The following is a 144,179-nucleotide window of genomic DNA, read 5'->3' on the forward strand; positions in this document are numbered from 1 at the left end:
CAACAGGGGACCTATTCTCAGTTCAGTGGCAATGTCTCTTTGTTGGGGTATTGGAGACCGCACCATCATGCGTTCATATGTAGGAATTGGCAGTCAAACTTTGTAGCATGAAGGATAGACTCGGTGCTTTGGAGACTGAATTTTGGAGACTAGATCATTTGTTGGAGGTTGAGTTTTGCTTTCCAAACTTGTCGTTTGCCCTGGAGTTATCTGTATTTTGATGCTAATTCCACTGCCCCAAGGACAGCTGCATAGTCACTACTCAGAACTCAGGTGACCTTGTGGTTGTGCTCTGGTGTTACAAGGAGAACTTAATGATTGTGATTTAGGATTGCCAGTGTTACATTGACTAACTCAAACTTATTTATAATTGAGAAAAAATCAAACAGGTAGAGATTGTTACAGGATTTACAAAGGATTGATGAGGTTTTAGAACTTGTGAGAACATTACAGCCAGTTTGTTTACTCCAACTGCCATTTCAAGATAGATTTAGAGGATTGATTTTGAGTTTTCATTTTGTGAGCCTGCTTATAGTTTTAGAGAGCCCATAAAGTGATATAATTAGGAATGGCTAACAGCCTTATATCATGTAATTTTGTTGCTTCTTCAATGTAAGAAGTTTGAACTTAAATCTTTCAGTGTATATGGAAATTTTTACTACAAATCTTTGCTCTCAAAATGAGCTTTAATATTTGTGGAGTAGCTGTTACACTACTCCAGAAAAGAATGTTTGAAGCTAATTTTAAACTTCTAAGGATATGTTAATTGGCTAAGTACCTCACCTTACCAGAGGACTTAGGTCTTTGTTTGTTATCCTCATTGGTAATAAAGCTTCAGTTGTGTTAATACAGAATTGTCGACTAGAGTCATGGAAGTATTTTAAAAAGAAACCTGGTAAAACATATCTTATTCCAAACAACAGTTGATTGGTTTTACAAAATACTGATATTTGGCTTTTGTACTTCCTGTATATTTGTGCATGCAACCCATAGGAAATGTGCTTATTAGAGACAAGTTTTCTACATGAAATCAGTGAGTGATGATTTCAGTGTGAATTGTCTGACAACTCACTGTCATTTCAGAGCTCTGGCTCAGACAATTAAACAAAACCATAGACCCAGCTCTTTGAAAATGATAATGGAGTTGATATGAAAAGAGGAAGACTCCATTTGATTACTTTCAATGCCCAGCCTCACCCTGCCAGCACAGGGATTTCTAGTAAGACTGAAATTAGACAATATTTACAAGATTTGACATTTCTAATTAATGCTTATGTTTAGGTAAATAAAGTTTGTGAGGTGCTAGAGAGATGGCTTAGTGGTTAAGAACACTAAGTACTGTTCCTTTATAGGACATTTAAGAACTCAAACTGGATTGCCTGGACCCCTTAATGAGGGAGGACAATGATACTAGACAGTCTATATCTTAATAAATAAAAAGGGGGCGTTATCCCTGTATGCTAAATAATGCTCCTTTTATTTCAATTTTAAAATTTGGATGCCGAAGTTTAAAGCACCCTACAACTAGGCATACTTCTGCCTAGGTGAAATAGAAAGATCCACATATTGACATGATCCTGTTCAGGTATTTTATATGGGGAAGAGGGAATCTTTGTGTTTTTTCTACAGGATGCTACAAGAGTGTGCCAGCTGCCAGAGGTGGTTGGTGAGACTTGCTGATCCTGGTTGCATGAAGATTCAGCTTTTGTGGTTCGGGTCCCTGGAGTCATTCCTCTGCCCTGAAAGGAAGATGGAAGATCCCCCCTCATCTTTTGTCAACCAGTGCATGTGTCCCGTCCCACTGTGGCCTACGCTCAGACCCTCTGTGCACTGCTGCTCTCTGGAGAAGACTGGACTCCGTTACCCTTGCTCCCCTCATTCCCCTGGTGACTCTTGCTGCCTTAACTAGTGTTGTCATTTTGCAGTCTATAGCTTCACAGGAATGCCACCTGCGTGAAGCTGCTGTGGACTGGGGAACTCTGTCCGGGTTATGCAGATCTCAGACATGGTTCCATTGCCTGCTGGTTGTTCCAGAAAAGAATGGCTGATCCTGAACTGTCCTGGGGAAGACCTTGTTATTTTCGCTGCTATTGTAGCAGCCATTACTGCTGCAGCCATTGTGTCTGCAGTGTCTGGAGTTACCCTCCCCCCATTCTATTGTTAGGCAAGCACAGTGGGTGAACTTTCTGGAGTAGTTGCTACCAATTGGGAATTCTAAATTTTATTATAGGAGCGGCTTGACTACGGCCCTTGGTGGTAGCATCAGAGGAGAACCAGATGAGGTGCCCACTATCGGGAGTGACTCTGTTTGGTGCAGCCCTATGCTGTGTTCATGCTATGGTTGGTTTGCAAACTCAGATCTCAACAGAAACGTGACAAGGTCGTTGCCACTCAAGCACTTGTGGCCATTGAACAAGGGGCCTCCCCTAAAATTTGGTTATCTATTCTCAAAATTTTGTCGACATCTGAGTTCTCTGCTCTTGCACCCCATGGATCTGTGGATCCATTGCACTGGGATGAGAGAGACTCAATGATTCTTTGATCAGCCCATCTACATCGCTGAGGTTTCCTCATTACACGCGATAGGGTGATCATGATTTCCCCACTAACTCATTTTCTGGCTGTCCTCTTTTACAGAGTTTGCCCGAGGTCATTTCACAGTTACTGTCACACAGCACTACGGTATCCAGAGACGGGCAACTTTCCTCATGCACAGACCAATCTAAGACACGGGACCTGGTGGCGATAGTGTTACCCTACTACTGATAAGGCTGTGACATAGAGGAACGACCTAAGACAGGAACCACAGCAGATGGACGTAACTGCAGGGACCTAGACCAGCCTCATACTAGTAAAACAAAAAGGGGGAGATGTGGAAAGCCGCAATAACATTCGCCACCACAAGATGGTGCTGGCTTCCACTGTGCCCCACGTGGAAAGCCCAGATAGCATTTGTCATTACAAGATGGCGCTGGCTTCCGCCGCGCCAGGCCGACTTCCTTTCAGAAAGTTAGCTGTGTGCGCATGTGCAAGAGTGTCTTCGTGCCAGGTCTTTGCCCACTCTGGGGCGTGCCTATGAGATCATGTGTAAGCGACCAATCAGGTGTGGATGCACCACGCTAGGGTGTATATAAGCCGCGCCATGCTGGGGCCCCGCGTCCCCTCTTTAAGATACAATAAACGATTTGCTGCAGAAGGATTTGTGTGTCCGTGTGTGCGTTCTTGCTGGCGAGACGATAGCGCGGGACAGTATGTCACAGGAATGGACCTGGGAATAAAATTATTATCTAAAAGAATCTCCTCTGTTCCATGTTCCTAGAACTTTTCTACCCATGCCAAGCCCCTGACTAACTCCTCCATTCAGAGCATGTGACCACTAATAAAGCAGAGAGAAGTCTCTAGCTTTAGAGAGATGTAGTATGTAAAGGTTTCCACTGTGTCACAGGAGACTCTACTGGAAACGGAACCCTTGATTCTGGTCAACGTAAGGAAAGCTGTTTAGCAGGTAGGACATGGCAGGTCTCAGTGACATCATCATTAGGCCTCCCTGAAAAATCTCTTGTATCCTGGCTTCTTCTGTGATGTCACAAGTGTTGTCATGACTGCAACTGCCTCTCAGATATTCCTTCAGTAACTCTAGAGTTTACTAATTGGCCTCTAATTCAGAGTAAACATCAATTTGGGAGGGAGAACAAAGAGGATGAAAAGATCAGATATGGGGAGCGGGAAGGAAGGTGGCCTTCTGTCTTGGTATAAAAAAAGGAAGAAATATATTGTCCTTGGTACAACGTCAGTGAGTACTTGGTAGGGATTTAGTGGGAATGCTAAAGAGATAGCCTTGATCTGAGCCTCCCATCTATGGGAATCAGGAGCTGGGAGCCTCTCAGGAGCATCTGGACTTCTCTGTTCTTATGGTGCCTAAGGAAAAAGGGAGAGACAGGTATTGTGTCCCTGGCTCAGAGTAAACTCCTCCATGTTTTGGATACCTATAGTGCAGTCTGGGAAGCAGCAGTGTATTATTTCCACTGACTACCATTTTACTATTCTGAGTCAATAGGTGTGATTAGCTGTAAGTGTTCTCTTCTTTTATTTCTTTCTTTTTTTATGTTTTAGCAATTTTATTGCTTTTTTTACCTTGCTGTTTTTATATTTACATTTAATGTTATTTCGTTTCCCATTCTCCTGCCCATAAGATTCCTACCCATATCCTTCCCCTTCTTCTCTAGCCCCCCTGACTGCACCTTCACATTCCCTTGACTGGGAGACAAAACTAGAGAGGACCAAGAGCTTCTGCTTCCATTCCTGATGACAAGCCCATCCTCTGCCACATGTAGTTAGAGCCATAGCTCTGTCCGTGTACATTCATTGAACATTGGTCTAGTTTTAGAAAGCTCTGGTTCATTGACATTGTTGTTCTTCTGTGTTTGAAAGCTCCTTCAGCTCTTGTAATCCTTTCTCAAAATCTGCCAACAAGAGGTCTTTTTCAGGTCACTGGTTTGCCACTAGCATTCACATCTGTAGTTGACATGATCTGTCTGTGTCTCTCAGGAAATATGTAAATCCGGTTGCTAGCAGAATGCACTTTTTAGCTACATCAATCTTATCTAGTATTGGTGGCTGATATATATATATATATATATATATATATATATATACTTTTGGTGGCTCATTCAGCTATGTGGTTAGGGGGAATTGTAACATGGATTCTGAGTAACTAGGTCAAGTATGTAGAGTTCAGAAATGACAATGTCAAATAGACTCCCCCCTGTTCTTATGAACATATTGAAGTTGAGGTTTCACTGACCCTCGAGCCTTTCTTCGCCCTGCCCATTTTCCGGTATCTTATGTTTGGCCTTCAGAGAGAATCATGGTAAAACATCTGACCCTCAAGGCTAGCAATGTGAACACAGGAAAGTAAATAGTGTAGTACTGATATCAAATCGTACTAGAGAACTGAATTCTATAGTTAATTTGTCCTTTCCTTTGCTGAAAATGGAATTGGAAACAGAAATTTTGAATACACATATAGGAATATTAATAAAGTCTCTTAACAAGGAATGTACAATGAGAAAGTAAAATACAATATTCATTTAATTAAGGTCTGTACACTGGCCTTTGGGAAATAGAGAAATCCTGGGATATTGAACTGTATGTCACAGGAATGAACCTGGGGATAAAATATTATCTAGAAGAATCTCCTCCACTCTATGTTCCTAAATCTTTTCTAGCCATGCTAAGCCCCTGACTAACTTTCTCCATTCAGAGCATGTAATCACTAATGAAGCAAAGAGAAGTCTCTAGCTTTAGATATATATAGTAAGTAATGGTTTCCATTGTGTCACAGGAGATACTCCTGGAAAGGGCACCCTCAAATCTGATCAATGTAAGGAAAGCTGTTCAGCAGGTAGGACATGGCAGTTTTCAGTGACATCATCATTAGGCCCTCCCTGAAAAATCTCTTGTATCCTGGAGAGCCCGAGCTTCTTCTGTGATGTCACAGTGTTGTCCTGACTGCATCTGCCTCTCAGATATTCCTTCAGTACCTCTAGGGCTTACTAGTTGGCCCCTAAATTGCTGAAAACTGCCATTTGGGAGGGAGAACACAGAGGATGAAGTTATCAGACATGGGGTTTGGGAAGCTGGCCTTTTTTCTTGGTATAAAAATGAAGAAATACGTGGTCAATGTGAAAGCTCCTTGAGTCTTGGGTAGGGCTTGAGTAGGTTCAGTGAAGAGATAGCCTTGATCTGAGCCTTCCACATGTGGGAATCAGGTACTGGGAGCCTCTCAGAAGCATCTGGACTTCCCTGCATGTCATTTTTCCTGGAAGTCAGATAGTTTATATAATTCATTTCTTTATCCCAAAAGCTAGGTGTTGGGAAGGGGACTATAGTTTTTCCTGAGAGCTCATAGCTTTTATCCTTTTGCCAAGAATGAAAAGGTCCTAAGGAAGAAAAGTAAGGCAAGTATTGTGTCCTCAGCACAGTGGAAACTCCTCCATGCATTGGATTCTAATAATGCAGTTTGTGTCTGGCACTGATATCTGGGAGGGAGAAGTGCTTCTAGATGAGACTTCATTATATCAGTCTTTCCACTAGTATTACTCTGACTACAATTCCCTGACAGTGACCCCTTAAAATTCTGAGTCAATATGTGTGATTAGCAGGCAGATTTCTTTTCTTTTATTTCATTCGTTTTTTTTAGAAATTTTTAACAAATTTTATTGCTTTTTAATTGGATATTTCTAAATTTACATTTAAAATATTATTTCCTTTCCCAGTTTCCTGACTATAAGATCCATTACCAGTCCCCTTACCCTTCTCCTATAAACCCCCTTACTGACCCTGGACATTCCCTTGAACTGGGAGTCAAACCTAGGCAGGAACAAGGGTTCTCTTTCCATTGTTGCCCAACAAGGCCATCCTCTGCAACACATGCAGTAGGGGCAATATGTCTGTTCATGTATAGTCTTTGAATATTGGTCTACTACCAGAAAGCTCTGTTTCATTGGCATTGTTGTTCTTATGGGGTTGAAAGCACCTTAACCTCTTTTAATCCTTTCTCCAAATCTACCAACAAGAAGTCCGTTTTCAGTTCACTGGTTTGCCACTAGGGTTCATATTATAGTTTACCCTGAAGTTATCTGTGTTTGATGCTAATTCCACTGCCCCAAGGTCAGCAGCATATTCCTGTACTCAGAACTCAGGTTACTTCACCAGAATCACATCCCCATTTAATTTGTAAAGTATATGTTAGTGGCAGTAACAGGATAGAAGGAGGGTTATCATGGGAGGAGAAGGAAGAATGGGCGGGAGAGAAGTTTGAAGGAGAGGAGGAGACTAGAGGAAAAAAGAGGAAAGGAAGATGACAGAGTGAGACGCGATGGTAGGTGAATGTAAGATTATTCTCTGTGTATTTACATGTCGTTATTAATGTTCCTAAGGGATGGATGGTACCCGGCATTGTATGTTTAAGTGGGCAATTATATCTAATAAACAAAATCAAAGATTATTGTGCTGTGTGTTTTTTATGCGAGGGTTTGAGTATAGGAGAGTGTGTGACGGCATGAAACACTGTGTAGCCGTGGAGTGGGAAGGTGTTTCTGCCAAGATATCTATCAGGAAATTTCAGATACTTTAGTGCCAGAGTTAGCAGGGTAAAAGAAAATTTTACTTTTTTTATTTTTATATTTTCACAAGAACACATTCACTTCTGTATATAATATGCTCTAGCTGTGTCTCTCATGAAATATCTATATCTGATTCCTGGTGAAAGCACTTCTTAGCTTCATCAATCTTATCTAGTTTTGGTGATATATATATATATATATATATATATATATATATATATATATATATATATATATATATGGCTCCTTCTGCTACTTGGGTAGGGGGAATTTTCAAATGGATTCTGTGCAACTAAGTCAAGAATGTAGAATCCACAAAGGACAATGTCAAATAGATTCCCTCCTGTTCTTTTGAACATATTGAAGTTGAGGTTTCACTGGACCTCAAGCCATTCCTCTCCCTGTTTTTCCTCTGTATCTTATTATTTCTCAAGAAAGAATCATGGTAAAACATCCACAACCCTCACGTCTGGTCACTGGAACTCAGTAAGGTAGATAATGCAGAACTGATATCAAATGGGACTAGAGAACCGAATTCTATACACTGATGTCTGGTAATTTTGGGATAAAATAAGGACTTGGGAGTTTATCATTTCAAGTAGGTACACAATATTTACACTGTTATACTCATTCTATAGCTGGGCCACATTTGTTCCCAAAATCATTGCAGAAAATGAAATTGGAAAACAGAATTTTTGAGTACACATTCAGCAATATTTATAAAGTCCCATATCGAGGAACGTACAATAAGATAGTGAAATACAATATTCACTCAATTGAAGGTCTGTAGGAAAATATTGTCCTTTGGGAAGCAGAGAAAACCTAAAAAATTGAACTGTATTTCATGAAATGTACCTGAGAATAAAAGTATTATCCAGAAGAATCTCCTGCACTCCATGTTACAAGATCTTTTCTACACATTCCAAGTCCTTGATTAACTTTTCCATTCAGAGCATGTAACCAGTAATAAAGCAAGGAAAAGTCTCTAGCTTTAGAGAGATGGAGTACATAAAGGTTTCCACTGAATCACAGGACACATACCTGGAAAGGGCACCCTAAAATCTGGTCAATGTAAGGAAAGCTGTTCAGCAGGTAGGTCATGGCAGTTCTCAGTGACATCATCATTAGGCCTCCCTGAAAAATCTCTTGTATCCTGGAGAGCCCGAGCTTCTTCTGTGATTTCACAATGTTGTATTGACTGCATCTGCCTCTCAGGTATTCCTTCAGTACCTCTAGGGTTTACTAATTGGCCTCTAATTCAGAGTAAAGAGCCATTTGGGAGGGAGAACAAATAGGATGAAGCAATCAGAGATGGGGAGAAGGAAGCTTGACATCTGTCTTAGAATAAAAAAAAGGAAGAAATATGGGTTCTTGGGAAAACACCCTGGGCAGATGGCTTTAGTTCTTTTGTTCTCTTAAGTTCACTGAGCTCCTGGAGAAGTTGCTGAACATCCTAAAGACCTTTGGGCAGATGGTAAAGTTTCTAGATACACCTTTTTAGATTTTGATGGTCCTGTGGATTGTATGGCTGATGGTAAATGTTTCCCAGGAAGAGTGCTAGAGCCAGATTGATTTTTAGATGCTTTAGAAGACATGGAATTTTTCTGATATACTTGGGCTAATGGCACAATGTATAAATGATTTTTTTTCGATGTGGACTTTCCCTCAGACATTTGGAAATATAAAAACGGTTTTGTATTTTTGAAGTATAATTTGCACAATAACAAATCACTTTGAGCATGGAGAACACTTTCTGGAGCCCTAGAGAGGGGTGAAGAAATTCCCTGAAACCCTAGGGCAGATGGTGAACATGCCTTTTCGGTAGAAGGAGGAGTTACTTGAGCATCTTGGGACAATATGGAATGTCCAGCATGCCCTTGTAAGGATTGGCAAGTTTCCACAATTCCTTAGTTATTTTTGGAAAAATCCACTTCCCTTTGGACAGATGGAGAAGGTGTGGGACTCACCTGAGGAGTAGTTGTAGGTTTTAGTGTTTCTTTGGCAGCAGAAGATGGCACAAGATCCCTTTTAGCAGAAGGGGGAAAGTTGAAACTGTCTTCCTTAGAGGAGAAATTTCTCAAGACTCCACCAGAAGGATCAAATCTTAACCCTGTGTTTCTAGAAACTGGATGCCTGTGGTCCACTTTGGTAGAGGGAGAATGTCGACTATTTCTCCCCAGAATGGACATGTGAAATAAATCTACTTGGGTAGATGGAGATAGTTGTAAAGCATGCTGTTCAGATGCAGTAGATCCTAAGACATCCTTCTCAGATGAGGAAGGTCTTAATGTACCATGTATATGGGTAGAAAGCCTGACTGTGACGTCAGAATGGGGGGGTAGGTATTAGAGCTACCTCTGAAGATGTGACCTCTCCTAGAGCATCATGGACTTATGTGAGAGGTCTGGGAGCCTCATGAGCAGATAAGGATGTTTCTAGATATTGTTGTGTAATTGTGGAAGTTCCAAGAAAAATTTCTTCTGCTGGAGAAATTGAAACAGACTTTCATATAGAAGTGTCAGGTTCCCTAGCCTGCTTGATAGGCAAAACAGGTGTCAAGGCCCCTTCAGGAGATAAGGTAAGATCCAGAGCCTTTGATGTATTTGGCAGATGTTCTGAGTCTGCTTGTGGGTATAAAGAAGGACTGGAAACCCTTTGTGCATATTTGGAAGAGTGTGTAGATTCTTCTGAATTTGGGGAAGATTTCTGATCTTGAGGAGATTAAGAAGTTCCTATACTCTCCTGTGAAGTTTCCGGAGGTCATATGCATTCTTTTGCACAAATGGAATCCATGGAATCCCTTTCCTCAAATATCGAGGATGCTACAGACACTGGTGTTTGCATATCATGTTCCCCTACTTCGCGTTCACATATGGTTGGATCCATAGCCTTCTCTGCAGATGGAATATGTCCTAGAACATCCTTTGTACGTGTGTCACATACACAAGCCATTTCTAAAGATGTGGCTGTGGGTAGAACTCCTTTTGTAGATGTTTCTCGTCCAACAGTCTCTTTATGAGATAGAGTAATACTCAGAGAATCCTGCTCAGTTTTGGGAAATTCTAGCATCTCTGATGAACATGAGGAAAATTTTGGAGCCTCTCCTTTCAAGAAAGAACGACTCCAGTCCACTGAGGAGGTAGAGGACGTTGTATCTTCTCTGCACATTGTATAAATATGGAGTCTGCATGGCTCATTGACCGTGTGTTGTGGTAAACTTGGTTCTTTTGGGCCTGATGACATATCCGGAGGTTCCTTTTCAGTGGTAGAGGATATTTGAATAATTCTCCGTAGTATAGGGAAATTTGAAATACTGGGGGAGATGGTGAGGGTGCTAGAACATATATTTTATGTGCAGAAGGCACAAGAGTTCCTTGGGTGGACTCAGAATTTCCTAACACATCTTGTGTGGGTGGGGAACTCTCAAGAACCCCTTCTGAAACTGGCAATGGTCCTTGAACTAATGGTGTACATGCAGAAAGGTTTGTCTCTGCTTGGGCTGGTATGGGTATTATGAGGTTCGCATGGGGATTTGCGACTGTATTTTGTCCCTCTTGGACCATAAGTGATGATTTAAGCCCATTTTTAATCGTGGAGGACGTTGAAGGTCCCCTTGGTTTAAAGGGACGTTCTGAAATCCCCTTCGTCAGCAGAATCAGGTTTCAAACTCACTTTACATGAAGCAGATTGCATAAGGCACTTTGGTGGAGATGGAGGACATCTTTGCCTGTATTTGTGAGTAGACATGACTCTCTGCCCTGCTTTGGCAGCTGGCTTAGGTATTAAAGTCTCGTGTGGAGAGGGGGCAGGATTTAATCCATTTGTGGAACATGAGAAATCACTGAGATTACCTTTAAGAGAAGAACTTTTGCAGCCCTCTTTGTCTGATGGGGCCTGTTGTACCTCCCCTTGACCAGAGGGGTCTTGTCCAACACACTATGGAAGAGAATTGGAAAGACTGGATACCTGTAGGATAGGGAATGAATATTTGAAACTCCTTTGGGAACTCTGTGGGACAGAGAGCTGATCACCCAGAAGAGTGGGCAATATTGAGACCTCAGGGAAGGAGAGACTGCCACTTCTGCCCACCTGTGAGCACAACCCGAGCCCAAGAGGAAACTGCATAGTGCCTCTGGACACATGGATATAGGAGCAGTCAAGCTTCAGGTGCCCTGCATTCCAAACTTCACCTGGATCTGAACAGGTTCAAACAGTATTCTACACCCAAATCTCGTGTGGGGTGGGTAAGTCTTAGACCATCAGAGGGGCAGAATCCCATGAAAGCTCTGCTCACATTCCTGACTCAAGAAAAAACACCTAGCTCTTCCTGGGCCTCCTGTGCATAGGGACCTAGGAGCAGTAGGGGCAGGACATTTCTGGTTGCAGCCCTCATGGAAAGCTGAAAGTCAGCCCAAAAAGAAAGTTCAGGCCTGAGACCAGAGGTGAATCCAACTTTTCTGCTCGAAGTGAGCTGACTGGTGGACTCAGGACACGCAAAGGCAGAACTCCCCTGGGACCAGGCACTTCCAGCTTCTAGCTGACTCCTGAACCTCCCTGATCCTGGCCCAGAGCTCCCTGATCCTAGACGCTGTGGGAGAGAGAGCTGATCACCCAGGAGTGTGGGCAATACAGAGTGTACAAGGCAAAGAAACTGACACTGCTGCCCAGCATTGCCAACATCTCTGGCCCAAGACAACTGCATAGTGCCTCTGAACACAGGAATATAGGAGGAGTAAAGCTACAGGAGCACCATGTTCCAGACTGTGCCTGGATCTGAACTGAACTGGTCAAACAGCTCCCTGTACCCATATCCTGAGAGTGGGGGAAATAGACCTTCAGAGAAGCAGACTCTCCTGGGAAAACAGAGGAGACTACTCTCTGCCCAGATTCCTGACTCAAGAGGAAAACATTTTGTGCCATCTGTGCCCCCTCCCCGCCCAACAGAGAGACCTTGGAGAAGTGTGGGAATTTCCTTCTGGTTCCTGCCCACAGGGACAGATGAAAGCCCGTTAACAGGAGAAACTACATGCCTGAGAGCAAAATACTCTGTTCCCATAACTGGGTAAAAGAAAACAGGAAAACAGGTCTACAGTGGTCCTGACACACAGGCCTACAGGACGGTCAAGCCTCTGTCAGAATGAGCAAGACAAGCTAACTCCAGAGACAACCTGATGGCTGGAGGCAAGCACAGGAACATACGCAACAAAAATCAAGACTACTTGGGCTAATCAGAACCCAATTCTCCCATCAAAACAAACACTGGATATCTAAACAAATCAGAAAAGCAAGCTCTAGGTTTAAATTCACATTTCATCATGATGATGGAGGATGTTAAGAAGGTCATAAATGACTTCCTTATGAAGATACGGGGCAACAGAAAATACAGAAGTAAACAAGTAGAATCTCATAAAGAGGGAACAAAAAGGTACCTTAAAGAACTACTGAAAAAACAACAAAACAGGAGAAGGAAATGAACAAAACCATCCAGGAGTTAAAAATGCAAATATAAACAATAAAGAAAGCACAGAGGAAGACAACCCTGGAGATGGAAAACCTAGGATAGAGACCAGGAGTCATAGATGTGAGCATCACCAACAGGGTAAAAGAGATAGAGTATATAACCTAAGGAGCAGAAGATTCCATAGAAAACATTGACACAACTGTCAAAGATAATGGAAAACAGAAGAAGCTCCTAGCCCAAAACAGGAAATCAAGGATACAATAAGAAGATCAAACCAAGGATAACAGATATAGAAGAGCGAGAAGACTGCCAACATCAAGGGACAGTAATATCTTCAACAAAATTAAGGAAGAAAACTTCCCTAATCTGAAGAAAGAGATGCCAATAAACATACACAAAGCTTACAGAACTCCAAATAGATTGGACCAGAAAAGAAAATCCTCCCATCACATAATAGTCAAAACACAAAATGCACAAAAAAAATATTAACAACAGTAAGGGAAAAGGTGAAATAGCATATAATGGCAAACTAATCAGAATTACACCAGATTTCTCACCAGAGACTATGAAAGCCAGAAGATCCTGGACAGATGTCATACAGACCCTAAGAGAACACAAATGCCAGCCCAGGCTACTGTAACCAGCAAAACTCTCAATTAACATAGATGGAGAAACTAAGATATTCCATGACAAAAAAAATTTTTCACAATATCTTTCTATGTATCCAGTAATACAAAGGACCTTGAAGATAAACACACAGCTAGTGTTTCACAAATTAAATTGCCATTACTTGTTGAATAAGCTTAGTTTTAAGTGGTTATAGACGGTAAAACGCATACTTTTCTATACAGACAAAGCACGTGTTTCCCAGTTTGAATCTCACATTCTTTGGCGAATTCTGTTCGTTCCAAGTGGGAAAAGTTTGTCGGAAGTTTCCTTTGAAGATAAACACACAGCTAGTGTTTTGCTAAGTGAATTTCTGTTTTTTGGCGAATAAGCTTAGTTTTAAGTGGTTCTAGACGGTAAAATGCAGACTTTTCAATATAGACAAAACCTTCGTTTCCAAGTCTGAATCAAACATTCCTGGGTGAATTCCATTCATTTCAAGCCGGAAAAGCGTTTAGAAAGTTTACTTTGAAGATAAACACACAGCTAGTGTTTTGCAAAGTGAATTGCTGTTACTTGGCGAGTAACCTTACTTTTAAGTGGATCCAGATGGAAAAAGCATACTTTTCTATACAGACAAAGATGCGTATCCCAGTCTGAATCAGACATTCTTTGGCAAATTCTGTTCGACCCAAGCAGGAAAAGCTGGTCAGAAGTTTAGTTTCAAGATAAACACACACTTAGTGTTTTGCAAAGTGAATTGCTGTCACCTGGCGAATAAGCTTAGTTTTAAGTGGTTCGAGAAGGTAAAAAGCAGAATTTTCTTTATAGATAAAACTGCGTTTCCCAGTCTGATTTGTACATTCTTTTGTGAATTCTGTTCCTTCCAAGCAGGAAAAGCTTGAAGGAAGTTTACTTTGAAAATAAACACACAGCTAGTGATTTGCAAAGTGAATTGCTGTTAATTCGCGAATAAGCTTAGTTTTAAGTGGTTCTAGACGGTAAAACGTATACTTTTCTATATAGACAAACCATGCGATTCCCAGTCTAAATCAAATATTCTTAGGTGAATTCTGTTCGTTCCAAGCGGGAAAAGCTTGTAGGAAGTTGACTTTGAAGATAAACACACAGCTAGTGTTCTGAAAAATGAATTGCTCTTATTTGGTGAATAAGCTTAGTTTTAAGTGGTTCTAGACTGTAAACCGCAGACTATTCTATATAGACAAACCATGTGTTTCCCAGTCTGCATCACACATTCTTTGGCGAATTCTGTTCCTTCCAAGCGGGAAAAGCATGTAGGAAGTTTACTTTGCAGATTAACACACAGCTAGTGTTTTGCACAGTGAATTGCTGTTACTTAGCAAATAACTTAGTTTAAAGTGGTTCTAGACGGTAAAAAGCATACTTTTCTATATAGACAAAACATCTTTTTCCCAGTCTGAATCACCCATTCTTTGGCAAATTCTGTTCGTTCTAAGCAGGAAAAGTTTGTAGGACGTTGACTTTGAAGATAAACACACAGCTAGTGTTTTGAAAAGTGAATTGCTGTTACTTGGCCAATAAGCTTAGTTTTAAGTGGTTGTAGAGTCTAAAAAGCTTACTTTTCTGTTGTGGTTTGCCTTGGATTTCTCTCAATTTGTAAAATAAAGGCAAGAGTGTGAGATTTGGGCAGATGGAGGAGTCGGGAGGGAGAGGGGAAGAGGTTCAGAGAATAGGGTGAGAGACGACAGTTGGTGACAGTTGAGCCAGTAGAACCTGAGGAGGAGGGAGAGGATTGGACAGTTGAGAGTGTTGGGAGAGGAGGAATGAAGATAGGTGGGAGAGCGAGAGTTTAGGGACATGATGGGGAACTGAGAAAAAGTTAGAGGAGTCAGGGGAGGAAAAGGAAAGGAGCGAGGAGAGAGTCGTCATGGGAGAAGGAGAAGCTGGAGACCTGGCAAATAAAAGGTTCAAGGGATGAGGGATTCGGGAGCTAGGAATAGGACAGTGTAGGGTGGATCTGCCCAATCTAGACGCTGGATTGTTTTCACATTAATTGAGTTGCGTTTTCTTTGTACGGGCCGATTCTTGTTGGAGTGGAAACTGCAACAACTGGCGCGCAACGTATCCATTAGAACTCAGCTAACCTGAGATACAAGTTTACTTCCCTCTCACCCCCAGAGTAGGGCTCTGATAGAGATCTAGGCAGGAGTACTGGTGGATTAGAAGTTGAAGACTGGGTCTGAGGGGTCTAGGAAGAATCGAGAGGACTGCACGTGTTCTGAAGCGGAGGGAGAAAAAGGTACAAACGGCTTCGGATCAGATACTACTTTGATGTAAGAGAGATATATAACTTTTTGATACTTAAAGATGAGAAACACAATGAATATCTTTTGGGCCTTATGGAATGATATTTTGAATGGTCTGACGGTTGTGAATTTTGAGGAAAAAGACACTTTATCATTGACCGGTATTGCAATATTCATTCTTCTGATTTACTATATCTTCTCAAAAGACAGGGCCCTAAATAGCAAATTTCTAGCCTTAGGAAAGAAATTACAAGTAATGCTAGAACAGAAATTTCTGAGATATATAGATGACTCTGAACAACAGAGAGATAAGCTTAAGTTTTTGCAACAGGAGCTAGAAGAGACACTAGAAAAAAGAATTCGACAACTCAAAGATCAAATTGAACAGCAGGAAAATAGAGATAGAATCTGGAAACAAAGTCTAGAGGATAACTTACTAAAACTAGCAAATCAACATAAGGCAGAGCCTGCAGTATCAGAATTACAACATAAAGAGAAGCCAAAATTATGGAAGCAGGGCTTAGAACAGAAGATACAGGTAATTATGGAACAACATGAACAACAGAAAGAGAAAAATAAATCTTGGCAATGTAGCCTAGAAAGAACACTAGTATTGAAGACACAGGAAATTATAGATCAGAATAAGAGACAGAAAGATGAAAATAAAAGTGGTAGACAGGAACTAGAAAGGATGTTAGAACAGAACATACAACAGCTCACAAGTCATACTGAACAACAGAGAGAAAGTAATGAGGTTTGGAAGCAAGACTTGGAGAATAACTTTTTAAAATTAATCAATCAAAAGATAATGGATAACAAATTATTAGCAGTACACTGTAAAAAAAAATTCAAAGTGTGGAAGCAAAGCCTTGAACAGAGAATTCAGGAACTCAAGGAACAGGGGGGAAGACAGAAGGAGAAATGTGAAGCATGGGTACAGACTTTTAGAGAGGAATTTAAAATTACAATTAAAGAAAAAACTCAGGTAGAGACTGAAGATAAAATTAGGGAAATCCAAACTAAGGTTATTAGGAAACAAACTTTAGTCTATCCAGTTAGTGTACAACAAAAGCGTCCAAACGATGATCATCCACAGGGTTATGAAGAATTTGAATGGCAACCCATGGATGTGTTAGAATTCAGGAAATTTAAGGAATGCGTAACTAATTTTGGAATGCATTCACCATTTGTAAAACAAATCTTGATTTCTTGGGCTATTAAAAATAGAGTAATCCCCCAAGACTGGAAAGATATGGTAAGAGCAATTCTAGAGCCTGCTGAAAATTTACAATGGATTTCGTGGTGGAGAGAAGAAGTGAGGGAGATAGAACGATAAAATAGAGCTAGGGGCAGAGAGATTTCCAGAGATCAACTGCTTGGTGAAGGCCGCTTTGCTGAAGTAGAGGTGCAGGCTGTATATGATGAAGAAACTCTGGCATGGTGTCGATTGTCAGCCTTAAAGGACTGGGACAAAGTCGCAGAATCCGGGAAAAGACTTGAAACATTCACTCAAGTCATACAAGGTCCTAAAGAAACCTTCCCTGACTTTTTACAAATGCTTACCTCAGGTGTGGAAAGGAGTGTATCAGATTCAGCAGCAAGAAAGGCGATAATTGAGTCTCTAGCCTTTGAAAATGCAAATACCGAAAGCAGGGAAGTAATCAGACCACTGAAGGTGAGGTCCGCACCAATAGATGAGTGGATTAGATATACAGCTATTGTTGGATCTTGTTCTCCTGATACGACTGTGATAGGAGAAGCTGCCACTGGGCAGCTAGAGATGACCCAAGATTTCAAATGTTTTAATTGTGGTGAGCAGGGTCATCTCTGATATTACAGCAAGAAAAACCAAAGTAATACCAAAAGGGGGACTATGCCTCCTGGAATGTGTCAAAAATGTGGCAGAGGTGGACATTCGACTAAGCAATGTAGAGCAATAACAGACAGATGGGGCCGCATCTTGCCATTAAATTTCCAGGGGGCCTCTCGCAGGCCCCAATGCCAGGCAAGGAGAGTTCTCTTCCTCAGAACAATTAAATGGCATGAATTCAAAAATAGATGTTCTGGGACCAGAGGAGTCTGAGGGAAGTCCTATGGACAATCCCAAAAGCCTCAAAGGGAGCGAAAAATGAATATTTGGACAACGTCTATAGAGGACAAAAGACCAAAACTAAAAATACTGGTAAACAATATTGAAATTGAAGGAATGATTGACACTGGAGCAGATGTTACCATCATCTCTCCAAAATCTTGGCCCACTAGTTGGCCACATCAAGGAGTGGATATGCAGCTTCAAGGTGTTGGCACTTTATCCCAAATAATACACAGCACCAGGTGGCTTAAATGTATAGGACCAGAAGGTCAGGTAGGAAAATTAAGGCCATACGTGGCTGATATAGCCTTTAAATTATGGGGAAGAGACCTACTACAGCAGTGGAAAACTCAAATTAATATCCCCTCAGTTTCAGGGTCTGGCCCTGAAATTCATTCAGGCTCCTAATAAAAACTTTAAATCAGTCAGGGAATGTTATCAAGGACAGTTAGAGACGGTCCAAGCTGTCCATAAGCAAGATACAACAGAGGCTGACAATTTAATGCTACCACAAGGAGCCACTGCTGTTTAGACAACAACAGCCTTGCTACTAAGGTGGCTGACTGACCAACCCATCTGGATTGATCAGTGGTCTATGACAAAAGAAAAAGTACAGGCATTAGAACAGCTAGTCCAGGAGCAGCTGGAGGCTCAGCATATAGAGGAGTCCACCAGCCCTTGGAATTCTCCAGTATTTGTCATTAAAAAAAGGTCTGGCAAATGGAGGGTGTTGACAGATCTCAGAGCAATTAATAAGATTATTCAGCTGATGGGTTCCCTGCAGCCTGGGATCCCGCTGCCTTCTTTGTTGCCTAAGGAATGGGCTATTATAGTGATTGACTTAAAATATTGTTTTTTCACTATTCCTCTACATGAAGGCGATAAGGAAAGGTTTGCCTTTTCAGTGCCTACCCTCAATAGAGGTTGCCCAATAAAAAGATATCAATGGAAAGTCCTGCCACAGGGAATGTTGAATAGCCCTACCTTGTGTCAATATTTTGTACAACAGTCATTGGAGATGATTCGCAAACAATTTCCCCTGTCTATTATTTATCATTACATTTTATTGTCTGATTCAGATATAAATATCCTGGAAAGAATGTGTGATGAAGTGAAAAAAACCTTACCTTCCTGGGGATTAAGAATCGCTCCTGAGAAAATGCAAAGAGGGGATTCTATTAATTATCTAGGGTATAAAATAAGTCTACAAAGGATTAGGCCACAAAAGGTGCAATTCAAAATAAATCAATTAAGGACACTTAATGATTTTCAGAAACTACTGGGAGATATTAACTGGTTGTGGCCTGTGATTGGCCTGACCACTCAAGAGTTGAGCAATTTCTTCCAAACATTACAAGGAGATAACGATTTAAGTAGCCCAAGGAAACCATCACCTGAGGCTGAGAAAGAGCTAGCTTTGGTAGAAAGGAAATTGCAGGACACACATCTAGATCGTATTTATCCAAAGATGGCCTGCATATTAGTCATCTTACACTCTACTCATTCCCCTACAGGAATTCTCATGCAGAGGGAAGATTATTTCTTAGAATGGATATATTTAGCACATAAACAGAGTAAGAAACTGAAAACCTACATTGAGAAGGTCTCTGAATTGATACTTAAAGGAAAATTGAGACATCGACAATTACTTGGAATGGATCCGGCTGAAAGTGTGGTACCTTTTACTAATACAGAAATTGCCTCTTTGTGGGTACAAATTGAACATTTGCAAAGAGCATGCAGTAAGTACTTAGGAGAGATTAACAACAGATATCCTAAAAGCAAGCGACTTCAGTTCATAAAACGAACTAACTGGATCCTCCCTCGTATAATAAAGGGAACTCCAACATCTGTGGCCCCTACATTTTGCACTGATGCCAGTGAGTCAGGAAAGGCAGGATGTAAATCAGAAAATGTAAGCAAGGTGACTGAGAGTCCCTATAAGTCAGTTCAAAAATCTGAATTATATGCAATACTCATGGTGTTGTCAGATTTTCAAGAGACTCTTAATACAGTAACTGACTCTCAATATGCAGAAAGGGTTGCTTTGCACAGAGAGACTGTGAAAATTATTCAGGATTATTCTGAATTGACATCACTATTTATTCAGCTACAACAAAAGATCAGAAATAGGAGTTACCCACTATATATAACACACATAAGATCCCATACAGGTCTGCCAGGCCCTCTCACACAAGGTAATAATGAAATTGACCAGCTACTGATAGGAAGTGCACTAGAGGCTTCAGAATTCCATAAAAAACACCATGTTAACAGCAAAGACTTAAAGAAAGGATTCTCTATCACTTGGCAACAAGCCAAGGAGATTGTGAGGCAATGTCCTACTTGCTCGTTGTATAACCAAACTCCATTGCCTACAGGAACAAACCCTAAAGGCACCCAAAGAAATGAAATTTGGCAAATGGATGTTCTCCATTTTACAGAGTTTGGTAAGCTGAAATACATACACCATACTATAGATACATACTCAGGATTTCGATGGGCAACTGCCTTAGCATCAGAAAAGGCCGATTCTGTAATTATACATGTGTTAGAAGTTATGGCTATAATGGGAATACCCATACAAATTAAAACAGACAATGATCCAGCATGTATCTCTAACAGGATTAAGTGCTTCTTTGAATATTATAATATAAAACATGTGACAGGTATACCACACAATCCTACAGGACAAGCGATTGTGGAGAGATCTAATCGAAGTCTAAAGGAGATGCTTAACAGGCAAAAAGGGGCAACAAAAACTCCCAGAGATAGGCTACATAGTGCTTTATTAACCTTAAATTTTTTAAATGCTGATGAACAAAACAGCACAGCTACTGAAAGACATTGGATTGTGGAAAAGACTACTGAACTAAACCAGCCTGTTTATATTAAGGATATTCTGACGTCAGAATGGAAAATGGGAAATATGTTACACTGGGGAAGGGGTTATGATTATGTTTGTACAGGAGAAGAAAAGCTGTGGGTTCCTTCCAAGCTGATAAATATCAGACATGGCAAGGGGAGACCTCCTGAAGTCCTCGGGAACACAGAAGAAAAGGGAGACTAAGACAATCAACAAATAGGTGATGTATATATGAGGATGTTTAGGTCTCCATGTATGAACTGAGAATAAAGTGTCTATAAACAGTCAGTAACATTTTGAGTACGAATTTCTCATAACTTGTTATTACATGCATCCTGTAAATTGGCATGTATTACAAAATTATGTTACGGTTTGATTATATGATCCAACTAACCTGAAGAAAGGCAGTCACCTTTCTTTGTTGATCTTTATTAACTAAGCTGTGCACCCAGCTTACTCCATGTGAATGTGCTTACAGAACTATATGATGCTTGTACAGTTTTGTGTGCTTCAGGATGAAAGAAGAGAAAGACAGCCCTGAAATGACCCACACTCTGGGATGCTGAGATTCCGGGACCTTCCAGTCCAACTTCGTGTTTGATTCTCCCTCAATTACACTGAAGCTGCTTCATTTCAAGGCCTGCTTTCAGAACTTTTCCAGTACGGCCATCTTACTTATCCAGCCCTTCAGACTGTCATAGTCAAGATGTCAGCTAAGAGATGAACTTTTTCAGCACAGAGTGACTGGCAGGCAAATCCCAGCTACCTCTACTCCGACAAAGCCAACTCTTCCTAATTCCCCTTGGGCCCCAGAAGGGAATTATTCACCCCAATTCAGCTGGAAGAAGACGAGGAAGATTATCTTCCCAGTTCCTTATGTTGGGGTGGATGGTTCTGGTTATTCAAAGAACAGTGGATATGTTTTCTTTTAAGGGATACTATACAAATGTAGCTTTGGGCAGGGGGAACTAGAGAATTTAAACTCAGGGATTGCTATCTTTCTTTCTCCTTTTTTATCCTTCTTAGTTTAAAAAAAAGGGGGGGTGATATAGTAATACATAGAAGTTAGAGAAATAGACAAACAGGGATAGATTAGCAAACATACTCTTAAACAAAAATTTACAGCTATATCTTACATTGATAGAAATGTTTGTAATTGATACAAAGTTGAAGCTGCAATCTTTTCGTTGGTATAGAATGCATTTTACACAAATGCGAGGTTTTCATTGGTATACTTTCTTATTGATTTATAATTGAGATTAATATTGCTACTTTAACATAAGCATTGTGCCTCCCCTATGCATCTAAGAATACAAGTCTTAGACCCAGTCCTATAACTGCTATTATACATTATTTTTAGTTGATTAACCAGAAACAGCTAAAGACCAGATTGCAAAGTCATGGTTCTGAGTCAGTTTAGATGGGTTTTGGAAATACTTCGATTAGAGAGGGCCAACGGTAGTCTATGCTTAACAGTTCAGAAACACCTATGTAGATAGAAAATCTTCAAGGGCGCCCGAAGTCCACAGAATAACCCATTTATGGACATTTCTTTGTCTAGATCATTTGACTAGAGACCTGTCTGCCCCTGACAGGACCCCTTAGACTCGAAGAAGAAATTGAGCATCAATGGAGTTGCTCAAATCGTGGTGACACAGCCACTGAGCAAACTGCTTCAATTCATCTACAGACAAAACACTGTCCAGAAAAGGACAAATTATGCAGAATAGTCGACTGATAATCTCTGCCAAGGCAGGGTGATCAGCCCTTCAAAATCTGCATTACAAAAGTCTGTCAGATGATCCTGGGCCAGAAGGCTGAAGACTGATGCTCCGACATATTAAGGAATAGGGGGACGGTCCAGGTGATCAGCAGTCTCTATAAATTGGCTAAGCTTGGAAGCCATGTTTTGTGCTTCCCATATTTTCAGGTAATATTAATCATTCTTGGATTTCTGATGTGGTTGGAGACTGGAAGACTCATAGACAACCCAAGCGGTTTAGTATTGAGAAAGATGATAAATCTGTTAGGGTGGTTTTCAGGTGGCATAGGATCTAGAACCAGGATATAGTCAGGTATAGTTTTTAATACAGATGACATGGTTAAGGAACAAAATTGATGCACTGGCTGATGAGTGTATTGTTGGTTTTATAAATTGCAGAATGGTAATAATACTTAGTTCACATATGTATAGGGAAAAGGTTTTTTAACTGTACAAAAAGGGGGAAATGTTGTGGTCTGCCTTGGAGTTCTCTCTGAATTAGTAAAATAAAGGCAAGAGCTCAAGATTTGGGCAGAGGGAGGAGTCGGGAGCGAGAGGGGAGGAGTCAGGAGAGGGGAGGAGTCATTAGAGGGGAGGAGTCAGGAGAGGGGAGGAGTCAGGAGAGGGGAGTCAGAAGGGGGAGGAGTCGGGGAAAAAAAAGGAAAGAAGTGAGGAGAGAGTTGTCATGGGAGAAGGAGAAGCTGGAGACCAGGCAAATAAAAGGTGCAAGGGATGAGGGATTTGGGAGCTAGGAATAGGACAGTGTAGGGTGGATCTGCCCAATCTAGACGCTTGATTGTTTTCATATTAATTGAGTTGCGTTTTCTTTGTACTGGCCGATTCTGGTTGGAGAGGAAACTGCAACAGTTAAGTTAGGAAGGTTGAGAACTACTCTTCCTGACCTCTCTAAGATATGCCTGTCGGTGTGGACTGGAGGTATAATCCCTTTTATTCAATCAGGCAAATCCAGAAAAACCAAAACACCACCAAAAGTTTATGAAGGATAAACAGCCACTGCACCCACAGTGTCAGGACTGCTGACATCTTAGACAAATGATGTCAAAATGGAAATCACGTCACACCATGACCATCCCCCTAAATGAAAAGCAGAGGAGAAAAACCAGTTCCCTGGTGGTGGCACCAAGAGAAAACCCTTGTCAGAATCGTCAGCACGGATTTTAAAGCCAGGATTCAAGCGTCGTCAATGAAAAACTTCCAAAACGAAAGGATACACATCATCTTGGTGAGGTAATAGAAGAAACAAGAGAAAATCGAATAGGAACTCACTGAATTAAAACAAACACTAAGAGTAGGAATTAAAGACATGTCTGGGCAAGATGAACAATGAAGTGGAGTTTAGAGCAGGCAGAAGGGGCTGGGAAGACGGCTCACTTCTTAGGAACACTGGTTGCTCTTTCAGAGGACTATGGTTCAGAGGATCTGATGGACTCTTTAGTCAAAGCAGACACACACACACACAATCACATACACACAGAGAGACACAGACACACCCACTCACATACACACACACATACACACACAAACACACACACACTCACATACACCCACACACATACACACACACAAAAACAAACACACACACACTCACATAAACACACACACACAAACACACACAAACACACACATACACACACATACACACACACATACACACACACACACACACACACACACACACACACACCCCATAGAGATAAATTTTAAAAAAATTAAAGAAAGAAGGAGCCAGGTATGCCCCTTTAATCACAGCACTCAGAAGCAACTGATCTCTCTGAGTTCAAGGCCGACCTGGTTTATACAGTGAGTTTCAGGCCAGCCCTACCTACATAATGAAACCCAGTGTCAAATAAACAGAAAAGAGTGTTCTATTTATTTCTGATAATGTAAGTAACAGAGAAACTATTTCTACAGAGAAAGAACTTATTGTTGAGAGAATCAATGGATTGGAAGGAGACCCCAATTCTTTGTGTCAGTAACTCCATCACAGCCTCAGCAGGAAGCAAGAATGGGTACAGCTAAAAGGAAGCAGGCGATCATGAGTAAAGCTGTGGACACGCATCAGCCCATCAGCAACAGAAGCAGGCGGAAAACCAGCTCGGATGAGATGGCGTCACCAGCCAATGTCTCTGACTGACAGTCCCTAGTAGCACCAGGATGTTCTTTTCCTTCAAGTACCCTGGACTTTTCAGACACTCAGAAACCACAGAACAAAGTGTGGCAAATGCCTAAAAAAGGATGTCCTGTGGGACATATTTGTTTATACAGGTTTCATGGAGCCCAGGCTGGCCTCAAACACACTATGCACCCGAGGATGATTTTGATCTCCTGGTTCTCCTCCTGGTAATGGTACTCTGGGTATATACCACCACACCAGGCTGATGAGGTTCTGTAGGTGGAGCCCAGAGCTGTGTGAGAGCCAAGTGAGCACTCTTTCCACTGAGCTGCATCTCCAGCCCCTTGGGATGTGTTCTGCTAATACAACAAAACTAAAATAGACGTCTTCAATGAGAGACAACAGGAGTCTTCCAGTCCAGAAACGTTAAATCACACATTCACAAGTAATACAGATGTCAAGAAATAATGAAACTATGTAACAGTAAGAAAAAAAGAAGAAGATAGGAAACATACTATCAAAATGTGTGAGACATAACTATGAAGGTGCTAAGTGGAAACTTTACTTACAACACTAATTCATAGATTAGAAACAAAGAACAGCAACCTAAAATTTTATCTACACTAGAAAGTAAGAATATTATTAATTCAATGAAAACATAATTGTTAAACTGAACCCCAAAACACTAAAAATAAGAAATTAACAAAAAAAGCCAATGAAACACAATTAGTTTTCTTTTTTAAAGCAAAGAATGGTATTTTGTCGTCTCGATTAGACCTAGATAGAAAAATATAAGGATATAAGGTCCATTCTGTTTGGCGATTAAAAAAAAAAGAAAGAAATTGCCGTGTTGTAGAGTTTATGCAGAACACTGAGCCTGGTACCATAGACAAAAATTTAGAAAAAAAAAATTCCTCGTTTAAACCCTTTTTAATGACAGTGTTTATACTCAACTTGTCTCTCCTATAATCTGTTTAAAATCAGACCAGATTTCCAGGGATGCCATATGGAGATATGCAGTATTGAAATGGAAGCACAGTGTTGTATTCCCAAAACAGACTCTGGTTGAGAACATCATTGTTTTTATCACGAGGAAACTAGCAAATATCCAAGTCCAGTCTCCCGAGGCGTTGTCCCATCTTAGAGCCATTTCTTCAGACAGCACTTCCCATGTGTCATATTTTTCTGCAAAAATCGAAACAGACTTGTTTGTTGCCTCTTTGGTTTGCAGTGCTGCTTGGGAGATCCTGGACCATCACAGATGACAAAAGTTTTCCTCCACCACCCCAAACTACAGCGCTGGTATCAATGTAGAGGAAATAGAGAGACAGAAACCAAAAAGGAAAAAAAAAACCTGTTGTTGTTTGTAGAAGATTCATGTAAGTAGGCCAAGCTGACCTTGGACTTTCTATGTAGCCCAGGATGGCCTTGTACTTATTCTGTAGCCCAGGCTCGCCTTGGATTTATGATGTAGCCCAGGCTGTCTTTGGACTTACTATGTAGCCCAGGCTGTATTTGATCTTGTGATCTTCAGGAATATTGAGAATATAGGTATGCACTACCACACTCAGCTTTGTATCTGTTATTATAAGTGACTCAGCTGTGGCCCCTCTTTTGCCAGCCTCCCTCATCATCAACTACAGCATCCACAATCACCCACTAGGATAATCCCATCCTTTAACTCAGCTGTTAAGGTAAGACTTTACAGGACAGAGAGTCAGCAGGGTCCTCCTTCATATTAGAACACATTTGTGTGGAGGGATTTGAGTGATTGTTTGAGTGAGCCAGTCATACCTCAACCTGGTTCTGATATTATGACCAAGACGGAAAAATAATAAGAAAAAAAAATAAAGGAGATGGGTACAACACCGGGACTTGAACCTTAGCAGGTGAGGAGATGGCTCACAGGTCTCAGGTAAATGATGGGTAGGCTTTGTGGCCCACATATAATCCGAGTCCAGGGAGGTAGAGATAGGGTAGATCCCCAGAGCAAGATAGCTGTCAAGACTAGTCATATTGGTGAACTCTGGGTTTGACTGAGAAATGCTGCTTCAATGAATAAGGTAGAAGAGAAAATGGATTAGTCCCTACATTATACACTGCACGTGCATGTATGTACACACACACACACACACACACACACACACACACACACACACACACACACAGAGGAACAAAAAAAAACCTTGGACTTAAGGCATTGCCTCCACTGTAGTAGCACATAGTAGGAGGTGGGGATCTAAATAAGTGTTCCTTTCCACCCCCACAAAGACCAACATAATTATGAACCCTCAGCCCTGGATCTGTACAATCTGCTGAGGACTCCCAGATGTTTAGTTTAGTCTCCTCACTCTCTAACATATTCTGGTGTTCTGTTTCAGGAATCCTGAGCTGGGGCTCCACTGACTTGAGCATCACTCCCAGTCTTGCATCCAAGACAACTTTCAGCTGCATGTACTGATCCTTGGAATTCCCTGCCAAGGTACCCTGACTTGCATTTCTCACGAGGCCATGCCATGAAGCCAGAGAAAGTGCGGCTGTCTTACTCTGCCATTTATTAGCTTAGAGTATTGGGAAATTGGCTCGATGTTTAAACCTCACTTCCCTCATATATAAATGAGCAGGCGAACAATTCCAGTTCATCAGATCTACATTAGGAGTGAGTTAGAAAAACACATCAAAACGATTAGTGCCAATGTGTTTTATGAATGATAAGTAGTATTATTTATATGATTTGTAACATTGGAAATAACTGTACCTGGAACGTAACGGTTTTCATTATCTTTGCACAGATGATGCGAGGAATGCATCTAGGATGCAGAAATGCGTCCTATTTTGCTTTATTTTCAAGAATCATTTCTTTCTGCTCCAATTATTTTTTAAAAACTTACTTTCCACTCCATCTCCCCTTAGGTGATTGGGTTAGAACGGGGTTTGGTGAGAGGTGTTATAAAACATGTTACAGAATATATCTACAAGATCAACTGTTGCGTTCACATGGAGGCACCCTCCATGGATAAGCCATGTTCCCCCTGAAGGTATTGATTTCTTTTCCTTTTTTATTTTCATTGATTTCTTGTGATGGATGGCTAGTCTTGGAGGAAAGAACCTCCCTCGAGGAGCTTCCTCCATCAGATTGGCCTTGACTATGTCCAGGTGGCATTTCCTTGACTGTTCACTGATGTTGGAGAGCCTAGTCTACTGTGGGCAGCACTGCCCTATGCGGGTGGGTCTGTACTCTGTAAAGGTAGTTGAATGTGAGCTTAGAAGCAAGCCAGTGAGCAGTCTCTGTAGTTCCTGTTTCACAATCCTGTCTTGGTTTTCCTTGATGATGGGCTGGAACAGATAAGATGAAATAAAGATTTCCCTTCCCAAGCTGTCTTTGGTTAGTGTATTCATCAGAGCAACAGAAAACCAAAATTAAGCAAAAATCCCAGTGCCAGATGTGGGATGTCTTCCTGAAAGTTGCTGACTAGCGAGATCTCAATAGCCCTCACAACTTTACAGGTTGATGCCATTGTTCTTCGTAGCCCTCCAGAACTTGATGGTAAGACCCTGTTTCTTAGGATACTGAATCCTTTTGGTCACAGGTCACAGAAGGGTCAATCTCAAGTTGAGGTGGAAGCATCCTCTATAATGGATAGCCTTCATGGTTCAAGAAAGTGCTATGTAGGCTTCCAGGGGAGAAAATCATCTACAACCTTACTCGGGGGTGAACCATTCAAGCTAATATGTCAGGCAAGCTGTGCCCCTAATGTGTTAGTGGCATCACATCATGGGAGTAACCAGTGACTTTCTAATTGGATACAAGGCATATTCCACAGGAGGGAAGACACACCAAATTCTGTAACCTGGTCAAGAACCTATGGTTAGGGTGATATAGCACCTTTGAAAGAACCTAATGCTAAATACATTGTCAAACTTCCTTCCAAACATCCATATTTGTATCTACAGGTCAGCGTTGCACTCAGCTCTCATCAGACAAGAAGCCTCTGACTACCATGGGCAGAGACGTACAGCTGGACAAAGTGCTGGGAATCAGAGGTGTTGGACTGTTCAGGTGGAAATAGGATGGCTAAGTCTTCTCCTCCACAGCTCAGAGAACATCATGAAAGAGTGGGTGGAAGGAATATAAGAACCAGAAGATGGGGAAGGGGATAGCAAAAGGATATCTTTTAGATTTGACCTACTCATTGCACTCTTAAACTGATGGCGGCTATGGTCACGGGCACAAGACTGGGCCCCTCAACACTTCATCCCAGATGGGAGAGGCCATGAAGACCCTCCCCTCCCTTGGCAATCAACATTTATTGGAGGAGGGTTTCTATCCTGGAGGCTTAGATTTTTCAAGACCTACTTTAGTAAGAGTTTTTAAACCCTTTAACCTTCTTCTAGCCCACCACCCACCAGAGGTAGTGGAAAGGAAAGGACAATAGGGCAAACAAAGGACGATGTGGACCTGCTTAGAAATAGTTCTCTGGGGGCGATTTCAATCTTCATCATAAGTATATCAGTTTAGTTGACATGAATCAGCAGAGGTAGGTCCATCTACTGGCAAAAACCATTCACGAATCACCAAGGACATTGCAACCCAGAAGAAATTGCTGAGCTCTTCCAATTGGCCTGGGTTCGAGGAGGCAGCGAGAAGCCAACGCAATGTCACCACAAGAAGTTCTCTGGGGGTTTTGTCTCTACAAAGTCATGACAAACAATGGTCAGTGAGGAAGGAAAGGTGAACCAATGCCACAGCATGGTCCATGAAGACCAGAGTCATCAAAGTCCATTGAGCATCAGCGAAGAGTGTCAAGGCAAGCCAATGCCGTGGGGTTGCCCACTGTTGACCAGGGTTATACTCGTACCCTTTCTAAACATCACATGCCCTATTCTCAGGCAGCTACCAGAAACACCATGTGTTTGTTCTCAGCAAAACATCCTCCCCTAAGACAGTTTCCAGAACAACATCCATGACACAGTTGAGTCTCCAAAGAAACCAGAAATTTCTGCTTCACTCCCTTCTTCATTCCTGTACCCATAGATAAGTTGCTCTGTCGAATTCCTCTGTACTCATGTAATTAATTAAACTTAGGGATTACACGAAGAAAGGAGTCATGAAATAGGAGGGGGGACTTATTCAGAATATCGGTGCCAATTGGCGAGGGAATGGTGTGAGAGAAGGAGTTGACCGAGGGGATGACGGAGGAGGAATAGGGAGGAAGCAAGGGAGAACTGAAGGATGGGATGGGAGAATGATGGAGGGGGAGGAGGGAGGGGAATTGGGAAGGGAAATACAGAAAGGAAATGACTAAAACTCATTATATAAGTATATGAAATTGTTAAACAAAAACATCAAAATCATCATTTTAAAAAAAAAAGTTTAATGTTTCTCTTTATAGATGGTCAATCATTACAACTTAGGGCTTATTTTGTTGGAACAATTTTGTCTTTAAGGTTTTTTAGTTCCTTGGAGCAAATTGTCAGATGTGAAGTTTTAGTTCGACTCAGTGCCGTCCAGGGTTCTGTGTGACTAAAAAATCAAGTCAATAAACACTTTGTATTAATCGTCCAAATCCCAGTGAGTTCTCTCCAGTAATTTTCCTTTTATCACACTCCACCCACAGCCCTTCTCAAAATGCTGGCTGAATTAAGTACCTGCCACTGAATCGGACACAAGTTCAAACCAGTGGAAGTCGGAAAAAGCAACTAAAAGCAAACAAAGTATCAAACAGCAAAACTTCTTCCCTCTGCATCTGGGTTTCCATTTTTTGGTTTTGGAGAGTCTATTACACTGAACAAAATGAAAGAGTAGAGACTGAGGTGGTGTTTAACTTGGTGAAGAAAGGCAGGCATAGCTGCAAATGGGGGGAAGGCGGCGGTAGGCTGTCAGGGCAGTTCCTCTCTTGATGATGTATGTAAACACCAAAGCTGAGAATGAAGAGAACCTCCAAGTGAAAACGGCGATGCCAAAATTTATGAACACAAGAGCGTTTGTATCACACTGAATGAACATTCACACAAATAAATCACACCGCACGTCTAGTATGCGTGTTCACACACATCAAGTGGTGCTGTGTTTGGGGGGTTGTATAAACAATGATTGTGTGTGACTGGAGAGGTGTCTTGGTAGTTGAGAACCTTTACTCTTCTTGTAGAGGACCTGAGTTCAGACCCTGGCACCAACATGGTGGCTCACAAGCATGGATTACTCTTGTTCAGTTCTGTGCCTTGCTCCTGTCTCCTGTCTTGATGAATACACATGTGGTCGTGAGGGAAACCGACTTGAGCTCTGTGGCCTCCCATGTCTTATTGACAGCTATACCTGCTTTTCTTCCCTAAGTTTCTTGTAGCTTCTGTATATGTATCTTTTTTACAGATTCATAAAAGCAAGGGAAACACCCATATATGGAATTTAAAACAAGGAAACAAAGAAAGAAAGAAAGAAAGAGACAAACAAACAAACAAAGGAACAAAGAAAGAAAGAAAGAAAGAAAGAAAGAGAGAGAGAGAGAAAGAAAGAAAGAAAGCTGAACACCCTCCAGGTCTGCAATGTGACCATCACACTCGAGTTGCTATGCTTTCCCCATTGTGATGGATGGTACCAGCTCAAGCAATGGGTCAAAATAAACACTTCCTGTCTCTTTTTTATTGGAATTTTATGTATTTAAATTTCAAATGTTATCCCCTTTCCTGGATCCCCTCTCTCCCATCCTCTCTCCTGCTTCAGTGATGATGCTTTTCTTCCCACCCACTCCCATATAAACACCCTGGCATCCCCCACACTGGGGAACTGACCCTTCACATGAACAAGGTATTCTCCTCCTATTGATGCAGACAATGCCATCCTCTGCTATATATGTGGCTGGAGCCGTGGGACCCTCCATGTGTCCTGTCATTATCCCTCCAATCATGGGTAATGGGCTGTCATGCAGGTGCTGGTAATTTCACAGCAGGTACCGCTTCCCACAAAACTATCTCCCCAGCTTGCATTTTATCCCATGTTACTGTCATGTTGGAGATGCTGTATTTTGTTTATATGGCCCATAGCTAGACGCTCTTTCTTGGACTATAAGTCAGTGATCTACCTTCCTAATGCTGCCCCCTTTAAGACAGTTCCTATGTTGTTACGACCCTTGATGACACAATTATTCTTGTTGCTTCTTCATAGTTGTAATTTTCACTTCTGTTATGAATCGTAGTCGGGAATAATTTTGGAGACTGAAGTTTGTCAAAGGGATCGTGACCCACACACAGGTTGTGAACCGCAGCTATAACCGGTTGGTGGCAAGATATATTTGAAGGACAACCTGGGGAAGACAACCCTGGGTCCTAAGGCCATCGTTTTATGAACCTAGTTCACCTCTTCACCTCCTTCAATATGGAGTCATGGGAGGAGCGTTTGTCACTTTGAATAAAACAAGCCTTAACAGAGACACACGATGGATCGTTGTTGCTACCATGTTGTAATTTCCTTCCCCCAAACACGACATTTTAAACATCATCGAAAGCCAAGAAAATAGGCATAAAGATCTGTCTGTGTGAGGCACTGCCAACAATTCATTTCATTCACCTGTGCCTCAACTTTAGAAGACTGCAAGCATCAGCCATTTGAGACATCCACTTCCTGCTCATGTTTTTTTGAAGAAAAAAAATCAAGCTAAATAGCACAATAGAGATCGAGTGTACAGGACGGGTTGCGTGGTTAGAGCTCTTAAGGAAAGCTCGCACACAGTGAGGTATGTCAACATACCTCAGCTGACTCAGAAGCAAACAGGTGAGGACCATAGGAAGCCTTGGGCATGGGCAACAGGGATGAAGGTGTCTTTCGAAGCAGGGAGACAGAGCAGAGCAACCTTCCTTGGTCTAGTTGAAGTGAGGAAGGTAGTGGTTCTCCTCCTAAGTCATTGCACGCTGAGCCGACTCGTGAAGTTCTGGACCCGTCACTCTCCAGTGCCTGAGGTTGAAATGCAGACGTCCCCCCAACCCCCATAGGAACAAGCACTTGTTCCAAGGAGAGGTGCGTGGAGACTCCATTCTTTGAAGCCATCTTCTCTGAAAGGCAGGTCTCCAATTCCTTAGCAAGAAAGTCATCATGTCTTCAACCTTGTCGTCTTTCCAATTCTGCCATCTCTGTGAAGACCCATCTCGAAGGTCTTGGCAAGGACATCTGGCTTCCTGAACTGATGTCTCCAACACGTTTCCTAAAGTCTCAGCTTATCAGTTTTCGACAGATTACCTGGGCCTTATCTAGAGTGGAAACGGGGAATGAATTCTGGCTTATCTGAGTCCCTGGAGGTAGTCGGTGCTTATAGAGAGCAGGTGAAGGAATCATAGACATGAAAGTGCTAATCCATTCTTCGGGTGTGAACTTCTCTAAATTTTTACACATTTTTCAATCATTTAATAAAGTAAGTCAGTATCCCAGACAGGGTGAGTGTCTGGCTCATGCACCAGCCTCTCTTTTCATCCTAACTCCTGGCTGCTCAGGCTGTGATATCCATTGGAAGTAGAGTCATTGAAGATGAAAGTGGTTATAACAAAGGCCACCATGGAGTGTTCTGGGCCCCTAATCCGATATGATCATCGACCCTATCAGAATAGAAGCGTTAGTGGGCTGAATGGCAGGCAGGATGGATGGGACCCTATGTCAGGCTGTGGTGGACTGGGAGCTGGTTTTATTTCCCAACCAGGAGTTTGGGCTTTAGCCTGAGGTTCTAGTAAGCACTGTAAACTTTTTATCAGGGATTTCCCTTCAGGGATCCCCCAGGATGATCCCCTGGGGATGTACAGAGGAAGACCTAGAGGAGGCTGCACGGGCTGTCAGCTCAGGCAACACGGAAAGCTGTTGTCTTTGCAGGAGGCACATGCTGCAGAGTGCAGGCCAGCAGAGACAGTGACTGAGCAGTTAGTGCAATGTCCCTCTTTGCATCAGAGCAGCCCCCCCACGATATCCTTCTGCCATGCCGCTATTACATGTTCAACAGACCGTCAAAACCCAGTCTGAGTGAAGGGACACCATTGCACTAAGAAATGAACACTGCATAGTACAAGACACAATGGATGGTAAGATGTTTCACAAATGATGGGAAACTGAAATAATCTCAGTTAAGAAGGTTTGCATTCCTCTCAGAGGACCCGGGTTCAGTTCCCAGCAACTATATCAGATGGTCCCCAACTCTAGGGAGTCTGACGCCCTCTTCTGACCTCCGTGGGTCACTGCACATGGGTGTACATACATTCATACATACATGCATACATACATACATCCATACATACATACTACATATATACACATATTACACACATGCATAATATACACATACTACATACATACTACATATATACACATATATTACACACATACATACTACACACATACTACAGACATACGACATATATATTATGCAAGTGGGTTACTCAGTGATCTGCTATCCTTGGTCAGTGGATTACTCATGCCCTCAGGAACACTCAGAGGAAGTGGAACTGTCCGTTTCTCCTTCTCTGTCAGTTCATTTCAGGGGTCTAGGGCCCTCTTACTGACCGAAGCCTTTATATGATCTTTGAGTTTCTGAAGCATTTCTGTAACACGAGCATCAGGTTTTTGAATCTCTGGTCTTCATAGGGTTTTGAGCATCTGAACTTGTGCCGAGTCCGTCTAAGTAGTCCCGGAGGTGCAAAGTAGCTCGGGTCTCTGCTGTTCAAGTGCTTCCCGCGTTGGGGTAGGATGTTATAATCCGGTTGGGGAACCTGAAGGCGGTCTCAGTGGCGGAGGCTGGGAACCCTTCTAGTGCTTCCCCCATTGGAGTCCGGTGTTATAATCCGGTTGGGGGACACTAGATGGGCTTCCAGGCTGTGGAGGCTGCGGATCCTTCAACTGATTCCCCTGTTGCACTCCAGTGTTATAATCATCTTGGGGGACTCTGAAGGGGTTCCCAGGCCATGGAGGCTGGGAAATCGCTGGTGCATTGTCAGAGGGTAAAGTCCGGGATGAGGCTCTCTGTCCTCTCTAAACACTACCCCGTGAAGGGGCAGTGAAAGTACTCGGCAGTGGTGAGTCATGGTGAGCATCAGTCGAGCTGTATCCTTTGAGTATTTCTCTCTCTCCCGAGAACTGTGGACAAGTCCGGAAGGCAAAGCAGGTAAATCTCGAGTGACCATTGATCTCAGGAAACAACCAAACCTGGAGAGGGGCTGTCCTCGAGTTTGCAGGAGGCAGTAGCGAGGTCTGCATGAGGCAGTCTCGAGTTCTGCACGGGGCAGTTGTGAGGTCTGAATGGGATAGTCGTGAGGTCTGCACAGGGCAGTCGTGAGGTATGCACAGGGCAGTCGTGAGGTCTACATGGGCCAGCCAGGAGATGCCTCACTTGTCAGTTCTGCTTGTAGGAGCGGGGCGATCATTTAAGCTTTCTGAATGAGGAGGATCCCTGTCGACTCTCTTCCTCTGAGTCCGGAGTGCTACCTGTTTTGGGCACACTGTCAGAGTTCATGACAAGTGACTCCTGAAGGAGCAACATGGATGGAAAGGGCAAAGGGTGCGTCGGAGACTGTTTTGTCAAGCGCCTCTTACACCAACAGTGGTGCAGTGATGTGTCTTGGAACCTCACGACTGGAGGCACGTATAAGCATCAGCAACAGTGTCCATTTTGGTGTCTGTAGATCTCTGGATGGCTTTTCTTACACCCTATGTTCCATATTTAACCCTGCATTTAAAGTAGACAGGGATCACTCTGATTTAATAAGAGATGGGTGAGTGTCCCATCCTTACACTGTGGTCATGTCTATCTACTGCAGGTGGTGACTTCAGGTTCAATTTCACAGTTGTTGTTGATGTTGGCTAATGTCATCACTGTTGAGTCCAGAGAACTTGTTGCATCCTTAGTTCTGGGACATTCTAGAGGTTACCCCCATCCTCCACTGTTCCTTCTTTCTACACTCATTCTCCTGGTCCTCTGTGCTTCTCTCCTGTCTCTTCCCACATCTGATCCTGCTCTCCTGTATTTCCATTTCACTCCCCTCTCCCACACATGGTCCTTCCTCCATCTGCCTCCCGTGATAATTTTCTTCCCCCTTCTAATTGGGATTGAAGCCATCCCTCTTTGTCCTTTCTTGTGAAGCTTCTGGGTGTATATGAGTTTTTTGTGAATATTCTGAGGTCTTGGGCTAATTTCCACTTAAAAGTGAGTGCATTCTATGTGCGTTTATTTGTGTTTGTGTTACTTCCCTCAGGATGATTTTTTCTAGTTTCATCCATTCGCCTATGGCTTCGTTATGGTCTCCTGTAATTCTTTAAGGGATTTTTGTGTTTCCTCTATAGGGGCTTCTATCTCTTTACATCTGTTGTCCTGTATTTCTTTGATGGAATTATTTATGTATTTTTTAAATCCTTTAACAACATCATGTTAAGTGATTTGAAGTACAAACATTTCTTTTTCTTTTCTGTTGTGTTGAGGGTATCCTAGCCTTGTGTTGGTGTGAGAATTGGGTTCTGATGATGTCATGTAACCCTGTTATATATCGCTTAGGCTATTATACTTCCCTCTTGCCATCTCGTTATCTCTGGGGTTAGTTGGTTTTACTGTCTCTGACAATGGATTGATCCTCCTGTAAGCCTATGTGTCAAGACTCCAGGCACACTAGCTCTCTCCTGAAGGATCTTGTGTACCAAGAGCTGTGGATCAGGTTCAGCAACAAGGAATAGATAGAAACCAGAAGTATCCTGTAACAGACTGCCCCTCTGTTCCAGGGTTCTGAGGGCTCCAGGCACTATCCCCTGAAAAGTGGTAGTCTCTCCTGTGATCTTGAGTGTGTCAGCACTCCTGGATGTCCAGCCATTTCCTGCTGGGATATGGGGAGAGAGGGATGAGGTTTTGGGTCCTCTTGGTTTTTAGTATTTCATTGAAACAGCTCACAAATTAAATTTGACTCCATGACCAGTAAACCCCTACGAATGATCATTTCTTTGTATTTTCAGCGATGGGATAACAAATGATTGGCACCTGAATTTTTACATGGGTGCTGTCAATAAATCTTGGTATCTTTTTCTTTCAAGTCAAATGTATTCCAAACTGAGATAATTGCTCAGTCAACAAAGCATTGCTGTTGAATATGAAATAGACTATTGTTGACAAATAAAAATATTTAGGCAATGTCATCTAGGTCATTGAATTGTAATATATTGAAGAACTCACATAAATACTTAATGATGGTTTAACCAATGTATGGAATGCATATTCATTAAATCGAAGAATAGTATAAAGTTTATTTTTACAACTTACTGAATCATGTAATAAATTATAAGTCTCCAATGATGTACCAGGCTCCATCATAGTGGTATAGATCAGGAATGAATAAAAAATATTAGGAACTTTCTCTTAGAAAAATTGCATTACGATAAAAGCAAACAGAAAGAAATGAATGCATAAATAAGTGCGTTGGAGTTGATTGTATGCAAATAATTGAAGAATCTATCTTAGAAATAAGGTCATGGGATGGAGAGATGGCTCAGCGGTTAAGAGCACCCGACTGCTCTTCCAGAGGTCCTGAATTCAATTCCCAGCAACCACATGGTGGCTCACAACCATCTGTAAAGAGATCCGATGCCCTCTTCTGGTGTATCTGAAGACAGCTACAGTGTACTTATATATAATAAATGAAAAAAAAAATAAGGTCATGGATATTGTCCTAAGGAAGTGACAGCTAAGGTAACTTAGATGAAAAATAATTGAACTATATTTCGGGCAATATTACTATAAATATAAGTCAATAAAAGGAAAAGAGCTTGACATATACAAAAAGTAAATGTGAAAGTAGTTTGTATAGATTAAGTGATAGAAGAGAGGACCAAATAAAGCTGAAGCTTATATATCACATATGGACTTACAGAAACAATATGAGAGATGTAAATTTTATGGAAAATATCTAAGAAATCATTGAATAGTTTTAAATAAGTTTGTTTAACTGTCTACGTAAATACTAAGGGACTCTGGTTACTTATGTATTATGAAATGATACACAGAATGATGTTTTTGAAGTCAATCTGGAAGTAGTGTCAGTGATAAAGAAAAAGATTCATATCAGACAGCTATGTTAAAAATTCATGTATGTGGTAGTAGACTGATTATGGGGAGGGCCTGAAGAAAGAAAGACAATGTCTTGTTTTGAGCAAATGAAAACATGTTGGAGTTATATACTGTGATGTGGAATATTTCATGATAAGTGTATTTAGGAGAATTTTAAAGTAATATATATTAGATCGATTTACTTGAAGATGCTTGAGAGAACCTCTAATTCACTAGAAATTCCTTTTTACTGTTCAAGGTTTGGTGATTTAAGCCAATAAACAGACCATGAATTCATAGCTGTTATATAACAAAAAATTCACTTTAATAGATGTATTTTTTCCCATTATACCTGGTAGTTCTTATTTCATTAAGAGCGAACCTATGCTTACATTAGATACTTGTTTAGGACATGCGGACAAATAATTTGCCCATTTACTAACTGCATATATTTTGGATTGCAATTAGCATTTAATCCAACTTTATGGGAGCTGACACAGCAGTTTGATTATATAATATAATAATAATGATTATAATAGCTCATGAATGTGAATTTCACAGAAAGAAGTGATTTGCTCATACTTTGTAAAGTTACAAACTCTAGAAGAGTAAAAATATTTAATAAATATCTAGCTCTTCTACGTTTTCTCTTTAGTATTTTAGCGTGTTATGATATTCATGCAAAAATTCCTTATCCAGATGATTTTTAGCTATAATATCCAGTACTATTACACATATTCACAGCATTTTACAACTATGAATAACATATGCTTTCAGAAAATCTTCATTAAATGAGCCAGAAATTCTTCATGATTTCAACACAACATGGTCATTGGGAACAGAATAAACAACAAATAAGGAAATGCCGAAAGTGATTGACACACGCAAAATTCTTGGCTTTAAATTTAATAATCATGCTAGTTATGGGATAGAGCTTTGAAAATAGAGTCAATGACAGGATGAAAAACACTGAGGAAGAGTATTTAAATTGAATTTGTACTAAATAAAAGAAAACAGTGGATCTGAAGGAAAGCTACATTTAACAAAATGACCCTGTTCTTCTGCCACTATTTATTCAACGCTTTGTTTTTTGTTCCTATATTATGTTCCAGAAACATCTCAATGATTCTGGTTATTCTTAAATAAATGAACATGCAGTTCAGCTGATCTAATATTCCACATTGTCTTAATGTTCTTCTGTATCTTTAGATATTAAAATTATAGAGAATTATTTTGACTAAAATAAAATTTTATTGATTCCTTGTCATGAGAGAGAAGCAATTGTTTACAGAGAATGGACACCTAATATTTTCTAAGTAATCTCAATAGAGGTTTAAACCATATATATTAGATCAATCATTCATACCTTCTGCAAATGAAACTCATTAAATGTTTCTACACATATAGTACGTAAACGGAGTGATATATAGGAATAAAAAAATCACCTCTGCTGCCACAATCATCTATTATCCCGAAGATGAAAGCCAATACTAGGAAGAGAAGATTGTCCAGACACATTTCAGGAAAGATCACCATCATTCAAAATGAAGATTGAGCTGGAAAGTGATTTGAAACAAGTATAGTTAAGAATAATGTAAATAAGCTTAATGTTATGAGAACTAGTTTACCAGTTATGCTTGCCTTATCCCTTCTTAACTTGGGCAGTCACATTTCTGCTCTGTGGAATGATACAGTCTCCACCTCCTCTGCCCTCACATATTTCAGTTTGTCACTTGGTCCTCAGGACATCCATATACCTGTCGATGAATTTTTATTCTTGGAAATTCAAAATGTTCAAATTCCTGACTTCGGAGAGCAGGTAAAAACCAAATGGGAAGTGAGTGACATACCATAACACTTCTGTATTGTTATCAATTTTTTTTTCGGGGATGAGATACTTGAGGTGAGAAGAAAGGAAAGAGGCTGCTTTATTTGAAATATGTACTTACCTCATTCTGTGCCCCTGTAAAGGGCCCAGCCTTATCTTTCAGGACTGACCATGTTCCTGTCACTACTCCACTGCCTTTCGCATGCAGTTCTTAATTCTGGATCCTGCTTGTCACCCTAGGTTTCATCTTGACAAGATTCATCTCATTTCCCTGTGATCCTGCTCTGAAACATATGAAAGTTATTTTTCTTTTGTTTCATTTTCAAACATTTAAATGATTATATTAATTTTTGTTTAACCTGTTTTATGAAAGCCTTAGAGGAGAATTATTCATGGATGTCTGTTTTGATTGAACGAGAAAATAATGAAAAAAAAACTCTTTTTAATTTTACAAGACATTTTCATTTCTAAGTATTTCTCTTACATAAACCCACCATGCTAGTTTATCTCCCTGTCTTGCCCTGAGTTCTTTCTTCCCATTGCTACTTGAATACTGCCTCTTAGGACTTACTGCAGAACTGTAAATGCTGGCATATACGAGGAAGGACTTGATTCTTCTACACTTTTCTAACCCTTTTTTAGATGTATCTTCCTACTCTCTTGAGCTATTTGAATTAATTTGGATCACTGAACTCAATAGTATAGTACTATAGCGCTTGGGTCTTGAAAATATCTGTTATTATTGCCTTGTCATAGTTTTACAGCTCAGGGTTGGACCTAGTTACATTTTGGAACTTTAGTCCAAGATGTTTGTGAACTTGGAAAAAACCTAGAAAGCAGCTATCAATACTTTCAAATGGTATTTTCATACATGAGGGCTATAAAAACCTTTAATAAACCATGGAAAAGCAGTCGGAGATTCCTTTTTCTGTAAAGTACTTGAAAAACATGAAAGGAAGAAAGACTATGTCCCACTCACTTTTGTCTTCACATAGGGTGCTCAAGTGTGACTTTACTTTTGGTGCCTTTTCTGGTTAGAATGTAAAGTTGTTTGTGGTAGTTTGTGTTAATGGTTTGCTCTATTAATATACCCTTTTGTTATTGTTTTTGTTTTTTGTCTTCATCATTCCCATTAGGGCCATGGTTCCCCACTTTTTATAGATAAAAGGTGGATTCAGTCCAGCTATTATTGTCCTGGGGAAAACCCCACAATTTTGGCAACAAATGTTCAGAATTATATATTTGACCACGGTTTGAAATTCTTCCTTGCCATCACTTTCTTGTAGAAACATAATTGTTTACTACCCCTTCAATTAATTGTACTGACCACCCTATAATCCCATTATGCATCTGTGTGTAGGGGGAAAGGGATTCTTTAAATTTTCTGTGGTATGTGGTTTTATTCTTCCATAAATTATTTCACACCACCACATGAGCACAGCACACTACCTGGAATTATTGCATGCTGAGTCATTGGGGAAGGCTAGTGTGAAATTCATTACTGTTTTTTGTTTCAGAGATTCTTATTTTTAATAAGTAATCCATCCTATTGGAATAGCTAAATAACTCTTTTATTATCCTTCCTATATGGGTGCTGCTGTGAATAAATTGCATTTTCCATTGATAAACAATACCAAATACCCATAAAGGCACAAACATACATAAAAGGGGAAAAGTATTCACAAAGAAAAAATGCATTTAAAATGGAGAAAAAATATAAGCAAAATGAGATCAAAAGTTATAGTCAGAAATTATGAAATTAAAAATTTCATTATAAAATTACAAAATTTTAAGGTTAGATAATACAAATATATATTCAAACAAAGAGGAAAATATTAAATGCAGTGTATGCAGAAAGAGTTAACTCAAAATGTAGTATATAAACCACGATTGGAATGGAGAAATCACTCTCTCTACTATAGAGGCAAAAATGGATGAACTACCAGTAGGTTTAAAACAGTCTTTACTTAATAGTGACAAAATATCAAGAAAGATGATGTTTTAAAAATACCACATAAATAAATCATCGATAATTTAAACAAATCCAAAAAATAATAAAATATAGAAGAGCAGCCCTAGTCTATGGTGATCTGATAGGATGCATAGGATTACTTCAATATTCTGGTATCAATTGAGGCATGTTATGTGAATTAGTATATGGTTAAATTGGGAGAAGTTACAATGAGGTGCATAGGAAAAGGTATATTCTTCTGATTTAGGATGAAATGTTACCTAAAATCTGTTAAATCCATTTGGATTTTTTAAGTTATTAAGATAACTTCTGTTATTTTAAACATATCTGTTTAGTTTTAGTTTCCATAAATTGTCCGTTGATGAGAGTGCAGAATTGAAGTCTCCAACAATTTATTGTGTGTGGAGCAATACTTTCTTTGAGCTATAGTTATGTTTCTTTTGTGAATTTAGGTGTCCTTGCATTTAAACATAGTTGTTCAGAATTGAACGTTCATCTTAGTATTATTTTTCTTTGACAAGTATGGTTCCATTCCCTATCATTTTTGATAACTTTTTGTTGAAGTCAATGTTGTTCAATATTAGAAAGGGGCTACTCCTTGTTTCTTGGGAACATTTGTTTAGAATTTTTCTCCATCCTTTTACCCTGAGATACTCTGTCTTTGTCTCTAAGGTGTATTTACAGTATGCAGCAAAATCTTGGATCCTCTTTATGTTTTCAGTCTCTTAGTTTATGTCTTTTTATTTGGGGAATTGTGTCCATTGGTGATAAGAGATATTAAATGAAATGGACTGTTGACTCCTGTTATTTTTGTTGTTAGAAATGTAATTACAGAAACGCCATCTGGAACCCTGGTGCACGGAGGCTCCCGGAAAAAGCGGCGCAGATCTTCCTGGTTGCTCCCACTGCTGAGAGCTCATAGGCAGCACCCCACCAGCAAACTTGAGCCTCGGGACAACAGGTAAAACCAACTTTTCTGCTGCAATAGACCTGCCTGGGGAACTCAGGACACACAGAGGCCAAGTTCCTCTATGACCAGGCACTTCCAGTTTTTACCGGGAATCCCAAACCCGCGGATCCTGGCCCGCAACAGTTCTCTGCTCCAAAACCCCTTGGGAGAGAGATCTCACTACCTGGTAAGGTGGGCACTCCTGTGGATGCAGAGCGGAAGAGACCACCAACACTGCCCACCATTTCCCACATCCTTGGCCAAAGAGGAAACTGTATACGTCCTCTGGGTTCCTGTGGGGAAGGGCCCAGGAGCAGCAGGACCCCTGCCTGAGACACCGCCGGAACCTGAAGGCACAGACCAGATAAACAGTTTTCTGCACCCAAATCCCGTGGGAGGGAGAGCTAAACCTACAGAGAGGCAGACACGCCTGGGAAACTAAAAAAAAAAAAAAAACTGCACTTTGCACACATCTCTGACTCCAGAGGAAAGCACCAAACGCCATCTTGAACCCTGGTGAATGGAGGCTCCTGGAAATGGCAGCGCAGATCTTCCTGGTTGCTGCCGCCGCTGAGAGCTCGTAGGCAGCACCCCATGAGCAAACGAGCCTCAGGACCACAGGTAAGACCAAATTTTCTGCTGCAAGTTACCTGCCTGGTGAACACCAGACACAGTCCACAGGAACAGCTGAAGGCCTGTAGATAGAAAAAACTAAACGCCCGAAAGCAGAACACTCTGTCCCCATAACTGGCTGAAAGAAAACAGGAAAAGAGGTCTACAGCACTCCTGACACACAGGCTTATAGGACAGTCTAGCCACTGTCAGGAATAGCAGAACAAAGTAACACTAGAGATAATCTGATGGCGAGAGGCAAGCGCAGGAACCCAAGCAACAGAAACCAAGACTACATGGCATCATCGGATCCCAATTCTCCCACCAAAGCAAACACGGTATATCCAAACACACCAGAAAAGCAAGATCTAGTTTCAAAATCATATTTGATCAGGATGCTAGAGGACTTCAAGAAAGATGTGAAGAAATTCCTTAGAGAACAAGTAGAAGCCTACAGAGAGGAATCACAAAAATCTCTGAAAGAATTCCAGGAAATCATAAATAAACAAGTAGAAGCCCATAGAGAGGAGTCACAAAAATCCCTGAAAGAATTACAGGAAATCATAAATAAACAAGTAGAAGCCCATAGAGAGGAGTCACAAAAATCCCTGAAAGAATTACAGGAAATCATAAATAAATAAATAGAAGCCCATAGAGAGGAGTCACAAAAATCCCTAAAAGAATTCCAGGAAAACACAATCAAACAGTTGAAGGAATTAAAAATGGAAATAGAAGCAATCAAGAAAGAACACATGGAAACAACACTGGATATAGAAAACCAAAAAAAGAGACAAGGAGCTATAGATACGAGCTTCACCAACAGTAAACAAGAAATGGAAGAGAGAATCTCAGGAGCAGAAGTTTCCATAGAAATCATTGACTCAACTGTCAATGATAATGTAAAATAGAAAAAGCTACTCGTCCAAAACATACAGGAAATCCAGGACCCAATGAGATGATCAAACTTAAGGATAATAGGTATAGAAGAGAGTGAAGACTCCCAGCTCAAAGGACCAGTAAATATCTTCAACAAAATCATAGAAGAAAACTTCCCTAACCTAAAAAAACAGATACCCATAGGCATACAAGAAGCCTACAGAACTCCAAATAGATTGGACCAGAAAAGAAACACCTCCCGTCACATAATAGTCAAAACACCAAACGCACAAAATAAAGAAAGAATATTAACAGCAGTAAGGGAAAAAGGTCAAGTAACGTATAAAGGCAGACCTATCAGAATTACACCAGACTTTTCGCCAGAAAATATTAAGGCCAGAAGATCCTGGACTGATGTCATACAGACCCTAATAAAACACAAATGCCACCCCAGGTTACTGTTTCCTGCAAATCTCTCAATTAATGTAGATGGAGAAACCAAGATAATCCATGACAAAACCAAATTTACACAATATCTTTCAACAAATACAGCACTACAAAGGTAATAAATGGTAAAGCTGAAAATAAGGAGGCAAGCTATACCCTAGAAGGAACAAGAAACTAATCATCTTGGCAACAAAACAAAGAGAAGAAAAGCACACAAACATAACCTCACATCCAAATATGAGTATAATAGGAAGCAATAATCACTATTCCTTAATATTTCTCAACATCAATGGCCTCAACTCCCCAATAAAAAGACATTGATTAACAAACTGGATACGCAACGAGGACCCTGCATTCTGCTGCCTACAGGAAACACACCTCAGAGACAAAGACAGACACTACCTCAGAGTGAAAAGCTGGAAAACAACTTTCCAAGCAAATGTTCAGAAGTAGCAAGCAGGAGCAGCCATTCTAATATCAAATAAAATCAATTTTCAACTAAAATTCATCAACAATATAAGGAAGGACACTTCATATTCATCAAAGGAAAAATCCACCAAGATGAACTCTCAATCCTACATATCTATGCCTCAAATACAAGGGCACCTACATACGTAAAAGAAACCTTACTAAAGCTCAAAACACACATTTCACCTCACACAATAATAGTAGGAGACTTCAACACCTCACTTTCATCAATGGACAGATCATGGAAACTGAAATTAAACAGAGATATAGACAGACTAAGAGAAGTCATGAGCCAAATGGACTTAACAGATATTTATAGAACATTCTACCCTAAAGCAGAAGGATATACCTTCTTCTCAGCTCCTCATGGTACTTTCTAAAAAATTGACCACATAATTGGTCAAAAAACGGGCCTCAACAGGTACAAAAAGAAAGAAATAATCCCATGCGTTCTATCCAACAACCACGGCCTAAAACTGGTCTTCAATAACAATAAGGGAAGAATGCCCACATATACGTGGAAATTGAACAATGCTCTACTCAATGATAACCTGGTCAAGGAAGAAATAAAGAAAAAATTAAGACTCTTTAGAATTCAATGAAAATGAAGGTACAACATACCCAAACTTATCGGACACAATGAAAGCTGTGCTAAGAGGAAAACTCATAGTGCAGAGTGCCTGCAGAAAGTAACAGGAAAGAGCATATGTCAGCAGCTTGACAGCACACCTAAAATCTCTAGAAAAAAAGAAGCAAATACATGCAGGAGAATAGAAGGCAGGAAATAATCAGTCTCAGAGGTGAAATCAACCAAGTAGAAACAAAAAGGACCATAGAAAGAATCAACAGAACCAAAAGTTGGTTCTTTGAGAAAATCAACAGGATTGATAAACCCTTAGCCAGACTAACGAGAGGACACAGAGAGTGTATCCAAATTAACAAAATAGAAATGAAAAGAGAGACATAACTACAGATTCAGAGGAAATTGAAAAAATCATCAGATCTTACTATAAAAGCCTATATTCAGCAAAACTTGAATATCTGCAGGAAATGGACCATTTCATAGACAGATACCAGGTACCGTAGTTAAATCAGGAACAGATAAACCAGTTAAACAACCCCATAACTCCTAAGGATATAGAAGCAGTCATTAAAGGTCTCCCAACCAAAATGAGCCCAGGTCCAGATGTGTTTAGTGCAGAATTTTATCAGACCTTCATAGAAGTCCTCGTACCAATATTATCCAAACTCTTCCACAAAATTGAAACAGATGGAGCACTACCGAATTCCTTCTATGAATCCACAATTACTCTTATACCTCAACCACACAAAGAACCAACAAAAAAGAGAACTTCAGACCAATTTCCCTTATGAATATCGACGCAAAAATACTCAATAAACTTCTGGAAACCGAATCCAAGAGCACAATAAAACAATCATCCACCATGATCAAGTAGGCTTCATCCCAGGCATGCAGGGATAGTTTGATATATGGACAACCATCAACGACATCCATTATATAAACAAACTGAAAGAACAAAACCACATGATCATTTCATTAGATGCTGAGAAAGCATTTGACAAAATTCAACACCCCTTCATGATAAAAGTCCTGGAAAGAATAGGAATTCAAGGCCCATACCTAAATAGTAAAAGCCATATACAGCAAACCAGTTGCTAACATTAAAGTAAATGGAGAGAAACTTGAAGCAATCCCACTAAAATGAGGGACTAGACAAGGCTGCCCACTCTCTCCCTACTTATTCAATATAGTTTTTGAAGTTCTAGCCAGAGCAATCAGACAACAGAAGGAGGTCAAGGGGATACAGATTGGAAAAGAAGAAGTCAAAATATCACTATTTGCAGATGATATGATTGTATATTTAAATGATCCCAAAAGTTCCACCAGAGAACTACTAAAGCTGATAAACAACTTCAGCAAAGTGGCTGGGTATAAAATTAACTCAAATAAATAAGTTGCCTTTCTCTACACAAAAGAGACACAAGCTGGGAAAGAGATTAGGGAAACAACTCCCTTCATAATAGGCCCAAATAATATAAAGTACCTCAGTGTGACAATAACCAAGCAAGTAAAAGATTTGTACAATAAGAACTTCAAGACTCTGAAGAAAGAATTTGAAGAAGTCCTATGAAGATGGAAAGATCTCCATGATCATAGATTGGCAGGAATAATATAGTAAAAATGGCCATTTTGCCAAAAGCAATCTACAGATTCAATACAACCCCCATCAAAATACCAATCCAATTCTTCAAAGAGTTAGAGAGAACAATTTGCAAATTCATCTGGAATAACAAAAAACCCAGGAGAGCTAAAACTATCCTCAACAACAAAAGGACTTCAGGGGGAAACACTATCCCTGAACTCAAGCAGTATTACAGAGCAATAGTGATAAAAACTGCATGGTATTGGTACAGAGACAGACAGATAGACCAATGGAACAGAATTGAAGACCCAGAAATGAACCTACACACCTATGGGCACTTGATTTTTGACAAAGGAGCCAAAACCATCACATGGAAAAAAGACAGCATTTTCAGCAAATGGTGCTGATCCAACTGGAGGTCAACATGTATAAGAATGAAGATCGATCCATACTTATCACCCTGTACAAAGCTTAAGCCCAAGTGGATCAAGGACCTCCACATCAAACCAGATACACTCAAACCAATAGAAGAAAAACTAGGGAAGCATCTGGAACACATGGGCACTGGAAAAAATTTCCTGAACAAAACACCAATGGCTTATGTTCTAAGATCAAGAGTCAACAAATGGGATCTCATAAAACTGCAAAGCTTCTGTAAGGCAAAGGACACTGTGATTAGGACAAACCGGCAACCAACAGATTGGGAAAAGATCTTTACCAGTCCTACAACAGATAGAGGCCTTATATCCAAAATATAAAAAGAACTCAAGATGTTAGACTGCAGGGAGAAAAATAACGCTATTAAAAATTGGGGTTCAGAGCTAAACAAAGAATTCACAGCTGAGGAATGCTGAATGGCTGAGAAACATCTAAAGAAATGTTCAGCATCCTTAGTCATAAGGTAAATGCAAATCAAAATAACCCTGAGATTTCACCTCACAGCAGTGAGAATGGCTAAGATCAAAAACTCAGGTGACAGCTGATGCTGGCGAGGATGTGGAGAAAGAGGAACACTTCTCCTTTGTTGGTGGGATTGTAGATTGGTACAACCATTCTTGAAATCAGTCCGGAAGTTCCTCAGAAAATTTGACATTGAACTGCCTGAGGATCCAGCTAAACCTCGCTTGGGTATATACCCAAAAGATGCCCCAAAATATAAAAAAAAGACATGTGCTCCACTATGTTCATGGCAGCCTTTTTTATAATAGCCAGAAGCTGGAAAGAACCCAGATGCCCTTCAACAGAGGAATGGATACAGAAAATGTGGTACATCTACACAATGGAATATTACTCAGCTATCAAAAACAATGACTTTATGAAATTTGTAGGAAAATGGTCGGAACTTGAAAATATCATCCTGAGTGAGGTAACCAAATCACAGAAAAACACACATGGTATGCCCTCATTGATAAGTGGCTATTAGCCCAAATGCTTGAATTACCCTAGATGCCTAGAACAAATGAAACTCAAGACGGATGATCAAAATGTGAATGCTTCACTCCTTCTCTAAAAGGGGAACAAGAATACCCTTGGCAGGGATTAGAGAGGCAAAGATTAAAACAGATACAGAAGGAATACACATTCAGAGTCTGCCCCTCATGTGGCCCATGCATATACACCCATCTAATTAGACAAGATGGATGAAGCAAAGAAGTGCAGGCCTAAAGGAGCTGGATGTAGATCGCTCCTGAGAGACACAGCCAGAATATAGCAAACACAGAGGCGTATGCCAGCAGCAAACCACTGAATTGAGAATTGGACCCCCGTTGAAGGAATCAGAGAAAGAAGTGGAAGAGCTTGAAGGGGCTCAAGCCCCATATGTACAACAATGCCAAGCAACCAGAGCTTCCAGGGACTAAGCCACTACCTAAAGACTATACATGGACTGACCCTGGACACTGACCTCATAGGTAGCAATGAATATCCTAGTAAGAGCACCAGTGGAAGGGAAGCCCTGGGTCCTGCTAAGACTGAACCCCCAGTGAAATAGATTGTTGGGGGGAGGGCGACAAGGTGGGGAGGATGGGTGGGGAACACCCATAAAGAAAGGAAGGGGGAGGGTGATGTTTGACCGGAAACCGGGAAAGGGAATAACACTCGAAATGTATATAAGAAATACCCAAGTTAAAAAAAAAAGCTAAAAAAAAAAAGAAGTGTAATTACAATTGTGTGGCTATCATCTTTTGGGTTTGTTGAAAGAATAATTCCCTACATTTTGCTAAGGTGTAGTTTCCCTCCTTCTGTTGGAAGTTTCCATCTACTGTCATTTATAGGGCAGGACTTCTGGAAAGATATTTAGTACATTTGGCTTTGTAATGGAATGCCTTGTTTCCTCAATCCATGGTAATTGAAAATTTCACCAGATATCCTAACCTGCAGATCAAGAAATGAGTGCACACACCCATGGTCACTTTGTGTTTGACAAAGGTGCTAAAAATTATGGTTCAACTGGATGTCAGCACACAGAAATATCAATTATGTAAATAAACTCCCGGGAGGGGGGGTAAATGATCATCTTTTTAGATGTAGAAAAAATTTAAAAAGTAAGTATTTGTTCATGTTAGAAGTCTTGGAAAATATTAGGAATTCAAATCCCATACTTAAATACAGTAAAAGCAATATTACAAAAAAAAGTTGCCAACATCAAACTTACTGGTGAGAAACTTGAAGCAATACCACAAAAATCAAGAACTAGAAGAGTTTGACTAATCTCTACTTACCCCATCAGTATAGTACTGGAAGTCTTATCCACAAAAATCAGACAAAACTCGAGGGAAAACGGAAAAATTTAGAAAGCAAGAATTTAAAATATTATGATTTTAGATGATGTGATTGTATATTTTAGTGACCCCATAAATTCTGCCAGGGTACTCCTTCAGCTGATAAACAACTTCAGCAAAGTGGCTGGATGTAAACTTAAGTCAAACAAATCAGAGCATTCTAATTCAAGGATAAACAGTTTGAGGAGAAATTAAGGAAATGACAGCCTTCAAAATAGTCACAATTAGTAAAAAAATATTTCAGGTTGACTCTAAACAAGCAAGTGAAAGTTCTGTATGACAGGAACTTCAAGTCTCTGAAGAAAAATATTGTAGAAGATCTCCGAAGATAGAATAATTTCCCATGCTCATGCATGTGCAGGGTTAATATTGTAAAAATTGTCATCTTGCCAAAAGCAATCAACAGATTCAAGGCAATCACCATCAAACTTCCAACTCAATTCTTCACAGAGTTAGAAGGAGCAATTTGAAAATTCAGTTGGAATAACAAGAATCCAATGATAGAGAAACGTTCATCAACAATATGAGAACTTCTGGGGCAATCACTATCGATGACTTCAAGCTGTATTACAGAACAATAATAATAAAAATTGAATGGGAATGGTACAGAGACAGTCAAAAAGATCAGTGGAATATTATTGAATGCCCAAAAATGAAGGCACATACCTATGGCCACTTGATATTTGACAATGACCCGAAACCATCCAATGGAACGATCACATTTTCCACAAATGGTTTCCATTCGACTGGAAGTTAGCATGTAGAAGAATGGAAATCAATCATTTCTTATCGCCGTGTACAAAGCTCAAGTCGAAGTGGATCAAGTATGTCCACAAGAAACATATAATCTTAAACTAATAGAAGAAAAAGTGGGAAAATTTACTGAACAGAACACCAATGGCTTTGCTCCAAGATCGAGAATTGACAAATGGGACTTCATAAAGCTTTTGTAACTCATAGGACACTGGAATTTGGAAAAAGGTAAAATCAATAGGGTAAGAAAAGATCTTTACCAATCTTCTGTCTGATAGAGGGCTAAAATCATTCTATACAAAGACTCAAGGAGTTAGACTCCAGAATATCAAATAGTCCTTTCAAAAATGGTGAATAGCACTAAACAAAGAATTCTCTACTGAGGAATATTAACATCCTTAGCCATCAGGTACATGAAAATCAACAAATTCTGAGGTTACACAGCAGACCACTCAGAATGGCTAAGATAAGAAATTCACAACAGATTCTGACAAGGACGTGGAGTAAGACGAACTCTCCTCCACTGTTGGTTAGATTGCAAGCTGGTATAACCATCTGGAAATCAGTCTGGAATTTTCTCACAAAGTTGTATATAGTACTACCTGAGGATACCACAATCCCATTTCTTTGATATATATGCAAAAGATGCTCCAACATATAAGAAGGACACATGATGCTACAGGTTGAGAGCAACCTTTCTTTTTTATAATAGCCAGAAGCTGAAAAGAAACCAGATGTCCCTCAACATAGTAATGGATAAATGAAATATTTACACACGTGTGTTCTTCTAACCTATCAAAAACAATGTTTGCATAAAATTCTTAGGATAGACCAAAAATTATCATTCTGTGTGAGGTAACCCAGTCACAAAAGAACACAAATGGTATACATTTATTGGAAGTGTGTATCAGCCCAAAAGTGTGGAATACATAAGAAAGAATTCACAGGTCATGTGAAGCCCACACAGGAAGAAGACCAACACGCAGATGTGGCATTCCTTCTTAGAAGGGATAAAAAATATTCATGGGAGGAAATTCAAGGATAAAGAGATAAGCAGGGACTGAAGAAAGGGTCAACCAGAGACTACCCCATGTGTGGATCTATCCCATATGCAGTCACACAAACCAGTCACTATTGCTGATGCCACCAAGTCCTTGTTGACAGGAAACAGATATGGATGTCTCCTGAGAGACTCTTGCAGAACTCTACTGACACTGGTGTGGATGATTGTAGCTAAACATTGGATTGAACAAGGGGGTTCAATGAAGTTGTTAGAGAGTGTACTTAATGAGCTGAAGGGGTTTGCAAATCCCCAGGAAGAACAACAATATCAACCAACCAGACACACCAGAAATTCGAGGGATTAAAACACCCACTAGTGAGTACAGATTGAGGGACCCATGACTCCAGCCACATAGGTGGCAGAGGATTGCTCTAACATCATTGGAAGGAAAACCCCTTAATCCTGTGAAGGCTTGTATCCCCAATGTAGGGTAATGCCACAGCATTGAGGTTGAAGTAGATTGGTGGGAATTGGAACATCCTCACAGAAGACGGTCAGGGATGTTATGGAAGAAAAGGAAAGGAAATAACATTTGAAATGTAAATACATAAAATATTCAGGAAAAATTATTAAATAAAAAAGATATCTTGTCTCATTAAATTAATAATAAAGTAATTATCATTTGCCATTTCTGATATTGACAGAAATATTAGAGTTTGGTACTAATTTCCTTTGGTCTCTTTTGCTGTCTATATAATATTTCCCTTTAGGTTATGACTTATTTAAATAAAAATGTATTTTACAATTTAAAGGAATATAGAATGAAAAAATTATTGACAGAATTGGTGACTTCCCTTTATTAAAAGTTGAACAACTACTTGAAGAAAGTTTAATGGTTAATATCAAAATAAGTTTATGGAATTTGTATATCAAATATTTTTTGTTAATAGCCACAGTCAGGAAATGCTTCTTATATTTATGCATTGTGGTATTTGATTTTGGTAAAAAACTCAATGATCTTAGATTTTATAATAATGTACATAAGTAATTTATTCTTAAAATTTGGTTACAGAAGGAAGTTATCAACAAATACATATATACAATGTAGCACACTATTCTAATATAAATAGAGCAATTAAATATATACATATATATTTTATGCTCCAAAGATGAACGATCATGTTTAAAAGGAAGATATAACATTGAGTGTACCTACATTTGAAGTTGAGATGATTCATGATTCCATGTATTTCTTTCTAGACACCTAAGAAGATAAAATCATTGTTGGAAAAATCTAAAACTGCAATTAGAAGGCTTAATCTAGTATACATATCTAAACAGTGCTTTGAAAAAATATACAGAACATATTTTCATATATAGGTATACATGCATTATATATTATATAATATATATATTATATTATATAAAAAAAATCTCAGTGCCCATAAATTATCATTATCACTAAAGCATATCACTAAATCATATCACTAAATCATATCACTAAAGCATCCTGGTCATATTAGAGTTGAATTATCAAACACACACACACACACACACACACACACACACACACACACACACACAGTTTCCTAAAATATAAACATATTAGCAAATAATATTCATTCAGATAAAACTAATGAAAACTGATGAATTAAATTAACAAAATAATGTTCTCCGAAAAGTATACTTTCTAGCATTTAAAATATTGCCTTATGATATGTGGCAAATCTTCACAAAGGAATACTACTCAGCTATCAAAAACAATGACTTTATGTAATTCATAGACAAATGGAGGGAACTGGAAAATATCATCCTGAGTGAGGTAACACAACCATAGAAAAACACACATGGTATGCTCTCATCGATAAGTTACTATTAGCCCAAATTACCCTAGATGCATAGAAAACATGAAACTCAAGACTGATGATCAAAATATGAATGACTCACTCATTCTTTAAAAAGGGAACAAGAATACCCTTGGCAGGAAATTGGGAGGCCAAGAATAAAACAGAGGCAGAAGAAAAACCCATTCAGAGCCTGCCCCACATGTTGCCCCATATACAGCAACCCAATTAGAGAAGACGGGTGAAGCAAAGAAATGCAGACTGACAGGAACTGGATGTAGATCTCTTGAGAGACACAGCCAGAATACAAGAAATACAGAGGCAAATGCCAGCAGCAAACCACTCAACTGAGAAAAGGACCCCCGTTGAAGGAATCAGAGAAAGGACTGCAAGAGCTTGAAGGGGCTCGAGACCCCATATGTACAACAATGCCAACCAACCAGAGCTTTCAGGGACTAAGCCACTACGTAAAGACTATACATGGACTGACCCTGGACTCTGACCTCATAGGTAGCAATGAATATCCTAGTAAGATCACCAGTGGAAGGGGAAGCCCTTGGTCCTGCTAAGACTGAACCCCTAGTGAACGTGATTGTTAGGGTGAGGGCGGTAATGGGGGAAGGGTGGGGAGGGGAACACCCCCCCAAAAAAAAGAAAAAAAGGAAATACATTTAAATGAAAATTCTATACTTACAATTAAACAGAAAATCTTGAAGATTTTTATAAAAAACTAATGAACACTAAATATACTTACCAAAAGAAAAGAAAAAGAAAAAGAAAAAAAGAAAAAAAAAGAAAAAAAGAAATATGGGCAATTGCATTCTAAACACGAGTATGCAATTGTATCTAAAACAAATGTACTTTTTGGATGCAGGAGAAATAAACCTGTTTTCTTAAACCAACTAATAGCCGGTATATTATTGGTGTGGGATACTTAATGCTTAGCGTTTTTTTTTTTTTTTTTTTTTTTTTGTTTTTTTTTGGAGCTGGGGACCGAACCTTGGGGCCTTGTACTTGCTAGACATACGCTCTACCACTGAGCTTAAGCCCCAACCCCTATGCTTAGCGTTATTAATGAGGAGTATTTATGGGTCTTTTTTATTTTGTTGTTGCCACATACTTTTTCCCTCTTCTGATGAATTACTACAGAGTTTTTTTTACCATTTTTGTCCTCTTGAGAATATCCCTTATTTTCAGAATGCATTTTCCCACTTTTAGAGTAAGATTGCTGAAGAGACATGGCTTCCTGGTGATTATGCTGTGTAAAGTTTCTCCTCTTGTGTTGATGTGAATGATACATTTGCTCGGTAATAAATTCTAGGCTAGTATCTGTATTCTTTGAAAACGTGTTGAAAAGTGATCCAAGTCCATTTATATATTAGAATAACCATTGAAAATTCAGGTGTTAGTCTCATGTGAACAGCTTTATGTGTGACTTATTCTTTTTCCTTCACCATTTTTGTATTTCTATTTCTCTGTTCAGTTAGGCTTTGATGATGATGATGACGATTATGATGATGATTATTATTTTATTTTTAATATTATTTACTATTATAATTATTATATTTATTGTTATTATTTCTTTTATTATAATATTATATTATATCAATATTAATATTTATTATTATTACTATTATTATTATGTGCCTACTTGATATTTTCTATGATTCTAGTACTTTAACAGGTATCTCTTTGTGGTTTGGGGAATATTGTTCCCAGAAAATCACATACAAATAGTTATTGTAGTTGCTTTTATTCTCATGCTTCTCATAGTGTCCTGAACTTATGAATCAGGGTCCCTGCCTCAGTTGGTTCTGATTGGAAAATAGAGATATTGATACCCAGTGTCTAGGCAGGGCAGACAGAGCAGGAGTTTCAGGACGCTTGGACAAAGGTCCCGAGAGGAAGAAGGCATGGAGATTCTCCAGGGCAGACTTTCAGGACAGAGAAGCAGCTGACATAGAAGACCATGAGAATAAGCAGACCCAGGAGAGCTGCCCATGGTGTCCAGGACAAGAAAGATGGGATATAGATTTTAGCAAATAATAACGTGGGAATATCAGTGGGGGATAGTTTAGCCACTCGGAGGTTAGGAAGTGGCCTTGCCATTGAGCTGTTAAAGGCATAGAAAAATAAAAAAGCTGTATGTGTGAGGCCTCAATCCTTAAGCCCCCATCCCTATCCTCTTCCGCTGCCCTGTCTTCTTCAAAGGTGTTTCCCCCTCCGCAAAAACATCCCCTTGCTGCCTCCCAGCATGACATTCTATTTTCTGGAAGGTCCAGCCTTGCCATGACCAAGGGCTTCTCCCATTGGTATAGAACTTGGTCATGCTTTGCTACATATGCAGCTAGAGCCACCAGTCTGTCCATGTGCAGTCTTAAGGAAGTGCTTTAGTCCCGCGGAGATCTGGTTTGTGACCCCTGTTGTCCCTACTGGGTTGCAAGGTACTTCAGCTCCTTTAATCCTTTCTCTGTCTTCTCCAAATGGGACCCTGTTCTCAGTTCAATGGTTGGTTGTAAGCATCAGCCTCGGTATTTGTCATGATCTGGAAGAGCCTCTCAGGAGACAGCAATATCAGGCTCCTGTGAGCATGCACTTGTTGGCATCAGCAATATTGTTTAGGTTTGGGGGCTGTATGTATGTGGGCTGCATCCCCAGGTGGTGCAGGCTCAGAATGGCTATTCAATCAATCTCTGCTCTAAACTTAATCTCCATATCATGTCCTATGAATATTTTTGTTTCCCCTTTTAATACAGACCATCCTCACTTGGTTCATCCTTCTTGAACTTAAACCAGTATGTGAATTGTATGTTGGGTAATTCAAGGTTTTGGGGTAGTGTGTGTGTTTGTGTGTGTGTGGAGGGGGGTTTGTGCGTGTATGTGTGTTTTATTTTTGTTTCTTTGTGTTGTGTGTGTGTGTGTGTGTGTGTGTGTGTGATTTGGTTGCCTCATTCAAGATGGTATTTTATAGTTTCATTCATTTGCTTATGAATTTCATGATGTCATGGTATTTGATTACTGAGGGGCTCTCCATTATGTAGATGAACCACATTTTCTGTACCCATTCATGTGGTCAAATCATTTGGGTTCTTCCTAGCTTCTGGCTATCATGAATACAGCTGCTGTAAACATAGTACAACGTGTGTCCTGGTTCTATGTTGGGGCATCATTTGGGAATATGTCCAGGAATGGGATACTTAAGTCCTCAGCATATACTTGTCCAATTTTCTGATGAAAGCCCAGAGTAATTTACGGAATATTGTACCTCATTTCAATCCCACCAATAATGGAGGAGTCTTCCTCTTTCTCCACATTGTGACCAGAATCTGCTGTTAACTGAATTTTTGATCTTAGCCATTCTGCCTGGTGCATCTTTTGATTTGCATTACCCTGATGAGTAATGACGTTGAACATTTCTTCATATATTTCTCAGCCATTCAAAATTCTTCTGCTGAAAATTATTTGTTTAGATCTGTACCCATTTATAATAGTGTTATTACTTTCTGTAGTATAACTTCTTGAGTTCTTTGTACATATTGAATATTAGTTCTCTTTCATATATAGGATGGCAAAGATCTTTTTTCAAGATATTAGTTGCCATTTTGTCAAAAAAAACAGTGTTCCTTGACTTACAGACACTTTGCATTTTTACAAGTTCCAACCAGTCAAATCTTCATTGTAAAGGAAAAGCAACTGGTTTGGTGTTCTGTTCGAGAAATTTTCCATTGTTATCATGTGTTCAAGCTTTTCCTCACTTTTCTTCTATTGGTTTGTGTTTATCTCTTTTTTCTGGATGCCCTTAATCCACTTGGACTTCAGCTTTGTACAGCGTGATAAGAATGGATGATTTACATTAATTCACATGCTGACATCTAGATGAACAAACACAGCTGTTCAACTTCCTGTCTCTGTACCAATACCATATAATTTTTATCACTATTGCTGGGTATTCAACTTGAGGTTAGGGATGTTGATTTCCACAGAATTTCTTTTATTTTGAGAATAGTTTCCACTTCCTGTTTTTTCTTATTCTAAATGAACTTGCATATATCTCTTTCTAACTGTATGAAGAATTTTGTTGAAATTTTCTTGTGGATTGCATTGAATCTGTATATTGCTTTTGGCAAAGTGTCATTTTCGCTATATCAATAATGCCAATCCATGAACATGAAAAGTCTTTCCATCTTCTGAGATTTTCTTCTTTTAGAGAAATTAAGTTCTTTTCATGCGGCACTTTCACTTGCCTGGTTTGAGTTATATGTAGGTATTTTTTGTTATTTGTGATTACTGTGAAGAGTGTCCTTTCCCTAATTTCTTTCGTGTTCTGTGTATTCATGGAAGGTTACTGATATGTTTGAGTTAATTCTATATTCAGGACTTTGCTGAAGTTGTTTATGACTGCGGGAGTTCTCTGGTGGAAATTATGGAGTCACGTAAGTATACTATCATATCACCTGCAAATAGTGATATATTGGCCTCTTCCTTTAATATTTGTATCCCTTTGTCCTCTTTTTGTTATCAAATTTGTCAGGCTAGCACATTGAGTACTATATTGAATAAGTAGGGAGAGAATGAATAGCCTTGTCTAGTCCCTGATTTTAGAGGGAGAGCTTCAAGTTTCTCTTCATTTAGTTTGATTTTTGGCTACTGGTTTGCTGTACATTTACGTTACTGTTGTTGAGTATGGGCCTTGAATTCCTATCATGAAGGGGTGTTTTCTTTTCTCAAATGTTTTCACAGCATCTAATGGGATGAAAATGTAATATTTTCTTTCAGTTTGATTATCTACTGGATTATGTTGATGGAATTCCATATTGAAACATCCTTGCATTCCTGGTATGAAGTCTCCTTGATAGTGATGGATGATCATTTTGATGTGTTCATGGATTTGGTTTCCAATGATTTGATTGACTATTTTTTGTCAATATTCATAAGGGAAATTCGTCTGAAGTTCCCATTCTTTATTGGGTCTTTGTGTGTTTTAGGTATAAGCATAACTGTGGCTTCATTGATGGAATTGGGTAGTGTTCCTCTGTTTGTATTTTGTGGAATATTTTGGACAATAGTAGTATTTGGTTCTAGGAAGTGCTGATAGAATATTCCACTAAAATCATTTGGTCCTGGGATCTTTTCCCAATTGGGAGCCTTTTATAATTGTTTCTAATTTTTTTAGGATTCATGGTAGAGTTTAGATATTTTATCTGACCCTGACTTAACTTTGGTAACTGCTCCCTGTATAGGAAATTGATCATTTTATCCAGATTTTCCACTTTTCTTGAATGTAAATTTCAGTAATACGGTATGATGATGTTTTGAATTTCTGCAGATTATGTTGTTTTGTTTCCCTCTCATTTCTGATTTTGTTATTTGGATACATTCTCTGTGCCCTTTTGTCATCCTAGCTCAAGTTTATCTATTGTGTTGATTTTCCCTTGAATCCAGCTCCTGGTTTTATTGATTCTTTGTAGAGTTCTTTGTATTTCTCCTTAGTTGATTTCAGACCTGAGTTTGATTATTTCCTGCCTTCTCTCCTCTTCGGTGTATCTGCTTCTTTTTGTTTTTGAGCTTTTATATTTGTTGTCAAGCTGCTAATGTATGCTCTCTCCAGTTTCACTTTGGATACTCTCAAGACTTTGAGTTTTCCTCTTAGCTATACTATCATTGTGTCCCATAACTTTGAGTGTGTTGTGCCTTACTTTTCTTAAATTCAAAAAAATTCTATTTTTTTGTTCTTCCTTTTCCATGTTATCACTGAGTAAAATATTGTTCAACATCCATGTGTATTTGGACTTTCGACATTATTGTTGTTATTGAAGTCCAGCCTTAGGTCATGGTAGTGTGAGAAAATGCATGGGATTATTTCACTCTTTTGTATCTGGTGATGCCTCTTTTATGACCAACATTATGATCAGTTTTGGAGAATGTTCCATGAGTTCCTGAGAATAAGGTGTATTCGTTTGTTCAAGGATGAAATATTCTATAGATATTTCTAAAACCCATTTGGTTCAAAATCTTAATTTCCCTATGTCTTGGGTTTCACATTCAGTGATCTGGCCATTGCTGACTGTGGGTTGTTGAAGTCTCCCACTACTATTTCGTTAGCCTGAGCTTTAGTGTGGTTCACTTTATAAATTTAGGTGCCCTTGTATGTAGCATATAGATTTTCAGGATAGAGAATTGACCCTGGTGGAATTTTTTTCTTTCAAGAAATTGAAGTGTCTGTCCTTATCTTTTTTTGAAAACTTTTGGTTGAATTAGATACTACTGGAATCTATGTGTGTGTGTGTTTGTGTGTGTGTATGTGTGTGTGTTCATGTGTTGGGTCATAGCAGGAAACAGGGTGCATAGCTGGATTTCAACATTCTCTGAAATTTGAGTATTTTCCTGAGCTTTTGGGTAGAGGTATGGCTGTGTGGGACTGTTTGGTATATGAACTTTTAAATAGAGAAGGTCTTACATTTTGAGGGCCCATCCCAAGCAAAATGGACAAATACCACATGGTTTCCCTCATTTTGGGGGCCCTAAAATTCTTTAAAGATTCATTGTGCTCATAGGAAATGAGAGAAGGATGTCTGGGCAAAGAAGGGGGTTGAATATAGAACCTTCCTGGATGCAGAGGAAGAGGTGCTGCTCCTCTGTTAGCCAGCAGACTGGACAGGACACTATCAAGTGAACAGGCAAACCATGTTGTCATCACTTGGGGGAACAATGGTGAATTAGGATGAAAAGCATCTCTCCTGTCCCAAGCCAGATTCCCCATGGCCTCTGGGCTATCCCAGACACTGACTAACAAAGGCATCAATATCAGAGCTGAGAGATGCTCATCTGAAACTAGTCACATTCCTCAGTTTCCCCTCTGGAAGAAACAGATCAATTACAGTCAGGACCAGCCTAGGTTCCAGCTGCCTTTTCCATTATCACGACCAGCCTTGTTAGTGAAGGTGATCTGGCACTGATGAGTGGGCTGCATTTTTGGGTTATGGTTATTCTAATACAACTTCTGTAGGAGACATCTGTTGCTGGACATCACATCGTAGGCATGGCCATGCCTGGTTGGTTTCTATTAATATCATTAATGAATCACAGGCTTAAGTGGATGAAGGGGTGAAAAGGGTTTTTGGCTGTGGGACCACTTCCCTACTGGGGACGTGGCAGGACTTGGTCTACCCTGGACTATCTCCAGTATCTTCTCATTATGTCCTTTCCAATTAAGGTGTTAAATCAGAGAGAGAATGGGTCCAGGTGGTATCCTGGAGACCGTGGCTCTGACATCATGGAAACATCGTGTGAACAGGCTGAATTAGCACACACTCGATGTTCTCATGCTCTTCTTCAAGCCAGTGGCCTCTGCACTGAGCCCCATGAATATTGATTAGTGAGTGAATGTAAGTTTGAAAGGGGTGGGGCTGCAGTATTTCCCTGTACAGGGCAGCTGGATGTCTTCCTGTTGGCAGAGCCCACATCAAAATGACTGTAGCTCCAGACAGAGTGCCCAGGGCTAAGAATTTAAATTCTGATCCTTGAATCTTTAAGGTCATGAGCCATCTCCCAGCCCGTGGTGTTTTGTGAGATGAATCTACAAGTTGCATGTTTAATATGTAAGGAATGGGAACCATGAGGAACGAGAAAAAGAGAGTGTTTGCCTCCTCTGCCCACCCTCTCTGCTCCCAGGGAGGTTGTGGCAATGGCAGGCTGCCCTCATCTTCTCAGTGAACTGGACTTCGTGGATGTTCTCAGGAACTTGGAGAAGGCCAGAGAAGCTGCTTTGTTCTGCAGGATATTTCTGACTCTTGAAGGTTCTGGATGAATTCCAGGTGAATGGATACCTTTACCTCACAGATAGGGAAATCTAGAGGTTCAATTATTGCACCAGCATCTGGAGTCTGTAGGACCCGTGGGGAGGACTCTGTCCTTTGTCAGCATTGGTGGGGACACTGGATACTGAGTAAGAGCCTTAAAAGTTCCTGTCCCACTCAGGGACCTCCATTCAGCTAAAGCTGTATCCCCTACTACTACACCACAGGGGGAAATCAGTGAGTTTATTACACAGAGAAGGTGACTGTCACTGTTTCTGATTTGAACATGGGCATTTAGAGAGCTTTATACACAATTCTGTGGCATTTCAAACAGCATTGTTCAAAAGATATAATTTACAGCAAGGTTGAAGGATAAAGTGAAGTTTAAAAATTAGCTAAAATATACTGAAGAGGACTTCAGGTTCCCGCGAGCTGATTTACACGCAGCTGTGAGCTGCTTAAATGGATCCTAAGAACAGAATTTGGGTTTCTTGTGAGTTTGGAACATGCTCTTAACTGATGGGCTATCTCTTCAGTCCCATGTGTTTCTCAGCCTCGACTGAGATATCTTTAGGAAAACGTGCAATATCTCTGCTGGCAGCCTTGGATGGGTCAGTTGTGTTGATGTCTCTGATGCTCAGCCATCAGGAGACAAAGGCTAGATCCCAGAAGATAGCTTCTCTCCATTTTAGCGTCACCCTTAACTCTCCAGTTCCTCTATCCTGTCTTGTTCGAACCACAGGCACAATGCTGCTTCCTCCAGGACTCTGGAGGTGTGTTCTCGTCGGTTGAGCAAGGACGTGAGGCTATGAATAAAGGTCAGCGTGACTCAGTGCCTTTTGCTGTACTATTTATGAAAAGTTTTGGCTGGAATTAGGGCCAGGGCTGGTTCAGGTGTGTAAATGAGAGACAGCCTCAAAGTCTCTTGAGTTGAGCCTCTTTTGTAACCTTAGAGGCTCTCTGGGGAGCACATCACCAACCACACCACCTTTACCCCTGAAAGGATGGCTGAACATAGGCTTTGGGGTCGAGATACTTCTGCAAGCTGTGAGACTGTGGAGTCAAACTGCTGTACGGGACTCAGCTTCCCAGCTTCTGTTACATGCAGTTCTTCAGATTGACAGCACAAACTGGAGGGGACGAGAGCTGAGAGCCCATTACCATGGGTGTCTTGGAAAGTTTGAGGGCGAGTTCTGCATTAATTAAGCCTCATTTGAATAATGAGCACATGCTATTTATTTTCTTGGAGAGCTGCTCTGAGGGAAACAGAGAGGCTTCTCCTACAGGAAGCCTGGTGGCCCGTGTGCCAACCGCCCATCACTTGGGGGTGGGAGGGGGAGGCAAGGGTGATATTTTAAACTCTCTGTTATTGAAGGAAGCACCCATAACTGGAACATTGTGGGGTGGTTTGTCAGCTGTTTCTGTGAGAAAAGGCCTGTTGTCCACCAACATCTTCTCCAGTCCTTTCAAAGCTGCTCTCTGCCGTGCATTGGAGATGGTCTAAAATCTGCCCATCTTATCTCCCCAAATCATGTGTTCTACTTCATCTGTTATGGGGCTGAGCAGAATGGTGGTGAACTTGGGATCATGTGGCCACCTTAGTGGTCATGAGGGGGACTCCACAGGAAGAGAGGTGTTCTCACACCAAACACCCAGATCTGCCTGATCTTGACCTGGGTGTTTAAAAAGGACGGGCATCTCTGCACCAAAAAGCAATGGTTCCTCTGTACATATGGATATTTAAATCTGATCGGGGCTCATCATCTAGTCTAGGTAAAACAAGCATCCTATGTGCATTTTCTCTGTGATTTTTTTTTCAATTGGCTGCGCAGAGTGACTTCATCTCTCATGTGGTACAGGAAGAAATGAGCCAGATTCCTTCAGCTCTGTAATTAAATCGCATACCTTCATGCCTTTGGCTGCACCCAGCAATCTTCCTTCCCAGAACTACTTGCCCATCCGTCTAGGCCAGAGTTCAGAGCCATAAACAAAAGTACAGAAGTCTCAAGCCTGATTCTGTTGAGTGTTTGGCTCAAGAACTCACACATGCCGGCACTTAAGAGGCTGCACACTGGAGCTGCACACACTTAACATTATGATATTGCAGAGGATGGGAGGGGCTGTGCACACATGCCAATTTCATACTTCAGGGTGATAAAGGACTTCATGTTCTTGGGGTTTTGGAGACACCCAGACCCAACGAATGTTCTTCATGCAAACATCATGAGTCTTTAAGGAAGACTTCAAAACAAGGGTGCAGTTATCATATATGTGAAGAGAACCTGTGGTGGATTGAATATGCACTGCCCAGGAAATGGCACTATTAGGAGGTTGGCCTTCTTGGAGGAGGGGTCTCCCTGTGGGGGTGAGTTCTTGAAATCCTTCACCCAGCCATGTGGGAGACAGTCTGCTCCTGGCTTCTTTTATATGAAGATGTAGAACTCTCAGCTCCTTCTCCAGCACCATGTCTGTCTGCACACTGCCCTGTGCTCTGCCTTGATGATCATGGACTGACCCTGTAAACCTGTAAGCCAGCCCCAATTACAAGTTGTCCTTGGTCATGGTGTCTCTTCTCCACAGTGGAAACCTAACTAAGACCCCAGACTGGATAGTTCATGGGATTGCTCAAATGTCCTTGGCACCATCACTCTTTTATCTTCTGCAATGGCCCATCCCAATCTCTATCCAGTCCAGGGTGCTCCTCCAGTCTTGGTTCTTACAGGACTCCCCTATACCAGGCACTTTCCTTCAGAGTCTCCTAGTGTCTACAATACCACCAGCCATGGCATCCTCTTCATTGATATGGTGAAGTCTATTCTCGAGGATGGGCACCAAGTCTCTATGTGGTTTTGTAGAGTAGCAAAGCATCTCCAGGGACAGGACACAGATTCTGGGTCTTAGAGAGATGGCTCAGCCATGAAGAACACTTGTTACTCTTGCAGAGGACCCAGGTTCTATTCCTGGAATCCATATGATGGCTCACAGTTGAACTGTTAGCCAGTTTCAGGAGATCTAATGCCCTCTCTTGGCCTCTTCAGACATCAGGCAGGCATGTGGTGCACACAGTTCCATGTAGCCAGAACATTCACACATTTGATAATATAAAAACATCTGATTTTTAAAAGGTATGAGCTTTGGATTATGGGCATGGGTGATGCTGAGCCTGGATCCCAACAGCTCTCTTTTAAGGGGAGGAGGGACACCAGGAGTTTGGAACCCGGTGGCTGTAGGTGAGGGAGCACCGTATGGTCATGTCAGTATAATGCCTCCTGGTTTGGAAGTGTTCATCTCACGGCTCTGATGGTGCCCATGAGGCAGAGGTCTCAGCACTGAGCTTGGGAACAGTCAGCACCAGGGGAAGGCGGCAGGTGAATGACTATGTCTTTCTTCAAATAAAATGAAAGAGGGTCTTTTCCCCGTGTTTTCTGTCATCATAGAGTTCTAAAAACCCCTGTGGTCCAGATGAACTTAATTTGAAAGTCATTACAATGAAGATGGGGGGTGTGTGAGCTCACAGTTTATTAAGGAAATATTTGAAGAGCCAAGAAAAAAGTGCCAGAGTTAATATTATAAACAGGATTAATGAGCAGGGTGGCTGCAAAAATTCATAAAAGAAAATAACAACACAACACGCAGGCCGTCCTCTCTGTTGGCCAGACAGGCTTCTGACAGTGTGTCCTGAATTGTCTGCATTAAATGGTTGAGGCTCTAGGCTCGCCCACATGGCCGATGTTGTCTCTCATCTAAACTTGACAGGAATAACTTTATGTTTTTTTGTACAAATTTACTGAAGCCTGCTACCTGGCTTGTAGATGGTGTGTTCTGTCTATATCTTCCTGGGCTGAGAAGGTCCAGCAAGCTCTCTGGGGGTTCTTTTTAAACATAAGTGCACCAATAACACAAAGGAGGAGTCCATCTTTATGACTGAAGTCACACCCTCCAAAGTGCTGCTTCCCAATGATGTCATCTTTGGTGACATCTTCCTATGGGTGGGGTAGGGGAGACATTCAGATCACAGCAACCGCTACCGATGGAGATGGCTCTCCTATAGCTTGCACCGGCATCATCAGGCTTCTGTGTGGAGGCAGCACAGGCAATGTAAGTCCCAAGCATGTCCCTGTTATGTCTCCTTGGCCCTAATATACCCTTCACCATGACCCTCACCCTGCAACAGCTGCTCTTGTGTGCACCAGAGCTCAGCTTCCCTGATGTCAGGCACCTGGGATCTACCTCTATCTCCTTTTAAACCCATTTGTTAGCTAAAGGATATGGGTCGGCAGGTAAACTGCTTGCTGTACGTGCATGGAGACCTGAGCTTGGATCCCCAGAGCCAACTTACAAGTCTAAAGTGGTAGCATCCACTCGGACACCAGAATCAGGAAGACAGAGACCCGGGGACCTCTGAAGTTCACTGGCCACCCCAAAGTCAATGTTTTACTTAGGGTTATACTGATATGAACGGACACCATAACCAAGGTAATTCTTATAAAGACAACATTTAATTGGGGTTGGCTTACGGGTTCAGAGGTTCAGTCCATTACCATCAAGGCGGGAACATGGCAGCATCCAGGCAGGAATAGTGCAGGAGGAGCTGAGAGTTCTACATCTTCATCTGAAGGCTGCTAGGAGAATACTGGCTTTCATGTAGCTAGGATGAGGGTTTTAAAGCCCACACCCACAGTAACACATTCACTAAAACAAGGCTCATCCACTCCAACAGGGCCATACCCTCTAATGCTGCCAGACCTGGGTTGAACATACACGCACACACACACATGCAGGCACACAGGCACGCACGCACCCAAACCATCACAGGCATCAGTTCCCAGATCCCAGTAAGAAAAGCCTACCTCAAAAACCAAGACAGGAACAGGCAAGATAGCTCAGCATGCATTAAAAAACACATTTTTTTTAGAATTCTCCAGGATAGTTGCAATTTCTCATATAACTTACATATGATTTCCATATATTAGCATCGTACATAATCATATGAAAATAATCAGGAGTAATTAACCTTTGCAAAAAAAGTACTTTTTTCCTTCTCAGCTCCTGCTCCCACAATGACAACTCTGAAACTAATTATTTATTAACAAATTCCTAAGCCACAAACTATGTCTCATTCCCAGACTAACTTATTTAACCCATTCAAACAATTCTGTGTCTTCTACATGGTTATTTACTGCGCTTTCATCCCCTTTCTTAGCATCTTCCTCAACATCTCCTTTAGAATCTGCCGCACCCTCCCTCCCTGGGTCTCCTTTTATACACTATGTCCCAGAATCCTCTCTTCCTGCCAGTGTCCCGCCTTCTATTTCTTGCCTCAGCTCATAGGTCATAGACTTTTTTATTGACAGGTGACGCTTAGAAGAGATTCTCTCTACAAACCTCGGTGCATTAACATCAACTAAATGACTCATTTTAAGTTCTCGTTTTTACTTTTGTTCGTGGGTCTTTTTTGTGTTAGGTCATGTGGCTGAAGAACCTGCAAAGGCCAGAAGAGGGAGGAAGATCTCCAGAGCCAGGGTCAGTTGTGAGGATGCTAAGGGTTCTGAGTAGCTGAGCCATCTCTCCAGCCCCTAAATGACACAATTTTGTCACAGCAAGGGGAAAGCTGGACACTACTACTCCTATGCCCTTCACAGTGTAGATTCCAATCCACACTGTATTTAGAAGCTAAGTGTCCTGTAAATGAATTAAAGTTTTTTATTCCCACTTCGGGGGGTACCTATCCCTGCGTTTCCCCTAGACTTTGAAGGTTTTCAAGGTATGAAAGTCCTGTTTTCCAGGCTCTTTGCATATGATCCACCTGTCTGGTCTACTGAGCATCCCTACCCTATCCTGTAGGTCCTCGATCTCTGATTACCCCCTCACCCTTGTGGATTCATGCATTTGAACACTGATTTACAATTTTTCTTGTGCAGCCGTAGGGAGGTTTGGCACCATCTGATTTCGTTCAGCCTGTGCTATTTAACAGATAAAGATCCGCTGAACTTTAAAATATTCATTTGAATAATTTAATTTTATATAGATAGTATTATGATCTGGTGTTGAATTCAAATATTTCATCACCAAGGAACTGAATTTAGGACGTTGTGTAACCTTTTAAAAACCATTCTCTCGTTTTAAAATTTGGTGTGTGTGTGTGTGCGTTTGTGTGTGTGTGCGTGTTCATGTTTTTCACAGTCTCCAGGATCACATCTACAAAATCTGCAAAGATAAATCCCAGAATAGACGGGTGGAGACTCTGGAAGCTCCCCTCACCCAACTGAGGAACTACTGGCAACTGATGACTGTAGGGCAGAGGGCCCGTTTTCTTCATGAATTTGGCCCTGATGGCTGTCCATGCTCCCCTGGATGTTTGTACTCACCCCACACATCTAGTCAGAATGAAATGGACTCAGCAGTTTCTATTAAAATGCAGATGGAATTAGGAGGGAGGGAAGGGGAGAGTTTTGAAGGGAGGAGATGGGGATGGATTTGCTCAAACACATTATGTGTATGTACCAAGTTCTTAAGGAAAAAAAATTAAAACAAAGTAAATAAATAAGTAAATAAATCTGCTCATGTGTGCACATGTGCATGGGTTTATGAGTGTGTGTGGGGGGGGTTTTGCAGCACCCTGCTACAAGATGATACCATGCAGTATCTTTCTCTATGTCTCTCTGCCATTTTCTTTTGATGCACTGTGGTGGTTTGAATATGCTTGGCCCCTGGGAAGTGCCACTAGTAGGAGGTGTGGCCTTATTGGAGAAAGTGTGTCACTATGTAGGTGGGCTCGAAGGGCTCCTAGTGTTCATGTTCTGCCCAATGAGGAAGAGAGATGCTCTTCCTGGCTGCCTGTGGCTGCAAGTCTCTTTCTGGGCTGCCTTTGGATTTAGATATAGAACACTCTCCAGCACCATGTCTACCTGGACTCTGCCATGCTTCCCACCATGATAATAACGGACTAAACCTCTGAAACTGTAAGCCAGCCCCAATTAAATGTTTCCTTTATTAAGAGTGGCCTTGGTCCTGGTGTCACCTCACAGCAGTGGAGCCCTAACTAAGACAGGTGGTGACTTTGCCTGATCCCAAACTCTCATATTTTCATCCGGGCTAGAAGCCAGCAGACCTTAGTGATTCTGTTCCCCCTTCCTGTCTCCGGGATTACAGGGTTCCCCTGCCTTTTCATAATGACTGGGATCTGAGTTCAGGTCTGCTTAGGCAGCAAGCAGTTTCTCCCACCGATCCTCCTAAGACCCACCGTGTGGTTTTTAAGGCTTACCAGACGATTACGGTCAACATGCAAACACAAATTAGAGATGGCAAGTGCATCTTGACTTTTCCTTGTTTCGGTATATTTGAGTTGTTTCAGTGTCTTGATTTCACCTTGTTTTGGTATATTTGAGTTGTTTCAGTGTCTTGATTTCACCCTGTTTCGGTATATATATACCTTCATGACCAGGATTGGTGAACTGCAGATCAGCCATGTGGGTGTCAGCCTGCAAAGTGCACTTTGTATGGAGACTGACGTGGGCTCCCCAGGCTGCCTTGGTGCCCTCTCACGTCTAGGATTCCTAGGAGAGTAGGAAATGGTTCACCAGGTTCAGTGGTATTATACAACCCGCAGTCATGGGTCACTTTCTCTGCTGTTAGCTGTGTGTGGAGTTTGGCTCCAAAATTCTTCAATAGCCTTGAAAGGGTTTCTGTTTACCTCATTCTAGGCTGATCTGTCTTTGTTTTCCATAAAGGTTCCGTGATATAGACAGCGATCTGCTCCCACGAGTGAACCAATGTCTTGACCTTCTGAATCTTCCGAATGGAGTCCTTGGCTGAGGTTTGTTAGAACGTCAACCTCCTCCCAACAGATATCTGTGCCTGGAAATGTATCCTTTATGTAGGTCTATTTTTCTGGTGTGTGGTGTGTGTGTGTGTGTGTGTGTGTGTGTGTGTGTGTGTGTGTGTACATGATGGTTTCGCAGAGAAGCCTGTCGAATCTGCCATTTATTTTTTTACTGTGTGTGGGCTTTCCTATTTAAAATTGTTCTTAAGTTTCATAAGATTTTCTGTACAAGCTTCATTTTTAGGGAGAGGATCTTCCAAATGCGTCTTCCTCTGGTCTCAAGAGATGAGAATGAGTCATTAGCATGGAGGCCTGAATGAGAGCTGCTGGTTGGGTCCCAGTGATGCTGTGGGCCCTAACTTTGTAAGCTCGGCTCTGTGTGCCAGCCAGAGCCTCTGTGTTCTTTGAGCCCCTCCTTGGGAGGTGAAGTATGCATTGTTTGTACTGTTTGCCCTAGCACTGGGCCTCTTTTGAAATTATTTTCCCTGCCCCCCTAGACACAGTGCAATGTGAGGTCCTTCCACATGGAAAACCGCTGGCCACATTGAACAGGGGAGAAGGGAGATTCACAGTAAAATACAAATGAAGAAAGCAGGAGTGACAGCCATGTATGCGATACCCCTACAGCTAAGGGGGTGCGGAAACATGCAGGTGGCTGCAGAACTTGCAAAATTTGGTTGGCGCTCATTCCTCCACATAGCTCACCTAATTTAGCACCAAATATTCGGGTCCTTTGATGGGTGTCTTTCTGTAAGTCCTCAATTGGGCTGTGTGTGTCTTCGTGTATATCTCTGCATGTGTGTGTCTGTGTATGTCTCTGTGTCTGTTTCTCTTTCTGTGACTCTCTCCCTCTCTCTACCCCTCCCCCTGCCCCTCCCCCCCTCTCTCTCTGTGTAGGTTCAGAGAGTGTCCACGGGGACAAGTGGCAATTTTGCTACAGTCTTTGGCAATTTTGCTGTGATAAACTCTGAAAACGAGGACGGTCCTCCGAGCCATCCCTGCTGCTGGCCTTTCCCGTACAAGTCTTCTGAATGCTCTTTTCTTGGTTTTACAGATTTCCTCTAGTTCGTTTTACCACACCCCACCTCCGTGCATTTCCTAGTTTGCTGTCATATAGTGGGAACCTCCGAAGTTTCAAACTCACTTCTTTTGGGGCGTTCTTCCGCCTGAGAAACCACATAATCTGGAAGCTTGTGCTAAACCTGGACACTTAAAAGTTACTAGTTATTAGAAATTGTGTATAAATTTAAATACCATTTCCTCATTTGTGTGGGCTCACCCGACACGTGTAGGCAGTGCTTACTGATTGATCATGGCGCCGTCCACTTCCGACCACACAGACCCTGACGAGGATTACTTCCGGTGCTGTGTGACTTATTTCTTCTCCTTCCAATGAAGGTGCAGACTTGAGCCCTTTCCGGTGTCAGCACTGAAATGACGTAGTTCCGGTTTCTCACAGGCTTCCGGCATCTAGGTTGAGTCCTTGACATGGGACATCCGGGACACGGCACAGCGTTACGTCGGGCTGAGCAAGAGGGATCTCTGGTTTGGATTGTTTTCTCTGCCCAGAGCACATGGATTAAATTCGCAGATGCCATGAGTCTATAGTGGCTTCTGTGAACTCTGTGTGTTATTATCTTTTCAAATCCTCTTAGGTCTTGGCCGAGTCACTGACAGCTGCCTCGCTCTGTGAACTGGCTGCCGTCGTTCTACTACAGCGATTTGATCGATGTGTCGACTTCATTTGTTAGCTCTCCTACCTCCATTTTCTGAGAAAGGCTACGACCCTCTATGCGCATGGCCTCAGGTGTTGGACTCTACCTCTTAGGAGGTCTCCGGCCCTTCCTTTGAGGCCCTGCATCCCTGCAGACAAGGTGCTAAAGTCTTTGAAACAAAATCCAGTAACTCCACGGTGGCTTTTTCATGCCTTTTGAGAAATCCGAGGACAAGTCTTTCCACTGGCAGCTATTTACACACGTTACACTTTTTTTTTTTTGGTTCTTTTTTTCGGAGCTGGGGACCGAACCCAGGGCCTTGCGCTTCCTAGACAAGCGCTCTAACCACTGAGCTAAATCCCCAGCCCCACACGTTACACTCTTAAGTCGAGATATCCAACCTGCGTTTTCATCCTAATATCAACAAACACATGAGTTACCGATAGATTTATTGAAAGAATCAAGTATGAGTTTGGACACTCCTTTGTCTCTCTCACTCTGGAATACAATTTTTCCCTTTGAAAGCTAAAATTTCTAATTTTATTCAAGTCCATTAAAAATCCACATTATTCTTAATTTTTTGATGGGAATGACTTTAGTTATCTACAGAGTGACCTGCTCCACCCCCGTCTTTCCATGACTAAAATGAAGGCTATTTTAAAAACAGTCTGCCTAATGGAAACCTAGTTTTTTTTCTTTTGTCAAATATTATTTCTTGACTTCAGGAATTTTTTTAATACCAATAAGGCACCAACTGTTCTCTAGATGTCTCCCCTCCCCCATATTACTTTATTCTTTGGTAAACATGGGGTGAGCCCCCTCTATGCTCATTATCAAATGCTTCAGATTCGATTTGTGGACAAAAGCAACCTACCGTCTGTCTTTTTCTAATGGTGTTCCTTTTCAGGGAAAGAGAAATACCAAAGCCTGCCTGAGAACTAGGATTTTTTCAAAAGTCTCATCTCATTGTGGATTGCAGTTTCCAAAGTTGACATTCATTAAGGGGAACGGATATGAACTTCCCATCACGATTTGGATGTGTATTATTATTTCTTGTTATATTTATTTTCTTTTGTGACTTGATATGTAAGCTCCCCACAGACAAAAAGAGCTATCGAACCAAGTTCCCGTCTTCCCCTCTCTGTAAGCTGAGATTTCTAAGGCTGAAGAGGAGAATAAAGCAAAATGAAGTGAGTCTGCAGATGTTGTCCACGTTCTTCCTAGAACAAGAAACAGAGAGAGACATGTTCCATGAACACGTGTATCAGATGGACCAATGAAACTGCAGGGGCCCTGGCTAGATCTAAAATCCCTGTAATGGTGTGTGTGTGTGTGTGTGTGTGTGTGTGTGTGTGTAAACCTAGGTGTATATGTATATGTATATATGTATGTATGTGTTAGGGTTTTACTGCTATGAAAAGAAACCATGACCAATGCAAGTCTTACAGGGATATTTACTTGGGGCTGGCTTATAGGTTCATAGGTTCAGTCTATTATCATCAAGGCAGGAGCATGGCAGCATCTAGGCAGGCATGTGCAGGAGGAGCTGAGCCTTTTACATCTTCCTCTGAAGGCTGCTAGAAGACTGGCTTCCAGGCAGGTAGGGTGAGGGTCTTAAAGCCCACGCCCACAGTGACACACCTACTCCAACAAGGCCACACCCACTCCAACAAGGCCAAACCCCCTAGCAGTGCCACTCCTATTTGTCACTATTTGTCTTTAAACTTGAAAGTCATTCATAAAACTGTTCAACGGACAACAGGTAACTTTAATGAAATAAATACAGAAGTATTAGAAAAATACACAGGAAGATGTTGCCTTAGTTACTGTTCTATTGCTGTGAAGAGACACCGTGACCAAACCAATTCATGAAAGGAAACATTTAATTGCCGTCTTACAGTTTCAGAGGGTGAGTCCGTGGACCATCGTGGTAGACACCATGACAGCAGGCTGGCAGGCAGGCAGGCCTGGCTGAGTAGTTCCTGAGAGCTCACATCCTGCTCCCCAGATGAGAGAGAGAGAGAGAGGGAGAGGGAGAGGGAGAGGAAGGGAGGGAGAGAGAGTAAGAGAGGGAGAGGGAGAAGCAGAGAGAGAGGGAGAGGGAGAGGGAGAGGGAGAGGAAAGGAGGGAGAGGGAGAGAGAGGGACAGGTAGAGGGAGAGGGAGAGACAGACAGAGAGAGAGAGAGAGAGAGGGAGAGGGAGGGAGAGGGAGAGGGAGGGAGAGGGAGAGGGAGAAGGAGAGGGAGAGAGGGAGAGAGAGAGGGAGGGAGGGAGAGAGAGAAGCCTGGTGGGATTTTGAAATCTCAAGGCCCCCACCTCCCATTGACACATCTCTTCTAACAAAAACACAACTCCCATTCCTTTCTAAACATTCCACCAACTGGAAACCAAACACATTCAAGTATTTGAACCTCTGAGGGTCACACTTATTCAAAATCCTAAAGTATGTTTTTTTTTCTTCTTTTAAAAGAAATCAAGTAATGAGTGTCCATCCCATTTGGCAGTATATTTTATCTTGACATTTCAATTCTCAGAGGTTAGAGTTATTTGCATAACAAGTATCCAATCAAGCCATAACTCTCCCATAAGCCAAAGGCATCATACCTCCCCCCTTTCTACTTGATTATCCACATAGGGGTTACGGAAACATATCCCTTCATCCTGATTTAGTTCAAAGTATGGGGAGCTATTGATGTGCAATTAATTGCTATTCATAATGGGATAAAACAGAAGCCAACATGATTGAGTCTATTGTTGCTGGGAGCTGAAGATTTCCCTTCCATTTAATAAAATGTGATAAATATGATTTTAACGCAAGCCTAGAAACCCCAACAAAGCCTTTACTTTATATTTTTTTCAGTATTTCCAGATCATTCTCTGTGACACACAGGAACCTAGAGGAGGAGAACTGTGTGGAGTCACTGACACATACTCAACAAAGGATTCGTTTGCACAATAAGGAGATATATCGTGTCCTCTGAGAGTTGGCCCCAGGACTCCCAATGATCTAAAAGTCCTCAGGTTCCTTGGAAAAAACAGCACTGCATTTGCATATAACCTATGCAACCCTCTCTTATACTCTAGTCATATTTTTTTTTGTGTGTGTGCGTGTGTTCATAGAGACATGTAAGTTCAGAGGCTGGGGGAGGGTAGAGCGTGTTCTGCTCCTTCACTACCTACTGTATTCCCTTGTGACAGGGTCCCCTGGTGAACCTGAGGTGAGGCTCACTGTCAGGAAGCCCCTGTCATCCTCCTGTTCCCATACGAAGCCCTGGTGTTTGCATGTGTGACCACACACTTGGCATTACCCCTATCCCGTCTCCCCAGACCCTCCTACATTTTAAATAATCTCTGAATTACTTTTGTTGTTAATGAAATGAAATCATGAGGGGCTGTTAATTAGGAGATGACAAGAAAAATGGTTTGTATGTGTTCAGTACAGATATGGTATTTTAAAAACCACTTTTATTAGTTCCTTGAGAACTTTGTACATTATATATTGATAGAATTTACTTCTCACGTCTCTTCCTAACTCCTCCCAGATCCATCCCCACCTAATCCCTTCTCCCAACTTCAAGCTCTCTTTCTCCCCTCTGTAATAACCCACTCAAGTCATTTATGCTGCCCATAAATTCATGGGCCTTGGGCAAGCCCCTGGAGCCTGGCCAGCTTATCACCAGCTATATCTTTGTAGAAAACTGACTCTCCCTTTCCTATCAGCTAGGGCTGAGGGATCGTGGTCCTGTCGTGTATAGAAGACACTGCTTTGTTCTGGTTCTCGCTGACATCTGTATCTTCTATTTCCACTCCCTCTTCCTTGAGGGTTCCTAAGACTCAACTCCTTCCCTTTTTGCCTCTCTCTGTGAGTCTGTGTATATGCGTGTGTGTCTATATTATAGATGTCCCATTTTACATTCAAGCACACACATGGTGGGGGGCGTCTTTACAATTGACTGCTGACGGTATCTCACCCCAGACAAAATGCTGCAATGCAGACATGGTGTGGCTCAGTCCCAGAAAGAAATAGGAGATGTTGAGAAACCTACCCAGCTGTTTCTAGTGTGAGGTGACGTTTAGACCTCTGACACAACCTCTGGCCCTACCTTATGGGTTTAAGATACATATTGTCCCAGTACAATCTTCAAAGGTGGGACTATGAAATGCGATTGTACCCTGTTGGCTGTAATCAATGAGTTCATCTGTTGATGGATGGGTATGAAGGTGGCGGGAAACTAGGAGATAGGAAATTAAGGGACTTGGTCATTTGGGACGTGTCTTGGAGGGTGTTTTTTTTGTCCTTAGTCTCTTCCTGTGTTGGTGCTCATTGGATGACAGTGAGGTTAGCAGTTGAGCTCTACCGTGCCCCTTTCATGGTCATGTGACCATGGACCGAAACCTATGAAACCATGAACCAAAATAAGTTAGTTTACTATGTGAGTTGCTAGGCAACGTGTAAGAGTGATGAATGGGATTAACATGAAAGTGGCCAAAAGTGATGCTGACCATACCAGGTCAGTACCGGAATTGATGTAGGAAGACCCATGACTTAATCCTTTAAACTCTTTTTCTGGAGGCTGCATGCTAAGAGAAGACACAATGTTTCCCAAGTGGTTTTATCCAGACGAATCTGCCAATGTATCTGTCGTCTTAGCATATCAAGAACCTCCTGCTTCCCGCTCTGGTCCTTCTTCTGACTTCACTTCTGTGTTTTTAATAGACTTCGATATCGTATGAACTAGTGGGAAATGAGTATTAAAAAAGGGAAGGAAGCTATAAATTTTGCTGTAAAATCATTAAATTACACACTTAAAATAAATGGATTTTTTAAGTATGTAAATTATACTTCAATAAGGCTGCAGAAAAGGCTTGGCCAACTGTGATGCTTGTCGTGTGATTTGCTATTTGTCATAGTTCCTGTGACTTTGATCTTAATAGTAGTGGGTTTTATTACAGATGACTCAGACACCAGGGTAACCATGCAGGGAGAACACTCCGTTCTGTCAGGGAAAATAAATCAAGTCAAATTCATTGGCTTTATTAATGAGGGTTTTTCTGGTAACATCTTAGTTGGCTGGAAGTTGGACAGCTATTGGTTGAGAGCAAAGATGGAGAGAGCACAATGTTTACGGGGATAACTGAAGGTTGTTCTCACAAAAGGGTCTGAGTCTCACGGAGTGCATTTGCAGAAGCTCCAGCGGCTGGTGGAGCTGGGGCCTAGGAGCCTTGCAAGATGGCCATTATATGTTTTGTGATGTCATGGCCAAGTGTGAGACAAGGCTAGATGAAGTGGAAAAATTTTGGTATCTATGGAATCTCACTTGTGTCATAGGATGTTTTTCTGGAAGCTATAACAGGAGAGCATGTTTTGCTGAAGGAGACACATGAGAAGGCATGTGATATTTCCCTGGAGCACATGCTTGAAGGGTGACAGGATGTTTATGGAGAACATAAATGTAATCCCACAGAGAGGTAGAAGACATCTTTACATTGCTACACCTTGCAAGGCTTCGATGGTCTTTGCTGGTCTTCGTTTCGCAAGGAGAAATGCACAAAAGAACCTGTGCTATCCATTCTGCTTCTGGATGCTTCTGCTGCTTCTTGTTGGTTTGTTAGAGCCTTGTGGTCTCTGCCAGGTCAAGGGACTGCTACTGATATGTGTTTTGCGTTTGCTATTGGACCGTACTGCACAATGAATATTGGAGTTACCCCAAAGAATTACTTCTAAATAGGTCCACAACTCTCTCCCTTTTCCTATCAACTTTCTCTCTCTGCTACCTCTGGTTGGTGGGCTAGAAGGTTTAAGAACCCTAAATAAAGTAGGTTTTGAAAAAATCTAAGCCTACAGATAGATTCATGGGTTTTGAGAAAGGGCCATGTCTCCTGCTGAGAGGAGATGATATGTAGGTTGTGACTTTTTGCTTCTGTGGTCTACTGTGACCCATTAAATGGCCAGTGACTGACAGTCTCCCAGTAAGTGTAGCCCACACTAAAATGCTTTCGCTTGGCGTCGGGAGCTGTAGAATGTATTCATTTCTTGTCACATATCCTCGAGTATTCATGTTGGTGACAGTAGTTACTCTTCAGTTCTGCCATACAGGGAAGTGGGTCTGTACACTGAGAGAAGAGAGTGTCTGGTGGTGAGTATGTAACATGGAGTAAGAGAAACATTACGGTGCTGGGTCTCTCGCTCTCTCTTTTTTTTTCCCAATTTGACAATCTGGAGTCAACTGAGAAGAGAGAACAAGTCAAGAACTGCCTCCATTAGATTAGTCTTTGGGTTAGGTTATGGAACATTTTCGGGATTAATGACTGTTTGTGGGAGGGCCCACCATTGTGGGCAAGTTCATCAGTAGTCATGTGTAAAAAGAATAGCCTTTTAGGCTGTAAGAAATAGTAATGGAGCAAGCCATGGGGAGTGTGGCGGTTTGAATAAGAAAGGCTCCCACAGTCATATATTTGAATATTTAGTTAACAGGGAGTGACAGTATTTTCAAGGATTAGAAGGATTAAGAGGTGTGGCCTCATTGGAGGAAGTGGGTGTGTCGACAAGGGTGGGGTTTGAGTTTTCAAGAGCCCCAAGCTTTCCCAGAGTCTCTCTTTAACTCTCTCTCTCTCTGTCTCTCTCTCTGTCTCTCTCTGTGTCTCTGTCTCTGTCTCTGTCTCTCTCTCTGTCTCTCTCTCTCTGTCTCTCTGTCTCTCTGTCTCTCTCTCTCTCTGTCTCTCTCTCTCTCTCCTTACAGAGCAGTAGCTCTCTATTGCTCCCGTGTTATGCTCCCTGCCATGATGATGGACCAGACGTCTGAAACTGTAAGGGAGCCTCCAATTACATGCTTTCATTATAGTAGTTGCCTTGACCATGGTGTCTCTTCACAGCAACAGAACAATGACTGAAACAGGGAGCAGACCAACAAGCAGAGCTCCTTGTTACCACTTCAAGCTCCTGTTCTGGTTTCCCTCAGTGATGGTCTGTAACCTGTAAGGTAATAACCCTTTCCTCCCCAAGTTAGTTTTAATCATGGTATTCATCATGGAGAGAAGGAAGCAAACTAGAACGTCACAGGTCAGCACATGAGCAAGTCTTACCTTTAAATTAAAACAAAGTGTCTATACGTCTCTATTTGTGGTTATGAGGTAAGCATCTGTGGCTCTACTAGACACACTGTTTCTATGAGAAATTGTCTTACTTAGGTTTCCTATTGTTGTAAGGAAACACGGTGACCAAAGAGCAAGTTAGGGAGGAAAAGGTTTATTCAGCTTACACTTCTACATTGCTGCTCATCAGCAAAGGAAGTTGGAACAGGAACTCAAAAAGGACAGGATCCTGGAGGCAGGAACTGAGGCAGAGGCTATGGAGTGGCACTGCTTACCGTCTTGCTCCTCATGTCTTGCTTAGCTTGCTTTCTTATAGAACCCAGGACCACCAGCCTAGGAATGGTGCCGCTCACAGTGGGCTGGGCCCTCCCCACCAATCACTAAGAAAATGCCCTACAGCTGGATCTTATGGACGCATGTTCTCAACTGAGGCGCCCTCTTCTCTGATGACTCTAGCTTGCGTCACGTTGGCATAAAATCAGGTCGGTGGTTAGAATGTGATTGTCCCATGGGAAGTGTGGCACAAGTAGGAGGTGTGGCCTTGTTGGAGTACGTGTGGCCTTGTTGGAGGAAGCATATCACTGTGGGAGTGATATGGTTCTTCTCCAACACCATGTCTGCCTAGACGCTTCCATGATTCCTGCCTTGATGAAAATAGACTGAACTTCTGAACCTGAAAGCCTGCCCTAATTAAATGTTGTCCCTTGGGGTTGGGGATTTAGCTCAGTGGTAGAGCGATTGCCTAGGAAGCACAAGGCCCTGGGTTCATTCCCCAGCTCCGAAAAAAAAGAATCCCCCCAAAAAAATGTTGTCCCTTATAAGTTGCTTTGGTCATGGTGTCTTTTCGCAGCAATGAAACCATCAGACAACCAGCCAGTATAAAAAATCCCAAATAGCAGAATTAATCAACGATAGAAAGTATTTTCAAGTCCAGCAGTGAGAAACTTATTCTAGTGAAGAAACAGCAATGAATGAGTCCAAGATAAGGTTGTGTCCAAAGAAACTCTTGGAGTGTAGATGTGGCTCAGAGAGACCCCATGGGGTGCACAGGGGCTTCTCAGGAGGAGAGAGCTACATGGTCAGGAACCGCAAAGCATTTTATTTTATTTTATTTTATTTTATTTTTTTGAATCTTTTTTTGGGAGCTGGGGACCAAATCCAGGGCCTTGCACTTCCTAGGCAAGCGCTGTACCACTGAGCTAAATCCCCAACCCCCGCAAACCATTTTAACGACATGACAAATGGCATAGGAAAGAGCTCAGCACCTCTGCATTGGAGGCACCATCAAGAGTTTTCTGAGGATAAGCTTACATGTGAGTAAAACACGGGAACTTCCGGGGGCTGGATATGGTAACAGGGCCCGCAGGTGTGTAGAAAGCCATCCAGTTGAAGGAGATCCAGGCAAGACAAGCCAGTGCAGGAGCTCTTTGTGGTCATCTAGGGTCATTGAGAAGAGATCTCAAAAAATATTACAGGATGCAACAGAGTCTAACGTGCTCAGGGAAGCTAAACACAGGATCCACGTAACATCTGACAGAAGCTCACGGCATCCTCATCTTCCCTTTTAAATTACTTTTTACTGATCGTACAAAATATTGGGCTTTATGATACTTTTAGGAATCGATAGATATAAACTTAGTTTGGCATTCACTTCTCTTGAGTTATCCTCGTCAAAATGTCCTCCGGGGAAGCCTCCACCTCACATCCACCTTCTGTAGTGATGTCTTGGCTGTTCTTTAAGGAACCAAAGAGACCAATAAGGATGCGGCCCAAGTTAAACTCATTCTAGACCCTTTCTGTTCTTCCTGGTCTCCTGCTTCACTTTTTGAGAACTCCATCTTGGAATTCCTGCGTCCCTCAGTGTCCTCTACTCCCTCATGTGTCCTTTAGTCTTTCTTCCACATCCCCATCAATTTAATCTTTCTTACCCTCATCCTGGTCTCTTCTCTGCATGTGAACGTGGGATTTATTTAAAAAGATGACTTTAGGGGCCTGGAGAGATGACCAATGGATCAAGATCTCGTCTGCTTTGAAAGAGGACTTGGATTTGTTCTTTGAGCTCATGTCCAAAGGCTCCCAACCACCTTTAATTCCAGCTCCAGGGGACCTGACTATTCTTGTCTCTGTGGTCTCCTTTATTCATGCCCTTCCCCCACCCTCATAATTAAAAATAATACATCTAGAGATGAGAAACAGGTTTCATTAGGTTTCGTTAGTCAAACACTCCCCGACCTTCTCTGATTCTCAGTCTGCTTGGATCAGTTTATTGGGTTTCCCCTTGAGTTCCAAGACCACCTCCCTGTTACCTGCCCCTCTTTCCCCAACTGTCTGTTTCTCCCTCAAACTTCCCCTCAGAGGGTCTATCTATTCCTGGCCCTCCTCCACTGCTTCCTAAACATCCATCTTTTTTCCCCCCGTGCCATCCCTGCTCCTCTAAGCCTCATCTCCAGTTCTTTTCTCTCCCTAAAGACCAGACCAGCTCAGTCCTGTTTGTTTTAGTCTACGTGACATTAGACTTACTGTTCACAGCCTTGACCTTTCCGGCTTCCTCTCCATGTTCCATCCACCACAGTCCGTCTCCTCCACCAAAGTGTTCACACACAACACGTCACATCGCACATTTTAATTTTTAGAGCAAAACAAATTCAACTGGAAAAGATACTGGGGTTGTCAAAGGCCCTTGGGTATCTGAAACACAGAAAAACAAACATTTTCCCCGATCCTATAAATTACCCATCTATGTCCCCCTCACTTTGTGCATTTCACCTTAACGGATCTTTTCCACCAGATTATAGACGTAGATGTGGATGTCGCCATCAAACTTGGTGAACTACACAGAAGGCTTGGCTAGAACTTGGTAAATGACTTTGTCGATCTGTTTGGACCCGTCGCTTCTGGTGAACTGCACACATTGACCGGTTAAGATGTCGCTGTCAATGTCTGACTTCACCTCTGCTGGAGGAGTCTCTGGAATGATATGGAGGATACCTTCTGTGTAATCATCCAGGAGCTGGTAGATGTATAGGACTGGATCTTTCTCGTAGGTGATGTAAAACCAGTCCTTAATGATCGGCACCTGGGCTAGGACCACCCCCCTCCAGTTGTCCTTAGAGCCATGTTTGCCCTCAAATTTATGCTCCACAGCTCGGCCAACCAAGGCACATGCGAGATGGGTATTTTTCACTTGAAGAAACACTACTTTGTGAGGCAAGACCTTAAGCTTTAAAATCCTCTCATCGCTGTGAAGTTCCAGTCCGTAGACACAGTCAATTCCATCATACTTGACCAGATAGAGAGAGGGACTTGTTGGCAGTTGATCTAGAATGATGGCCTTCCACTGGGTGATGAGCTCATCACCTTCCTTCCATCCGTGAGAAATTCTGCAGCCCACAATGTTCCCCAGGGCCTGGGGAGAAGGCATCCTCCTCCTCCGCTTCTGGAAGGATGGTGTGCTCATCCTCCTCAGAGACATCCTCTTCTTCATGACTGTAGACCTAGTGTGGTAGTCCACGGCATCCTGGTCCACTGTCTTGTGGGTATCATTCTGTGTTCAGGCTTCATACTTGCCCGTGGCCTGGGTTTGAAGAGCTCGCCTGCTTAAACCAGACACAATGCTGTTCCCTCTGTCATACGAGTCCCTGCAAGAACAATGGGGGTGGGGTGGGGAGGGCGCTGGACCAAGGCTCTTGTCTAAGAGAACTTTGGAGCAGGTGAGGAAGGCGATGGTAAACAGGGTTGAGCATCTGAATCTTATTCTGTCGTAATCAGAAGTTCGTAGGAGGGCTGGGCAATGGTGGAGCACACCTTTAATTCCAGCACTCAAGAGGCAGAGGGAGGCAGACCTCTGTGAGATCAAGGACAGCCTGGTCTACAGAGTTAGTTATAGGATAGCCAAAGCTACCCACAGAAAAACCCTGCCTCAAAAATCAAAATCTAAAGTTCAAAGGGAAATGAACAAATGGTTCACTACAGCTCAGAATAACATATTCAGACACATTTCTTCAGCCCGAGGCACTTTGCCTCTGATGAGGAACCTCTCCTTGAATGGCGAGGTCAGTGTGGGATTAAGTATCCCTGTCCCCACTTTAAGTAAGCAGAACAGAGAAAGGATAGCAAAGAAGCCAGAAGGGTGGCCACACCCCTCTTCTACCCTCTAACTATGAACTATGTGGCAACAACCACAAGTGTCTGCCCAGAGACACAGCACACCAGTCCACTTGCTTTCTGTACTGTGCATCCTGACCCAGGCCCAGGTTTATTCCGCGAAGCTGTTGCATCTTCTACTGCAACAAGAGTCTTTTGTGTAGGCAACAACAGCCATGTAGAAATAATATCTGGGGGTTGGGATTTAGCTCAGTGGTAGAGCACTTGTCTAGCAAGCACAAGGCCCTGGGTTTGGTCCTCAGCTCCGAAAAAAAAAAAAAAACAACAACAACAACATCAAAAAGAAATATTTTCTCCTAAAATGCACAGGCACAGAGAGGAGCTTTGGCATTTTAGTAGGATTATGAATTAGATATTGTTAGCAAAGGATAATAAACTCCGGAGAGTGACTAGCCTAGACCATCCGCCGAGCTCTCAAACGTGGAAGACATCAGAACATACGGTTACTCGCTGTACGAGGGAAAACTTTTAGTTTTCTGGGCTACAAGTGTTCCCGTTATCTTCATAATCGTATTTACCGAAAGAAAATGTCCTAGTCGTCCAGATTCTGTCTTCTGAAACCGGTCAGGCACCAAAAGCCTGTTGATCAATTGTGGGGTTCAGGAGCTGAACTGGCTTTAACACCCCGCTGGGAAGATAGTGAACCCACCTTCAGGGGAGTCTAGCGCCCCCAAGTGGAAGAGAAGCGCAACCTCCGCCCAGTGCTCTGTGACATCATCCAGGCTCTGCTTTACGTCATAGAAGCCCTCTCAGGCCAGTTCCTTCCGTAGTTACGCTTACTTAGAAACTTCCAGCATCTAGGTTTTAGCTTCTCATGTTGCCTCCTGGAGACCCAAAATAAAGTCCCACCCAAATATTCTGATGACTCGAGTCACAGTCTGCCCAAGTAGCTCTTTTCATGCATTTTTTTTTTCTGAAAAAGTCTTTGGTTTCTGAGTCACCAACATCCTTGGTGGTTATTTTCCCAGCTCCTATCTTTCCTTTGGTTATCTTTAAGCCATTCTCCGTATCAGAAATATTGGTAGACTCTCCCTCCGAGGCAGCCAACTGGATAGCACCCCAAAATTAGCTTTATCAAAACCCACCATTAGAGGAGGGCCATTTTTATTCACACAAAGCTGGAATTTGACAGGATTAAATACCTTGTATTGAAGTCAATGGCAATCATGAATTATGGATTCTTTGCAAAGAGCGAGAAAAAATTAGCTCCTGGACCTGCTTCCAAATTCGGGATAAACTGATGACAAACCCGATATCGACCAGTCATATTTTAAATGTCTTTAAAATTTACCAGCACTTCTGGTTACAAGGAATTTATTAGATCAAATGCAGCAAATCAGGATGAAATAGATGAGGTAATCTTGTTTTTGAAATATGGGTAGACAGAATACTGGATGCAGGTAAGGATGGAATTTACCTGTAAATTACAGGCACTTTGTTTGTGTCACATAGTTCTTCAGATCTTCAAAAGGATTCTTTTCAGAACCCTCCCCTGTCCCCACCACACTCTGACCCTCTCTTCCCTCTTCCCAGTAATTCCCTTCCACTTTAACATTATAATTTTTTATATGTACTTAGAGCTTAACAACTTATGGCAGCTTTTTAAAATCTGTCCACTTTTCTTAGTGCACCGTCTTCTTTTTCTCCCTTCTATCATAGTTTTAAGCACATTTTCCTTCACACTTTGAGTTTTCCTCTCTGTCTGCTCTCATGACTCCTCTGCCATTATGTGACTGTTGTCCACTATGTGGCTGACCTCAATGTGGGGTTAACTCAAAGGACGTGATTTTTTCCCCTTTATCTTCCTTCTCTATGCACCTGCTGAGATTTACAGCCTTGGGGATTTTTTTTAAGCCTGAAAAGCACACACACACACACACACACACACACACACACACACACATACACACAGAAACACTCATACTTACACAATCACACAAAAACACACATACATACACACACAAACACACACATACATACACACACACACGCACATACACAGAGAAACACTCATACAAACACAATCAGACAAACACACACATACATACACAAACAAACACACACACATGCACACACAAACACACACACAAATATACACATATACACACTCAAACACACAAATACAGAGTGAGACAGAGACAGAGACAGAGACAGAAGGACACGGTGAGAGACAGAGAGCCCATGAGAAAACATGTAATATCATCTTTCTAAGAACAATAAACAGAGACAACTTTCAGGAAAGGGAAGAACATGTAGGTAACAAGAGAAATAATCTCATCAAAGCCGTCAACTTGAGGAGGAAAGAGTTTTCTCACTCTATCTTCTAGGTTCCCGTCTGTTACTGAGCGACGTTGGGGCAGGAACTCAGGCAGGACTCTAGAGGCAGGAAAGGAAGCAGAGACAACTTAGAAATGCTGGGTACTGGATTGCTATCCATGACCTACTCAGCTTTCTTTCCTTCTCATACAACCCAGGGCCACCTTCATAGGGGATGACACTCCCCATAGTGGGCTTGACCCTTCCCCATCAACCATCAAAAAATAATTCCTTACAGATGTGGCCAAAGGCCAATCTGATGGAGGCAATTCTTCAGCTGAGGCTCATTCTTCCCAGGTTTAGTCAAACTGACAATAAAAACTAACCAGGACCCTGCACATCCATTCTGATTGCCACACTGTGTGCAATAGACGAGCCATTGGAATAACCTTAGCTGTTGATCACTGGATGAATGGCTTAAAAAATGTGATATACATTGACGTGATTCTCATCCGTGTGTAAGAGCAAAGGGTTTTGTTCTCAGAAAAACGGAAGGGAGTGTAAAATACAATATGTTAAGTGAAACAAGCCAAACTCAAACAGACGATTGCGAAATTTAGATTTTAATAAGGGATATTAAGTGAAAGGGGGCATTTAGGAAGAGGAAGGGGAGGACCAGGGTGTGTGTGTGTGTGTGTGTGTGCGTGCGTGCGTGCGTGTGTGTGTGTGTGTGTGTGCAGGTGGAAATGGAGGTGAGTTGTGAGGATGAAGATGGCAAATGTACAGTATAAACTTGTACAAGGAGTCACAAGCAAGCGCACTAACTTGTACTTTTAAAGCACATCGATATAAGAGAACTGAGTCTAAAACAATGTTTTGATTAAATTGGGGGTTTATAATTTAGAGATACCGTAAAGTTTATTCATATTTTCCTTCCCATGGTGGCTCTTGCTGTTTCGACCTTGATACTGGTGACAGGATATGGCCATGAGCTTTGGTGTCTGTACCTCATCAATCACCCGGAATTCACGTCATTCAGTGAGGCTACCGTGGGGAAGGAGGTAGTTAGAGATCTTACGGGTACACGACATGGGAAGAATAATGCCTACCCCCAGTATAGATAACCAAATATTCACCATCGTCTCTGGTTTGAATGTGTTCGCCCAAAAGTTATTTTCTGAAGATTAATCCCCAGTGGGAATGTAGTTGTGAAGAATTGATTAGGTCAAGAGGAATGCGACCTACAAATAAAGATCCATTAATGATGCTATTGTGGACAAAGGTTAAATTATGAAAGGGAGTTTGGCTCCCTCTCCTGTCTTCCTAGCTCATTAGATCCCTTCTGTGGTGACAACATCCCACAAGAACTCCTTCCTCTTCCGATGGTCTCTTCATCATTGATTTACAGGCTTCTGAATCAGAATCATACCCAATCTGCGTCATTATAGACTAGCCAAACGGTGACATTCTGTTTGTCCATACAAGCGTGAACATGCCTCAGAATTGTGAGCAGCCGGGTCATACGGGAAAGCGAAGCTGGCAGAGAGGACTAGATGTTAGTGCTGACTGAAGAAAACATGGGTTCAGGGTTACCTTGTGTGCTCTTCTTGAAAGAAACAGCACAGAGGAAGAGTGTAGGTTGGAAAGGTGCAGCTTGGGAGGCACTCGGACATCTACTGTTGGCCTTGTGGGGACAAGGAGCCATTAGGGAAGGGAGAAGATTGCTACAGATACCTTCAGCCACTGCTTTGGCTAGCAGAACCCTTTTTAGAATCCTCATCTTCGAGGATGTAAAAGAAAACTGCCTGGAGTCAGTTGATACATCAGTAACCATCAAGAGTGTGCCCACTATTCCAGAGGGCCCAGGAAAAAGCCTGATCGTGGAAGATCCTTTGCCTTCCAGAGATGGAAACTTGTCCCCGGCAACACTGGTCAACCCATCTACGTCGGTAAGGGCCTCCCACTAAGTCCAGAGCAGTGGTTCTTAACCCTTGGATTGAGACCCCTTTGGGAGCTCAAATGGCCCTTGCACAGGAGTCACATATCATATATCCTGTATATCAGACATTTACATCACAATTCATAAGTATAGCAAAATTAAAGTTATTAAGTAGCAATGAAATAATTTTACAGTTGGTGGAGCTGTATGAAAAGGTTACGTTAGGAAGGTTGAGAACCTCTCTTCCTGACCCCTCTAAGATATGCCTGTGGGTGTGGACGGGAGGTATAATCCCTTTTATTCAATCAGGCAAATCCAGAAAAACCAAAACACCACCAAAAGTTTATGAAGGATAAACAGCCACTGCACCCACAGTGTCAGGACTGCTGACATCTTAGACAAATGATGTCAAAAGGGAAATCACGTCACACCATGACCATCCCCCTAAATGAAAAGCAGAGGAGAAAAACCAGTTCCCTGGTGGTGGTACCAAGAGAAAACCATTGTCAGAATCATCAGCAAGGATTTTAAAGCCAGGATTCAAGCGTCGTCGATGAGAAACTTCCAAAACAAAAGGATACACATCATCTTGGTGAGGTAATAGAAGAAACAAGAGAAAATCGAATAGGAACTCACTGAATTAAAACAAACACTAAGAGTAGGAATTAAAGGCATGTCTGGGCAAGATGAACAATGAAGTGGAGTTTAGAGCAGGCATAAGGGGCTGGGAAGACGGCTCACTGCTTAGGAACACTGGATGCTCTTGCAGAGGATCAGGATTAATAGGATCTGATGGACTCTTTGGTCAAATCACACACACACACACACACACATACACACACACAAACACAGACACACACACCCACTCACATACACACACACATACACACAAACACACACACTCACATACACACACACTTACACACACAAACACAAACACACACACATATAAACACACACACATACACACACAAAAACACAGACAAACACACACACACATATAAACACACACACATACACACACAAAAACACAGACAAACACACACACACTCACTTAAACACACACACATACACAAACACAAACACACACAAACACACACACACACCCCATAGAGATAAATTTTTTAAAAAATTAAAAAAAGAAGCAGCCAGGTATGCCCCTTTAATCCCAGCACTGAGAAGCAAGCTGATCTCTCTGAGTCCAATGACTACATGGTTTATACAGTGAGTTTCAGGACAGCCCTACCTACATAATGAAACCCAGTGTCAATATAAAACACAAGAGAGTGTTATATTTAAGTCTGATAATGTAGGCAACAGAGAAACTATTTCTACAGAGAAAGAACCTATTGTTGAGAGAATCAGTGGGCTGGAAGGAGACCCCAATTCTTTGTGTCAGTAACTCCATCACGGCCTCAGCAGGAAGCAAGAAGGGGTACAGCTAAAAGGAAGCAGGACGATCATGAGTAAAGCTGTGGACACGCATCAGCCCATCAGCAACAGAAGCAGGCGGAAAACCAGCTGGGATGAGATGGCGTCACCAGCCAATGTCTCTGACTGACAGTCCCTAGTAGCACCAGGTTGTTCTTTTCCTTCAAGTACCCTGGACTTTTCAGACACTCAGAAACCACAGAACAAAGTGTGGCAAATGCCTAAGAAAGGATGTCCTGTGGGACATATTTGTTTATACAGGTTTCATGGAGCCCAGGCTGGCCTCAAACACACTATGCACCCGAGGATGATTTTGAACTCCTGGTTCTCCTCCTGGTAATGGGACTATGGCCATGTACCACCACACCAGGCTGATGAGGTACTGTAGGTGGAGCCCAGAGCTGTGTGAGAACCAAGTGAGCACTCTGTCCACTGAGCTGCATCTCCAGCCCCTCGGGATGTGTTCTGCTAATACAGCAAAACTAAAATAGATGTCTTCAATGAGAGACAACAGGAGTCTCCCAGTCCAGAAACATTAAATTACACATTCACAAGTAATACAGATGTCAAGAAATAATGAAACTATGTAACAGTCAGAAAAAAAGAAGAAGATAGGAAACATACTATCAAAATGTGTGAGACATAACTATGATGGTGCTAAGAGGAAACTTTATTTACAACACTAATTCTTAGATTAGAAACAAAGACCAGCAACCTAAATTTTTATCTACACTAGAAAATAAGAAAATAATTAATTCAATGAAAAAATAATTGTTAAAATGAACCCCAAAACACTAAAAATAAGAAATTAACAAAAAAAGCCAATGAAACACAATTAGTTTTCTTTTTTATAGCAAAGAATGGTATTTTGTCGTCTCGATTACACCTAGATAGAAAAATATAAGGTCAATTCTGTTTGGCGATTTTTAAAAAAAAGAAATTGCCGTGTTTTAGAGTTTATGCAGAACACTGAACTTGGTACCACAGACAAAATTTAAAAAAAATTATTCATCATTTAAACACTTTTTAATGACAGTGTTTATACTCAACTATTCTCTCCTATAATCTGTTTAATATCAGACAAGATTTCCAGGGTTGCCATATGGAGACTATGCAGTGTTGAAATGGAAGCAAAGCATTTTATTCCCAACAGAGACTCTGGTTGAGAACATCATTGTTTTTCAAACGAGGAAACTAGCACAATATCCAAGCCCAGTCTCCCGAGGTGTGGTCCCATCTTCGAGCCATTTCCTCAGACAGCACTTCCCATGTGTCATATTTTTCTTCAAAAATCGAAACAGACTTGTTTGCTGCACTGTTTGGTTTGCCGTGCTGCTTGGGAAATCCTGGACCATCAGACATGATGAAACTTCTCGCCCACACCCCCAAACTACAGCACTGGTATCAGTGTAGAGGAAATAGGAGAGACAGAAACCAAAAAGAAAAAAAAACCTGTTGTTGTTTGGAGAAGATTCATGTAAGTAGGCCAAGCTGACCTTGGACTTTCTATGTAGCCCAGGTTGGTCTTGGACTTACTATGTAGCCCAGGCTGGCCATGGACTTACTCTGTAGCCCAGGCTGGCCTTGATTTACGATGTAGCCCAGGCTGTCTTTGGACTTACTATGTAGCCCAGGCTGTCTTTGGACTTACTATGTAGCCCAGGCTGGATTTGAACTTGTGATCTTCGCGAGTATTGAGAATATAGGTATGCACTACCACACTCAGCTTTGTCTCTGTTATTATAAGTGACTCAGCTGTGTCCCCTCATTTGCCAGCCTCCCTCAACATCAACAACAGCATCCACAATCACCCACTAGGATATTCCCATCCTTTAACTCATCTGTTAAGGTAAGACTTTACAGAACAGAGAGTCAGCAGGGTCCTCCTCCTTATTAGAACACATTTGTGTGGAGGGATTTGAGTGATTGTTTGAGTGAGACAGTCATACCTTAACCTGGTTCTGATATTATGACCAAGACGGAAAAACAAACAAACAAAAAAGACTAAGAGAACAAAAGTAAAGGAGACGGGTCCAACACCAGGACTTGAACCTTAGCAGTTGAGGAGATGGCTCATAGGTCTCAGGTAAATGATGGGTAGGCTTTATGGCCCACATAGAATCCCAGTCCAGGGAGGTAGAGATAGGGCAGATCCCCAGGGCAAGATAGTTGTCAAGACTAGTCATATTGGTGAACTCTGGGTTTGAGTGACAAATGCTGCTTCAATGAATAAGGTAGAAGAGAAATGGATTAGTCCCTACATTATACACTGCACGTGCATGTATGTACACACACACACACACACACACACACACACACACACATAGGAACAAAACAAAAAACCTTGGACTTAAGGCATTGCCTCCACTGTAGTAGCACATAGTAGGAGGTGGGGATCTAAATAAGTGTTCCTTTCCACCCCCACAAAGACCAACATACTTATGAACCCTCAGCCCTGGATCTGTACAATCTGCTGAGGACTCCCAGATGTTTAGTTTAGTCTCCTCACTCTCTAACATATTCTGGTGTTCTGTTTCAGGAATCCTGAGCTGGGGCTCGACTGACTTGAGCCTCACTCCCAGTCTTGCATCCAAGACAACTTTCAGCTGCCATGTACTGATCCTTGGAATTCCCTGCCAAGGTACCCTGACTTGCATTTCTCACGAGGCCATGCCATGAAGCCAGAGAAAGTGCGGCTGTCTTACTCTGCCATTTATTATCTTAGAGTATTGGGAAATTGTCTCGACCTTTAAACCTCACTTCCCTCATGTATAAATGAGCAGGCGAACAATTCCAGTTCATCAGATCTACATTAGGTGTGAGTTAGAAAAACACATCAAAACGATTAGTGCCAATGTGTTTTATGAATGATAAGCAGTATTATTTATATGATTTGTAACATTGGAAATTATTGTACCTGGAACGTAACGGTTTTCATTATCTTTGCACAGGTGATGCGAGGAAAGCATCTAGGATGCAGAAATGCTTCCTTTTTTGCTTTATTTCCAAGAAGCATTTCCATCTGCTCCAATTATTTTTTTTTTAAGAAAACAAGTCATGTTTATTTTTTTTATTATCTTGAGTATTTCTTATATACATTTCAAGTGTTATTCCCTTTCCCGGTTTCCGGACAGACATCACCCTCCCCCCTCCCCTTCCTTGTGGGTGTTCCCCTCCCAAACCTCCCCCCATTGCCACCCTCCCCGCATAGTCTAGTTCACTGGGGGTTCAGTCTTAGCAGGACCCAGGGCTTCCCCTTCCACTGGTGATCTTACTAGGATATTCATTGCTACCTATGAGGTCAGAGTCCAGGGTCAGTCCATGTATAGTCTTTAGGTAGTGGCTTAGTCCCTGGAAGCTCTGGTTGCTTGACATTGTTGTACTTTTGGGGTCTCGAGCACCTTCAAGCTCTTCCAGTTCTTTCTCTGATTCCTTCAACGGGGGACCTATTCTCAGTTCAGTGGTTTGCTGCTGGCATTCGCCTCTGTATTTGCTGTATTCTGGCTGTGTCTCTCAGGAGCGATCTACATCCGGCTCCTGTCGGTCTGCACTTCTTTGCTTCATCCATCTTGTCTAATTGGGTGGCTGTATATGTATGGGCCACCTGTGGGGCAGGCTCTGAATGGGTGTTCCTTCAGTCTCTGTTTTAATCTTTGCCTCTCCCTTCCCTGCCAAGGGTATTCTTTTTCCTCATTTAAAGAAGGAGTGAAGCATTCACATTTTGATCATCCGTCTTGAGTTTCCTTTGTTCTAGGGATCTAGGGTAATTCAAGCATTTGGGCTAATAGCCACTTATCAATGAGTGCATACCATGTATGTCTTTCTGTGAGTGGGTTAGCTCACTCAGGATGATATTTTCCAGTTCCAACCATTTGCCTACGAATTTCATAAACTCGTTGTTTTTGATAGCTGAGTAATATTCCATTGTGTAGATGTACCACATTTTCTGTATCCATTCCTCTGTTGAAGGGCATCTGGGTTCTTTCCAGTTTCTGGCTATTATAAATAAGGCTGCGATGAACATAGTGGAGCACGTGTCTCTTTTATATGTTGAGGCATCTTTTGGGTATATGCCCAAGAGAGGTATGGCTGGATCCTCAGGCAGTTCAATGTCCAATTTTCTGAGGAACCTCCAGACTGATTTCCAGAATGGTTTTACCAGTCTGCAATCCCACCAACAATGGAGGAGTGTTCCTCTTTCTCCACATCCTCGCCAGCATCTGCTGTCACCTGAGTTTTTGATCTTAGCCATTCTCACTGGTGTGAGGTGAAATCTCAGGGTTGTTTTGATTTGCATTTCCCTTATGACTAAAGATGTTGAACATTTCTTTAGGTGTTTCTCAGCCATTCGGCATTCCTCAGCTGTGAATTCTTTGTTCAGCTCTGAACCCCATTTTTTAATAGGGTTATTTGTTTCCCTGTGGTCTAACTTCTTGAGTTCTTTGTATATTTTGGATATAAGGCCTCTATCTGTTATAGGATTGGTAAAGATCTTTTCCCAATCTGTTGGTTGTCGTTTTGTCCTAACCACAGTGTCCTTTGCCTTACAGAAGCTTTGCAGTTTTATGAGATCCCATTTGTCGATTCTTGATCTTAGAGCATAAGCCATTGGTGTTTTGTTCAGGAAATTTTTTCCAGTGCCCATGTGTTCCAGATGCTTCCCTAGTTTTTCTTCTATTAGTTTGAGTGTGTCTGGTTTGATGTGGAGGTCCTTGATCCACTTGGACTTAAGCTTTGTACAGGGTGATAAGCATGGATCGATCTGCATTCTTCTACATGTTGCCCTCCAGTTGAACCAGCACCATTTGCTGCAAATGCTATCTTTTTTCCATTGGATGGTTTTGGCTCCTTTGTCAAAAATCAAGTGACCATAGGTGTGTGGGTTCATTTCTGGGTCTTCAATTCTATTCCATTGGTCTATCTGTCTGTCTCTGTACCAATACCATGCAGTTTTTATCACTATTGCTCTGTAATACTGCTTGAGTTCAGGGATAGTGATTCCCCCTGAAGTCCTCTTATTGTTGAGGATAGCTTTAGCTATCCTGGGTTTTTTGTTATTCCAGATGAATTTGCAAATTGTTCTGTCTAACTCTTTGAAGAATTGGATTGGTATTTTGATGGGGATTGCATTGAATCTGTAGATTGCTTTTGGTAAAATGGCCATTTTTACTATATTAATCCTGCCAATCCATGAGCATGGGAGATCTTTCCATCTTCTGAGGTCTTCTTCAATTTCTTTCCTCAGTGTCTTGAAGTTCTTATTGTACAGATCTTTTACTTGCTTGGTTAAAGTCACACCGAGGTACTTTATATTGTTTGGGTCTATTATGAAGGGTGTCGTTTCCCTAATTTCTTTCTCGGCTTGTTTCTCTTTTGTATAGAGGAAGGCAACTGATTTATTTGAGTTAATTTTATACCCAGCCACTTTGCTGAAGTTGTTTATCAGCTTTAGTAGGTCTCTGGTGGAACTTTTGGGATCACTTAAATATACTACCATGTCGTCTGCAAATAGTGATATTTTGACCTCTTCTTTTCCGATCTGTATCCCCTTGATCTCCTTTTGTTGTCTGATTGCTCTGGCTAGAACTTCAAGAACTATATTGAATAAGTAGGGAGAGAGTGGGCAGCCTTGTCTAGTCCCTGATTTTAGTGGGATTGCTTCAAGTTTCTCTCCATTTAGTTTAATGTTAGCAACTGGTTTGCTGTATATGGCTTTTACTATGTTTAGGTATGGGCCTTGAATACCTATTCTTTCCAGGACTTTTATCATGAAGGGGTGTTGAATTTTGTCAAATGCTTTCTCAGCATCTAATGAAATGATCATGTGGTTCTGTTCTTTCAGTTTGTTTATATGATGGATCACGTTGATGGTTTTCCTTATATTAAACCATCCCTGCATGCCTGGGATGAAGCCTACTTGATCATGGTGGATGATTGTTTTGATGTGCTCTTGAATTCGGTTTGCCAGAATTTTATTGAGTATTTTTGCGTCGATATTCATAAGGGAAATTGGTCTGAAGTTCTCTTTCTTTGTTGGGTCTTTGTGTGGTTTAGGTATAAGAGTAATTGTGGCTTCATAGAAGGAATTCGGTAGGGCTCCATCTGTTTCAATTTTGTGGAATAGTTTGGATAATATTGGTATAAGGTCTTCTATGAAGGTTTGATAGAATTCTGCACTAAACCCGTCTGGACCTGGGCTCTTTTTGGTTGGGAGACCTTTAATGACTGCTTCTATTTCCTTAGGAGTTATGGGGTTGTTTAACTGGTTTATCTGTTCCTGATTTAACTTCGATACCTGGTATCTGTCTAGGAAATTGTCCATTTCCTGAAGATTTTCAAATTTTGTTGAATATAGGTTTTTATAGTAAGATCTGATGATTTTTTGAATTTCCTCCGAATCTGTAGTTATGTCTCCCTTTTCATTTCTGATTTTGTTAATTTGGACGCACTCTCTGTGTCCTCTCGTTAGTCTGGCTAAGGGTTTATCTATCTTGTTGATTTTCTCAAAGAACCAACTTTTGGTTCTGTTGATTCTTTCTATGGTCCTTTTTGTTTCTACTTGGTTGATTTCAGCTCTGAGTTTGATTATTTCCTGCCTTCTACTCCTCCTGGGTGTATTTGCTTCTTTTTGTTCTAGAGCTTTTAGGTGTGCTGTCAAGCTGCTGACATATGCTCTTTCCTGTTTCTTTCTGCAGGCACTCAGCGCTATGAGTTTTCCTCTTAGCACAGCTTTCATTGTGTCCCATAAGTTTGGGTATGTTTTACCTTCATTTTCATTAAATTCTAAAAAGTTTTTAATTTCTTTCTTTATTTCTTCCTTGACCAGGTTATCATTGAGTAGAGCATTGTTCAATTTCCACGTATATGTGGGCATTCTTCCCTTATTGTTATTGAAGACCAGTTTTAGGCCGTGGTGGTCCGATAGCACGCATGGGATTATTTCTATCTTTCTGTACCTGTTGAGGCCCGTTTTTTGACCAATTATATGGTCAATTTTGGAGAAAGTACCATGAGGAGCTGAGAAGAAGGTATATCCTTTTGCTTTAGGATAGAATGTTCTATAAATATCCGTTAAGTCCATTTGGCTCATGACTTCTCTTAGTCTGTCTACATCTCTGTTTAATTTCTGTTTCCATGATCTGTCCATTGATGAGAGTGGGGTGTTGAAATCTCCCACTATTATTGTGTGATGTGCAATGTGTGTTTTGAGCTTTAGTAAGGTTTCTTTTACATATGTAGGTGCCCTTGTATTTGGGGCATAGATATTTAGGATTGAGAGTTCATCTTGGTGGATTTTTCCTTTGATGAATATGAAGTGTCCTTCCTTATCTTTTTTGATGACTTTTAGTTGGAAATTGATTTTATTTGATTTTAGAATGGCTACTCCAGCTTGCTTCTTCTGACCATTTGCTTGGAAAATTGTTTTCCAGCCTTTCACTCTGAGGTAATGTCTGTCTTTGTCTCTGAGGTGTGTTTCCTGTAGGCAGCAGAATGCAGGGTCCTCGTTGCGTATCCAGTTTGTTAATCTATGTCTTTTTATTGGGGAGTTGAGGCCATTGATATTGAGAGATATTAAGGAATAGTGATTATTGCTTCCCGTTATATTCATATTTGGAAGTGAGGTTATGTTTGTGTGCTTTCATTCTCTTTGTTTTGTTGCCAAGATGATTAGTTTCTTGCTTCTAGGGTATAGCTTGCCTCCTTATGTTGGGCTTTACCCTTTATTATCCTTTGTAGTGCTGGACTTGTAGAAAGATATTGTGTAAATTTGGTTTTGTCATGGAATATCTTGGTTTCTCCATCTATGTTAATTGAGAGTTTTGCAGGATACAGTAACCTGGGCTGGCATTTGTGTTCTCTTAGGGTCTGTATGACATCTGTCCAGGATCTTCTGGCCTTCATAGTTTCTGGCGAAAAGTCTGGTGTGATTCTGATAGGTCTGCCTTTATATGTTACTTGACCTTTTTCCCTTACTGCTTTTAATATTCTTTCTTTATTTTGTGCGTTTGGTGTTTTGACAATTATGTGACGGGAGGTGTTTCTTTTCTGGTCCAATCTATTTGGAGTTCTGTAGGCTTCTTGTATGCCTATGGGTATCTCTTTTTTTAGGTTAGGGAAGTTTTCTTCTATGATTTTGTTGAAGATATTTACTGGTCCTTTGAGCTGGGAGTCTTCACTCTCTTCTATACCTATTATCCTTAGGTTTGATCTTCTCATTGAGTCCTGGATTTCCTGTATGTTTTGGACCAGTAGCTTTTTCCGCTTTACATTATCTTTGACAGTTGAGTCAATGATTTCTATGGAATCTTCTGCTCCCGAGATTCTCTCTTCCATCTCTTGAATTCTGTTGGTGAAGCTTGTATCTACAGCTCCTTGTTTTTCTTTTGATTTTCTATGTCCAGGGTTGTTTCCATGTGTTCTTTCTTGATTGCTTCTATTTCCATTTTTAATTCCTTCAACTGTTTGATTGTGTTTTCCTGGAATTCTTTCAGGGATTTTTGCGATTCCTCTCTGTAGGCTCTACTTGTTCTCTAAGGGAGTTCTTTACGTGTTTCTTGAAGTCCTCCAGCATCATGATCAAATATGATTTTGAAACTAGGTCTTGCTTTTCTGGTGTGTTTGGATATTCCGTGTTTGCTTTGGTGGGAGAATTGGGCTCCGATGATGCCATGTAGTCTTGGTTTCTGTTGCTTGGGTTCCTGCGCTTGCCTCTCGCCATCAGATTATCTCTAGTGTTACTTTGTTCTGCTATTTCTGACAGTGGCTAGACTGTCCTATAACCTGTGTGTCAGGAGTGCTGTAGACCTGTTTTCCTGTTTTCTTTCAGCCAGTTATGGGGACAGAGTGTTCTGCTTTCGGGCGTGTAGTTTTTCCTCTCTACAGGTCTTCAGCTGTTCCTGTGGGCCTGTGTCTTGAGTTCACCAGGCAGGTTTCTTGCAGGGGAAAAGTTGGTCCTGCCTGTGGTTCCAAGGCTCAAGTTTGCTCCTGGGGTACTGCCTAAGTCCTCTCCGCTGTGGCAGCAACCGGGAAAATCTGTGCCGCTCCTTCCGGGAGCCTCCGTGCACCAGGGTTTCAGATGACGTTTGGTGTTTTCCTCTGGCGCCTGGATGTGCACAGAGTGCAGTCTCTTCTGGTTTCCCAGGCATGTCCGCCTGTCTGAAGGTTCAGCTCTCCCTCCCACGGGATTTGGGTGCAGAGAACTGTTTATCCGGTCTGTTTCCTTCAGGTTCTGGCAGTGTCTCAGGCGCAGGGGTCCTGCCGCTCCCGGGCCCTCCCCTATGGGAACCCAGAGGCCTTATACAGTTGCCTCTTGGGCCAGGGATGTGGGCAGGGGTGGGCAGTGTTGGTGGTCTCCTCCGCTCTGCAGCCTCAGGAGTGCCCACCTGATCAGGCGGTGAGGTCTCTCTCCCATGGGGTTTGGGAGCAGGGAGCTGCTGCGGTCCTGGATCCGCCGGTGTGGGACTTCCGGTAAACACAGGAAGTGCCCGGCCTTAGAGGAATTTTGCCTCTGTGTGTCCTGAGTTCACCAGGCAGGTTTCTTGCAGGGGAAAAGTTGGTCCTACCTGCAGTTCCAAGGCTCAAGTTTGCTCGTGGGGTACTGCCTAAGTCCTCTCCGCTGTGGCAGCAACCGGGAAGATCTGCGCCGCTCTTTCCAGGAGCCTCCGTGCACCAGGGTTCCAGATGGCGTTTGGTGTTTTCCTCTGGCGCCTGGATGTGCACAGAGTGCAGTCTCTTCTGGTTTCCCAGGCGTGTCTGCCTCTCTGAAGGTTCAGCTCTCCCTCCCACGGGATTTGGGTGCAGAGAACTGTTTATCCGGTCTGTTTCCTTCAGGTTCCGGCAGTGTCTCAGGCGCAGGGGTCCTGCCGCTCCCGGGCCCTCCCCTACGGGAACCCAGAGGCCTTATACAGTTGCCTCTTGGGCCAGGGATGTGGGCAGGGGTGGGCAGTGTTGGTGGTCTCCTCCACTCTGCAGCCTCAGGAGTGCCCACTTGATCAGGCGGTGAGGTCTCTCTCCCACGGTGTTTGGGAGCAGAGAGCTGCTGCAGTCCGGGATCCGCCGGTGTGGGACTTCCGGTACAATTTTAATTAGTATTAAAACATTATAAATACCACATCCTTTATTAATGTTAAAATACACTGATCTAGTTAACATAGCCACAAATTTTTATCTTTGGAAATTTTTTCTTAGTTTGTCAGTAATTAATCTTGAGTCCTCTATCTGAGCTTTCTCATCATTTTTCACAAAGAAATTTATTGCTGTTATGTAAGGAGCTGTCCGAGGAGCTGTCCTCACATATGTGAGGAGCTGTCCTCACAAACTCCATTACAAAATGGCACCGGCATCCGGTAGAACGCACCTAGTAAAAAAGGCAATACGCAGGTGCCTGGTAACTTCCCTACTCAAAGGGACACGTACGTTTTGGTACGTCATCTGGCATAATTGGCAGCGACCAGTCAGAGAGTGGCACGTCCTAGGCGAGGATAGTTTCCTATATAAGGGACGGTTATTCCTCACTCTCCGTCTCCGCATTGTAAGCTTATGCTCTCCCTCTCAAGACGCATTAAAGCTTTTCTGCAGTAGGATCCTGTGTGTGCCGCGTCGTTCCTGCTGGCAAGACGTAGCGCGGGACATCTGGTGCCAAAAACTCGGGAAAGACCTCGCCATCGTCAGCACCTTCGGAGATCCCTTGGCGACAAGGAGGATTCAGAACTGCAGGTAGATACGTTCAGAGAGGCAGCCCTCTCTTGGACTTTGGTCTGGGGTTGTCACTGCCTTGGGAAGGATTTGTTGAGGCTATAGTATTTGTCCTGGGAGCCACCCTACTCTTTATGTTCTGTTTTTACCGTTTTCGCTGTTAAAAGGACGATCACAGCAGCTGAAGGCGCGTCTCAGTCTCTCGTATATAAGTGAGCTTCGCGCAGCTCCATTTTACCTTCGATTTTGACTGTTGAGGAACAAGGACACGATAAGGCCGACGTAGATAAGCGGCACCGTCCGGGGAGGCACGTGTAAGACTCCCGTACATAAGAGAGCAGCGTGTCTGTTTCTACCCTTTCACCTCACGCCTTGTCAGACGGACGTAGATAAGCCGCCGGCGTTCCTGGCCCATCATGGGATCCTCACAGTCTGTGGTCATGGCCTTGGAAACAGTGTTAAAGCAGAGGGACATCAAACTTGGAGGAAGAACACTTAAAAACTTTGTGAAGGAGGTGGAGAGTGTGGCGCCTTGGTTTGCCTGTTCAGGCTCGTTTACGATTGCCTCATGGAACAAACTTGGAAAAGACATTGACAGAAAATTGGCGGAAGAGGATCTGCGGCTAGGGACCAAAGCTATATGGAAGCTGGTTAAGAATTGTTTAAAGGATGGAACGTGTAAGGCAGCAGTAGTAGAAGGACAGGCCACTCTCGAGGTAGTCCGGGAAAGTCTGTCAGAAACCGAACGTAGTGAGAGGTTGGGCGCGCGCAAGAAAAAAGACGTCCTAAGAAAGAAAAAGTGCCCTCCCGGTAAGTCCACAGACAAGGAAGCGTTGAAATTTTCAGATTCCAGCACTTCCTCCTCTACACATAAACCAGGATGGGGAGCCAGCCTATACCCTGTGAAAGAGCTAGAAGCGCTGAACCTCGACAGTTCTGAAAGCTCTGAAAATAAAACCTTAGACTCAGAGGAGGAGGCTGAGCTAGATGAGGAAGCAGCTAAATATGAGGAGGAAAGATATTACCCCGATGAATGTAGGGGAAGTAATAGAAGCCTTCTAGCGCGGCCGCCACCAACGGCGCCTCCTCCATATGAGACACGCTCACGCGCCTTCTCACTAGTCCCCAAGAGGGTGAGAAGAAAGCTGAGTATGACATTTCCTATCTTTGAGACTCCGGAGGGAGGACGGGTCCATGCCCCTGTTGAATATAATCAGATTAAGGAATTAGCGGAATCAGTTAGAAAGTATGGAGTCACGGCCAACTTTACTCTAACACAACTCGACAGGTTGGCTATGACAGCATTGACACCAGCTGATTGGCAGATGATTGCTAAGGCAGCCCTTGCCAGCATGGGCCAATACATGGAATGGAAAGCGCTCTGGTATGAGGCAGCCTTCGTTTTGGCATATTCAACAAAACATCTTTTGACCTCCCTTGCATTATGTTATGTAATCAATCTTCTGCTTGGTTAAGGGAGGCCACATGGGGAACTGGTGAGGAGGACATTGTGGCTAACGCCACAGTTCTCTATGGTGGTGGCCTTACATTGGGTTAATGGTAGCTGCACTGATCTTACGCCCATGGCGATGCTACTTGGAGGAAAGGACGAAAAGGGATGGTTGTCATTTTCCTGGATGGGGAACATCAAACCTGCTGCCTCTGTCTGGACAGCTACTCATATAAAATATCGCAGTAGTTACCTGCATGCCTCGCTTTATCCCGATCCCTGTTGATACCCCGGGGACCATGACCTTATTTAGAGGAAAAAGAGATTTTGGTACTTCTGCTATTATTGCTGGCATTATTGCTACGACAGCATTCGCTGCCTCGGTTACTGCCTCGGCATTGGCCTTGTCAAATTCAGTACAGACAACCCAAACTATCAATGATTTATCGGCCACCATCTCTGTGGCTCGGGACAGACAGGCCTCGGCCAATACTCAGACATAGGGAGGCCTTATGCTTGTCAACCAACGTATAGATCTGGTCCGAGAGCAATTAGACATTCTATGGCAACTGGCCCAGCTTGGCTGTGAGCAAAAACTCCCAGGCCTTTGTGTCACCTCCATATAATATGACAAATTTACCCGAGCTGCTAATCTGTCTAAGAGTCTTTCACAGCATCTGTTACAGAACTGGACCTCGGAGTTTGAACAGACACTTCGAGAGCTGAGAGCGACCATCATTCAAGTAAATTCTACCTGACTGGACCTGTCTTTGACGGAGGGATTGTCGTCCTGGATCACCTCAGCAGTCTCTTATTTCAAGGAATGGGTGGGAGTGGGACTTTTTGGAGTGATCCTCTGCTGTGGATTAGTGTTACTCCTCTGGTTGCTTTGCAAATTGAGATCTCAAACAAGAAAGGACAAAGTAGTGATCGCCCAGGCGCTTGTAGCCCTTGAACAAGGAGCGTCAGCCGATATCTGGTTGACCATGCTCAAGCAACAGGTCGCCGGCTGGACAGCTCTTGCACTACTAGAACCTCGGTTCATTGCACAGGATTAGAGTGTCCGGCTTGAGCAGCCCATGAGGGGTGACGAGCTTAGCATTGCACAGGGAAGTTCTACCAAATATGCTCCCTGGAAGGCATGTCATATTACATGAGGGTTTCTGCCCCAGTTTTCCCTCCCTCGAAAAATGGCAGTGCGACGGGTCGGGAGTGCCCTGGGTCCCAACAACAGCCTAAGGGTATCTCTCTTGTACAGGTTTGCCAACTTTGTACGAGGATATGACCTCTGTCTTCGCCCTCCTATATCTGGGTGTCCTGTTTGCTTAAAAAAACAGAAAAGGGGGAGATGTAAGGAGCTGTCCAAGGAGCTGTCCTCACAGATGTGAGGAGCTGTCCGAGGAGCTGTCCTCACATATGTGAGGAGCTGTCCTCACAAACTCCATTACAAGATGGCACCGGCATCCGGCAGAATGCACCTAGTAAAAAAGGCAATACGCAGGCGCCTGGTAACTTCCCTACTCAAAGGGACACGTACGTTTTGGTACGTCATCTGGCATAATTGGCAGCGACCAGTCAGAGAGTGGCACGTCCTAGGCGAGGATAGTTTCCTATATAAGGGACGGTTATTCCTCACTCTCTGTCTCCGCATTGTAAGCTTATGCTCTCCCTCTCAAGACGCATTAAAGCTTTTCTGCAGTAGGATCCTGTGTGTGCCGCGTCGTTCCTGCAGGCAAGACGTAGCGCGGGACACTGTTATATTGAGAATAGTAAGGAATGTTCATTGATACGTAGATACATAAGAATGTGACAATATACACAATGGTATTTCATTCAGCCCAGGAAAACTAAATTATGATGGTTTCAGGAAAATAGATGTAACTAGAAAATATACCGAGTAAGTAACAAAGACTCAGAAAGGCAAATACCATGTGTTCTTTCTCATGTAGATAATAGAATCTCATTTTCATATACTTGTATTTATGAGAAGCTGTGGGTGGTTTGAGTTTATTTAGCGGGTATAGGTCACAGAGATTAGATAGTAGGGCTTTAAAGAGTGTGGTATGGAAGATATTGAGCATGTGGGATATGAATGTAGAAGTAAGAATAATGAAGAGACACTAGTATAAGTGGTGAGGGTCATAGGGCAGGAGGGAACAAAGAACTGAGGAAGCGAGGATGAGGTTGAATGTCTGCAAAAATAACATAAAGCAGCCTGTTACTTTATAGGTTAGGTTAAAATAAATATTAAAATTTAAATCTAATACCATAATGTTTAATGCTATATTGTACATCATGTTTGAGGAAAAATGCCAGCAAGTGATATCAAAATGAAAACAATATATTTATCTTATTTGATCTTAGTCATATTATCCATAATTATTTGGTAAAAGCATCACTTGCCTGCCAAATTTTGGTATCATTTAAAAAATCACCTGTGAGACAATAATAATTCATGGTAGTAGAGTATTATTATTATAAGAATGTCAACTGGTAAAATCTGTGTTTTGATTTATGTTTTAAGTTGCTTTTTACTTAAATTTGCTCCTCCTGACATTCACTCATACTAAATTATAAATTTCAATGTTAACATACTACTATAAAAATATGATCCAGCAGGGTTGTTGAAATTGCTCAATAATAAGTTCATATTATCCATAAACTACAGGACGTCCTCCACAAAGCTCATAGATACAAAGAAGATAAACAAGAAGGAAGGCCCAAGTGCAGATGACTGACTCTCAGGTGAATGGGGAATAAAATAGTCTTGGAGGGAGATTGAGGGAAGGAACTAGGTGGGAGAAGGAAGGTAGAGGAGAATGGATCCTGCGTGGGAAGGGACAGGAGATATGACCCGATAGTCAGGAGAAGGAAAGGAAATCTTGAACTTTTAGAGATGAGGAGGTGGGAGAAACCTCCAGGAAGAGAAAGAGACCTGGATAAGGGAGGTACCCACGAATCAATGGGTGACCTAAGATGTGACTTACGTTGGTGATATGGAACATGAAGAGGCCAACTCCTGTAGCCCGGAAGGACCACCAGTGGACAGATAAAGACATAAATACACCCACAAACTTTCTACGCAAAATTTTTCAAGACTAAAAGAAATTCAGAACCACATTCTAGGGTCCATGTTGTCCTTTGCTTTACTGATGGCTGGTGATTTTTGTATAAAATAAGGATTTGTGAGATTATCATTAGAAGTAGGTATAAAATATTTATATTGTTATATTCACGCTTTAGCTGGGCCACTTTGTTGTCAATATCATTGCAAAAAATAAAATTGGAAAACAGAATTTTTGAGTTCACATTCAGGAATATATATAAAGTCCTCTTTCAAAGAATGTACAATAAGAAAATGTAATGCAATATTCATTCAACTAAACGTCTGGAGGGAAAATATTGGACTTTGGGAAACAGAGAAAACCTAGAAACTTGAACTGTCTGTCACAGGAATGGACCTGGGAGTGGAATTATTATCCAGAAGAATCTCCTCCACCCCCTGTTCTTAGATACTTTTTACCCATGCCAAGCCCCTGACCAACACTCTCTATTCCAAACATGTAAGTACTAATGAAGCAAAGAGAGGTCTCTAGCTTTAGAGAGATGTAGTATGTAAAGGTTTCCACTGTGTCACAGGAGACACTCCTGGAAAGGGCATCCTCAAATCTGGTCGATGTAAGGAAAGCTGTTCAGCAGGTAGGACATGGCATTCTCAGTGACATCATCATTAGGCCCTCCATGAAAAATCTCTTGTATCCTGGAGAGCCCGAGCTTCTTCTGTGATGTCACAAGTGTCATGGTGACAGCAACCCCCTCTTGGATATTTATTGAGGATCTCTAGGGTTAACTCTTTTCCTCTTATTCCCACTAAACAGCCATTTGGGAGGGAGATAAAAGAGAAGGAAGCTGGACTTCTGTCTTTCTATAAAAAAAGGAAGAAATAAGTGGTCCACAGGAAAGCTCGGTGTGTCTTGCGTACGGATTGAGTGGGTTCGGTGAAGAAACAGCCTTGATCTGAGCCTTCCACACATGGTAATCAGGAGCTGCGATCCTCTCAGAATCATCTGGACTTCCCTGCTTGATGTGGTTCCTGGAAGTCAGAGAGTTCATATAATCAGTTTCTTCATTCCAAAAGCCAGTTGTTGGGAAGGGCACAGCTGTTCCCCTCAGAGCTCATGGCTTTACTTTTTGCCCTGAAGAAAAAGGTCCAAAGAAACAAAGCAAAGACAAGTATTGTCTCCTCAGCTCAGTGTAAATGCATCATGCTTTGGATACCTATAGTGCAGTTTGTGTCTGACACTGATATCTGGGAGAGAGAAGTGCTTCTAGTTGAGACTTCATCATCTCAGTCTTTCCACTAGTATTACTCTGAACACCACTTCAGATTCACGAGTCAATATGTGTGATTACTTGGCAGCTTTTTCTTTTTTTTTATAACTTTCATTTTTGTTTTATTTTTTAGCAAATTTTACTGCTTTTTTTTTAACTGGATGTTTCAATATTTACATTTCAAATATAATTTCCTTTCCCAGTTTCCTGCCCATAAGATCCTTACACATTCCCATTTCCTTCTTCTCACACCAGCCTTTCTCCTGCATGACATTCCCTTGAACTGAAAGATGTACAAGGGAGGACAAGGGCTTCTCTTTCCAATGTTGCCCAAAAAGGCCATAGTCGGCCACATGTGCATTTGGAGCCATAGCTCAGTCCATGTCCTTTCTCTGTATATTGGTATAGTATGAGAAGCTCTGGTTCACTGGCATTGTTGTTCTTAAGGTGTTGAAAGTACCTTCAGCTCTTCTAATCCTTTTTCAAAATCTACCAACAAGAGTTCCGTTTTCAGTTCACTGGTTTGCTACTAGCATTCACTTCTGTATTTGACATACTGTATCTGTGTCTCTCAGGAAATAACTTTTTCAGGTTCCTGGCAGAATGCACTTCTTACCTTCATCAATCTTATCTAGTTTGGTTGGCTGATGTATACTGTCCCACGCGCGACCTCGCCAGCAAGAAAACACGTGTGGACATAGGAATCCTAGCTGCGACCAAACTTTATTGATATCTTAAGGAGGAAGCTCCGCGCACCAGCATGGCACGCTTATATACACCCTAGCACAGCACATCCACATCTGATTGATCGCTTACTCATGATCTCATCAGGCACGCCCCAGAGTGGGCAAAGACCTGGCACGAAGGCACTCTTCCACATGCGCACACAGTTAACTTCCTGAAAGGAAGTCGGCTGGCACCGCGAAGTCCGGCGCCATCTTGTCTAGCTCAGCCTTCCACGTGGGACGCAGAGGAAGCAAGCGCCATCTAGTGGTGGCGAATGTTATTGCGGCCCTCTACAGTATACATATGATTTTGGTGGCTCCTACACCTATGTGGTTAAGTGGAATGTTAACATGGATTCTGCCCAACTATGTCAAGAATGTAGAATTCACAAATGACAATTTCAAATAGACTCCCTCCTGTTTTTGTGAACCTATTGAAGTAGACATTTAACTGCTCTTCATGCCACGTTTCTCCCTGCACATCATCCAGTATCTTAGGATTGGCCTGAACAAAGAATCATGGTAAAACATCCTAAACCCCCAACTCTGGCCGTGGGAACACTGGAAGCTACATAGTATAGTACTAATATCAAATGGCATAAGAAACCTTACTCAATAGTCCATGTTGTCCTTTGCTTTCCTGATGTCTGGTAATTTTTCGATAAAATAAGGATTTGGGAGTTTATCATTTGAAGTAGCTACACAGTATTTACACTGTTATACTCACTCTATAGCTGGACCCACTTGTGACCGAAATCATTGCAGAAAATGGAATTGGAAAACAAAATTTTTGAGTACACGTTGAGGAATATTTACAAAGTCCCTTATCAAGGAACTTACAATAAGAAATTGAAATACAATATTCATTCTATTCAAGGTCAGTAGGGAAAATACTGACCTTTGAGAAACAGGGAAACCCTAGAAAATTGAACTGTATGTCACAAGAATGAACCTGTGACATATAGAATAAAAATATTATCTAGAAGAATATCGCACACTCCATGTTCCTAAATCTTTTCTACTTATGCCAAGACCGTAACTCGACCAGCAAGGAAGACAAGACCAACGAAGATCTTCTTCAAGCAGTTTTATTCAGGAACCTTGATACAATCTTCTGACCCCGGGGAAACCCCGGAGCACACTTAAATAGCTACTGCTGGCCAATCCCAGCAAGCTATGTGCGTCATGAAGATCGGCTCTCACTATGCGGAAGCTGGGAGGCCAGGCAGGCATAGCCAATTAAGGACTTCCTTACTACAAGGAGCATGCACCATTGGGAGGGTGGAACGCGGAAACCAGCACCATCTTTGAGGCGCACCATATCGCAACTGCCTATAGTTCCCCCTTATTGTTTAATTAGTCAAGCAGGCAAAAGCACCCCTGAGCGTGGCGACCCATCCAACCGTCTTAGGATCATCTGTTCATTAAAGCAGTCTTAGGAAACCTCGTCTCCCACAAGGTCCCATGCCTTAGGTAGAAGGGAGGTTGCCCATCACTGGGCAGGGTCACTCATACATACTCAGGCGTGAGGTACAACAAGGCCTTCTGAATGACCATAAGCCAGGCTTGAGGGGACTGTCCTGATTTAATGGCTGCAAATACCTGTACCACCATAACTACTTCCCGCCTCTGAACAAACCTCATTCTACAGAGACAACACAGGTGCACTAGGGAGACCAGCAGCAAGAGTCCAGCTAGGGTTCCCATACCCTCCCACTCCCTCACATGATTCATAGAAGCCTCAATCCAAGATGACAATCCCATAGCCACTCTAGCATCTGCACGTGTGGAGTTCACGGTCAGGATGGCTACATGTAGCTGATCCATTAAGAAATCGAATTCTCCTGTCCAATTACCTAGAAGATAACTTGACTACTTTTTAGACAAATTAGAGGAGTGGATGTAAAAGTCATGATGTATCGGCATGAGTCTCGGGAACACCGATAGAATCCCCAACAGGGATTCCATTTGGACCAGCATTTGGGTCACACCGAGAAGTGTGAGCAGCAGCAGGATCTTCATTCTTGTTGTACCTCCTTTTCAATATTTCAGGGACCCACAACGGATCTTGCTGGTCCTGAGGAAACAAACAAACAGACACTCTTGCCCATGCCAACACGGGATCTGGCCCATGCCACAAACCAGTGATCACGTCTTTTCATTTCACATAACCTTTCAATGTGCCCGCCCGACACTGATGTCGGTCAGTGGCAGAAAGGACATGATCATCCAAAATTAAAAAATTAAGAGTAAAAAGGGCCAAGGATATCTGTTCCCTTGGGGGTTCTACCATGGCATATTCCCCCTTTTTGTTTAATTACGCATTCCTTCAGGTACGATGTGCTTGCTCAACAATACCTTGACGTTGGGGATTATAAGGCAGACCATGGCTCAACTGCACATCCATCTGTTTATAAAAGGATTTGAAAGATTTGGCAGTTTATGCTGGGCCATTATCAGTTTTTAAGTGTTGAGGCTTTCCCCAGTGTCCAATAACATTGCGTGCATTTTCTCCACTCATAGGGGTAGCATGAATGACTCCTCAACAACTATCCACAGAAACATGAATGTATTTTAGAGTCCCAAATCCAGATATGTGAGTTACATCCATTTGCCAAATCTTTAGGGGCAAGAGGCCTCTAGGATTAACCCTGACACTAGGTTCATGGTGAAAAGTGATACACTGTTGACATCCTAAATCTATCGGTCGAGCATCTGCTCAAGACAGATGAAACTTCTGCTCTAAGGTCTTAGTAGGCACATGATATTGTTGATGAGATTGTCGTGCTTGATCCAATGATGAGCTTAAGAAGATGAACTCCATTCGGGTACATCTATCCACAAGATCATTTCACTCACTGAGAGGAGCAGGCAAACCTTTATGAGCTCTAATATGTTGGACAAAAACTTGTGACCTCTTTTCTAGATCAATTCCTGAAGTTCCCTCAGCAGCTGCCATACCGTGCTGCTAATTTTAATAGGGCCAGCCACTTCTAATATCTTAACTGCATTAACAAATATGTTGAATCAGGGAGCAAATTAAAGGCAAAGGAAAAATTTTGAGTTCAATTATTTGTGGAGAGCAGGGTTGATATTGACACAAAATTGGCTCTTGATTGTTAATCACATAAGCTCCACAGCCATTTTTGGATCCATGTGTAAAAATGTATGGTGCCCCCTGTAAAGGAACACTGGAGGTAACCATAGAAAGATCACGGGATGTTCTTTAAAGAAGGACATCAAAGAGTGTTTTGGATAATGATTATCTATCTCTCCGTGGAATCCACAGCATAATATAGCCCAATCAACCACAGTGCCACACAAGATCTTCATCTGCTGACCTGTATAGGGCACTATGATGGAGGTTGGGGAAACACCAAAAATTGTATGCACTGCTGGATCCCATTCAGGGCTAATCATGCAACTGCTGTAGGATAATTCTCTACTGATCTAGCTGGAGAAGCCTTGGGATAAACACAAAGCAGAGGGCCATCTTGCCACAACAATCCTGTGGGCTGCATGTAGGTGTTTAGAATGCATAGCACAATGTCTGCACCCTCCTTCCATCGATGTAAAATTGTGCCTTGTAATACTTTTTCAACCTCCTTTAAAGCTTCCCTTGCTTCATAAGTCAATTGTCTAGGAGAACCCCAGGCCGAATCCCCAACTAAGGTATTATACAATGGTTTTAATTAATAATTTGGTAATTTTAAATAACATCTGACCCAATTAATATCTCCTAGTAATATTTGAAAATCATTAAGAGTCTTAAGATTATCTTTCCTCAATTCAACCTTCTGGGGGATAATGGTATCAGGACTTACTTTTCTCTTAAATAATTTACAAGATTTCCCTTTTGTACCTTTTCCGGGGCAATAATCAATCCCCTACCTTCTAGGAAATTAACTAAATTTCTATATGCTAAATCTAAAATCTCTTCATTCTTTGAAGTTAAAAGGATATCATCCATAAAATGGATGAATTTCAGCGCAGGAAACCTCTGTCTTATTGGGGCAATGGCGTTGCCCCCAAAAAGTTTACACATAGTAGGGCTATTGGCCATACCCTGTGTAAAACTACCCACTCATATCGTTGCTCAGGTTCTTCATGATTGCATGAGGGAACAGAAAAAGCAAATCTTTCACTATCGCTTGGACAAAGAGGTATGGAGAAAAAACAATCTTTTATATCAATCACTACAACAGGTCAACAGTCTGGCAGAGAGGATAAAAGAGGAAGCCCTCATTGCACTGGACCCATTATTTGCATCTGTTCATTAATAACTAGTAAATCATGCAACAATCTCCGTTTCCCTGACTTCTTTTTAATCACACATATTGGGGTATTCCAAGGCAATACTGGTGGTTTTATATGCTTTGTAGTCAGCTTTAGCTCCAGCAAGCTTTTCAGAAGAAAGAATCCACTGAGGAACCCACACCAGCTCCTCTGTTTTCAAGGTAATGGGAACCCATCCTCAGTGAAAGGAAAACCCAGGTCCTGATTCCTTTCTCTCTGTTGGGCAGTTATAGGGCTAGTCCTACCCTGCAGCTGTTTCCCTATTCCTTTACTGGGAAAATAGCCCACATGTTTCATAATCTTTAGTGAAGTTTCAGAATACTCAGTGGTCAATTTGAAACCCATATCTTTCAGCAAATCTCTCCCCTAAAGGGAAATGGGCAAATCCAACACATAGGGTTGCATAAATCCTGAATGCCCTTCCTCATCTCTCCAATTCAATTGTCTTGCACTCATATCAGGAGCTCTTGCATAACCGAGACCTTGTAATGTTTGAGATGAGGCCTGTACTGGCCATCCAGAGGGTCAATCTTTCTTAGCTATTATACTTCTATTGGCCCCTGTATCCAACAGTCCTAGGATCCTTTTACCATCTACCCTTAGCTCCATTATTGGGCGTTGGTTTAACCCAAGGCTAAAAATGTAAGACCGGAGCCTGTGGAACTGAAACCATTCTCTCCCCTCTCTCTAGACTGTGCTGCAAATCTTCCATGAAGGCAAGGCAAAGTAATATTTGGGCTATTATGTCCCCAGGGAAAATGGCAGTAATCCCTTTCAGTGATTCTACCATGATCTTGACTACCCCTGTATAATCTGTGTCAATAACTCCTGGATGGACATGTAGTCCTTTTAAATCTGTAGATGATCTCCCTGTAAGTAACCCTAATGTGCCAGGTTCAAGGGGTCCTTTAAAATCAGTTTCTATCAACTGGACCCCCATCCAAGGAGTTCGTATGAGTCTGGCGGTGGAGCAGAGGTCCAGTCCTGAAGAGCCTTTAGTGGCTCTCCTTTGCCCCTCGGATGGCGAAGGTACGGCCATCTCTTGTGACTCTGTTCTACATCCTGATTCTCGACTGGCCCATATATTTGTGGGCCCTGGGGTCGTGGACCCGGCTGTCCATTTTTTGACCTGGTCCACCAAAACCCGAGATTAGAGGCTGCCCATTGATGTCTTTTACCGAGTGGCACTCATGAGCCCAATGGTTCCCCTTTTTGCACTTGGGGCACAGCCCTTGTTGCCTTGGGTGTTGGCCACTTCCTGTACTGAATAGACTTCTCCTTTCTGGACATTGCCTTTTTAGGCGCCGCTGTTGATCACACTTAACACACACTCCTGAGTTTCCTCCTTTTCTCTGCATCATCGGCATAAGTGCAGCCGCAAATCCAGCATTAGTCACAGGTCCCCCTATTTCTCTACAGACGTTCATCCAAGCCTCAAGTCCCTTGTTCTTGTAAGGAGTGATAGAAGCTCGACATTCCTTTGTGACTGTTCATCGTTCAACTGTTTAATCAAGGGCCTAGCCGTATCGGGGTCGCCAAAGACTCTTCCCGCTGCTTCCACTAATCGGGCTACAAAGTCAGAGAATGGCTCCATAGGTCCTTGAAGGATCTTGATGAGGTTTCCACTCACTTCTCCCTTATTAGGTAAGGATTTCCATGCCTTTGTTTCAACTTCATTAATCTGCTGGTAAACCTGTCCTGGATACCCTGTCTGAGCATTGCCAAAGCGTCCCTGACCCAGCAGCGAATCTCTATCCCAGGCAGCCTGGCTGCCCCTCCCCTCACTACCAAGGTAGCGGCAGCGTGTTCATTGGCAAACTCAATAAGGAAAGCTCCCCAGTCCAAATACTGTCCCAGACTAAGACAGGCCCGAGCAAGTTTAATCCAATCACTAGGAGTCATGCAAAATCTGTGTAAGACCTCAACCTGAGGTATGGTAAATGTGGCCATAATGCCATATGTCCTACTGATTCCATCAGGGACTTGATCACCTTAAAGTCTAAAGGCTCATGATACCTTTGTTGAATAGCATCCACATAAACAGGATAGGCCAGATGCAGTTCTGTGCAGACCGGCTTCCACACTTCTGGGCAGAATGTACTACTCGTTTGTCACGTGCCCAATGTCTTGCCAGCAAGAACGACGCGTGGCAACAGGATTCTTCTGCAAACAAACCTTTACTGTACAGCTCCCTTGAACAGGGACAGGGGGGTCTCAAGCAGCAAGAATGCTCGGCTTATATAGACAGCAGCTGAGGCTATGCTGATTGTCCCTCAGGGTTTGGTGGAGCATGAATTACCTCATTAGCATGGTGCTGCTCCCTCATTAGCATATTATCAGCCAACTGATGCCAGGTGCAAAGCCTGCGCATGCTCAGTACCGTTGTTCACCACAGGAGGGCGCCCTGCACCCGAAACTCTACTTCCTTCCTCTACAACAATGCAGGGAGGAGGAGCTGAGAGGAACCACCCAGGAAGTTCCTCCACAATTTTAGGCTTTTTCCTTTTCTTCTTCTGTCTATTCCTTAGAGACTGTTTCCGCATTTGATCTATCAACTCTTGTAACTCTTATTCTGAATCTGTTTCGTCTGTTTCTTCCTCTGTATCTGGCTTTTCTGAGTCTGTCTCCTTTGTGCTTCCCTGCTTTTCTGACCTCTCCTCTTGAAGCATTTCTAGGGCAGCTTGCCCCTTCTCTATATTTGCCTGAAAACATTTTTGATCCTCAAGGCAACTACGCACTAAGCACCACACTGGATAGACCCCAGGTCTTAGAGTCCCCTGTTCCCAGGCAAAATCAAGGTCTTTCCCTAGTTTTTCCCAACTTGCCACAGTAAGATTATCCGAGACTGTGAACTGGGGGGCAATGACTTTGCATTTGCTCAAAAAACTCTCTAAGGTGCTCCTTTTTATTTTTAGTTTCTTATGCTCAAACAGCTCTTGAAGAGCCTGAAAAATTGGATGAGACTGTGAGGTCCCCATGACAAAACCTTTCTACGCTTTTACGGCTAAATTCACCAGGCGTCTTCCTAATTTCGGTTCGCTGCTACTGAGAACTTTCTTGTTAACTACCCTGAGAATTTATAGCCACTTATTTCCCTCGGTCATTATGGTCCCACATTAACTTGGGAATGTTCTAGAGATGCCCTGACTGCAAGAAGTTCTGATTTCAGGAGGTCCCTATATGGGCCATCACTTGCCGAGCCCAACCACGACCAGCAAGGAAGACACGATTAGTGAAGGTCTTTTTCAAGCAGTTTTACTCAGGAACCTTGATACAATCTTCTGACCCCAGGGAACCCTCGCACCACACTTAAAAAGCTAGTGCTGGCCAATCCTATCAAGCCATGTGGGTCATGCAGATACACTGTCACTATGCGGAAGCCAGCAGGCCAGGCAGGCGTAGCCAAATAAGGACTAGTTTACTGCAAGGAGAGCTCACCATTGGGAGAGTGGAAGGCAGAAACCAGCACCAACTTTGAGGCCTGGCACGTTGCAGCTTCCTACAGTCGCTTTTCAAGGAATTTACAATAAGAAATGGAAATACAATATTCATTAAATTAAAGGTCTATAGGGAAATTATTAGACTTTGGGAAACAGAGAAAACCTAGAAAATTGAACTGTATGTCACAGGAATAACCCTGTGACATACAGAATAAAAATATTCTCTAGAAGAATCTCCTAAACTCCACGTTCCTAAATCTTTACTACCCATGCCAAGCCCCTGAATAACTTTCCTAATTCAGAGCATGTAACCACTAGTGAAGCAGAGAGAAGTCTCTAGCTTTAGAGAGATGGAGTACATAAAGGTTTCCACTGTGTCACAGGAGACAATCCTGGGAATTGTTTACTATTTGGCCTCTAATTCAGAGAAATTTGGGTGTGATAACAAAGAGTATGAAGAGATTGGAAATGGGGAGAAGGATGCTGGCCTTCTCTCTTGGTATAAAAACAAAGAAGAAATATGTGGTCCTTGGGAAAGCTCAGTGACTCCTTGGTAGGGGTTGAGTGGTATCGCTGAACAGATAGCCTTGATCTGAGCCTTCCACATATGGGAATAAGGAACTGTGAGGCTCTCAGAAGCATCTGGACTTCCCTGTTCTTATGGTTCCTGGAAGTCAAAGGGTTTATATCATTCATTTCTTTACTCCAAAAGCCAACTTTTGTGAAGGGCACAGTTATTTTCCTGAGAGGTCATGACATTTACTCTTTTTTTCAAGGAAAAAAGGTCCTAAGGAAGGAGGGAAAAACAAGTATTGTGTCCCTAACTCAAGGTAAACTCCTCCAGGCTTTGGATACCTATAGTGCAGTTTGTGTCTGACACTGATATTTGGGAGAGAGAAGTGCTTCTAGTTGAGACTTCATCATCTCAGTCTTTCCACTAGTATTACTCTGACTACAACATCAGCTTTCAGAGTCAATATTTGTGATGACTTTGCAGCTTTGTTTTCTTTTATATCATTCATTTTTTATATGTATGCAAATTTTTTTGATTTTTAACTAGATGTTTCTGTATATACATTTAAAATATTATTTCCTTTCCCAGTTTCCTGCCCAAAAGATTCCTACCTGTTCCATTTCCTTCTTCTCTAACCAACCTTTCTGCCACATGACATTGCCTTGAACTGGGAGACAAACTAGGGAGGACAAGGGCTTCTCTTTCTAATGTTGCCCAAAATGGCTATCCTCTGCAACATATTCATTTGTAGCCATAGGTCAGTCCATGTACTTTCTCTGTATATTGGTCTAGTAATAAAAAAGCTCTGGTTCATTGGCATCATTGTTCTTATGGGGTTGAAAGCACCTTCAGCTCTTCTAATCCTTTTTCAAAATTTACCAACATGAGGTCTGTTTTCAGTTCATTGATGTGCTACTAGCATTCACTTCTTCATTTGAAAGGCTGTATCTGTGTCTCTCAGTAAATATCCATATCCAGTTCCTTGCAGAATGCACTTCCTACCTTCATTAATCTTATCTAGTTTTTTTTTTTGTCTGATGTATACATATATACTTTTGGTGGCTCTTACACCTATGAAGTTAATTGGAATTTTAACATGGATTCTGACCAACTATGTCAAGAATATAGAATTCAAAAATGATAATTTCTAAGAGACTCCCCCTGTTTTTATGAACCTATTGAAGTAGACTTTATTTTTTCTTTTTTTTTTTTTTTTTTTTTTTTTTGGAGCTGGGAACCGAACCCAGAGCATTGTGCTTGCTAGGCAAGCACTGTACCACTGAGCTAAATCCCCAACCCTGAAGTAGATGTTTAACTGGTCCTCAAGCCATTCTTTTCCCTGCACATAATCTGGCATATTACGTTTGGCCTGAAGAAAGAATCATGGTAAATCATCCTAAACCCTCAAGTCACGCCATGGGAACACTGGAAGCTAGATAGTGTATTCCTGATATCAAATAGGACAATAAACATAATTCAATTGTCCATGTTGTCATTTGCTTTCCTGATGTTTGGTAATTTTTTGATAAAATACCAACTTGGGAGATTATCATTTAAAGTAGGTACACAGAATTTACACTATTATACTTACACTATAACTGGGCCCCATTTGTGAACATATCATTGCAGAAAATGGTATTCGAAAACAGAATTTTTGAGTACATTGAGAAATATTTACAAAGTCTCCTATCTAGGATTTTACAATAAGAAATTGAAATACAATATACATTCACTTATACATCTGTAAGGAAAATACTGGCTATTAGGAAACAGAGAAACCCTAGAAAATTGAACTGTATGTCACAGGAATCATCCTGGGAATAAAAATATTATCTAGAAGAATCTCCTACACTCCATGTTCTTAAATCTTTTTCACCCATGCCAAGCCTCACAGCATGTAACCACTAGTGAAGCAGAGAGAAATCTCTACCTTTAGAGAGAAGGAGTATATAAAGGTTTCCACTGTGTCACAGGAGACATACCTGGAAAGTGCAAACTTGAATCTGGTCAATGTAAGGAAAGGTTTTCTCTGGTATGCCATGACATTTTTCAGTGACATCATCATTAGGCCTTCCCTGAAAACTCTCTTGTAACCTGGAGAGCACTAGCTTCTTCTGTGATGTCACAAGTGTTGTTGTGACTGCAACTGCCTCTGAGATATTCCTTCAGTACCTTTAGGGTTTACTAATAGGCCTCTACTTCAGAGCAAATTTGGGAGTGATAACAAAGAGGATGAAGAGAACAGAAATGGGGAGAAAGAAGCTGGTCTTCTGTCTTTGTATAAAAAACAAGGAAGAAATATGTGGTCCTTTGGAAAGCTCAGTGAGTCCTTTGTAGGGGTTGAGTGGTATCGCTGAAGACATAGCCTTGATCTGACCCTTCCACCAGAGGGAATCAGGAGCTGCGAGACTCTCCGAAGCATCTGCACTTCTCTGTTCTTATGGTTCCTTGAAGACAGAGAGTTTATATCATTAATTTTTTGATACCAAAAGCCGAGTGTTGTGAAGGGCACAGTTATTTTCCTGAGACGTCATGACCTTTACTCTTTTTTCAAGTAGAAAAGGTCCTGAAAAAGAAGGGAAAAACAAGTATTGTATCCCTAGCTCTGAGTAAACTCCTCCATGCTTTGGATTCCTATAGTGCAGTTTGTGTCTGACACTGATATCAGGGATAGAGAAGTGCTTCTAGTTGAGACTTCATCATCTCAGTCTTTCCCCTAGTATTACTCCGAATAACACTTCAGATTTCTGTGTCAATATGTATGTTTACTTGGCAGCTTTTTTTCTCTTATATCATTCTCTTTTATTTTTTAGCAAAATTTATTGATTTTTTAACCGGATGTTTCTATATTTACTTTGAAAATATTATTTCCTTTCCAGTTTCCTGCCCATAAGTTTCCTACTCGTTCCTTCTTTTCAAACCAGCCTTTCTGCCACAATGCATTCCCTTGAACTGGGAGACAAAGTAGGGAATACAAGGGCTTCTCTTTCCAATGTTGACCAGAAAGGCCATCTTCTGCCACATATGCATTTGGAGCCGTAGGTTAGTCCATGTACTTTCTTTGTATATCGGTCTATATGAGAAAGCGCTGGTTCACTGGCATCGTTGTTGTTCTTGGGTTGAAAGCACCTTCAGCTCTTCGAGTCCTTTTTCAAAATTTACAAACTAGAGGTCTGTTTTCAGCTCACTAGTTTGCTACTTGCATTCGCTTCTGTATTTCACATGCTGTATCTGTGTCTCTCAGGAAGTATCTAAATCCAGGTCCTGGCAGAATGCACTTCTTCCTTCATCAATCTTACCTAGTTTTTTTGGCTGATGTGTACAAATATAGTTTTGGTGGCTCTTTCACCTATTTTGTCAAGTGGAATGTTCACATGGATTTTGCCCAACTATGTCAAGAATGTAGAATTAATAAATGACAATTTCTAAAAGACTCCCTCCTGTTTTTATGAACCTATTGAAGTAGACGTATAACTGGTCCTCAAGCCATTCTTCTTCCTGCCCATCATCTGGTATCTTACTTTTGGTTTTAAGAAAGAATCTTGGTAAAACATCCTAAACCCTCAAGTCTGGTCATGGGAACACTGGAAGATAGATAGTGTAGTCCTGATTCAAATAGGACCAGATAACCAAATCCAATAGTCCATGTTGTCCTTTGCTTTCCTGATGTCTGGTAATTTTTTGTTAAAATAAGGATTTGGGAGTTTATCATTTGAAGGAGGTACACAGTATTTACACTGTTATACTCACTCTATAGCTGGGCACCCTTTGTGACCAAAATCATTGCAGAAAATGGAATTGGAATACAGAATTATTGAGTACACATTGAGGAATAGTTTCAAAATACCCTATCAAGGAATTAACCATAAGGAATTGAAATACAATATTCATTCAATTAAAGGTCTGTAGGGAAAATAATGGCCTTTGGCAAACAGAGAAAACAGAAAAAATTGAACTGTATATCACAGGAATGAAACTGGGAATAAAAATATTATCTAGAATTGTCTCCTACACTCCATGTTCCTAAATCTTTTCTACCCTGTCTAATTTTTCTCCATTCAGAGCATGTAACCACTAGTGAAGCAGAGAGAAGTCTCTAACTTTAGAGAGATGGGCTATGTATAGGTTTCTACTGTGCAACAGGAGACATACCAGGAAAGTGCAAACTCCAATCTGGTCAATGTAAGGAAAGGTGTTCAGCAGGTAGGCTATGCAATTCTCAGTGACATCATCATTAGGCCCTCCCTGAAAAATCTCTTGTATCCCGCATTGACCTAGCTTCTTTTGTGATGTCACGAGTGTTGTCCTGACTGCAATTGAATCACAGATATTCCTTCAGTACCTCTAGGGTTTACTAATTGGCTCCTAATGAAGAGTAAAGAGCCATTTGCGAGGGAGAAAAAAAGAGGAAGATGATATCAGAGATGGGGGGAAGGAAGCTGCCCTTCTGTCTTTGTATAAAAAAAAGGAAGAAATATGTGGTCTATAGGAAAGCTCGGTGAGTCCTGCGCAGGTGTTGAGTGAATTCTCTGAAGAGATATCCTTGATCTGAGACTTCCACATATGGTAATCAGGAGTTGGGAGCCTCTCAGAAGCATCTGGACTTCCCTGCTTGTTATGGTTCCTTGACATCAGAGAGTTTATATCGTTAATTTCTTACAAAATCCAAGAGATAGTAAGGACATAGTTGTTTACGTGAGAGCTCATGACTCCTATCCTTTATGTCACAGAAGAAAAAGTTTCTAAGGAAGAAGGGAAAGGCAGGTATTGTGTCCTCAGCTCAGAGTGAACTCCTCCATGATTTGGATTCATTTAGAGCAGTTTGTGTCTGACCCTGTTATCTGGGAGAGAGAAGTGATCCTATTAGACACTTCATTGTCCCCGTCTTTTCACTAGTATTACTCTGACTTCCATTCCCTGTCAATGACTTTTTAGATTTCTGAGTCAATAGGTGTGATTAGTTGGTTGTGCTCTTTTCTTTAATTTCTTTCATTTTTTATTTTTACCATATTTTATTCCTTATTATTAATTGAATATTTCTATATTTATATTCAAATGTTATTTCCTTTCACAATTTCCTTCCCATAAGATCCCTAACCATGCTCCTGCTCTTGTTCTATTATGCCCCTTACTGCCCCTTTACATTCCATTGAACTGTGAGTCTAACCCAGGGAGAACAAATGGGTTGTCCTTCCATTGATGCTTAAGAAGGACATAACCAGCCATAGTTCTGTCTGTGTACCAACCTTGAATATTGGTTTAGTACAAGAAAGCACTGATTCATTGGCATTGTTGTTCATAGGCAGTTAAAGTCCCTTCACCTCTTGTAATACTTTCTCAAAATCTACCAACAAGAGGTCCATTTTAAGTTTACTGGTTTGCCACTAGCACTCACTTCTGTATTTTTTCTAAGGAAAGATCTATATCTGGTTCCTGGCAGAATGTACTTCTTAGCTTCATCAATATTATCTAGTTTTGGTGGCATATATATATATATATATATATATATATATATATATATATATACACTTTGATGGCTCCTGCAGTGATGAAGTAAGGAGGAATTTTAACATGAATTCTCCACAACTATGTCAAGAATATAGAATCCAGGTTGGGGATTTGACTCAGTGGTTAGAGCGCTTGCCTAGTAGCTCAAGGCCCTGGGTTCGGTACCCACCTCCGAAAAAAAGAAAAGAAAAAAAAAGAATGTAGAATCCCCAAATGAAAATGCTAAATAGACTCCCCCCTCTTCTTATGAACCTACTGAAGTTCAGGGATCCCTGGACTTCAGTCATTCTTCTCCCTGCCCATCCTCCAGAATCTATTGTTTGGCCTGAAGAAAGAATCATGCTAAAGCTTTCAAAACCCTCAAATTTGTCCCTGGGACACTGGAAGGTTGATACTGTAGTACTGATATCAAAAAGGTCTTGAGAAACAAATTCAATACTCCATGTGGTCCTTTGCTTTACTGATGTCTGAAATTTTTTGAAAAAAATAAGGATTTGGGAGTTTACCATTTGAAGTAGGTACACAATATTTACACTGTTATACTCACTCTGTACCTAGGCCCCTTTTTTGCCATAATCGTTGCAAAAAATTGAATTGGAAAACAATTTCTGACTACACATTCAGGAATATTTATAATGTCCCCTCTCAAGGAATGTAGAAAAAAATCAATACAATATTTCATAAATTGAAGGTCTGTAGGGAAAATACTTGCCTTTGAGAAACCGAGAAAACCTAGGAAATTGAAGTGTATGTTGTGGAAAGCCGCAATAGCATTCGCCACCACAAGATGGAGCTGGATTCCACTGTGCCCCATGTGGAAAGCCGGGATAGCATTTGCCATTTCAAGATGACTCTGGCTTCCGCCGCGCCAGCCCGACTTCCTTTCAGGAAGTTAGCTGTTTGCGCATGTGCAAGAGTGTCTTCGTGCCAGGTCTTTGCCCACTCTGGGGCATGCCTATGAGATCATGGATAAGCGACCAATCAGGTGTGGATGCGCCGCGCTAGGGTGTATATAAGCCGCGCATTGCTGGGGCCCCGCATCCCCTCTTTAAGATACAATAAACGCTTTGCTGCAGAAGGATTTGTGTGTCCTAGTGTGCATTCTTGCTGGTGAGACGATAGCGCGGGACATCTGGTGCCAAAACCCGGGAGAAACGCCACACCATCGCCAGGCGCCAAGTGGGCCCTCCGTCCTCAGAGAGGATCCAGAACTGCAGTGTCTAGGGTAAGCTCTGAGAGATATGTTTGGTCTTGACCTCTTTCATTTCTCTCCCCCACTAGAAGATGTGGCAGAGGCTTTTGTTATCGTATTAGCAGCCTTCATTCTTTCTCGTTTGGTTTTTGATTTTGCGGCTGCTGCTAGGCACCATTGGAGGTCGTGCCTAGAAGATGGGAAATGCCGCCCAACTGTGATAGCGGGACAGAGAGTGCTAATGGAGTTACAAGACAGCATGTCAGAAACATAACGGGATAAAAGATTAAAGAGCTCAAAGAGAAAAGGTGCACGTAAGAAAACAGACCCTCCCAAAGACTTTAGATCTGAGGGAGCGAGAGATTGGGGAAAGAACGCCCCGGGAGAGAAACAGAGAAAGGAGAAGAAAGCTCTGGAAAGGAGAAGCCTTTATCCGGTAAAGGAGTTAGAGGCTTTGGAGCTTAATAGTTCAGAAACAGACGAGCTTAGCTCCTCTGAGGAAGAGGATCTAGAAGATGAGGGAGCTCGCTATGAAGAAGAAAGATATGGGCCTAGGTGGAGAGCCACTGTGAAGAAACCAAAAGTTATGGATCCTTTGTGGGCAAGGCTGATAATTTTGTTTAAACTTCACGGAGTCATACTGATCAGATTTGATAGAGGTAGACCGCCTGAAAATTTATTCAGGAGAATCAAACAAAAGGACATCTCAATTCTAAACTTTTGTCTTCAGAGTTGTAGTGTTTCACTTCCATACCATTTGTGAATGTCAGTCGTGCTGCTCAGATATCCCGTAATATATCTCAGTATCTTACAGGAATTTGGTTTCAACACGTTGATGGACTAGTCCAGGAATTGAGACAATCCATCGTCCATATCAACTCCACTCGAGTGGATGGTCACCGTGGAAGTGGTGGGAAAGGGGAAATCCTACCTCTCTGCTGACTCCTATTGGAATGTGGGTCCTTTTTGTGGAACACCATCTAGTTTTTTCCTTCTTTGTCTATTGTCTGTCCTTGGTGCACCAAGCTGTCCATGTATGTCAGTTTATGTCTGTGTTTTTTGTTTCTTGTTGCTTAAATGTTTTATGTTTCATGTTCAAAAGAGAAAATGGTAAAAACTTCATCTGCCAGTCGTTCACACCTTGATTTGGTTTTAACTCATTTCAAAAAAGGAACAAATGAATAAAAATCAGTTTCAATCAGCCCTTGGAGCCCTGTACCTGTAGCCAGGTGTCTACGTCAGCTGGAGAAGCTGCCCAGAGGTGAGCGTCTACAGGAGCTGATTTTAAAGGCGCCAGCAGCTCCTCAGCTTCTTTGGTACAGGAGCTGATGGCTGTTTCTCTTAGAAAAATCCCTGACATATTATTTGACTTAGCAGGTGACAAGGTGCTTCTCTTAATATTACAGCTAGAAAAAGTAAAAATGGTGCTTGGTCTAAATATTAAAGGTATGCGCAGCCAATTCAATTTTGTTTCTGATTGGTTTTAAATGTCTAAATATGCTCTACATGCCTTGGTTATCGACTATTGGCTGTTAAGTTATTAGATGTGGTTAAAAAGGTATAACATTGGTAACAGAAAGTTGACATAAAACTGGTAATTTGGATAAAGTCATTCTAGACAACATGTGGCATGAGCCAAACTAGGGAATCAGGTCTAAATTGAGACAATATTTTTATGGAACTCCTAGAAACCAGGCTTCTAAAAGAATTTAGGACAATGTCTCTCTGTTGAGGTATTGGAGACCGCACCATCGGGCATTCATTTGTAAGAATTGACAGTCAAACTTTGTAACGGTGTTTTGGAGACTAGATTTTAGAGGCTAGTTTGTTAGAAGTTGAGTTTTGCCTTCCAAAGTTGTGGTTTGTCCTGAAGTTATCTGTATTTTGATGCTAATTCTACGGCCCCAAGAACAGCTGCCTAGTCACGCACTCAGAACTCAGGTGACTTTCCAAATTTGTGGTTGTGCTCTGGTGTTACAAGGAGAATTTAAGGATTGTGATTAAGGATTGCCAGTGTTGCACTGACTAACTCAAACTTATTTGTAATTAAGAAAATAATCAAACAGGTAGAGATTGTTACAGGATTTATGAAGGATTGATGAGGTTTTAGAACTTGTGAGAGCATTACAGCCAGTTTGCTTACTCCAACTGCCATTTCAAGACAGATTTAGAGGATTGTTTTTATGCAATTTGTTTATGTCATAGCGATTGTGAGTTTTCATTTCGTGAGCTTGCTTATCATTTTAGAGAGCCCATAAAGTGATATCATTAAAATTTTTTACAAAAGTATGGCTAACAGCCTCATATTATGTAATTTTGTCGCTTCTTCAATGTAAGAAATTAGAACTTTAAATCTTTCAGTATGTATGGAAATTTTTACTACAAATCTTAGCTCTCAGAATGAGCTTTAATATTTGGGGAGTAGCTGTTACACTACTCCAAAAAAGAATACTTGTGACTAATTTTAAGCTTCTAAGGATATGTTAATTGGCTAAGTACCTCACCTTACCAGAGGACTTAGGTCATTCTTTGTTATCCACATTGGAGATAAAGCTTCAGTTGTGTTAATACAGAATTGTAGGCTAGAGTCATGGAAGTATTTGAAAAAAAGAAACCTGGTAAAACATATCTTATTCCAAGCAAGAGTTAATTGGTTATTACAAAATACTGATATTTGGCCTATTACATATACAAGATTTTCAGACAAAATTGTTAATTTTACTCTTTACATGCTTTGGTACTTCCTGTATATTTGTACATACAACCTATAAGAAATGCGCTTACTGTATTTATAGGTGGTGCATCACTTGTTTATTCTCTTGAGTTTCCCCTGCTTCAACACAGACTATTAAATTACGTGCTGTAGCCACTGTTTTTAAAATGTTAAAAAATCAAGCTTTCAATTCACATACTGATAGCCAATGTGTGGCTTGTGGTTTACAATCGATTTCAATTACTTAATGCTTTACTAGAGACAAGTTTTCTACATGAAATCAGTGAGGGATGATTTCAGTGTGAATTGTCTGACAACTCACTGTCCTTTCAGTGCTCTGGCTCAGACAACTAAACACAACCATAGACCAAGCTCTTTGAAAATGGTAATGGAGTTGATATGAAAAGAGGAAGACTCCATTTGCTTACTTTCAATTCCCAGCCTCACCCTGCTAGCTCAGGGATTTCTAGCACAACTGAATCTGGACAATATTTACAGGATTTGGCATTTCTAATTAATGCTTATGTTTAGGTAAATAAGGTTTGTGAGGTGCTAGAGAGATGGCTTAGTTGTTAAGAGCACTAAGTACTGTTCCTTTATAGGACATTTAAGAACTCAAACTGGATTGCCTGGACCCCTTAACGAGGGAGGACAATGATAATAGACAGTTTATATCATAATAAATAAAAAGGGGGAGTTATCCCTGTATGCTATACAATTATTTAATAATGCTCCTTTTATTTCAATTTTAAAATTTGGATGCCAAGGAACTCTGAGTGTTTATGGCACCCTACAACTAGGCATACTTCTGCCTAGGTGAAATAGAAAGATTCACGTATTGGCATCATCCTGTCCAGGTATTTTATGGGGAAGAGGGAATCTTTGTGTTTTTTCTACTAGATGCTACAAGAGTGTGCCAGCTGCCAGAGGTGGTTGGTGAGACTTGCTGATCCTGGTTGCATGAAGATTCAGCTTTTGTGGTTCGGGTCCCTGGAGTCATTCCTCTGCCCTGAAAGGAAGATGGAAGATCCCTCCTCATCTTTTGTCAAACAGTGCGTGTGTCCCGTCCCACTGTGGCCTACGCTCAGACCCTCTGTGCACTGCTGCTCTCTGGAGAAGACTGGACTCCGTTACCCTTGCTCCCCTCATTCCCCTGGTGACTCTTGCTGCCTTAACTAGTGTTGTCATTTTGCAGTCTATAGCTTCACAGGAATGCCACCTGCGTGAAGCTGCTGTGGATTGGGAACACTGCCCTGGTTATGCAGATCTCAGACATGGTCCCATTGCCTGCTGGTTGTTCCAGAAAAGAATGGCTGATCCTGAACTGTCCTGGGAAAGACCTTGTTATTTTCGCTGCTATTGTAGCAGCCAATTACTGCTGCAGCCATTGTGTCTGTAGTGTCTGGAGTTACCCTCCCCCCATTCTATTGTTAGGCAAGCACAGTGGGTGAACTTTCTGGAGTAGTTGCTACCAATTGGGAATTCTAAATTTTATTATAGGAGCGGCTTGACTACGGCCCTTGGTGGTAGCATCTGAGGAGAACCAGATGAGGTGCCCACTATCGGGAGTGGCTCTCTCTGGTGCAGCCCTATTCTGTGTTCATGCTATGGTTGGTTTGCAAACTCAGATCTCAACAGAAACATGACAAGGTCATTGCCACTCAAGCACTTGTGTCCATTGAACAAGGGGCCTCCCCTAAAATTTGGTTATCTATTCTCAAAAATTTGTCGACATCTGAGTTCTCTGCTCTTGCACCCCATGGATCTGTGGATCCATTGCACTGGGATGAGAGAGACTCAATGATTCTTTGATCAGCCCATCTACATCGCTGAGGTTTCCTCATTACACGTGATAGGGTGATCATGATTTCCCCACTAACTCATTTTCTGGCTGTCCTCTTTTACAGAGTTTGCCCGAGGTCGTTTAACAGTTACTGTCACACAACACTGCGGTATCCAGAGACGGGCAACTTTCCTCATGCACAGACCAATCTAAGACACGGGGCCTGGTGGCGATAGTGTTACCCTACGACTGATAAGGCTGTGACATAGAGGAACGACCTAAGACAGGAACCACAGCAGATGGACGTAACTGCAGGGACCTAGACCAGCCTCATACTAGTAAAACAAAAAGGGGGAGATGTGGAAAGCCGCAATAACATTCGCCACCACACGATGGCGCTGGCTTCCACTGCGCCCCACGTGGAAAGCCAGGATAGCATTTGCCATTATAAGATGGCGCTGGCTTCCGCCGCGCCAGGCCGACTTCCTTTCAGGAAGTTAGCTGTGTGCACATGTGCAAGAGTGTCTTCGTGCCAGGTCTTTGCCCACTCTGGGGCGTGCCTATGAGATCATGTGTAAGCGACCAATCAGGTGTGGATGCACCGCGCTAGGGTGTATATAAGCTGCGCCATGCTGGGGCCCCGCGTCCCCTCTTTAAGATACAATAAACGCATTGCTGCAGAAAGATTCGTGTGTCTGCGCGTGCGTTCTTGCTGGTGAGACGATAGCGCGGGACAGTATGTCACGGGAATGGACCTGGGAATAAAATTATTATCTAAAAGAATCTCCTCTGTTCCATGTTCCTAGATCTTTTCTACCCATGCCAAGCCCCTGACTAACTTTCTCCATTCAGAGCATGTAACCACTAATGAAGCAGAGAGAAGTCTGCAGCTTTAGAGAGATGTCATATGTAAAGTTTTCCACTGTGTCACAGGACACATATCTGGAAAAGGCACCCTCAAAACTGGTCAATGTAAGGAAATCTTTTCAGCAGGTAGGCCATAGCAGTCCTCAGAGACATCATCATTAGGCCCTCCCTGAAAAATCTCTTGTAACCTGGAGAGCCCTATCATCTTCTGTGATGTCACAAGTGTTGTCATGACTGCAACTGCCTCTCAGACATTCCTTCAGTACCTCTAGAGTTTACTAATTGACCTCTAATTCAGAGTAAACATCAATTTGGGAGGGAGAACAAAGAGGATGAAGAGATCAGAGATGGGGAGAAGGAAGCTGGCCTTCTGTCTTGGTATAAAAAAAGGAAGAAATACATTGTCCTTTGTACAGGTCAGTGAGTACTTGGTAGGGATTTAGTGGGATTGCTAGAGAGATAGCCTTTATCTGAGCCTCCCATCTATGGGAATCAGGAGCTGGGAGCCTCTCAGAAGCATCTGGACTTCTCTGTTCTTATGGTTCCTAAGGAAAAAGGGAGAGACAGGTATTGTGTCCCTGGCTCAGAGTAAACTCCTCCATGTTTTGGATACCTATAGTGCAGTCTGGGAAGCAGCAGTGCTATTATTTCCACTGACTACCATTTACTATTCTGAGTCAATAGGTGTGATTAGCTGTAAGTTTTCTCTTCTTTTATTTCTTTCTTTTTTTATGTTTTAGCAATTTTATTGCTTTTTTTAACTTGATGTTTTTATATTTACATTTAATGTTATTTCGTTTCCCATTCTCCTGCCCATAAGATTCCTAAACGTATCCTTCCCCTTCTTCTCTAGCCCCCCTGACTGCGCCTTCACATTACCTTGACTGGCAGACAAACCTAGAGAGGACCAATAGCTTCTGCTTCCATTCCTGATGACAAGGCCATCCTCTGCCACATGCAGTTAGAGCCATAGCTCTGTCCATGTACATTCATTGAACATTGGTCTAGTACCAGAAAGCTCTGGTTCATTGACATTGTTGTTCTTACGGGATTGAAAGCTCCTTCAGCTCTTGTAATCCTTTCTCAAAATCTGCCAACAAGAGGTCTGTTTCAGATCACTAGTTTGTCACTAGTATTCACTTCTGTAGTTGACATGATCTAACTATGTCTCTCAGGAAATATCTATATCCGGTTGCTGGCAGAATGCACTTTTTAGCTACATCAATCTTATCTAGTTTTGGTGGCATATATATATATATATATATATATATATATATATATATATATATATACTTTTGGTGGCTCATACAGCTATGTGGTTAGGGGGAATTGTAACATGGATTCTGAGCAACTAGGTCAAGAATGTAGAGTTCAGAAATGACAATGTCAAATAGACTCCCTCCTGTACTTATGAACGTATTGAAGTTGAGGTTTCACTGGTCCTCAAGCCTTTCTTCGCCCTGCCCATCCTCCGGTATCTTATGTTTGGCCTTCAGAGAGAATCATGGTAAAACATCTGACCCTCAAGGCTAGCAATGGGAACACAGGAAGTTAGATAGTGTAGTACTGATATCAAATAGGACTAAAGAACTGAATTCTGTAGTTAATTTGTCCTTTGCTTTGCTGAAAATGGAATTGGAAACAGAATTTTTGAGTACACATACAGGAATATTAATAAAGTCTCTTATCAAGGAATGTACAATGGGAAAGTAAAATACAATATTCATTCAATTAAGGTCTGTAGGCAAAATACTGGCCTCTAGGAAATAGAGAAAACCTGGAATATTGAACTGTGTATCACAGGAATGAACCTGGGAATAAAATTTTATCTAGAAGAATCTCCTCCATTCTATGTTCCTAAATCTTTTCTAGGCATGCTTAGCCGCTGACTAACTTTGTCCATTCAGAGCATGTAACCTCTAATGAAGCAAAGAGAAGTCTCTAGAGAGATGTAGCATGTAAAGGTTTCCACTGTGTCACAGGAGACACTCCTGGAAAGGGCACCCTCAAATCTGGTCAATGTAAGGAAAGCTGTTCAGCAGGTAGGACATGGTGGTTCTCAGTGACATCATCATTAGGCCCTCCCTGAAAAATCTCTTGTAGCCTGGAGAGCCCTAGCTTCTTATGTGATGTCACAAGTGTTGTTCTGACTGCAACTGCCTCTCAGGTATTCCTTCAGTACCTTCTGGGTTTACTAATTGTCCTCTAGTGCATTGTAAACAGACATTTGGGAGGGAGAACACAGAGGATGAAGTGATCAGACATGGCGAGTAGGAAGCTGTTTTTCTGTCGTGGTATAAAAAAGGAAGAAATATGTGGTCAATGGGAAAGCTCCTTGAGTCTTGGGTAGGGGTTGAGTACGTTTTCTGAACAGATAGCCTTGATCTGAGCCTTCCACATGTGGGAATCAGGAGCTGGGATCCTCTCAGAAGCATCTGGACTTCCCTGCATGTTATTTTTCTTGGAAGTCAGATAGTTTATATAATTCATTTCTTTATCCGAAAAGCCAGGTGTTAGGAAGGGCACTATAGTTTTTTCCTGAGATCTCATAGCTTTTATCCTTTTGCCGAGAAGGAAAAGGTCCTAAGGAAGAAAGGTAAGGCAAGTATTGTGTCCTCAGCACAGAGTAAACTCCTCCATGCATTGGATTCTAATAATGCAGTTTGTGTCTGGCACTGATATCTGGGACAGAGAAGTGCTTCCAGATGAGACTTCATTATATCAGTCTTTCCACAAGTATTACTCTGACTACCATTCCCTGACAGTGACCCCTTAAAATTCTGAGTCAATAGCTGTGATTAGCTGGCAGATTTCTTTTATTTCATTTTTTAAAACTTTTTAACAATTTTTATTGCTTTTTAATTGGAAATTTCTAAATTTACATTTAAAATATTATTTCCTTTCCCATTTCCTGACTTTAAGATCCATTACCAGTCCCCTTACCCTTCTCCTATAAACCCCCTTACTAACCCTGGACAGTCGCTTGAACTGGGAGTCAAACCTAGGCAGGACCAAGGGTTCTCCTTCAATTGTTGCCCAACAAGGCCATCCTCTGCATCATATGCAGTTATTGCCATAGATCTGTTCATGTACAGTCTTTGAATATTGGTCTACCAGAAAGCTCTGTTTCATTGGCATTGTTGTTCTTATGGGATTGAAAGCACCTTCACCTCTTCTAATCCTTTCTCCAAATCTAACAACAAGAAGTCAATTTTCAGTTCACTGGTTTGCCACTAGGGTTCAAGTTGTGATTTGCCCTGAAGTTTTCTGTGTTTGATGCTAATTCCACTGCCCCAAGGTCAGCAGCATAGTCCTGTACTCAGAACTCAGGTGACATCACCAGAACTATCTCCCCATTGAATTTGTAAAGTATATGTGAGTGGTAGGAACAGGATAGGAAGAGGGTTATCATTTGAGGAGAAGGAAGAATGGCCAGGAGAGAAGTTTGAAGGAAGAGGGGGGAGATTAGAGGAAAAAAGAGAGAAAGGAAGATGACAGAGTGAGAAGCCATGGTAGGTGAATTTAAGATTCTGTTCTGTGTATTTACATGTTGTTATTAATGTTTCTAAGGGATGGATGGTACCAGGCTTTGTATGTTTCAGAGGGAAATTATATCTAATGAAGTGGATTAAAGATTATTGTGTTGTGTGTTTTTTATGTGAGGATGTGAGTATAGGAAAGTGTGTGGTGGCAGGAAACACTGCGCAGCCGAGGAGTGGGAAGGTGTTTCTGCCAATATATCTCACACAGAATTTCAGACACATCGATGAAAGTGTTAGCAGGGTAAAAGAAAATTTTACTTTTTTATTTTTATATTTTTACAAGAAAACATTCACTTCTGTATATAATATGTTCTAGTTGTGTCTCTCAGGAAATATCTATATCTGGTTCCTGGCAGAATGCACTTCTTAGCTTCATCAATCTTATCCTGTTTTGGTATATATATATATATATATATATATATATATATATATATATATATATATATATATATATATATACTTTTGGTGCTTCCTACATCTATTAGGTTAGGTGGAATGTTAACATGGATTCTGTGTAAGTAAGTCAAAAATGTAGAATTTACAAATGACAATGTCAAATAGACTCCCTCCTGTATTTATGAAGCTTTTGAAATTGAGGTTTCACTGTTCCTCAGGCCTTTCTTCTCCGTGCACATCCTCCTGTTTCTTATATTTGGGCGTAGAAAGAATCATGGTAACACATCTAAAACCTTCAAGTCTGGCCATGCGAACACAGGAAGGTAGATAGTGTAGTACAGATATCAAATGTATCTAGAGATCCGAAATGTATAGTCCATGTGGTCATTTGTTTTATTGATGACTGGTAATCTTTGGATAAAATAAGGATTAGGAGTTTATCATTTGAAGTAGGTACACAGTATTTACAGTGTTATACTCACTCTATAGCTGGGCCCATTTCATTGCCAAAATCATTGCGGAAAATGGAATAGGAAAACAGAATTTTTGAGTACACATTCAGGAATATTAATAAAGTCCCCTATCAAGGAATGTACAATAAGAAAGTTAAATACAATATTCATTCACCTAAAGGTCTGAAGGGAATATACTGGCCTTTACAAAACAGAGAAAACCTAGAAAATTGAACTTTATGTCACAGGAATGGACCTAGGAATAAAAATATTATCCAGAAGAATCACCTCCACTCCAAGTTCCTAGATCATTACTACCCATGCCAGGACCCTGATTAACTTTCTCCATTCAGAGCATGAAACCACTAATGAAGGAAAAAGAAGTCTCTAGCTTTAGAGAGATGGAGTACATAAAGGTTTCCACTGTGTCACAGGAGACATACCTGGAAAAGGCACCCTTGAAATTCATCAATGTAAGGAAAGCTGTTCAGCAGGTAGGCCATGGCTGTTCTCAGTGACATCATCATTAGGCCCTCCCTGAAAAATCTCTTGTATCCTGGAGAGCTTTAGCTTCTTCTGTGAAGTAACAAGTGTTGTCTTGACAGCAAATGCCTCTCAGATATTCCTTCCATATATCTATGGTTTATTAATTGGCCTCTAATTCAGAGTAAAGAGCCATTTGGGAGGGAGAACAAATAGGATGAAGCAATCAGAGATGGGGAGAAAGAAGCTGGACATCTGTCTTGGCATAAAAGAAAAGAAGAAATATGTGGTTCTTGTGAAAACACCCTGGGCAGATGGCTTTAGTTCTTTTGTTCTCTGGGTTAACCGAGCTCTTGGAGAAGTTGATGAGCATCCTAAAGACCTTTTGGCAGATGGTAAAGTTTCTAGATATCCCTTTTTAGATTTCGATTGTCCTGTGGATTGTATGGCTGATGGTAAATGTTTCCCAGGAAGAGTACTAGAGCCAGGTTGATTTTAGATGCTTTAGAAGACATGGAATTTTTCTGATATACTTTGGCTAATGGCACAAGGTCTACATGATTTTTCTTTCGATGTGGACTATCCCTCAGACCTTTGGAAATATAAAAATGGTTTTGTATTTTTGAAGTCTAATTTTCACAATGACAAATCACTTTGAGCATGGAGAACACTTTCTGGAGCCCTTGAGAGGGGTGAAGAAATTCCCTGAAACCCTAGGGCAGATGGTGAACATGCCTTTTTGGTAGAAGGAGGAGTTACTTGAGCATCTTGGGACAATATGTAATGTCCAGCATTACCTTGTAAGGATTGGCAACGGTCCACATTTCCTTGGTCATTTTTTGGAAAATTCCAGGCCCTTTGGACAGATGGAGAAGGTGTGGGACTCACCTGAGGAGTAGTTGTAGGTTTTGGTGTCTCTTTGGCAGCAGAAGATGGCACAAGATCCCTTTTAGCAGAAGGGGGAAGGTTGAACCTGTCTTCCTTAGAGGAGAAATTTCTCAAGACTCCATCAGGAGGATCAAATCTTAACCCTGTGTTTCTAGAAACTGGATGCCTGTGGTCCATTTTGGTAGAGGGAGAATGTCGACTATTTCTCCCCAGAGTGGACATGTGAAATAAATCTACTTGGGTAGATGGGGTTAGTTGTAAAGCATGCTGTTCAGATGCAGTAGATCCTAAGACATCCTCAGTTGAGGAAGGTCTTAATATACTGTGTATATGTGTAGAAATCCTGACTGTGATGTCAGAAACGGGAGTAGGTATTAGAGCTACCTCTGAAGATGTGACCTCTCCTAGAGCATCATGGACTTATGTGAAAGGTCTGGGAGCCTCATGAGCAGATAAGGATGTTTCTAGACATCGTTGTGTAATTGTGGAAGTTCCAAGAAAAATTTCTTCTGCTACAGATATTGAAACAGACTTTCGTATAGAAGTGTCAGGTTTCCTAGCCTGCTTGATAGGCAAAATGGCTTCCAAGGCCCCTTCAGGAGATAAGGTAAAATCCAGAGCCTTTGATGTATTTGGCAGATGTTCTGAGTCTGCTTGTGGGTATAAAGAAGGACTGGAAACCCTTTGTGCATATTTGGAAGAGTGTGTAGATTCTTCTGTATTTGGGGAAGATTTCTGATCTTGAGGAGATAAGGAAGTTCCTATAGCCTCCTGTGAAATCTGCGGAGGTCATATCCATTCTTTTGCACAAATGGAATCCAAGGAATCCCTTTCCTCAGATGTCGAGGATGCTACAGACTCTGGTGTTTGCATATCATGTTCCCCTACTCCGCGTTCACATATGGTTGGATCCATAACCTTCTCTACAGATGGAATATGTCCTAGAACATCTTTTGTACACGTGTCACATACACAAGCCATTTCTAAAGATGTGGCTGTGGGTAGAACTCCTTTTGTAGATGTTTCTCGTCCAACAGTCTCTTTATGAGATAGAGTACTACTCAGAGAAACCTGCTCATTTTTGGGAATTTCTAGCATCTCTGATGTATATGTGGAAAATTTTGGAGCCTCTCCTTACAGGACAGAATGACCTAGAGTCTCCTGAGGAGGTAGGGGATGTTGTATCTTCTCTGCACACTGTATAAATATGGAGTCTGCATGGCTCATTGACTGTGTGTTGTGACAAACTTGGCTCTTTTGGGCCTGATGACAAGTCAGGAGGGTCCTTTTTGGTGGTAGAGAATATTTGAATAATTCTCTGTTGTATAGGGACATTGGAAGTACTGGGGGAGATGGTGAGGGTGCTAGATCATATTTTTTATGTGCAGAAGGCACAAGAGTTCCTTGGGTGGACTCAGAATTTTCTCCCACATCTTGCATGGGTGTGGAACTCTCAAGAGCCCCTTCTGAAACTTTCAATGGTCCTTGATCTAATGGTGTACATGAAGAAAGGTTTGTCTCTGCTTGGGCTGGTATGTGTATTATGAGGTTCACTTGGGGATTTGTGACTCCATTTTGCCCCCCTTGGACCATAAGTGATGATTTAAATCCATTTTTAATAGTAGAGGACTTTGAAGGTCCTCTTGGTTTAATAGGGAAGTTCTGAAATCCCCTTTGTCTGCAGAACCAGGTTTCAAACTCATTAGACCCAAAGCAGATTGCATAAGGCACTTTGGTGGAGATGGAGGACATCTTTTCCTGTATTTGTGAGTGGACATAACTCTCTGCCCTGCTTTGCCAGCTGGCTTAGGTACTAAAGTCTCATGTGGAGAGGGGGCAGGACTTAATCTACTTGTGGAACATAAGTAATCACTGAGATTACCTTTAAGACAAGAACTTTTGCAGCCCTCTTCGTCTGATGGGGCCTGTTGTACCTCCCCTTGACCAGAGGGGTCTTGTCCAACACACTATGGAGGAGAATTGGAAGGATTGGATACCTGTAGGATAGGGAGTGAACATTTGAAACTCCTTTGGAAACTCTGTGGGACAGAGAGCTGATCACCCAGAAGAGTGGGCAATACTGAGACCACAGGGAAGGAGAGACTGCCACTTCTGCCCACCTGTGCACACATACCTTGACCAAGAGGAAACTGCATAGTGCCTCTGGACACATGGATATAGAAGCAGTCCAGCTGCAGGAGCCCTGAACTCCAAACTGCACCTGGATCTGAACTGGTAAAAAAGCATCCTACACCCAAATCTCGTGTGGGGTGGGTAAGTCTTAGACCATCAGAGGGATGGAAACCCCTGAGAACTCTGCTCACATTCCTGACTCAAGAAAAAACACCTAGCTCCATCTGGGCCTCCAGTGCACAGGGACCTAGGAGCAGTAGGGGCAGGACATTTCTGGTTGCAGCCCTCATGGAAAGCTGAATGTCAGCCCAACGAGCAAGTTCAGGCCTGAGACCAGAGGTGAATCCAAATTTTCTGCTCGAAGTGAGCTGACTGGTGGACTCAGGACACGCAAAGGCAGAACTCCTCTGGGACCAGGCCCTTCCATTTTCTAGCTGACTCCTGAACCTCCCTGATCCCGGCCCAGAGCTCCCTGATCCTAGACGCTGTGGGAGAGAGAGCTGATAACCCAGGAGTGTGGGCAATACAGAGTGTACAACGCACAGAGACTGACACTGCTGCCCAGCATTGCCAACATCTCTGGCCCAAGACAAAACTGCATCGTGCCTCTGGACACAGGAATATAGGAGGAATAAAGCTGCAGGACCACCATGTTCCAGACTTTGCCTGGATCTGAACTGAACTGGTCAAACAGCTCCCTGTACCCATATCCTGAGAGTGGGGGAAATAGACCTTCAGAGAAGCAGACACTCCTGGGAAACCAGAGGAGACTACTCTCTGCCCAGATTCCTGACTCAAGAGGAAAACATTTTGTGCCATCTGTGCCCCCTCACCCCCCAACAGAGGGACCTAGGAGAGATATGGGAATTTCCTTCTGGTTCCTACCCACAGGGACAGCTGAAAGCCCGTGAACAGGAGAAACTACATGCCTGAGAGCAAAATACTCTGTTCCCATAACTGGGTAAAGAAAACAGGTAAAAAGGTCTACAGTGGTCCTGACACACAGGCCTACAGGACGGTCAAGCCACTGTCAGAAAGAGCAAGATAAGCTAACTCCAGAGACAACCTGATGGCTGAAGGCAAGCACAGGAAGACAAGCAACAAATATCAAGACTACATGGGCTAATCAGAACCCACTTCTCCCATCAAAACAAACACTGGATATCTAAACAAATCAGAAAAGCAAGCTCTAGGTTTAAATTCACATTTCATCATGATGATGGAGGATGGTAAGAAGGTCATAAATGACTTCCTTATGAAAATACAGGACAACGTAAAATACAGAAGTAAACAAGTAGAATCCCATAAAGAGGGAACAAAAAGGTACCTTAAAGAACTACTGAAAAAAAAACAAAACAGGAGAAGGAAATGAACAAAACCATCCAGGAGTTAAAAATTGAAATAGAAACAATAAAGAAAGCACAAAGGAAGACAACCCTGGAGATGGAAAACCTAGGAAAGAGACCAGGAGTCATAGATGTGAGCGTCACCAACAGGGTAAAAGAGATAGAAGATATAACCTAAGGAGCAGAAGATTCCATAGAAAACATTGACACAAATGTCAAAGATAATGGAAAACAGAAGCTCCTAGCCCAAAACAGGAAATCAAGGATACAATAAGAAGATCAAACCAAGGATTACAGGTATAGAAGAGAGTGAAGACTGTCAACATCAAGGGACAGTAATATCTTCAACAAAATTAAGGAAGAAAACTTCCCTAATCTGAAGAAAGAGATGCCCATAAACATACACAAAGCCTACAGAACTCCAAATAGATTGGACCAGAAAAGAAAATCCTCCCATCACATAATAGTCAAAACACAAAATGCACAAAACAAATAAAAATATTAACAACAGTAAGGGAAAAGATTAAATAACATATAATGGCTAACTAATCAGAATTACACCAGATTTCTCACCAGAGACTATGAAAGCCAGAAGATCCTGGACAGATGTCATACAGACACTAAGAGACCACAAATGCCAGCCCAGGCTACTGTATCCAGCAAAACTCTCAATTAACATATATGGAGAAACTAAGATATTACATGACAAAAAAATTTACACAATATCTTTCTATGTATCCAGTAATACAAAGGACCTTGAAGATAAACACACAGCTAGTGTTTCGCAAATTAAATTGCCATTACTTGTCGAATAAGCTTAGTTTTAAGTGGTTATAGACGGTAAAACGCATACTTTTCTATACAGACAAAGCATGTGTTTCCCAGTTTGAATCTCACATTCTTTGACGAATTCTGTTCGTTCCAAGAGGGAAAAGTTTGTCGGAAGTTTCCTTTGAAGATAAACACACAGCTAGTGTTTTGCTAAGTGAATTGCTGTTTTTTGGCGAATAAGCTTAGTTTTAAGTGGTTCTAGACGGTAAAATGCAGACTTTTCAATATAGACAAAACATGCGTTTCCCAGTCTGAATCACACATTCCTGGGTGAATTCCATTCATTTCAAGCGGGAAAAGCGTTTAGAAAGTTTACTTTGAAGATAAACACACAGCTCGTGTTTTGCAAAGTGAATTGCTGTTACTTGGCGAGTAACCTTACTTTTAAGTGGATCCAGATGGAAAAAGCATACTTTTCTATACAGACAAAGATGCGTATCCCAGTCTGAATCAGACATTCTTAGGTGAATTCTGTTCGTTCCAAGCGGGAAAAGCTTGTAGGAAGTTGACTTTCAAGATAAACACACAGCTAGTGTTTTGAAAAATGAATTGCTCTTATTTGGCGAATAAGCTTAGTTTTAAGTGGTTCTAGACTGTAAAACGCAGACTTTTCTATATAGACAAACCATGGGTTTCCCAGTCTGAATCACACATTCTTTGGCGAATTCTGTTCCTTCCAAGCGGGAAAAGCATATAGGAAGTTTACTTTGCAGATAAACACACAGCTACTGTTTTGCACAGTGAATTGCTGTTACTTAGAAAATAAGCTTAGTTTTAAGTGGTTCTAGACGGTAAAAAGCAGACTTTTCTATATAGACAAAACATCTTTTTCCCAGTCTGAATCACACATTCTTTGGCAAATTCTGTTCGTTCTAAGCAGGAAAAGCTTGTAGGACCTTGACTTTGAAGATAAACACACAGCTAGTGTTTTGCAATGTGAATTGCTGTTACTTCTCGAATAAGCTTAGTTTTAAGTGGTTCTAGACGGTAAAAAGCAGACTTTTCTATATAGACAAAACATCTTTTTCCCAGTCTGAATCACACATTCTTTGGCAAATTCTGTTCGTTCTAAGCAGGAAAAGCTTGTAGGACCTTGACTTTGAAGATAAACACACAGCTAGTGTTTTGCAATGTGAATTGCTGTTACTTCTCGAATAAGCTTAGTTTTAAGTGGTTCTAGACAGTATAAAGCAGACTTTTCTATATAGACAAAACATGCGTTTTCCATTCTGAATCGAACATTCTTTGGCAAATTCTGTTCGTTCCAGCAGGAAAAGCTTGTAGGAAGTTGACTTTGAAGATAAACACACAGCTAGTGTTTTGCAAAGTGAATCGCTGTTAATTGGCCAATAAGCTTAGTTTTAATTGTATGTAGAGTCTAAAAAGCTTACGTTTTTGTTGTGGTTTGCCTTGGATTTCTCTCTGAATTTGTGAAATAAAGGCAAGAGCGCGAGATTTGGGCAGATGGAGGAGTCAGGAGCGAGAGGGAAAGAGGTTCAGAGAATAGGGTGAGAGACGACAGTTGGTGACAGTTGAGCCAGTAGAACCTGAGGAGGAGGGAGAGGATTGGACAGTTGAGAGTGTTGGGAGAGGAGGAATGAAGATCGGTGGGAGAGCGAGAGTTTAGGGACATGATTGGGAACTGAGAAAAAGTTAGAGGAGTCAGGGGAGGAAAAGGAAAGAAGTGAGGAGAGAGTCGTCATGGGAGAAGGAGAAGCTGGAGACCTGGCAAATAAAAGGTGAAAGGGATGAGGGATTTGGGAGCTAGGAATAGGACAGTGTAGGGTGGATCTGCCCAATCTAGACGCTGGATTGTTTTCACATTAATTGAGTTGCATTTTCTTACGGGCCGATTCGTGTTGGAGAGGAAACTGCAACAACTGGCGCCCAACCTATCCATTAGAACTCAACTAACCTGAGATAAAAGTTTACTTCCCTCTCACCCCCAGAATAGGGCTCTGATAGAGATCTAGGCAGGAGTACTGGTGGATTAGAAGTTGAAGACTGGGTCTGAGGGGTCTAGGAAGAATCGAGAGGACTGCACGTGTTCTGAAGAGGAGGGAGAAAAAGGTACAAACGGCTTCGGATCAGATACTACTTTGATGTAAGAGAGATATATAACTTTTTGATACTTAAAGATGAGAAACACAATGAATATCTTTTGAGCCTTATGGAATGATATTTTGAATGGTCTGATGGTTGTGAATTTTGAGGAAAAAACACTTTATCATTGACCGGTATTGCAATATTCATTCTTCTGATTTACTATATCTTCTCAAAAGACAGGGCCCTAAATAGCAAATTTCTAGCCTTAGGAAAGAAATTACAAGTAATGCTAGAACAGAAATTTCTCAGATATATAGATGACTCTGAACAACAGTGAGATAAGCTTAAGTTTGGCAACAGGAGCTAGAAGAGACACTAGAAAAAAGAATTCGACAACTCAAAGATCAAATTGAACAGCAGGAAAATAGAGATAGAATCTGGAAACAAAGTCTAGAGGATAACTTACTAAAACTAGCAAATCAAAATAAGGCAGAGGCTGCAATATCAGAATTACAACATAAAGAGAAGCTAAAATTATGGAAGCAGGGCTTAGAACAGAAGATACAGGTAATTATGGAACAACATGTACAACAGAAAGAGAAAATTAAATCTTGGCAATGTAGCCTAGAAGGAACACTAGAATTGAAGACACAGGAAATTATAGATCAGAATAAGAGACAGAAAGGTGAAAATAAAAGTGGTAGACAGGAACTAGAAAGGATGTTAGAACAGAACATACAAAAGCTCACAAGTCATACTGAACAGCAGAGAGAAAGCAATGAGGTTTGGAAGCAAGACTTGGAGAATAACTTTTTAAAATTAATCAATCAAAAGATAATGGATAACAAATTATTAGAAGTACAATATAAAGAAAAATTCAAAGTGTGGAAGCAAAGCCTTGAACAGAGAATTCAGGAACTCAAGGAACAGGGGGGAAGACAGAAGGAGAGATATGAAGCATGGGTACAGACTTTAAGAGAGGAATTTAAAATTACAACTAAAGAAAAAACTCAGGAAGAGACAGAAGATAAAATTAGGGAAAGCCAACCTAAGGTTATTAGGAAACAAACTTTAGTCTATCCAGTTAGTGTACAACAAAAGCCTCCAAACGATGATCATCCACAGGGTTATGAAGAATTTGAATGGCAACCCATGGATGTGTTAGAATTCAGGAAATTTAAGGAAAGCATAACTAATTTTGGAATGCATTCACCATTTGTAAAACAAATCTTGATTTCTTGGGCTATTAAAAATAGAGTAATCCCCCAAGACTGGAAAGATATGGTAAGAGCAATTCTAGAGCCTGCTGAAAATTTACAATGGATTTCGTGGTGGAGAGAAGAAGTGAAGGAGATAGAACGATAAAATAGAGCTAGGGGCAGAGAGATTTCCAGAGATCAACTGCTTGGTGAAGGCCGCTTTGCTGAAGTAGAGGTGCAGGCTGAATATGATGAAGAAACTCTGGCATGGTGTCGATTGTCAGCCTTAAAGGACTGGGACAAAGTCGCAGAATCAGGGAAAAGACTTGAAACATTCACTCAAGTCATACAAGGTCCTAAAGAAACCTTCCGTGACTTTTTACAAATGCTTACCTCAGGTGTGGAAAGGAGTGTATCAGATTCAGCAGCAAGAAAGGCGATAATTGAGTCTTTAGCCTTTGAAAATGCAAATACCGAAAGCAGGGAAGTAATCAGACCACTGAAGGCGAGGTCCGCACCAATAGATGAGTGGATTAGATATACAGCTATTGTTGGATCTTGTTCTCCTGATACGACTGTGATAGGAGAAGCTGCCACTGGGCAGCTAGAGATGACCCAAGATTTCAAATGTTTTAATTGTGGTGAGCAGGGTCATCTCTGATATTACAGCAAGAAAAACCAAAGTAATACCAAAAGGGGGACTATGCCTCCTGGAATGTGTCAAAAATGTGGCAGAGGTGGACATTCGACTAAGCAATGTAGAGCAATAACAGACAGATGGGGCCGCATCCTGCCATTAAATTTCCAGGGGGCCTCTCGCAGGCCCCAATGCCAGGCAAGGAGAGTTCTCTTCCTCAGAACAATTAAATGGCATGAATTCAAAAATAGATGTTCTGGGACCAGAGGAGTCTGAGGGAAGTCCTATGGACAATCCCAAAAGCCTCAAAGGGAGCGAAAAATGAATATTTGGACAACGTCTATAGAGGACAAAAGACCAAAACTAAAAATACTGGTAAACAATATTGAAATTGAAGGAATGATTGACACTGGAGCAGATGTTACCATCATCTCTCCAAAATCTTGGCCCACTAGTTGGCCACTTCAAGGAGTGGATATGCAGCTTCAAGGTGTTGGCACTTTATCCCAAATAATACACAGCACCAGGTGGCTTAAATGTATAGGACCAGAAGGTCAGGTAGGAAAATTAAGGCCATACGTGGCTGATACAACCATTAACTTATGGGGAAGACACCTACTACAGCAGTGGAAAACTCAAATTAATATCCCCTCAGTTTCAGGGTCTGGCCCTGAAATTCATCAGGCTCCTAATAAAAACTTTAAATCAGTCAGGGAATGTTATCAAGGACAGTTAGAGACGGTCCAAGCTGTCCATAAGCAAGATAAAGCAGAGGCTGACAATTTAGTGCTACCACAAGGAGCCACTGCTGTTAGGACAACAACAGCCTTGCCACTAAGGTGGCTGACTGACCAACCCATCTGGATTGATCAATTGTCTATGACAAAAGAAAAACTACAGGCATTAGAACAGCTAGTCCAGGAGCAGCTGGAGGCTCAGCATATAGAGGAGTCCACCAGCCCTTGGAATTCTCCACTATTTGTCATTAAAAAAAAGGTCTGGCAAATGGAGGGTGTTGACAGATCTCAGAGCAATTAATAAGATTATTCAGCTGATGGGTTCCCTGCAGCCTGGGATTCAGCTGCCTTCTTTGTTGCCTAAGGAATGGCCTATTATAGTGATTGACTTAAAATATTGTTTTTTCACTATTCCTCTACATGAAGGCGATAAGGAAAGGTTTGCCTTTTCAGTGCCTACCCTCAATAGAGGTCAGCCCATAAAAAGATATCAATGGAAAGTCCTGCCACAGGGAATGTTGAATAGCCCTACCTTGTGTCAATATTTTGTACAACAGTAATTGGAGATGATTTGCAAACAATTTCCCCAGTCTTTTATTTATCATTACATGGATGACATTTTATTGTCTGATTCAGATATAAATATCCTGGAAAGAATGTGTGATGAAGTGAAAAAAACCTTTCCTTGCTGGGGATTATGAATCGCTCCTGAGAAAATACAAAGAGGGGATTCTATTAATTATCTAGGGTATAAAATAAGTCTACAAAGGATTAGGCCACAAAAGGTGCAATTCAAAAGAAAGCAATTAAGGACACTTAATGATTTTCCAGAAACTACTGTGAGATATTAACTGGTTGAGGCCTGTGATTGGCTTGACCAGTCAAGAGTTGAGCAATTTATTTCAAACGTTACAAGGCGATAAAGATTTAAATAGCCCAAGGAAACTATCAGCTGAGGCTGAGAAAGAGCTAGCTTTGGTAGAAAGGAAACTGCAGGACACACATCTAGATCGTATTGATCCAAAGATGGCCTGCATATTAGTCATCTTACCATCTACTCATTCCCTTACAGGAATTCTCATGCAGAGGGAAGATTATATCTTAGAATGGATATTTTTAGCAACATAAACAGAGTAAGAAACTGAAAACCTACCTTGAGAAGGTCTCTGAATTGATAGTTAAAGGAAAATTGAGACTTCGACAATTACTTGGAATGGATCCAGCTGAAATTGTGGTACCTTTTACTAATACAGAAATTGCCTCTTTGTGGGTACAAATTGAACATTTGCAAAGAGCATGCAGTAAGTTCTTAGGAGAGATTAACAACAGATATCCTAAAAGCAAGCTACTTCAGTTCATAAAACGAACTAAGTGGATCCTCCCTTGTATAATAAAGGGAACTCCAATATCTGGAGCCCCTACATTTTACACTGATGCCAGAAAGTCAGGAAAGGCAACATATAAATCAGAAAAGGGGGGATTTAGCTCAGTGATAGAGTGCTTGCCTAGGAAGCACAAGGCCCTGGGTTCGATCCCGAGCTCCGAAAAAAAGAACCAAAAATAAATAAATAAATAAATAAATAAATACATACATACATAAATACATAAATAAATCAGAAAATGTAAGCAAGGTGACTGAGAGTCCCTATAAGTCAGTTCAAAAATGTGAATTATATGCAATACTCATGGTGTTGTCAGATTTTCAAGAGCCTCTTAATACAGTAACTGACTCTCAATATGCAGAAAGGGTTGCTTTGCACATAGAGACTGCAGAACTTATTCAGGATTATTCTGAATTGACATCACTTTATATTCAGCTACAACAAAAGATCAGAAATAGGAGTTACCCACTATATATAACACACATCAGATCCCATACAGGTCTGCCAGGCCCTCTGGTGGAAGGTAATAATGAAATTGACCAGCTACTGATAGGAAGTGTACTAGAGGCTTCAGAATTCCATAAAAAACACCATGTCAACAGCAAAGGCTTAAAGAAAGAATTCTCTATCACTTGGCAACAAGCCAAGGAGACTGTGAGGCAATGTCCTACTTGCTCGTTATATAATCAAACTCCATTGCCTACAGGAACTAACCCTAAAGGCACCCAAAGAAATGAAATTTCGCAAATGGATGTTCTCAATTTTACAGAGTTTGGTAAGCTGAAATACATACACCATACTATAGATACATACTCAGGATTTCGATGGGCAACTGCCTTAGCATCAGAAAAGGCCGATTCTGTAATTACACATTTGTTAGAAGTTATGGCTATAATGGGAATACCCATACAAATTAAAACGGACAATGGTCCAGCATGTATCTCTAACAAGATTAAGTGCTTCTTTGAATATTATAATATAAAACATGTGACAGGTATACCACACAATCCTACAGGACAAGCGATTGTGGAGAGATCTAATCGAAGTCTAAAGGAGATGCTTAACAGGCAAAACGGGGCAACAAAACTTCCCGAGGTAGGCTACATAGTGCTTTATTAAACTTAAATTTTTTAAATGCTGACGAACAAAGCAGCACAGCTGCTGAAAGACATTGGATTGTGGAAAAGACTACTGAACTAAACCAGCCTGTTTATATTAAGGATATTCTGACATCAGAATGGAAAATGGGAAATGTGTTACGCTGCGGAAGGGGTTATGCCTATGTTTGTACAGGAGAAGAAAAGCTGTGGGTTCCTTCCAAGCTGATAAAGATCAGACATGACAAGGGAAGACCTCCTGAAGTCCTCGGCAACACAGAAGAAAAGGGAGACTAAGACAATCAACAAATAGGTAATGTATATATGAGGATGTTTAGGTCTCCATGTATGAACTGGCTGAGACTAAAATGTCTATAATGAGCCAGTAGCATTTTGAGTATGAATTTCTCATAACTTTTTATTACATGCATCCTGTAAAATGGCATGTTTTACAAAATTAGGTTACAGTTTGATTATATGATCCAACTAACCTGAAGAAAGGCAGTCACCTTTCTTTGTTGATCTTTATTAACTAAGCTGTGCACCCAGCTTACTCCATGTGAATGCGCTTACAGAACTATATGATGCTTGTACAGTTTTGTGTGCTGCAGGAGGAAAGAAGAGAAAGACAGCCCTGAAATGATCCACACTCTGGGATGCTGAGATTCCGGGACCTTCCAGTCCAACTTCGTGTTTGATTCTCCCTCAATTACACTGAAGCTGCTTCATTTAAAGGCCTGCTTTCAGAACTTTCCCAGAATGGCCAGCTTACTTATCCAGCCCTTCAGACTGTCATAGTCAAGAGGTCAGCTAAGAGATGAACTTTTCAGCACAGAGTGACTGGCAGGCAAATCCCAGCTACCTCTACTCCGACAAAGCCAACTTTTCCTAATTCCCCTTGGGCCCCAGAAGGGAATTCTTCACCCCAATTCAGCTGAAAGAAGACGATGAAGATGATCTTCCCAGTTCCTTATGTTGGGGTGGATGGTTCTGGTTATTCTAAGAACAGTGGATATGTTTTCTTTTAAGGGATACTGTACAAATGTAGCTTTGGGCAGGGGGAACTAGAGAATTTAAACTCAGGGATTGCTATCTTTCCTTTCCTCTTTTTTATCCTTCTTAGTTTAGAAAAAAGGGGGGGGTGATATAGTAATACATAGAAGTTAGAGAAATAGACAAACAGGGATAGATTAGCAAACTTACTCTTAAACAAAATTTTACAGCTATATCTTACATTGATAGAAATGTCTGTAATTGATACAAAGTTGAAGCTGCAATCTTTTCATTGGTATAGAATGGATTTTACGCAAATGCGAGGTTTTCATTGGTATACTTTCTTATTGATTTATAATTGAGATTAATATTGCTACTTTAACATTAGCATTGTGCCTCCACTATGCATCTAAGAATACAAGTCTTAGACCCAGTCCTATAACTGCTATTATACATTATTTTTAGTTGATTAACCAGAACCAGCTAAAGACCAGTTTGCAAAGTCATGGTTCTGAGTCAGTTTAGATGGGTTTTGGAAATACTTCGATTAGAGAGGGCCAACGGTAGTCTATGCTTAACAGTTCAGAAACACCTATGTAGATAGGAAATCTTCAAGGGCGTCAGAAGTCCACAGAATAACCCGTTTATGGACATTTCTTTGTCTAGATCATTTGACTAGAGACCTGTCTGCCCCGACAGGACCCCTTTGACTCAAAGAAGAAATTGAGCATCAATGGAGTTGCTCAAATCGTGGTGACACAGCCACTGAGCAAATTGCTTCAATTCATCTACAGACAAAACACTGTCCAGAAAAGGACAAATTATGCAGAAGAGTCGACTGATAGTCTCTGCAAAGGCAGCGTGATCAGCCCTTCAAAATCTGCATTACAAACGTCTGTCAGATGATCCTGTGCCAGAAGGCTGAAGACTGATGCTCCGACATATTAAGGAATAGGGGGACTGTCCAGGTGATCAGCAGTCTCTATAAATTGGCTAAGCTTGGAAGCCATGTTTTGTGCTTCCCATATTTTCAGGTAATATTAATCATTCTTGGATTTCTGATGTGGTTGGAGACTGGTAGCCTCATAGACAACCCAAACGGTTCAGTATTGAGAAAGATGATAAATCTGTTAGGGTGGTTTTCAGGTGGCATAGGATCTAGAGCCAGGATATAGTCAGGTATAGTTTTTAGTATAGATGA

Source organism: Rattus norvegicus (genome assembly GCF_036323735.1).
Source record: "Rattus norvegicus strain BN/NHsdMcwi chromosome 3 unlocalized genomic scaffold, GRCr8 chr3_unlocalized_3, whole genome shotgun sequence".
NCBI classification, from domain to species: domain Eukaryota; kingdom Metazoa; phylum Chordata; class Mammalia; order Rodentia; family Muridae; genus Rattus; species Rattus norvegicus.